At 38.7% G+C, this 144,179-nt stretch overlaps 2 protein-coding genes and 1 long non-coding RNA gene across 5 annotated transcripts; 1 reads left to right on the top strand and 2 right to left on the bottom strand.

Annotated features, from left to right (window-relative positions):
* Positions 1-10,384: 10,384 nt before the first annotated feature.
* Positions 10,385-14,677, bottom strand: LOC115336656. The gene is made up of 2 exons (XR_005931624.1): positions 14,431-14,677; positions 10,385-14,317 (listed from the first exon to the last, which is right to left on the bottom strand). It is a non-coding gene; the product is annotated as an uncharacterized LOC115336656 (long non-coding RNA).
* An 88-nt stretch (positions 14,678-14,765) lies between these two features.
* CCNH (cyclin H) lies at positions 14,766-26,652 on the top strand. Of its 2 annotated transcripts, XM_041120697.1 has the most exons (10): positions 14,766-14,999; positions 15,166-15,288; positions 16,678-16,751; positions 17,027-17,237; positions 17,545-17,708; positions 19,990-20,060; positions 22,679-22,790; positions 23,380-23,440; positions 25,744-25,760; positions 26,459-26,652. In XM_041120697.1, exons 1-10 carry the CDS (start codon positions 14,883-14,885, stop codon positions 26,553-26,555), a joined length of 1,047 nt encoding a protein of 348 aa, XP_040976631.1. In that variant the 5' UTR covers positions 14,766-14,882; the 3' UTR covers positions 26,556-26,652. The 2 variants fall into 2 exon arrangements, with proteins under 2 accessions (XP_040976631.1, XP_029859429.1); XM_030003569.2 differs by lacking the exon at positions 25,744-25,760.
* Positions 26,653-28,532: 1,880 nt separating this feature from the next.
* RASA1 (RAS p21 protein activator 1) lies at positions 28,533-94,212 on the bottom strand. Of its 2 annotated transcripts, XM_030003567.2 has the most exons (26): positions 93,916-94,212; positions 93,656-93,876; positions 77,110-77,259; positions 73,343-73,478; positions 72,410-72,480; positions 69,607-69,724; positions 68,537-68,568; positions 66,856-66,908; positions 65,985-66,135; positions 59,464-59,542; positions 56,366-56,486; positions 55,036-55,192; positions 52,595-52,682; positions 49,853-49,930; positions 48,400-48,557; positions 48,025-48,101; positions 42,998-43,170; positions 42,631-42,790; positions 42,315-42,457; positions 41,417-41,532; positions 40,067-40,153; positions 36,317-36,384; positions 33,273-33,361; positions 31,541-31,618; positions 30,124-30,258; positions 28,533-29,398 (listed from the first exon to the last, which is right to left on the bottom strand). In XM_030003567.2, exons 1-26 carry the CDS (start codon positions 94,174-94,176, stop codon positions 29,315-29,317), a joined length of 3,084 nt encoding a protein of 1,027 aa, XP_029859427.1. In that variant the 5' UTR covers positions 94,177-94,212; the 3' UTR covers positions 28,533-29,314. The 2 variants fall into 2 exon arrangements, with proteins under 2 accessions (XP_029859427.1, XP_029859428.1); XM_030003568.2 differs by having other exon boundaries at positions 93,656-94,212.
* Positions 94,213-144,179: the final 49,967 nt, after the last annotated feature.

Below are 144,179 nucleotides of genomic sequence, written 5' to 3' on the forward strand. Positions count from 1 at the left end.
ATGCTATAAATTTTTGCCACTATACTTTGTCTACTTCCTATCTTCTCTGAAATTCAGTTGCTCAACCACAGTTTTTGTATCCAATTGACAAAAATCACAGCAAACAACAAAAAAATACCCAATGCTGAAGTAATCAAAAGTAAATTTCAGCTAGACAATAGTTTCCCTTCCTGCCACTACTTTCAGATCTTCTCTTCCCCCCTTCCCCTGTGCCAAAACAGCTAGGCAGACGAACTCAGGGTTATAACAGAAATTATTAAACAGCCTTGGCTCTGAAATCACTCTCATGGCTCCAGAATACAATACTAAACCTAAGCTTAACCAATCTGCATGCACCAGCAGCAGATGTAACTGCAGCTAGTGCACCTTGCATGGAGTAGAGATCTCACAGCAACAGGTATCGATAGCCTTCTAAGACCTTACAAAAAGTACTTGTCAGAAGACAGGGTGTGACAGTGATGAAATCCCATTTGGATTTCATCCAGACACATCCTTACAGACACAGAAATCTTCTTTCCAGAAAAAATGCCTGGGAAGAAAGGTAAGTGGGATAGAGACTTAGGTAAGAAAACTTAACGTCAGACAAAACTATTTTAAAGCATTCTACTTAATTCTTATTTTCTTAACTTTCTTTGTATTGCCAATATTGCTGTATCTTGAATGAAGTTTTCCAGAGATCACAACTTGCAGAAGGAGGTTCCTAAGACACGAGTGATGAGTGCCACCTATCTACATACAGTACCATCACCTTTCTTTCTATTCAAAGGCAAAACCTACTAGCTATTGCTTTACATTTTTTCTGCCTGCTGAGCTGCAGACTGTACAATACAAAGTAGTTGTAGGACATTCAATAAAATGAAAAGGAAAAAAATACCCGTGGAAGTTCCAAGGTTGCAGAGAGTTTTATATTACATACTGGTATTAACCTCTATACGGTAAAACTGTCTTCTAGGCTTTCAAGGGAAAAATACTCTTTTGTTTGTGAAATACTTTTATTTGTGAAATCTGCACACAGGTCATAACAATCTGTCTTTCAAATATTCATTTGTAAACAACAGGCAAAGAGAAATACATTGAACAGTATAAGGTTTTGCTACAATTATTCTTGAAATTGGTGTCTTAATGTGTGTGCATTAAATGAGAAAATCTGATTTACTTCCTTGACCATTCAGTGGTTCCTGCATTGCCAGGGATGAGGCATTGGACTGACCTGCACCTGAGGAGTACAGTGTATCACTTTCCTGGACAGCAGAAGCATAAAGACTAATTCAGTGCTGGGAAGAGTTGGGTCACTTCTGCTTTGGCATAGTTTGCACGTGCTCTTATAAGCCTAAATACTGCCTACATGATTCCTTACAACTACATGAAGGGAAATAAACCCACCTGGATGAAATGCAAAAATTTAGTGGCCAAAAAGCAGCAGAAAGCACAAGAATGAGATTGCAGCTTCAAATCTGTCTGTCTGTCCAGCTCCCAGGCTTGGGTTTTGGAGAGAGCCTAATGTTACCAACCTACAGCAACTCCCTGGGTAGGATTCATGCTCAAGGCAACAAGAAATGTGCCAGCAGAGGCATACTAGTTTTTCATTGCTATATAATACTAAAGAAGCTTAAGTGACCTTAGAAAAATATGTGAAAATGGTAAAAACCACTGCAATAAAATCTTAGGAAAATAAAAAATACAGCACTACCACTGAAGCTTTTCCTTTGTCTCAATGAATAGTTTTTTCTCACTAGAATTTTGCTACCTGTTTACAGAAATGTTGTTAGTAACCCTAAAAAGCATTTTTTCATTCAGTAATTGTTCCTTCCTTCCAACACCCTTGGTAATGATAATTATTACCAAGAAAATCATAATCACTGAAAAAAAATAACCCTATAACAGTGCATATACCTACACAGTGGTCACGATACCTGCTGTGCCCAAAATGTTCAGTGTCTAAGAGGTCAGCCATGAGGATCAGTTAGTTGCCCGTGTGAAAGAAATTGTGCAATTGGAGGTTTGTATAATGTGTTTTTGAGAACAGAAAAAACATTATCCTCTATATGCAAAATACACAAAGAAATCAGAAGAGTAAGAGCCCAAATTCAATTTTTCATGACTTAATTCTCTGAGTTACTGAATTGTATATATTCCTTGCAAGTTATGGGAAACCAAAGTGGGAAAGGCATGTTATTTTTGAAGTTGGAAAGGATGGGTCTTGCAGTAACTAGAGAGTACAGTTTTGAGTAAACCACCCTTTTACATACCATTTTTTTCTAGCTATACAATGTCTCTCAAGATCAGATGTAGTCTTTATCTAAATGATGGGGTTATAAATCTGCATTTCCGCACGATGTGACTGCACAGGATTAGCCTTTCCTTCCTCACCTAGCTCTCCTGCCCCCAGAACAAATGTACACTTTATCAAACAGTCTGTAAAATTGCTGAGACACAAACCCCTACTTTCCTCCTGTACTTTCTCCTTTTGTAGTATTGTCCTTGTACAGCTGCACCATCCTAATTTTATGCCCCTTATGTACAGACTTGGCCATCAGAAAGGAAGAACTGTCAGACAAAGATGGATCTCAAAGCAAGATCTTTACAACCCTAGGTTTTAGTAGCGGAAGTCCCAGTGATGTAGTGATGCAAACCTTTTTAGGATGAGAGTTCTACTGGGTGGGGACAGCCTTCATTCTGCATGCCCAGTAGTGAGTGCAGCTATGGCCTTTATTAAAAATTATTAATAATTGTTACTAAACACAGTTCAGAGCAATAGTGAATAGCTCACCACCTCTCATTGCTTTTATAGTTTGCTACACTTGAATTATCATAGTTCAGTGCGTCGTGTATGGCAGCACTACTCTACTGAAATCTATACTACTAGAGAATAGTAATACATGATGTACAAACATTGTAATACACATTTTTAGTTGCTTGGTCCTAATTTTAAGCAGCAATTCAAAAGCTCTGACAAACAGGCAAAACCAAATATGTAGGAAATACAAGGTTACTCATTATCACTGTTGTCATATACATTAAAAAATTATGTATATTAATAATAGTTTATTGTTCTCTGGCATGAGATGTAAAGTCTCATTTAGCTCTGCCTGCTAAGAAAATACTGTAGAATGTCATTTATGTAAAACCTAAAGACAAATATATCAGCTAGAAACGGATCAAACTCAGTTGTAGAAATTGTAATGCTTCCTGTTGCCTTGATCAGTAGTTTTGAGGTGGCACACATTTTGCAGTCACTGACTACCCATTAAAAAACTTTAGATCCGTTTGTGTAAGCTAGAAAAATGCCATGGAGTGTCTATATTATTATACTTAATTATTTTTCCCAGACTAGTTTTGATTTGGTGCCACTTTGTAGGAACAATAAAGAATAAGAATTTCTGCTTTTCCATACCTCCCGCCACTAAAGGATATTTAGCCCAAAATATTTACACAGACAATCAGGGTAGAATTGCATTTGACCATTTCTGCACTTAGTCTATCTAAAGGAATGCTATCATTGGTTAGTTTTTAGAGGTTTACGTTGGTTTTTGCTCCTTATCTATAACATACATTTTTATTTCCCTATCATTTATGTCACTTTTTTTTTTTAATTTAGCAAACACTGAAATGTCTGTGTCATATCTCTCTGTTCTACTTGTTTACTTAGATTATGGAGCAAGTATTATCTATGGGTTAATGCACAGGACAGAGTTTAAGGTCAATTCTTGAAACCATCTACAGATTTTTACATGACCTTGGATAAGCCATTCAATGATCATGTCTTAGTGCTTTAGTTCCTATCTAATACAGAAAGATGTAACAGATCCCAATTTTATTGCAATGTTTTGAGGATAAATTCATTAATACTTGTGAATTTCTCAATTGTTGTTTGATCTGGGCATCCGTAGGGACAGTCACTGCAAATACCAAATGCAACTGCAAATGAAATAGCAAATGACCTGGCAATTACCTTCTTGACATTATCACTGCTAGTGATGTCATGCACTTCTAAAAAAGAAAATTCTTAGGAATATAGTTCAGCTTGTGGCACTATCTTGTCTAAGTAATTGCTAAACCTGCACTATAACATAGTTTTAGAAAGACATTTCTCTACAGGAAGTTTTCTTAGCAGGGAAGTAAACCAGATCTCGACATCCTAGATCTCATGCAGATGCATATCCACCATTTCCACTGAAATTTCTCAAGATTGCCTCATTTTACAGGAAGGCAAATACAAGTTTGAGATGGGAAAGAAACTGAAGGCAGTTTAAGTATGGCCCCAAATCTAAACAAGTCTTGAGTTTTCAGTAAGATTGATGAGGTCTAGCATAAGAATGAAGACAGGAAAGTAGATACTACGTATAGAATAGATGTAAAATTAAAATAACTTTACATGCTAAAATTTGCATATATCTCTTTCCCAAAAGAACTGATATATAAAACTTAAAGTTCAGTTGCAAGGATTTTTTTTTAATTAATCTATTGAGACAAGGACAGAAACCTGAGGCTTCCTGACAAGAGGACAGAAAGGTTAGCACAAATACTTATGAAAATATGTGTGCATGTATTATATCCTCAGGAAGGCAAGTGGATAAAACGCAACATAAGATTATCTAATATACATTACAGTGAAATAACCTCCTCCCCTAATAATCAGTTACCGAGACAAAGGAATTGATCCCAGCGAAGCACCTCTTTCTCAGTAAAGCATTTGATATGATATCAAATGGGAGCTTAAAATGGAAAAGATGAGGATTAATACCAAGATAGTTAATGAACCATAGATTAGTAACAAAAGGGTGTCAGAAATGAATTTATTAGTGGACTTCCTTAGGATTAATCTTTTCTAATATTTCCATTAGTGACCTTGTCACAAAAAAATCAGAGCATGTCAAGCACACTTGCTAAGGACACAGGTTTAGAGTGTGAAGAGGAATATTCACATCATTCGGCATAAGAATCACAATGATTTAATATCCCTTCACAGACAATGGAGGAAATCAGAGAGGATTTTTAAGAAGACAGTCCAGAGTGGGATTTCACCTTACATGTTCTTTAACATCTCTTGTCTGAGATGATTAACATGATTTGTCTGAGAAAATGAAGCTTCTTAACCTAGCACCTAAGCTGGATGACGTTACATTGTTGAGGTTGAAGAGGGTCAGAATATCATACAGGAATAACCACGTGACCTTGAGGGAGAGAATAAGACAGGAAGGATGACATTTAATAGCTTGAAATACAAAGTCATATGTTTCGCTGTTAACCAGAATTTGTGCTAGGAATTTTGAGTCCACATTGAAAACGATAAGAGACAAAAGCAAAGTCCAAAACCAACACTTGAAGCCTTTGTTGATCGTAGGATGACTGTGACATAATGAAGCCATGACAACAGCCCTCACCCCCCAACCTCCCCAAACCCCACAACATAAAAACAAAAAAAAGAAGAAAAAAAAAAAAAAAAAAAAAAAAAAGAAAACCTAAATACGTATCAGGAATACTCCTAGCACAGACAGGGAAGTGTTAATGCCATTACCCAAAGCAATGATAAGATGTTTGCCAGGACACACAGTTCTGATCAAAACAAATTTGAACTGGACTCAGTGAAGTATATTTGCATGACCTGAGAAATAGAAAGTCTGTCTTACAGGACACTAAAAATGTTGAGCCTGACAAATTGTGGGCTAAGGGTGAAGGAGAAGATCTGCTTAAGCTAATGAACTGTGCTGCTACAAAACCCAATATGCTTAACATGGCCATGAATACGTGTAGACTGAAAAGTGTGTTAATGACTTCTAGGACAATATATTCTACGACTACCTTCTACTCAGAATACTGGGTCCAAACAATCTACCAAGTTTAAGATGGAGAAACTTATGAATGAGCTTTATGAGCTTACCATAAAGCTCCCAGGATATGGCTCAGGACTGTGATGGAACCATAAATAATTTTTCGAAAGGCATTCTGAAATCATCAGATAAAAGGTGTTGCATAATGTGTAAAATACTTTATAATTAAATATATCTATTCTTTCCTTATTAAAAAAAAATGCCAAACAACCCTTACACCTTTGTTATAAGAGGAGGAAGATGAATACAGTGTAACACTGTAAGAATCAGAATTGCTGCATGGATGGATTCACACGGGTAGTAGACGTCAATTAGTCACAAATTTTAGGTACTCTCTACAACAACATTCCATAGGATCTACGGATTACAGAAGTCTTATTTCTCTAACCTCTATAGCAGCACAGGAAGATGCCTGCCAGGCTACACTTAGACATTTTGTCACTGGATGCTTTCAGTATGCAGCACACAGAAAGTGTACAGTACTTTGGCTAATAAAGTAACTGTTCTTAATGGGATGTTGTGAGCAGTAAATGAGAGCTATGGACAGAGGAGATGTTCCCAGCACTCAGAGACTAAGTATTTTTGTGGCATAATTTTATAGTCACGCCTGATAACAAGCACTGGTCCTGTTCTGCTTTCCAATGCTGTTTTACACATGCGCAACAGCTGAGCAGCATTTAAAAAGAAGAATTAGGATGGACTGGTTAGGGTTCTGACCTCTCTGTTTACTTCTCTTTATCTGTCTAATCCTTCTACACTATGGTCACTTAGAATATACCTCAGAAACTAAACTGCTCTAGCTTGACTGGTTTGTATAGCTAACAGAAAGGTCCACATACTGCAGCCTTTGTCACATTTTTGTCACCATCTTGAATTTACAGATTTAAGTCAGGAAGATGCGAGAGAAGGAAAACCAGTTGTGTGCCATTTCTCTGCTTTAATTATTGAATTCACTGCGTGATAGGAGGAAAAATAAACTGAAATATATCCCTGGACACACCCTAGAATAGCAATGCCTTTCTTTTCTTAAAAGAAAAAGTTCAAGAGGGGTAACTTGGAGACGTATATCTGCTCTGTGCTTGTAATTTCCAGTAGAGTCAACAACTTACAGCTGGTTTAATTGAAACACAGCACATAATAAGCTGAAAAGTATTTTGGAAAGATGAATCTTGAAGATAACATCCAAAAGCACTCAGGGAATAACGGGTTCAGAGGGGCTTCTCCAAGCATAAACTGATCTCCAAATCTTTTCTTGTTGGATTTGATGACACTGCTCACCTCTCAGAAATATTTATTACTTTAGAAATAATAGAGAAGAATAATAAATTCAATAGGGTTTTATATTTAATTTAACAAAAATAATATACCTATCAGCAGACTGAAAAATGATGGAATCTTATGAATGATGTGGTTTGTTTTCCTTCAGAGAAAAGAGCAACATGTTATTGTGAGAATAAAAAGATCTTCAGCTGTGCAAGTTCTCTGTCATCATCATTTTCCTTTTACCGCTTTGCATGAGTACCACAGCGGTTTACACTAGCAGCATTGAGACTGCTGTGCCACTGTAAATAGCTCTACAAAAAATTCCTGCTGTTTCTATTCTTTGATTCAGCAACATGACTTTTTTTTGTAAACGAAAATGAGGACTGGTTCTGAACCACAGCTGAGATGAAGAACAACCTGCTCTACCAATTAAGCTATGTCACATAAAGAATGGGTCATATTCCCCACAGTTTTGAGGGTGGCTTCAGTATGACACCTGTAATATTCTTCCCCCAAGAATCCTTTCTACGATCACTTTCAACTTACTTTCCAGTGAGTCCACAGCCCACACAGTTTGAAACATGACTACAGTATTCTGATAAATGAGGCTCTTTAGGCACAAAATTTGTAGCCTGCCAGAAGTGGTAACTCCTATCCAGAACTTACTGATGAGATCTGGTACTGGTTTTGAACAAATAGAAAGCAGTTGCCTTTATTGGCCTGACACCCGATTTTACTGGGAAAAATTTTCTTGTAGGTGACACTTTTCCTCCTATAAATAAGCAGTTATACATTACATGCTTAGAGTTAATTTATGACTATCTCCTATTATTGGAAGAACTTGTCAGCCTCAAGCCACCTCAGCCCTCTGTCACCTTGCGAGGGAACATCTCTTCTACAGCAAACCTGTTTTTGCTAACACCTAAACTGTGTTCTCCTTTCTTCCATTTCAGCCCAATGCCCTCTCCTTCAAAGACATGCAATCTTTCTGTCTATGGCAATTTTTCTCCTCATATTTCTTTTCTATTTACTTTAGACAACTCCCATCTTTACAAGACTATCAGAATTTTCAGCTTTTCTTGTTTCTTTCTTTCAGACTTTTAAAGCAGCCCATATTTTTTTATTGGGAGTGCCCCAAACAGGGAACAGGTCCAGCCTTACCTGTGCTAGGCAGAGCAAAAATGTAATATTAATAATGACACAGCCATTTGCAGCAGCCTGACATTAGTTCATATCCACCTTCTCCAAGGGATAGCTATCCCACCAAGGAATAACTATCTAGTCAGATGTTTTGCATCACATATTTGTACAGCTGACTCTGCATAACCATATTTTACACTTTCACAAAATGTTCTCAAAATCACTTTAAACCTAATCCTCTTTTCCAATGCATTTGCAGAGCATCCCAGGCTGCAGTCTTCTGCAAATGTAATATTTGTACCCTTACTACATCATCAAGGTGAAACTACTCGAGCATACGAGATGCAGAACAGACTGATACAGAAGCCTACTCAGTCCCACTGATGGGTTATTCCCTTTTATGATCACAAATCATTATTGTGATAATTGAAATAATTTGATTGTTCCTGTTAACAAGAAAACAGGAGTGAACATAGTCAATCCCAAGTGGTAAACGGGCTTTCCACACATCACAAAGTATTCCTACCCCACATGTTAGGGCATATCTTCAAGGAAATAATAGGACAACTAATTTGACACCGTCTTTTTTGAACATATGGAATATGTTAGATATTTTTGTAGAAATAATTCTGAAACTGTTAATTATTTAATGTAAAGGAGAAGAGAAAATACTTAAAAGACTAGTGTCTGTGACCATCAGAATGCCCTACTAGCAATTCAAGGCCATTCAGACATGCGGCCAACTTATGTCTTTCTCCACGGCCAAAAGAATATTGTAAGTACTCTTGGGAACCACTTATATTTCTAATAATATTTCTAATAATATTTCTTCTCAATCAGTCTGGTGGGAAAGATAAGGATTTCTTTCCTATGAAAAGTCTAGTTTGAGGAGAATCTATTCCAAAATATTCACTGCAACCCGAGGGTTCTCAAGGCATGTCAGGGTCCAGGCTGCTGAAGCCCTCTGCACCGCCTGCACCCTTAAATCTCTATTCCTCTTTGTCCCCAAAGAAGAGCTTGCCAGTACAAAAGGTGACAGCGAACATGAGGCAGTACAGTGAAATTTCAAGATTTGCAATGGGATTTCCATAAGTCAGGCACCCCATCTCTGCAACCAAAGCCCTATTCCAGCATGGAAGTTGCTTCTGAGTAACAAAAAGGAAGACCTATACCATTACTTGCAACCTCTTATGTTCTCAGGTCAGTGGTTATCAGGCCAGGAATCCTCATATGTGCAGCTTGTAGTCATTTAGCCCTCAGAAAATTGCTCCCCGATGGGCTTAAGTTCATAGTGTATTTTGACTAATGGGTCAGAACAGTACTTTATATATATGAGGTTTCATATTATCCAATTTGCTTGACAATTTTGGTGCATCTATTTCTCAAATTCTTCATTCATTTTCTTTATACCTTTACAATGAAGCTAAAAAAGCATTTGCCAGCCTTCATCAGATTCCTTTATGTTATAGTTATTTCAGGCACCTTAGTTTAACAGGGATCCAGTTCCTTCATTTCAGCATATCCTACAGACAAGAAGAAAATGTTTTCTCACCAAAGTTAATGCAATAAAGAAGTTAAATGGAAGAAAAAACCAGCTAAACCCACTTATACAACACTGAGCTCTGTGAAGAGCTACTTCTGTAAGTCCAGCAAAGAACAACTTTCAGAATGCTGTAGACCATGAGGCGTATGGGAGATGCTGATGTGGCAATGCAGATGACATAGTGCACCAGCACGTGGGACCATCCATTGCTCAAAATGGTATTCTCTCTTCTGGCACCATGAGCAAGCGAAACACGGAGAACATCCCACTTAAAACACGCTTATGGCAAAGATGGAGAAGAGAAAGAATGGTTTAATCCTTCCTATTTCATGGACCATGAGGGGCTGGGTGTGAGCAAATATCTTAATTTCTTGTCCTGAATTTTACAAATCTTGTTATATTTCTATTCCCCTTTCTTCATCTTAAGAGAAAAAAAAAAGACCAATGGTTAATAAGTGTCTTATTTCCAGAGAAAGGGCGGTGTAGAAAGACAGTCATCACACCTCCTCTCTCCCTTGCAGAAACACCTGCCCTTTAATAAAGATGCAAGAGAAGGAGGGAGGAGGGAGAAAGCCAAGAAAACAAGTAACACAACACATCTCTAAAGTAGTAGAGAAAATGAGGATCTTTACTATCAAGTCTTTCAAGCAACTACACAGGACAGGTCAGGTTAGTCTCTCAGTAAAGGATTCTGGGTAAGATGAGATAGAAAACCACAAATATGGGAAAATATTTTAATTTAGAAGTCTATTTTCATCCATGAACACAGCTATGAATAGAAATTATGCAATTCCCACACAACATACAGATGACATAGGTAATAAGGAACAATGTAAAAAGAGTAAATATCACAAACTATAAAATACAAACTGCCAAACTCTATTAACTATATGCATTTAAGAAAGGAGTTTTGATTCCCCTGGGTCCACTGTCAGCATTGAGCAGTTTCTCATCTCTACACAATTTTATTTCATTTATTTAAAGATACAAAGAATATCTTTCCTCCATTATAATTGCTACTGGTCATGTCACTGTCATGATCTGTAGAAGAGATAATGTATTCTCAACCTTGTCTCTCAGTCCGCTTTGTCTCAACAACATAGTGAAAGCAGTGACTTCACAGGAAAAAGAGAACTTTTCTTATTATGCTCTAAAGGCCATTTGTCAGTTTTCAGACCCTTCCAGCTCCTGTGGCTTGCTGTAATTCCATCAGGTACTAAGATTCAGAATCAGATGCATAGCATTCAACTCCATTATCTGCGGCATTTAGACCAGAGGGCAAAAACTCACGATGAGTGCAGAAGTAGTTTTGTCTGCTTCCACGTGGCCATTGTTGCCAGGGTAACTATATCCTCCGAAATCCTTGTGTGCTCCACATCTGTCTGGCTTCCCGCTGCCTGACCGAGAGACAACATCACAGGATGGCAGAAGCGCGGGGAAAAGGATGAGACTGGCACACCGCGCTTTCATATACGAGGTGCTCACATGTAAAGGCTTCTTAGAATGCCATGGCCAGAAGCACGTGAAGTAATCACATAAAGTAACTTTAATTTTCAGTATTTTTATGCCTTAGGACAGGAAAGAGAGCTCATGGATCTCTGCAGGCTGTACCTGCACGGTCAACACAACTGACAGATCTTTAATAAAAGCAACCTATCTTTATCCTTTCCAATCACCATGCAATCACATAGCAATTTGAAGTAAGGTCTCAGAAAGAACTCCAGCAGCAAATAACACTGAAATTTAGGGGAGTTCACATCAAACCTTACCTTTGTAACCACTTTCTTCCTTTATGTTAAAATGAACCAAAGCCGCAGCTCTGAGCACTGCATTCTGGTACAATTCAGGTCCAGACCTGGATCTCATGTTGTAGCTCAGATTTATTTCCAAAAGTGGTATCTGCCTGGGCTAACTACACACGGAATTACTGATCCACATGCTATCTTGGCTTTTCATGATCGTGAACCTTAAAGAAAGTGTTTGAAATGTTGAAAAACCTAACCCAGAGGTGTTCAACACACATCTTCCAGGCTGGAAGTGGCCTACTTGTCCTGTTTATGTGGCCTTCAAGATATTTGCTTATTCTGCAGTGTCTAAGTTGCTCTTACTTTTAAAGAAATTTCAAGTGCAGAGTTGGTTCCAAAGAAATCTTTGCAAACATGCCACAACAGTGCTTTCTGAATATGAAGACAGTTGCAGTGAATGACTCAGAGGTCCACACCCTCAGTTTCTTCTTAACTTCAGAGTACCATCAGTCCAGAAATCCAGTGATGACTTTTCAGCATCAGTATCAGTAATTTAATTATATTCATATGAGATGACATATTGGGAATGAAGTGGGTGGGAAGAATGGAGTTGTGAAGAAATTAAAAAGAAAGGTCAAGAACACCAAGGCAAGGTCAGGAAGGGGAAGGGAGAAATACAGAAGGAAAAGTAAGAAACAAGGGATGTAAGCAACAGAACTTTCTCCATGAATGATTCAGGACATGTCAGGGAAGAATGGCAAAAAAACCCACTCTCCTCCATAAAAGCCAGCTTTGGCTCTTGGTCTTCAGGCAAATCTTCCACTGACTTCAACAGATGCCCTGCACGGTATCAAAAGGAGCATACAATTCTGATCGCCCTGAAGGAACGCAGCCCTCACTGCTGAATGAATGTGATGCCTTTAATTTAAGAATAAACAAACATCTCTGCCTCAGCATATTTAAGCTTTGGTCCCATGATTTGTGATTTCTTTGAGACTGTACATTTAATATGCTTTTGAAGTTGTACATTATTAAATGCAAAAGGTTTTCCTTAATATTTAAAAAATGCAAAGCTCAGGAATTGCAAACTGCTGGGTTTGGTCCTTTTTCACTTATTTAAAGTCTGTGTTTTTGCTGAGAATCCTAACATTTATGTCCCTATATTGCATATTCAATGTAAGTGAATTACAGCTATATACATATACATTTTTGTACTGGTTTGAACGACCAGTACATTTGCCAATACAGAATAGTGCTCCTTCAACAAGATAATCTCACTGGTATCAGTAAGACCAAATAAAAAATAAAGTACTACACAGCATAAGCAAAAAAGGCAAGAATCTGATTTTAAGTAGCTTCAGTGTTAGGAAAATTGATAGTCAAATACTGCAAAGTCAAGTAGAAGTCCCTATGATATTATATTCATATATTCAACAAAGTGAGGACTAAAACACAGTATTTCAAACATTAAATTTGGGACTACTGACAAATTCTCAGTAGCATTAAATACAGCAAATATTAAAATCATGTGGTAATAAATTGATGTGTTTCCCCTCTAAGGCTTTTAATCCTCTCCAGGACCATCAACAAGGTTAACCCTTTGAGTGTATCACCACCGTGGTTTTAGGCTAGTTAGTATCTGCAGTTAGGAATAATAATAATAATAATAATAATAATAATAATTCTTCAATTATCCTTATACTCAGTTGAATTATGGGAAAAATGAAATATATCTCTCTAAAATTTCTAGGAATTGTGTCATTGATTTGAATGAGAACAGAATTAGTCCCTGGGATTCAAACTGAGGCACCTGTAAAGAACGTGAGATGAGGAAAACACACTCGATGACATCAGTTTGATGGGGTCAATCCACACTGTGGCAGAAGCAGAATGTGTGGCCAGAACCACAGTCATCTGGTAACTCATTTTTTAACTTTCTCTTTTAAACAATAGTGGAAAAAAAAAGTAAGAAATAAGAATGGCAAAAGGTTTGCAAGGTAAGACCGGTATAAAGAAAGTACCGACAACTGGGTATGTGCTGTTTAGAAAAAGAGACTGAATAGAAACTCAAGTGTCTGTATCTAAATGTCAATGCCATTGGCCTGCCTATATAAAAGAAGTGGAATAATTATCAAAAATGAAAGTGGCAACAGGGACAATATGCAAATTACTGGGGGAACCATACCACTGTTGAAGTGATGGGACAAGCTACTGCAACAAGTTGTTAAATCACCTTCATAGAGACATTCATGGAAACCATACATGCACTTGCGGGACATGATGAACAATAACTGAATCAACCCTGACATGAGACAGGACTACAGACTAGAAGAACTGCTAGAGGACTGTTTCTTCTCACATATTTCTTTGAAAACCCACCAAGATTGATATCGTTTGGTGTAACATAAAGGATTCCCTGCTTACTTTTTTTTCATAACAGTATTTCTATTTGATGTTGACAAATTACATGGTTTCATAGCTACATGGGTGGAAACTGAACAGTGAATTACTTTTTTCATGTCAGCATGCTTCACGCTATTTTTAAAAAGCTTGAAAAAAAGGTGACGCTGCGTTTTATAGCCACGCATTATTGTAACACGACGTACGCAGGACCACTGTCGGCTAAAACCTCCGCACCCTCCGTGGACACAGGCGGCCGCGGTGCTCCCCAGAAGATTTTTAAGGGCACTCAGCATAGATGGAGCGGAGGTTTTGCCTCTGCTGGCACCGCGGTGCTGCGGCTCCGGGCTCTCCACGCCACGCAGAGCTTTCGTGCAGGGCAACAAGTCCTCTTGCTACACCATTTTCACAGGAAAAAAAACCAGTATTCCTCGTTTTCAGGGTTTCCTACGCTGTAACGCATTCCACCGCGTGCCCCCACCCCCGGGCCCCATCCCACCTCCCTTACTCGTACGAGCTCGACTTTTACTCCGTGAGACGACCCGGCGTGACAGACGAACGACGGTTTTGTGGGGTGTTTCGCAGCTCAGCGTCCCAGCTCCCAGGAGAAGTACCTCGCTCCGGCCTACTCCCGCTCCTCCCTGCCCCCAGCGGCGGCCAGGGCCTTTCCCGTCGCCTCCCGCAGGGCTCCCTACCTTCAGCCCCCCACACACCCAGCGCTGCCTCCCGCCCTCCCATCTCCCTCAGCCCACGGCTGCCCGCCTCCACCGCGGACACCCTCCCCTCTCCTCCCGCCCCAAGCCCTCAGGCAGCTCCCCGCCGCCGCCGCCTCCTTGGGCCCTCCCGCCAAAACTACAACTCCCGGCAGGCCCCGCGCACGCCGTGAAGCGAGCTGCCATAAAGCGCGGGCGGCGGGCAGCGGCGCCGCCGTCCTCTTCCCTTTCTCCTTCCTCGATCGTCATGTACCACAGCAGCACGCAGCGGCGGCACTGGACTTTCCGCAGCGAGGAGGAGCTGGCGCGGTGCCGGGCTGAGGCCAACCGCAAGTTCCGCGGAAAAGCGGTGACGAGCGGGAAGGTGCGGGAGCGTGAGGAGACGGGGCGGGGAGAGGCACCGCGGCCTCCTCCCGGCCGGCGCCTCTGAGGGGAGAAGGAGGAGGAGGAGGAGGAGGAGTGGGGGGGGGGGAAAGGCGGTCGTGCCGGAGCGCAGCCCCTCAGGCAGGCCCGGCTTTGCTCCCCTCCAGGTCCAGCAGACCGACCCTGTCCTTCTGGAGCCCCAGGAGGAGCTGGCGATATGCAAGTACTACGAGAAGAGGTTGCTGGAGTTCTGCGCCGTCTTCAAGCCTGCCATGCCGAGATCCGTGGTGGTAAGCAGCAGTGCCTGCTCGGCGCGGCTTTGGTCCGCTTAGGGTCTGCGGTGTGATGGGTGAGGGAGCTGCAGGCGCTGCCCCCCGCCCCCGCCGTGACTCTTGTTCCTTCGCTTGCTGCTTGCTTGTCTTGTTCTTGGGAGCGCGGGTGGCTTTCAAGTTTTTCCTGTCTTCCAGTGCCGCAGTTTGTGTTTCAGACCTCTTTATCTCTTTCTGTTCTCTGGGCAGTGCAGCCGTTTCAAAAACAGAGGGTTATTTCTCAATTTCATCCGTTTCTTGTGGCTGTTACGCTTGCCTGGATGACTGCTGTTTTCGTTCCTCTCCTTTAAGCAAAGAGGAGAAGCAAACCTAACGATACACAGACTGAGGATACAATGAAATGATCCCACTGTAGCTAAAGGAGGCAGTCCCAAAGTTGGGCTGTTGTCCAGTTGTTTCTTAAGCATTGGTGCTTGTCTGACGACAAAGTAAGCTGGCTCAAGCATCAGTACCGGTAGTAAACTAACCTACAAAGAAAACAAAAAAACCCAAACAAATCGAACCTTATCTCTGAACTGACTTATCTTGAAAGCAGGAGAGTGCATTTCAGAAGAGAGAGAGTGGGGACTTACAGCTGAAGCAGGGAATGAAATTGTGCTTCTTTTGTTACCTAGCCATTAAGATGTATAACCTATATTGCCCCCTGTCAGTCCTCCTGTTTTCTGGCAGGTGTGGTGAATAACAAAGATGAAGAGTGTCTTGTCTGAAGATGCGTTTGACACATAGCAGTAGGCTGTGATTACATGCTCTGTGGAGCCAGACCTTATATTTCTGAAGTCGCCCCTGTAGAGTATGTGTGCTGGATCAGACTCACCAAGTAATGGTTTTGGGAAGCATCTGCTTTCATGCCCATGGTGTTCAGATCAGCTTGGAAATTTGGCATTGACTGCAGTGCTTCTAGACACACAGAGAAGCATAAATGTTAAACATGTTGGGAAATTTATTGATCTGAAAAGTCAGATGCCTTGGCTGGGATTACTCACAACTTTCAGGATAATTTTTTCAGTCTTTGGTTTTTAAGTTTCATTTAAATACCAGATTTTTCTCATGAAGCTATATTAGGCTTTTTGAGCATTGTCTTCCTAAATATGTCTAAAAATGGAGGAAGAGATAATCAAGCTGCCATTTTGCAAGGCTCTTGCAGGCATAAATGTATTAGACTTCGAAATATTTAATGACATTAATGCCATTGTGTACATCTTAGTGCCTTAGTGTATCCTGTATGTCTATAGTATATATTCAAACTTGCCTGTTCTGTTTTGTAATTTTTTCTTTTTATTTATTTTTCTTTTTTCTTAATCTGTTTTGGCTTCTATACTTACTTTTCCCTCCTTTTATTTTTTAATTTAGGGAACAGCTAGCATGTATTTCAAACGCTTTTACCTCAATAACTCGGTGATGGAGTATCATCCTCGGATAATAATGTGAGTTATCAATGCATCCTGAGTTATTCTGTCAAGCAGAACATTGTAGGTATACTCTTTATATCTGTAAAGACCTGAAAAAAATGAGAAAGGAAACCTGAGAGCTTAAATATGAGTAAAGACAAAGTATGGTCACTTTCAGTTTCCATTTGGAAAAGTTTGCTGTGTTCAGAATATGGTGTTTTGATGATAAAAATTTTCTGAACAGAACTCTTGATAAAAAGGTGGATGCTGCATATGTGAATTGTTTGCTTTTTTTTTTTTCCTTCCTCAAGGCTAACATGTGCGTTTTTGGCCTGTAAAGTAGATGAATTTAATGTGTCCAGTGCACAGTTTGTTGGTAACCTTCGAGAAAGCCCTCTTGGACAGGAGAAAGCCCTTGAACAAATACTGGAATATGAACTACTGCTTATTCAGCAACTGAACTTCCATCTTATTGTCCACAATCCATACAGGCCTTTTGAGGGATTTCTAATTGATTTGAAGGTAGTATTTTTTTATATGCTACATACTCTATATACTAACATAATATAAAGCTGTCGTGGGTTGTGTTAGAAAACTTTATTTCCTTTTGTGCCTGTGATCTGAAAAGATCTCATTTCTAAAGTGGTTGGCAAATATCTGAAAGGAAGTCAGTTTAGTTGTGGTCTTTAAGCACTTTAGATTATTTTTGGAATAAGAAGATGACCTGCTACTTTTTAGCTTTACCAAATATTGTTGAATTGTGTGTTCTGAGCTCATGAACCAGAAGATGAGGAACAGCTACTTACTTTCCTAAATACTTACTTTTTAGACTCGCTATCCAATGCTGGAGAATCCTGAAGTTTTGCGGAAAGCAGCCGATGACTTCCTCAATCGAGTGGCTCTGACAGATGCATATCTGCTCTTTGCTCCCTCTCAGATAGCTCTCACTGCCATACTATCTAGTGGTTCAAGAGCAGGAATTAATATGGAAAGGTAGTCTCTTTTTTTTTTGCTATAGGTATCATTTAAACAGTTTATTTGCATCATGTATAAATTTGTTTTGGTTTAGACATTCTTAACTAGTAGAAGTGTGTATTTACTGATTGTTAACGCTCTGGTATATTCTTTAAGTATGTTTCAAAACTGAGGCGGTACTGGTTTGGGTTTTTTTTTCCATTTTCAAAAAGTAGGTAATAAATGCCATTAGTTGGTGTCTGGTTTTTATATTCCTTTAGAAGAAGGAAAAAAAAAAATTCAGACTGATGACTATGCCCTAATTAGAACAGCATAGGATTTTCAGACTTACCTTGAAGATTAGAGTGAATAAAGTGGAAATACAGTAGAAACTAAGAGTATGAAACACTTAAAGAATCACTTACCTTAAAAATCTTACTTTTTTTTTTTTTCTGTATCTAAGGTTACAGAGTCAAATGAAATTACACTGAACTGACAGCTGCTAGGCCTGCGCAGCTAAGTGCTGTATTTGGCCGGTGCAACTGTTCACTTTCTGTGGAAATGGACTAACGATAAGGTGCTGTTTGAAATCGGTCCCTTCTTTCCTTTCTGTGGTCTAGCCACTGGTGTTTGCAAAGGCATTATCAAACACTTCGATATCATTGCTGAAATGTATGCTTTGTTTGGTTTGGTCCTTTTTAAGGACAAAACATACTCTTCCTCAAAAAAACAAGTGAGGTAGTTGCTGTAAGTAGCTGTATCTGGAGTGTTTTAATCATGTGATGCTCTGTGTGAGCATTTTGTATCTAGAGTGTAAAGCTTGCAAGCACAAGGGCTGATGCTAAATTCAAACAGTTCTTTTTAAAGAAGCTTTCCTTCCACCTGCTCTAAATGAATCTCAAATCTCTCTTGTTCTAAAAGAGCGAGACGGTGTGGGAGCATCCTCTACAGGGTTCACTGTCCTCTCAGAATAGCGTAAAAACGTTCAGGTGCTGACTATAACTTGAAACTTGTTGATCTCATTCCTGAACTTGTATTCTGTACTACTTGTGCCAAATTTCAGAAAAGCATGCTTACAAAAAGAACTACAATAATTTGCAGATAGTGTGTGCATCAAGGTATGTGAACTTTTATCTTTGCGTCTTCATGAAGAACTCAAGTCTTCGTCACCTGTCTGCACCATACAGTTGCTGTAACCTTGTCATTTGTTGTTTTATGTGAGTTTGAGCTGCTGGACATGAGAGAAGCTAATGCTGCAGCTCAGGTCTTGTGGACCTGTGAGTAGGTGTGCCTGCAGAAGAGGGATGGAACATGGAAGGTTTGAAAACCTGTTGCTCCCGTGATGTCCGTGTATAGGTCAGTCTTGAAAAAGTTAGAGCTTCAGGAGAAAAGAGGTGCCACAGTGCTCTGGCTAATAGGTGGCTCCAAATTAATATTTAGTTCTGGTAACAGTACAATGTTAAATAATACTCTTGAGCTCTACAAGAGCGGTGATGCTAACAGAGCCTCTATCGGCTTATAGCAATTACTGTCTTCATGGTGGCTGATGACTCAGTCTGGGAGCTGCAGGTGATACAGCTATGTAGGTCTATGAAGTAAGTTTGAAGTTAACACAGACTGAACAGATTGATATACTTTGGAGTCTTTGGATTTTTGTAATTTATCCATAAGTGCCCTTCCCAGGAAGGGATAAAACTATTTGGTTGTTGTGGATCGTGGTGAGGATTGTTGCTCCTCTGTGTTGGGGTTTTAACCAGGTGGTGTGTGTATGTATTAATGTAATGTTCTTACTAAAAGGAGGTTTGAATCTCTGAGGGAAGAGGAAGGGACCCGCCAGACTCTTACAAGACAGCATTTAGGATTTGCTTTCAGCTGCCAAAAGCAGCAGTCCCATCTTACAAGCTTTGCTGTCTGTTGGTCTGTCTGAAGACTACTCTTCTGTAGTATTTGCTTTTCCTGCAGTCGTATTGTGCAATAGTGTGATGTTAGCATGACACTTCATAGAATCTTAAATGTAAGCTGACTTAACTCAGTGAGGTTTACTTACTTAGAACTGTTTAATTCTGCAGTGTTGGAACTTTGGTTCTTTACATGGCCGGGGAATACTTTTGTCACATTCTTACGGAAGAAGAATGTTGCAAGTGACAGATAAGCTTTTTATCTTGTTATAGCGCTTATGTAACCAAAGTTTTCTTACTAAGTCTAATCATAAAGCTCTAGCAGATGTAAATAATAAATAGTACACGTTTTATTAACTAATGGTAGCTGCCACAAATAATTATGACACTTTAAGAACTTATTCTTCCTTGTATCTTTGCAGTTATTTGTCAGAAAGTCTTATGCTGAAAGAAGACCGAATATCCTTAGCCAAGCTACTAGATGGCATGAAATGTAAGTAAACACTGGAAAAATATGATAAACAGTATCTCTAAAAGAAGAAAACCAGCTTTTTTCCAAACAACAAAAGCTTTAAGCAGAAAGGTGTGCTTCCAGTGGTTTTCTTCACCTCAGGGCATGCGTAAGGTAAGTAAGACATGGGCAGTAGAGTGAACTACCTTGCATGTGGATGCAAGGGGAGAAAACATCAAGATCTTCCTATGATACAAACAAATGAGATTAAAAGGCAAAGGGCCTGATGCTTCTCAGAACATAAGTCTATTAAGTGACAGCAACTGACTCAAAAGTGAGAAATCTATTTTGGGAACTAGATAATGTTTTTTGTAACTCAGGATGAAATTACTGTCTTAAATTACAGCTTCAGGCAAAAGCCTGCACATAACTACTTCTACCACCAGAGGGTACCTTTTCTAAGCTAAATGATTAATGTTAAGTGATATGCCAGGATTTATTCTTTACTTCCGTTTTGCAGCTATAAAGGTGTTTCAAAAGACGTTTAGGTTTGCTAGTGTGAGAAGTATATATGTATATGCGCCCACATATTAAAAATACAAAGAATGCTAGCATGGTTTAGCTAAGATAACGGGGAATGTAGTACACTGATTATTACCTTTATTTTAATGAAATGAAAAGGCTGGGATAAGAAATCAGTAAGTAATCAGTTATTTAATGCTTTAAGCTAATGCACACATTTAAAATGGGAGAGTGGTAGCATAAAAAATGTAGTCCTTTGAGCTGACTTGAGTAGTGAATGCATAATACAAGTCACCGCGGTCTACAAATTCAATTTAAATTGAATTTATAAAACTTAAGCTGCTCTTCCCTTTCTCTTCCTGCTAACAAATCCAGTCTTCAGGTTTTCATTGCTGAGATGCAAAGGGAATGCTGGGATCACTTATTCTTCACTTGTGTTATTCTGGACAGTAGCTTTAGCCCAAAGGCAGCCCTTCTGGAAACATATGATGGCTGGAAGGAAATTTTGAAGCATCTGTAAATTACTAGTTTTACAGAGAACTGGTGGTAGAGGAGAAAATCTTGTTTCTTGCAGTGTAGCTGTAAATTTAATTTGCATTCTTAACAAGACTGGGACCAATCTTTTCTTTTTTTTAAGACTGAGGTACAATGCTGAATGCAAAAAAATATCCGTGTATTTTGATGCTTGTTAGCAGACTAATATGAACTCTGTATTATTATAATTTACCTTGAGGAAATCCAGAATCAACAATGATAACAACTTGTTTCAGTGTAGTACTTTGTGCTCAGCTTCTCCTGTACCTTGATGTTATTTAGAATTAATCCTCAGATGTAAGAAGGTAGTTAAGTCTTACATACGCAGTCTTTGATCCTCTGAAGTTTCAGTGCTATGTGGGATGAGAAGTTTTGTAAGCAAGCAGTTTGAGCGGAGTTAATATTTTGAATGTCTAATGCTTGCTTTGACAAGGATTTTACTTGATAAGCTTTCTGTCTCAACTATTAGCAGTATGTTGCCTGTTGCCTTTTTGAGTCTGTTTAAAAACTAGATAGAATGCTTTCAAAACCTTACAGACGTGTGGACTTCAGAACTTCTTGATTCTCTTTTTTCTGTGTACCATTCTGATTTTTTTGTTGTAGGTTTGTTTTTTGGGTTTGTTTTTTTTTTTTCCTAGTAGAAGCTGCTTGAAAATGTATACTGTGCTCCTGTTACAATGAGGGAAGGGAGGGTAAACTGTTGGCTCAAGCTTACCTATGAGGGATAAGGCATACTACTGACTGATAAACTTGTGTAATTCACACGTGTGGTGGGTTGACTCTGGCTGGAGGCCAGGTACCCACCAAAGCTGCTCTATCACTCCCCTCCTCAGCTGGACAGGGGAGAGAAAAAAATAACAAAAGGCTCGGTTGAGATAAGGATGGGGAGAGATCACTCACCAGTAACCCTGATGGGCAAAACAGACTGAACTTGGGGATATGACTTTAGGGTAATGAGAAATAAAACCAAATCTTAAAACACCTTCTGCCACCCCTCCCTCCTTCCTGGGCTCAACTCAACTCACCATTTTCTCCATCTTCTCCCTGCCCAGCAGTGCAGGGGGACAGGGAATGGGGGTTGGGGTCAGTTCATCACATGCTGTCTCTGCTGCTCCTTCCTCCTCAGGGGCAGGACTCCTCACTCTTCCCCTGCTCCCCCGTGGACCTCCCTGGGCTGCAGGGGGACAGCCTGTCTCACCATGGTCTTCCCCATGGGCTGCAGGGGAATCTCTGCTCCGGCGCCTGGAGAACCTCCTCCCCTCCTTCTGCACTGACCTGGGGGTCTGCAGGGCTGTTGCTTTCACATGTTCTCACCCCTCTCTCTGGCTGCAGTTTTTTGTTGCGCAACTTTTTTTTCCCCCTTAAATACGTTCTCCCAGAGGTGCTGCTACCATCGCTGATGGGCTCGGCCTTGGCCAGCAGTGGGTCCGTCTTGGAGCTGGCTGGCATTGGCTCTGTCAAACATGGGGGAAGCTTCCAGCAGCTTCTCACAGAAGCCACCCCTGCAACCCCCCTACTACCAAAACCTCGCCACACAGACACAATACAACAAGGTAGAGCAGAAATTATTTAATGTGCTTAGTGCTGTGTTGTTTCAACTGTAGGCATGAAAAATCTCATAAAGAAATATGAACTGCCAAGGCCTGAAGAGGTTGCTGCTCTAAAACAGAAATTAGAGAAGTGTCACAGCTTGGAGCTTTCACTTAATACAAACCCGTAAGTAGGTACTTATTCTTTGATGTTTTAAACTTTTGCCTTTTTTATTGCTACAGAAACATTAATTTTTGGTGATCTGAGTGATTGAAAATGAAAACATCTAAATGTACACAGAAGGATGTCTGTTCACATGCTTATCATGTGAGTCTCCACTCGAAGCTGAGTACCAAGACTCAGTAGTGCTTTCAGTAATATGTAAATATGGCCTTTTGTGCCAATTTGCACTGCGTGCTGTAATACTGATTATTTTGTACCATGGAACTGGAATCCTGGGTGGCTTCTAAGATCTGGCCACTTGATGTCATATGTAATGACAATCAAGGGCTTTAAAGTCACATGATTAAAACAAGAATTGTGTAAAGGGTTAAAGTTTTCTTAAGACTTATGTGGATGGCAAAGGACTTCCTGATTTTTCTTTTCTGCCCCTTTCACTTTAGTACCCACTAGGAACTTCCAGCAAGTTGCTAGTTGAGGCTTTGGTATTTTTTTTGTGACAAATACATCCATAATATAATCTTGTGGCCAAACAGGGAGACTCAGATTTAGAAAAATACCTAAAAATTTCACTTTTTCTCTGTATGGGTGTTAGGAAGAAGAGGAAAGGTTATGAAGATGATGAGTATGTCACAAAGAAACCTAAAACGGATGAGGTCAGTAAACCTACTGTACAAGTACTTGTCTTTCCACTCTAACTGCCAAGACAAAAGTGACACAGTTACTGAGACAGACTTCTGGGAATGTTCTTAAATACCCCAGTCTTTTGTGGGGAGGGGGAAGAACACACAGGCCATCCTTCCTGCTCTTTCCTGTGCTTTGAAAGTCTTTTGACAAACCATAGAACAACATCAAGCTGAGTACTTTCAGCATGTAGCACTCCATGATCCCAGCGTGGGGAAGTAGCTGTGACGTTGAAATTTGGAATATTGCGATGAAAGGAGGTTTTGGAAGGCCATGAACTGAACACTTGAGGAGAAATCCAACCTCTACAGGTGGAAACTTGCTCCTCAGAATGAAATGAATGAGTAGATGCTGAAATATACTCAAACAGGCTTTTTTCACAGAAGTTTTATGTGGTGGTTTTTCTGCTGGCCAGTGTTTCTGAAACTGTTTTAATTTACTTTATTTAGCTTCTTGCACAAACCAGAAGTCAGCTGCTGAACTAAATTTCTATGTCAGCCCATTTGCTAGCAAGACGTGCATAAATTACAGACGGGTAGCTAGTACCTCAGGTTATAAGACCAAATATAAATAAGGTAGAGATAGATTGAGGAGGGTGACTCAACAAATGAAAACAGAACTAAGGTAATTCTTCAGATGTAATCTGAACACCTTTTAGGGCTTCATTTGTAATGTGACTGGAAGTTGGAGAGAATACCTTCTGGTGGAAGAATAGCTTTGTAAAGAACCCTTTTTAACTGGACTCCTTGATACTGAAGACATTGTACATCCTGATAGTGTACAACACCTGAATTATGGTGTTTAGAAAAACTTGCTAACAGCTAAAGAGGGTTGTCCATCAAAATCTTAACATAAAATGCAGGATGCGTCTTTTTATAATTAAAGGAGTCTTGCTATTATAACTTACCATGATGCTTTAATGTCAAACTAGAACCTAAATGATTTGAACAAGATTATGGTAAAAATCATCATTTAAAGTATGCTGGAACAAAATGTGGAACCTCAAGCATATTTTATGGTAACTATTTAATGCTGTAAAACTTTGACCAGTGTTTACTCCAAATGCCAGTCATAAAAAGCATATTGAAACTGGCAATTCTGTAAACTACCACTTTCATAACTTTTCACTTCTCACAAAATGACTTGGAGAACAGTGCCAACTAAGCTCTGGAGACTCGCTTCTTGCCTGCCCCAGTTTAATTTGAAGGGGGTATTATTTTAGTTATGCTGCTATGGTTTAAGGCAGTTTTGATTTTGGGGTTTCTTATTAAATTATATTCACAGTTCTTTTTCCAAATGAATAAACTCGAATTCACATAGCGTACAACATTTCACAATAAGGTCTTGCACAGTTTTAACAGATCCTGAAACTTAGGATTTTTCAATACCGATTTATCTGAACTACCAAGGGTTTGTACTTGTATAGCTTCATTTCTCAGTAATTACCACATGTAAGAGCAGATCTGAGCTGCCCGGACATAAGGGAGAAAGGGTGTTTTAAGTTTTTGAAAGCTTACAGTATGTGCATACGGCTCAAACCTTGAGACTTCATTAATCCTGCAGTTAGCTGATAGTAAGGATATTTATATCTGTAAGTAATCGGGCTGTAATATACAAGCGCACCATCAGTTCTAATGTATTTGTAAGATTTTGTTTCTTGACTGAATAGTTTACAGCTGAAGCTAATACAATAGCAAGGCCATAACTGGTATGGAGAGCTCAGCAATTTGAAATGATAGAAGAAACACACAGAGTACTGGTTGAGCACTGATGACCCAGCTGCCAAAGTGATGAAGCCATAAAAAGCACAAGATATTAATGAAAGGTTGCAATATGTGCTCTTGTGGAAATCTGCACAGTTGTCCATAATGAAGAAGCATGAGCTAAACCTCAAATGGGGGGTTGAAAAGGGGCTGATAAAATGACTGTCTCCATGACTTTAAGAGTAGGCGTGGATAACTAGCTTTAAGGTTAAAGGGCTTAGTCACCACCAGTTAAAATATTTTTTAGTCTTTCTTATGTTCATGGAATACTTCTGTTAGGTACTAAAGCCTGGCTGTAAAGAGCACAGCTTTTTTTGGTGGGGGAGGGTGGTGGTGTTCTTGGTAAGTATTGTGGCATGCTTGCAGAAGCAAGAAGTAGGGCTGAGTCCCAGGAGGCTTTCAATCCTGTGTTCTGGGATTAGCCCCTATTAGCTAGAATAAATATATATAAAAAAATCTTCCCTTTGATATATTTACTTGACTAAGTTATTTCTGTTTTATTCCCTGCACAGGACACTGAGCACGCTGGGTAATATTACCTGGGAGGGGCGCGCAAGAAACATTTCAAGTAAACCCAGGAATCAAAACTTAATTGGAGTCTCACAACAGACTAGGGCATACCTAAAGTAACTCCTGTAACTGTGCTCATGTTTAGCAGTGGGAGCAGGTCTGAGCAGAAGTCCAGATCATGGCAAGTCTAAGGAAAGGAAATACTCTTTAATGTTGTTCAGCAGTTCTTGGCCATGACCTTGGGTCAGGCATGGGATGAGAATCTGAAGGGGAACTTAACAAACACGCTTTTTGTCAAGTAACTGCTGTGTAAGCCTTGGCATGAATTCTTATTTCCAGTTTGAGCTAGCCTTGTAATTTAACCAGGTCTGACAATTGCTACTGGTTGTCAGAAGTAGAGTGGAGTGTACAAGATAAGCATGGTCAAGCATCCTGGCAGAAATGTTCATCTCTCACATAATGTGGACAAGCACTGTGTTTAAAATCAGTTTAAACTTACTATTTAAGTCTATTACTGATGGCAGACACAGTTCAGAGATGTGAAAAGTTATCTGTGTTACTTAAATTCTCTTTGCCTGGCATACATAGCAGAAGTTACTGTGACAGCAGGTGCAGTAGTGCCATGTACCTAGAGTTAGGTAGTGCCTGGCCCACCATACTGTAAAACACACCAAATTCACCTGTTGCTCAAGGCATTGCTTTTTTCCCTTCCATTAGGAAGAGTGGACTGATGATGATCTTGTGGACTCACTGTAACCTCAAAGGAAGATGGAATTCTACCACTGTAGAAACTACTGTTTGGTGTCAAATGTGAACTTCTCTGCCCCAGGTTCCTTAATCTGTGTCATGGGGTATTTATTCTGTCAGTTTTTGGTATCTTTGCAATAAAGCACTTGACCTTGCTAAAATAATTAGTTGCAGTTCCATTAAACCCTCATCCCATTCAAGGTCAAACATTAGTAAGAAATGTTTGCTTTAAGACATACATTACTTGGGGAAGAGTTTTGGTTCAGGAACAGTTAGTCACATCTAAGTGTAGGATTACAGCATGGCAGTAGCTAATGTCAAACTGGACATTTAGTGAACTGGATACACGCAAGCAGGAGACAGATCTGGTAACAACCCTTGTGTGCTTTAGGTGTGCTCCCCTTCTCCCAAGCTTGTCATTGAAGCAGCTAAAAGAATACAGCTGTGCCCATTACACTTGGTAGATTTGGTGAGCTCTTCTCAAATGTACTAAGAGGCTGCAGTGATGTATTTTACAACATGGAAAGCAATAATCATACCTTTGTGACTTACTCTGCAGTAGTGATCTCAGTAACCTAATCTGAGACTAACTTATCTGGGGGCAACTGAAGAGTATTAATTATTTCTAAAATCTTCCTAAGTAGTGAGATGTCTTCCAAATCTGGAGCAAAGTCTACTTCCTTTTCATACAGTGTTTTAGAACATAAGCAGTTCTACAGTACACCCACCTAAATGCAACTTGGGAGTTTCCTACTTTCATTCTCACCACTGCATTTTGTATGTATGTAATAGGTAAATAGCCAGCCAGATCTGTTCTCCAGAGTTTCTGGGTTTTACCATGTTATACTACCTGCACCCAGCCAACTACATCTACAAAATAACCCACCTTATCTACTCTGGTTCTGACAAATCCTTCTATACCAGCATCATCAGCTGACTAGTCAGGGAAGAAAAGCAGCTATTGCAATTTCACTCCCGAAAGCCTGACACCATTTACACACCGCCTTCAAAATCAAGTGAAGGAAGTGTGACTTCGCAGAGTTGAAGTTATGTACTGAGGTTCTGAACTGGTTGGAAGCTATAAGCAGAGCACTCAGCAGAAGTTCTTCACACAAAAAAATGTTACAGACTGGGGCTGTGACTTGGGTGACCTAACAGTATAGAGAGAGAACAAAGTAGGGCAGAAAAAAAGAAAGATTGATAATTACCTTTTCCTCTGAGATGCAGTTTAATACAGGTTCCTGACAGTGGTAAGTCAAGCCATGGTTTTATCAGACGATCTAAAAAAGAATTCAGTAGAACCAAGGTCTTGCAAACAGAGGTCTGCCTTCACTAGGCTGTATTAAGAGCCCCACCTGTCTACCACATGTAGTTAGTACTCGTGACACTCAGGAGTGCTCAGCTGCAGCACCAGGCACCTGCCTGCACAGAAGCTGCCCCAACTGGAGAGAGCAGGGCAGCACAGCAAGAGCCAACTGCGGATCTACAGACGTTCGCTAATGTTACACCAAAGATAAAGTCTATGCAATTTAGCGTGACAGTGAATGGACAAAGCAGTTCTAAGAGACAGGAGGGACAGTGCAGTTGTTCAGTGGTGTAACAACTGTGTATTACACAATTATTTATGTGATTATCTTATTAGTCTTTTCAGTGAATCTCAGCATCCTTTTATTCCTTATTAGATCGCTGCCTAGAAAAGTTATGAATGGTGATGCCAAAATACCTTCTGAATCAACTGCATATTTGACTTTTAATTTTTTTTAAGTTTTGACATCTGCTTTCTTGCCCCATGAGAGATATGTACAAATTAAGGCATATGGACAGGGTAATGCTGTTCTGAGGATTCACACTTAAAGTGACACTGCATGAACATTTCAAAGTACATCGTGTGCAGACACTGTAAAAAACTTCCAGAGCAGCCAAAGTTAGCCAGTTTCCATAAAGAGTTGATCTGCAGCTTGATTTATTTTAAAAACTTACTTTTCACTTATAAAAATAGTATTTATGCTAGACTTACAGTACACAAAAGACCAACCAATACATATTTTATAAAATGGTTTAATGGATGCATGCATGTCTGATACAATGATCAATAAATTTACTGAAGTCAAATTATTTACTGTTGTAAACATTTTACAAAAGCATTGTGATTTATCTGCCTATATAGTTCTTGATGGAAGAACTATTCAGACTGAATCAGTGGCACATCAAAAAATAAAGCTGACAAGACCCACTCTGCATATTCTCTCTCAACATGATTCCAGCAAGAGAAACAGCATGGTATAAAAAGTGTACAGTAAAGATTGTTTCTACCATAACATCAAATTCTGGAAACTGTAAATACAAGTTAAAGTGGTTGAAACAGTCAAAAGTCATAATTATTGTAACCAGTCAGAAATTACAGTAAGAAATGTTATCCAGTTATATGTGGCTGTCAAAACAACACATTTCTTTTCATGTCAGTTGATCATCCTTTTCCAACAAGACAGCAAAACTTTGGCAATTGGAGGTGCTGAAAATAATTTTCCAAGTTCAAGACACAGTCACAGCATTTTCTTTGCGGAAGGTGAACTGTACACCAAGGCTCAGAGGTTGTGAAAACTGTTTCCAAGTGGAAAAAAGTGCAAATGTCCTGCACAGATAGCTTAAAAAGCTGCTGGTACAATCATTCACCAACAGAATCTTTGTTTTCTTTTTGCATAGTTCACACATCACTGGGAATGTGACAGGGTGTGCTATTTTTGGCAAGAGCAAGAAGAAAGTGATACTGGTGTGAGTCGCCATGTTGGGCATGCTGGATCCATGCAGAATTCAGGTAGAGGGCTGCTACCTGATGTTATTAGACAATGAATACTGATTTTGTTTTTGTTGAAGCAGTTCAGTAATAGCCAAAAGCTTCTTAAGAACATGCTGTGGAGAGTCAGTGAAACATACATTAGCTACTGGAAACAGAACAGTCTGGCTTGAGAAGCATTTTCAGCATCAGCCTATCTGACCTGCTACTAGATAGTGTAAAATATATTTAAAAAAACCAAAACCCGAAAAAACCCATCTAATCCCCTAGTCAATAAGACATTACCTTCGAAAGGGGAAGTCTAAAACAGCATTATGAACTCTGCCTCTCCACCCATGACATCTTTTTGCTACTTTGTTGTTTAACAGGGAGGCTAAAAAAGCCTGCTGCTAACACACTGGTGGGCTTTGCTAGAAAAGTTCGCCAGTTTGTTTATGAATGTACTGGCAAATTAGAAAGCAGAAGTGAGCTATCAATAGAAAGCTAACAAAAGTAAATTTAGTTCTCAACTGAAAAAAACCAAGATCCTAAAACTAACAACTTGGAGAGCCTGTCAGGAGACAGCAATTTTGTGGCTTTATGCTTCCTTTAGAAACCGAAACATCCTCCGGAAGCTTTAAAAAAAACAAAAACCTCTTTGGTTTTGTTGCATGAAGAAACAAAACTATGGACTTAGTATTTACCTTTACAGCTAATAACCTCCTGGTGGAATGCACATATTTTAAAATGTTTATCAGTCATACTCGTAGCCAGAAATACTGTGAAAGAATCCCGATATTAAGGAATAACTTGAGACATACTGTCTGTACCTGCAAATTGTTTGTTAACTTTTGTCGCTTACCTGCATTACACCTCGCTCGTTACTGAGCGTCCGGAGTTCATCTGAGTGTGCCACACATATCTCATGCAAGGCTGCCAGATCACGAGATAGGTCAGTTCTAGAGTGCTCTGTAGTGTCTGGAAGCTCAGGAACATTCTTCAACAAAAAAGATGAGAGCAGATTTAGGACACCCGAGTACGCAGGCACGCAGGAAGATGAATTAAGCTCTACAGCTCTGCCGATGCAGTTGTTTTACACTGCAAGCAAGTGCTGCAATGTTAGTCTTTCCAGCTAAGTCTCCAGTCCATCTTTCTAATATGAATTATGGATTTCCTCCTCTCCACAAGCTCCGCAATGTGTTTTATGAGTATACTGCAATTTCTACTCCTGCTAGAAGGGTTCTTACTAGAAGATCTGGTATTGCTACACTACACTGAGCTGACCAGAAAGCTACTGCAGACTCATAACCTTCCCCTAAATGAGGGGGAATCCATCCATTAGGTGGGGTTTTTTCCAACCTAAATGAGAGACCAGCAGCAACAAAAATTCAGCAAAATCTGTAACTATCAAGTAACTCATTAAACTGGTCATAAACAATAATGTAATTAAAACAGTAGATTAATCCAACAGTTGTTTTCAAACCAACAGTTTTCAGACATCTCATGCAAAATCTGTCATTTAAAGGAAAGTGATGTATCATCATATGCAGAAGGTGCAATTTAACCAGAAAAAGGTGACGTATGGCAACCTACCCAAATGCCACACTCGTTTTTATATCTTATCAAAATATTCTGAGATGTCTTCTAGGTCACTTTTAAGGGATCAAGTCAGGAAGCTTGGCACATTTTTTTCATCTTGTTATTTACAATTAATTCTTCGTTTAAAAATACACATATATAACATGAGGACCTAACTCCTGTTATAGCTATCATTCACAAAACAGTAACAGTTTAAAAGAATACTGTAACTGCAGTTCATTTTCAAACTACAGTATCTAAAATGCATGCAGTGACGTATGTGGTAATGCATAACTGAAATTCAACCTAGTATTTTTTTAAGCAAAAAATAATTTCAATCTCCAGTGAAAATGATATGACAAATTATACATAAGAGTTTTTGTTGTAAAACATATTTTTAAAGATTTGTATTTTGGGCCAAAATTTCTAATCCTCATAGCTATAAAATCTATTTGAGCTTCTCACATCTACAGAGACAATAAATGAATAAAGTCTAAGATGATATTTGACAGTTTTAATTCCGTACGACAGGCCAGCAATCTGCAGTTTCTAAACATGCGTAAGAAAAATTTATTCAGTTACATGTATTCAAAATTGTGTGGGAGCTGATGCATTTTTGAGCTAGTTAATAAGAAGCATAAAGAATTTTCATTTACAATGTTGCTGTGTAACTTCCAGTAAAGATTTTTTTAACCACTTACCCCAAGTTCATCCAAAAACATGATCATGCGATGTTTGTTGCTCTTGATGAATGGATTTACCCCTTCCATATATGGCTCCTAGTAATTTTTAAAAGTATTCATTAGAACAAATCAATGCAAAGATAATTGTCATACCTGAAGTGAACACAGTGCAGTCAGACAAATGACACTGCAGAACAACTACGTCATCTGGAGTGATTTTATTTTCTTCAAGTGAATTTCCAATGTCTGGTGTGCAGCCAGTCAAAAGACTACAGAATTTGGTATTTTCTTATATTCGTAAGATTCAGGAACTCTGATTCAGAAGTTGTCTTACACATGCATACTGACATGAATTTGCATTAAGATGAATGTCTCTCAATACCTAGCTGGAAAGAACAAATGCTCTACTTTCAAAGGTATGATTGGGAGTAAGTGCCCTCTTTCTTTTTCTTTCATTAATGCTTACATTCCAAGTTATGTGTGTCAGAGAAATAACTTTATAATGCTAGCCTGAAGTCACTTTCATTATGCTTAAGTCAACAGATTTATTTTTCAACCACATTTCAGCCTGGGAACTGAAGACAGAGCAGTTGTTGCTGGCATTCTCTTAGTGTTATAATAGAAACTTTATTGAAAGCTGGGGCTTTTTAGTGCAGTATGTACACTTGATTTACAACATTAATTATGTCTAGCAACATGAAAGTGAGTACAAATAGAAGGGGTGCTTTGAAGTGCTTTACCACAGAAAACACCAATCTAGGGAGTAAGTAAATGCAGGGTGAAAGTGGGGGAGGGGGAAGAGTCAGAGGTTGGCGGCTCTTAATTTGTTTCAGAATTGGATAATCTATACCCAGCTCGGAATTTAGGCCCGATTAGTCTCAATCTGAAAGGTAATTACTATGTATAGATAGACCATGTGTGTGGAATACATTTCAAGGTTGTGTACAAAAGCACATCAGTATTACTGAAAGATGCCTCCCCTTTGACATCAAATAATCAATGGAAATGCAAAAAAAGCTCCCATCATCTATTTAAGGCAGAATATTTATCCTTCAGATTCTTTCCCATCACAGATTACTGCTCTAGCAATTCTCAGCTGTCTTTTTGATATAGATATTCCAAAAGAAAATGTGCCCATTTTACCATCATGGACACTTTTGTTGTGGTGGGATGGCTGCCTGCCTGCCTTTCCTCTCCCACTTCTCCCCTCTAATGCAGGAAATACTGGAGTATGACTGCTACCTTTTCTGTGGCAAACGGAAAAAAGAATGCCCCACATACTTCCGCTGTTGTCTTTGGAACAAATGCCTGCTGAGTTCATCTGTGTTCTCACAGCATCAGTATATGGCTGCATCACACTCTGCAATACCTGCTGGTGTGGTCATTCATTCATCAATTTTTTTAACAGACCATTGCTGCTGTTCCTACTACCAGATTCAAAATCTTCATGGGATGTACCAAGCCATTAATGTGAGTTTCTAGGTCACTTGCTCTCAAATGATTACGGCTCCTCTTCCCAATTTGACCAGACTTTATGCTACTGCTCTCAGACCAACACCCTCTTTAGCTCTAAATTGAAGGGAACAGAAGAAATTGCAGTAACGAGGCCTCCTTGCTGATGAGGACAAACAGGTCATGTGTCAGGCTTTGCACAAGAAAACAGCAACAGATTTTTGCATGTATTACACAGGAACTTTGAAATGTACTGGAAACAGTTCCAGGCTGTCTGTGTGTGTTAAATTATATTCACCTTAGCTCCAAATTCAACCAGATTTGCTAAATTCTGCACAGACTTGGCGACCAGCGTCAGTGTTCTTGCAGCAGTGGGCGAAGGAGAATCTGGCAGGAATACAGAGTAGAGAGTTACTGGCCATTCCACTTAGAACTAACAGCAGTCACATGAAAGTAAAGCTTTTCTCCAATTCATATTTTTTCATGGAATAAAATATTTTTAATATTGTAACAGAAATGCGTGTGGAAGATGTCACTTGGTGAAGTAACTTAAGTTGCTTTAGTAAGGCCCACAAAAATTTATTAATATGAACATCTGATTTTCTGTAATAGTTCCATACAGTATGCAAAATAAAGTTGTGCTAGTAAGAGGTGAAGCAAGAACCGTGTTCACAAAAACAAAGCAGTTCTGTTGAAAGGAGGATTATTTGTTAGAATAAAAAAAAAAACCAAACTAATTTACCTTTAGAATTAAAAAAAAAAAAAAAAAAAAAAAAAAGGGCAAGTTGACCTCTTTCCTTACTTGTGTATACCCACATAAGTGGGCTCTGACAAGTTACACAAATTATACTTTTAAGTTACTGGCATCAGGAGAACAGAGTAAACATTACACACAATCGTGGCTTGTATTTCCAGGAAATTAATATCACTCGCTGTACTTAACATTACACTTAGCACTTTACATTAACCATTCAGTGCATTAAAACTTCCTTTTCCAACAAGTGATATTACGCAGTAGTATCTTACATAATTATTTTTCCCTCCAGTTATGGTAAATGGCCTGGTTGAAAGCCAGGTTTGAAGTGTTCCAAAATTGACATGGTTATTATATAAGCCTAAATTTTGTAATTCTTTGTAAGAATGCTACACAATCTTCATTGTCTACCTGCATCTTTTGTTGTTCTTTCTTCCCCTCCCCCTAAAAAATGCATTGAAAACCAAGTTCTAATTTTTCTTGCATAGCTGGAGCTATGCAACTAATGTCAGTTGTTCATCATATCTAGTGCTTGGTACAATACAAGCCTTTGAAGCAGCAATGCTGAAAAACATTACTAGCCTTGGAATGTGGAACTGCAGGTTAGGAGAACAGATCTAAGGAAGTCAATTACTATAAAAAACTCAAAGATGCTTGAAACAAAAGATTTCAGTTTTGAAACAAAGATTATTTTTTTTTCAGTCACAGTTGTTGAGGTGATAGGATTGCTGCTGATACTGAGCCGTACCTATACACCCAGCTTTCAGAATACTTTTTTTCCCCTGTTACAGGAAGAAGGTATGTTGGAAGCTTTGCTCCAAAAGGACTGCCTCATCCTTTTTTTTTTTTTTTTTTTTTTTTTTTTTTTAAAACAGCTCTAAAAGCCCTACATGGAGTCTGTAAGTTTACCTTAGCAGCAGTCAAGAATATCAGCTGGATGTACACGAGCAGAACTTTTAACACTGACAGACAAGCTTAAAGGATTACTCAAATTTATAGGTAACTTTTTACACCTATCGACAGAGTGCAACCCAAGTTAGGAGGTACCTAACTTGCAAATTACCTGAAAATGATAAAATCCTAAACGAAGGATCACTGTATACCAGGCCATGTTTGTCAAATGCTTTCTCCAAAGCATGTATAGAAATGATTACTGGGTAAGAGAAAGGAACTTCCTGTTCAACACAGACCTTCTCATTTTGGACAGCTTAAAGAGAGACGATAGAAAACATGCTACATTGTCTTAAAAACTGTCTATGAATAAAGAAAAAAGCTTTTCTGAATCAGATTTCTGACTTCCTCCGATTTCCAAATCTGCATTTTAGTGGTAAAAATCAAGAAACTGCTAGGGAGTGAAGGAGGAAGAGCAGTGGCTAGTGCAAACTAAATGCCCTCTAGCTTGGGGTGATCTTTGCCAAGGGAAAAAAAAACCCAAAACCAAAAAAACAGAAACAAAGATGAAATATACGCAAACTTTTAAAACTAAGCAACTCAGATGTCTGAATATTTTAACTTCAGTAATACAAGTTTTCAGTAGTTTATGCCTTTCCTTTTTTCCTCCCACAGAAGTTAAAAATGCCCATTTTTAGGTGCTTAGGGCAACTGCCATAGGATAATCCATGCCCTCACCATTAAAGCTTCATACAACAGGAAAGCCCATGCCAACAGCATGTCAGATGTGGTCCCTGGTGTGTGCCACCATCCCAAGCACCCCTACCAGCTGTTTGGGAGAATGCTGTCTCCCAGCATTCCAGCATGACACTGGCCAGCACTGGGCCGCAGGCTTGTACAGCAGTTCTGCAATCCTGGTCATGCCAACAGCAGTGTTCCCTGTTGCTGTTTTAGTTAACTACTATAGAGGCACTCTACCAAGACAGCATCAAAAACCAGGGTAAGACTCTATGCAGTGAGAACATTCACTTAGGCAAGGCCATGGGAACTGTCCTATATATGGCCTTTAAGTCAACCAAGATTACCATCTCAAGTCTGGACAACCCACCCTTTCTAAATGCCACCACTCTCTCTCTCTCTCATCTTTAACATTCCGTATTTGAGATTGACTGTGATTAACGAGTCAAAGTAAAGACTTCTCCAGTGGCTGGAAGCTCTCTGAGCAGGACATTTGAACAAGTTACTCAAGCATCATTTTCTAGGTGCACAAATGTACTCCAAGCTCTGCAGATACATTTTCAACTTCATAAATCTTGTTCATTTAAGAGATACCATTGAATTTCAGCCATTAACTTTCACATTGCATTGTATTCAAAGTGACATCTTAAGATCACACACATTTTTCACACAGCTAGAATATATTCCATGCTGCTAGACTAACTCGAATTGCATTATTAAATACCACGATGCATGTTCTTCTGGACTTTAAAATGACATCGGGGATAACCACAATCTAACCTTTAAGGGTGAAAAGCATATGTTGGCTGCCTTATTGGAGAAGTCAGTCAAGTGACATGGATAACATGCCTCGGGACACAGCATTCAAAAATACTTTTTATTTTGCTACACTAGACACTACAATAATTTCATGCCCACTACTGTATAAAGTATGAATTGAAACTGAAGCATATAGTCACCTGAGATGATATTAAACATCCTTGGGTTCAGGATAGCAGGACAAATCAGTCGAAGAAAAACAAAGCCACTGAAATGGGAAGAAAATTATATTTTGTTCAATAAAATTAGAGAATTAATGTAAAATTGTGTAGTCTTTAAGGATTCAAGTTAGCGTGGTATCTTTTTGAGACAGACACCAACCAACCAGCCTGTGCTCTGTGAATATGTTAACAAATAAAGAATATCCTGCTATGACTTCAACTATGGTAAAAGCTGGAAGAATAGGTATATTGATTTCCCAATTAAGGTGAACTGTTGAAACCACGTGGGAAGAACTTAACTGTAAAGTCATACTGAAGCCAATCTCAGACCACACTGGCTTCAAAAAGAAGCCCCTGGTCTCTGACCTCCCAAAGGTTTTCCATTGTCTGCTACTGCAAGGCATCCATCCCGCAGCCACCTGCTCCCCCAAGACAATGTAAGGAGTAGCGTAGGAGCGGGTGGGCAAAGGGAACCTTTCTTTTGGCAGCAACACAGCCTGAAGGCAGCTTAAGCCGATCCATATCCTGATGACAGTATGCAACAGCAGAAAAATAGTAAGAGATCTGCTATTTTCCTCCACGAAGTAATTGCTGCCATCTAGAAAGGTAGGAAAAAAGCGCTCTGTTTTGACTGCAGAACTAGGAACTCATTCAACAGAAACCCAGAATAGCCTTCAGTAGCATGAGAAAAATCTAACTTTCTGCTAATAGCAGAAGTAAAAAACATCCACCTCAGGTTAACCTCAATTCCGGCTCATTACTATACAATGAAGTGACATATGGACCAACTAAAGCAATCTAAGTCATCTTTAATTTTGTTTGGAGTGCTCAGACACTACCAGCAGACTGGTTTTCACTACAGCGATACCAAAGCCTGACCACTTATAAAAGAAGGAAGGGGACCTTATACTACCTAGCCTGTTGATAAGTACACAGTGATGGTAATGTCCGTATTACTTGAAAATGACACACACAGTAGTGAGGTTAACGCACCTTCCATATGACCAAGACACCTAATATATACTGTTATAGATGTTTCTTACTTCTCCAGGAACCATGAATTATGGGCTGGTAAGACAACAACTCTCTGGCCATATGTGAAGCTAAAATATATTCTATGGTGTGAATTTAAAGCTATGAGGAAGTAGTTAATTTTTAAGTCATGGCATATATACCAATTCCTCTTTCAAAGTGCCTGAAGTTGAAGGCCAATGAGGTATGAATCTACCATGGACCTTGCTGATACAGATGATGTGGTGCTTCTTACCCTGGTCAACCTGCTTAAATTAGGAATGAGTCAATATCTACATGGGGGTTTTACAACCAGAGAGAAATGGCAACACCTTCTGGCTGATACAGTAGGGAAGATACCCAGACATCTAAAAACTGTCCATCTGCCTCTGAATATTTAATCATTCCTGGCCCAAAAACAGTGCAATAAAAGATAATAATCACCACTGAAGGCTGTGAAACTCTGTACTCTAGAGAGAAATCCCTAGTATCCACTTGTGAAGACTAACATCACAAGAGCAAGGGATCCAATATTTATAGCATCCAGTGAAGACCTCTAGAAAACCCTGAATGTGAGCTGTGTCCACTAAGGAAAGCCACATGGCTCTCCCTGGAGCTGGGAAGGAACAGAAAGAGATATGGTATACACTGCTGAGCGTGAGAGACTGAAAGAGTTAATGTCTCAAACATTGTGGTGGGGCAAGTTCTGCTGTGCAAGACAAACCCTGCACAGCAAGGAACCAAGGTGAAAAGCCCATCAGCTCAGACATCAGCAACAGGACCGGGAGGGCGTGCTGGAGGATGCACAGCTCCCTGTTCTGATAAGCTGTTCTGATACAAAGATCAAACAATGGCCATGTCTGCAGGGAAGGAGAAGTTACTCCACAAACAACCCCCAAGCCCAAAGGCTCACAAACTGCTCATTAACCTGAGGAGTTCAGGTGCCCACCCAAAGGAGGGGCAAGGATGATTAAAGGACACAAACTGAAGCCCAGGGCGCACAAGCCCACTGGGACTGGACCCCTCGGCTGACTGAACACCTAACGCTGGACCCAGGACCAGTGAAATCTTTCTCTCTTCCTTTCTCTCTCTCTGCCTTCTTCTCTCTTTCCTTTTCTTTTTCCACAATCCCTACACCTCATCCGTTTCAAGATATAAACTGTTGACCAAGTCTGAGACTAAGAGTGGATCCAGCTGCTCCTAGGCCCTTCTCTGAGGAGGAGTCTAGAAAGCAAGGGGGTCTGCTCTGAACCTCGTGACTCAACAGGAGGGATCTCCTTATTCCCTGAATTGATGTATATGGTTACACAGTTTACAGAAGTAGTCTTATGCCAATTCCTGTTGTGAGAAACCCTGCCACCTACTACCATGCTTCCCCAGTTCAGTTTACTACTGTCATGAATAAAATCTTTAACCGATTGTTTGGTGTGGTTTCACCTTAATTTAGCCCGAGGCAATTTCGAATTAAACACGACTCCCTGGTCTGTCCAGTCATGACACTGAGCTCTACAGCCTTCCAGTAGGTTAGCCCCTCAAAGTAAGCGGGGCTCTCACAGTAAGAGCAGCCTCCATTTGAAGGCAATGCCCCTGCATGGTACCCTGGATGACATAAGGCTTCTGGTGTCAAAATGATAAACACAAGCCAAAGACTCCCTGCATGGGAAATGACCCTCAGCAAATTATATGACTGCCAGGCACTGCGAAAAAGGAAAGATGTGGCTCCAATACCCTTAAAACCTCCAGCAGCGTTTAGAAAAAGTGTCAAGACCACATCTTTGTCAAAGATTTTTGTTTGACCTGCACTGGCAATCGACAGTGTTAGAGGAAGAACTTGCATAATTGCATTGGTTTACGAATGTACATTGGAGCTTTTGTGGCTGGTGTGAGTTCAGAGGAGCCAGGTTCAGTAACCTCCTGCAGCATTTTTAGAGGAGCTCTGCAATGTTTCAACATGATTGGGGTGAAGCAGAGAAATGAAACAGAATTGGGACAGCACAGAGTTAGCTGTTTTTGGAAACCAACACAGAGTGTTGATTCAGAGTGATCAGAACCAGCAGCCCAACACCAGCAACCAGGAGCCTTCTCCGATGCAGAAAACTACATATCCAATGCAGACAGCACCTCAGCAAGATCTAACAACAGTCCAATTGTCTTTATGAGAAGGTATTAGGTTCCTTACAGTGCTGGGTCTGCATTTTAAAGGGCATGGATCTTAAACCATCTAAGATTTCTCCAGCAATTAACACATGCTACATAAGAGTCCCTAGGTAAGGCACAGTCCTCCCAGATGGCGTATGACAGGAACGTGATCTTCAGAGATCACTGTTCTCTACTGGTATCACAAAGCTTAACTATTGCTTTGAGAGAAGTTTTTCTTTCCCAGCATGAAAAAAGAAATTGCTATCTTAGATTAGTTCGTAAAACTGGACAAAGCGCAAGTAAATTCCAAGGTAAAACTATTAAGTAAAGCTATACTGACCTCTATATTACATCACCTTATTCTGGCAAGGGTCTAAGAACACAATTAAGAATCTAGCAAGCTCATAATCCTTAATTGGGCTGTCATGCCTCAGCATTGTAAATATCTTAAATACTGCTGTAATCTATGTAAGTACTATACAGTTCTGTCACTGAAAGAAACATATATAAGCACACTGAATTATGCCTTCAACAAGACTTGAAAAGATTATTTTCAGAATAAAGTGCCAAGTAACTTACCTAACAACTCTGGTTCTCATAGTGGTATTAGCTGGCCACTTGTTTTGAACAGACTTCTGTAGGCACCCATAAATATATCTCAATGTCCTGCAAAAATAATAGCTAATTACTTATTTCATTAAACTCGCAGAATCAAAAAAGCCCATCAGAAAGGATCTAGACCAACCTCTTACTTGATACAGAACTATTATCCATTCTATGTTTATAATTTAGACATAAGCTTTAAATTAACTTTAACCAAGAGTTAATTTATAAGTTAATAAATTTATAATAAGTCAATTTCTAAATTTCTAAATTTACAGTAAGATAAATTTATAAATGACAAGGAAAAAAACTTCATCCTTCATTAATACACAATTCTATATGCAATTCAGTGACTATTCAGACATGCATTAAGTGTTTTATAACTGTTTCATGTTTCTTAAGTAGTACTTCCTTTTAAAAAAGACAATTTTGATGGTTTGATTTTTTTTTTTTAATTTTTAAATTTTTCTCTTCTTAACTGAACAACAACTATTCTTTCCATAAGTGAGTGTTAGGTGTTTAAAAGTTAAGCAACCACAGCAATAATCCTCTCCCATAAAAAAAATGGGAAAATTGTGGTTTATTTCAGAAGATGTTGAGAGCTGCATCATATACTTAAAAGGAGTGCAACTTTTAATGCTAACCTTGCCAGCACTAACACAACACTTTGGTGCTACTCTGCCATCTCAAAATTGAGGATTTTGTATGCTTTAAAAGTTAATGACACAGTGAAAGGAAACTGTTAGTACTATCCACTTTTTATTAGACGGTTCAAATCTAAACTATGAAAACACATTATTTTAGCAATGAAAAAAAAAGCTCGGGGGGCAGGACAGACCCTCTGCACTTCCCTAGCAGACAGAAGCAATCACAGCACGGTATTGTTCTACTGCTACCTGCTTGTATTTTTAATATACTGTTAATAATTCCATCTCAGAGGAGGAGGAGGACTGGAAAGAATTTGTAATCACCTTAAATATATAGAATTGTCCGCTAACTACTACTGTATTCTACCTTTTTGTGGAAATATGAGATTGATTATTTTTATTATTCTTCTTTCCCTGACCTCTGGGGTCTATTAGATTCTCTTTCAAAGAAAAGCAGGTGTGCTAGCCAGAGGCTTTTGCAAAAAGCCCTATTAATTCCTGAAAGTGTTATTTTTTTCCCCATCTATATTTCTCTGTGTGCATACAGCAACCCTATAGACATTAGTCTTATGACTGATTAGCAGAAGATGAACCAGTAAGAACATCATTTTAAGGTGCAATGTAATTCACACGAACAGGACTTTTCAAATACAAATCTGAACAGAAAGTGCAAACTTACGGAGGCAGTATCTCTGCAGCCATGAATATTTTCTCCACCAATTCTGAAAGTATACTGAGTAGATGTGCCAAATTAGTGTTTACATCTTCATTTTTTTCTAATTTTGAGGGATTTAACTAAAACAAAAAGAGAAAAAAAATTATGTTTCTTCTTCTAACTAGAACTACATATATAGTTTCATAATACTACACACTGAATACTACTTCAAAGTAAATTAAATATTCTGCTGCTGTACAAGTCTCACACAGAACTCACAAGTCTGTTTCAATGGCTAGTCAGGAAATGTGAAGAAGCAATGGTTTTAAGTTCTAATACACTAGGCTTTTAACAGCTCAGATATTCAGCACTATCCATCTGCATAATCTTTTTCTGTCTCTCAATCCAAGTTTCTGAGGACTCCCATCCTTTCCACAATTAAGTTATAGTGAAACAGAAGTTAACGGGATCACTTTAAAAACAGTTTCAGGATCAGTAACAATCATTTAATATCCGGAAGCTTTAAATTAAAACTAACATTCAGACATTAACTTCTACGATATCTTGAGTTTACTTCACTTCTACGATATCTTGACTTTACTAGAAGTTACTTATGTTAGGACATTCAGTAACTGCTACAGAACAGCCGACAATTACCTAAGAATAAATAGATAATTTAAAGAAATTTTAATTAAAAAACTTAAAAAGTTCTACTATGAATATTGTTCAAAGCCAAAATCTAGGAAACAAAAAAATCTCGTAATGAATTCAGTTTCTGTATTTCTCATGTACACGAATTCTAGTTCTGAGCTATTAATGAATGTCTCTGAAGCTAGTGTTTAATGCAAACATAAAACTTAACAACCAGTAGACAATTGTGTCAACAAACCAAAATGTTTAAAAACATAGTTCAAGGTACCACCTCACAGGACTGCTTGCTCTCCATTATCTTTAATATAGAGTCTTTCAGTGCATGGTGAACAAAACTTGTTGCTGTGGCTTTCATGTACTGCTCCATAAGTGTACTTGCTAAAGTGGTGGCACGAAACAAGGTAGTAGCTTCATCTGGAAAATAAAGACAGTAAAGTTGAGAAAAGGAGACAACAAAAAGTGAAGGCAAAATGTGCTGTGTTTACACTTTGATGTATGTTTTAACTAAAGGAGGAAAAACAGGCAGGTGCCAGAGCCCTCCACCTGCCCAGAGCTCCAGTAAACTTTAGTGTAATTTAGCACAGTACCTTCCATGCTTATCTCCCTGTCATTTAGTGTTCGTAACAACAAGGACTCAAGCTTTTCATGAAGAAAAATCTTCAATAAAATGCCAGCCAACAGTGTTCTGTCCTGTCCGCAAACATGTGATAAGGCATAGACAACATGAAGTTCTTTCTGGAGTATAAGCTGAAAGAAAAACAGAATTTTAAAATATTCAGAAGCTTCTCCTAACATATAACGGTTTTGGAAAAGCTGATATACATCTGCAGTGATATACAGATGTCACTATAAATATTATTTAATGATGTCAAACAGTGTTATTGAGATCCAACTCAAACAACCAACAAAACAATTTTTGACAGATAAACCAAGGAAAGTTAAACAACTTCATACCTCTTTAAACTCACTGTACTCCTCTTCTGGCATGATCTTCTCCATAGAATATCGTGCTCGAACACGCAAAGATCCTGGCTCAATACCCTTTAATGGTACATGGGAACTGAGTTGAAACCACTCATCTGTTGCATGTCCTTTTTGTAATCGGCTTAATTGGCAACGCATAAACACTTGAGGAAAAAAAGCATTGTTCAAGTGAGTTATCTCCAGCAAAACAGTGCTACTGTTGAATAAAAAAACAGTTTATTTTCAGCATGCCATCTTGTTTCAGGAAAAGAGTACTAATGTGAGTAATCAAGATTTTTGCCATCAAAATATTGACAGATTCTTCAATGGTTTAACAGACTCCTGTAAACTGAAGAAGAAATATAAAGCATTCTGTAACAAATGGATACACTTACATTCAAAAATGCCACATGGATATTGACACAGTTTTCTTTGTAACACCCAAGCAGTGAGTAAAAAAGTGTGCTACCTTGCAAATCCACGTAGCAGTCAGAAACTGAAAATAGATAAAGTGTTCAGAATTCACTGTCCTTTTTCCAGCTTTGGGCTGATACCACCATCAGGTCTGCTCCTTGACCACTTTTTTACTTCTTACTATTTATTATTATAGTGCTGCTATGGCTTTCCCGAACATTGCCATACGTATTTCTTTAATACTAACTCCCAGGTTAAGGCTGTTAACAGTTCATGCAAATTATGTAATAAAGTGTTCCCAAGCAACTTGCTGCCTTGATAATGATGAAAGTTAACTCAAAAACGGCCAAATCATTAATTCACCTCTCAGTGGTGTTGGTACCTCGGAATTGCCAAGCAATGACCTGGACTGCAGGCGCAGTGGCGAGCTGCAGCAGTGGGAGCACAGGCCCACCTGGAGCAGGAACAAGCGCTCCTCAAGGGAGTTATTTCGCACAGAAAGGGCCCAGGCACTTGCAGAGGCAACACTGCGCCTGCGAAACACCCGCCACGCTCCAAGGGGTCCACAGTTAAAGCTTCACATTTAGCCTGTCAGTATGGATCTTTCAAGAAAACACCCTCTCCTTCCATGCCTCTCAATGAGATCATCTTTTAAATCCCTTACATTAAAAAACAAACAAACAAAAACAAATTAAGTTTTTTTTTCCCACATTTCTGCAAAACCCATACACCACACCACCTTGCAGAAATTGTCAACGGTTCCAGTTGACTTCCCATTGCCCCAGTGTTGCAATACATAGCAGGAAATCATCTGATACTGGAATAGAAAAACATCACATTTATAATGCTCACTTCAGGCCATTCCTGTTGCCTACTTCACATTCTCTGGAGCTGATAAACAGATATAAGCTAATGCATTCAAATCAGTCAAGTGGCATGAAAAACAATCATCATCACCTGCTACTTATCACCAGTGTGGCTGGGACTATGCCTTTAGATCAGATAATCAATTGACTTTCCTACAGTATTTCTCCCCAGCATCAGAGCTCCTGTACCCACACCTAAGCAATGTGTTTATCTTCTTATTTTGCTTGCACATGTAAGGCGTGTGTATCTCAGTGAGAAGAACAGTGAATGAAATACAGGACCTAGAATAATCTGATGATTTAATTTTTCCATGTGGTTATAGTAGCACTTCATAGCTATAATATAAATACTATAATCTTGATTTGATTTTAAAAAAAAAAAAAAAAAGTCAAGGACTACAGAACAGTTGCCACCATAATTTATATTCAGTAACTTTAAAGGAACAAGACTTTTTCCTGCTTAGCAGCTTACACTGAATTAGTAGGCTACCTTCAGTGAGAGACTGCTACTAGTTCAAAAATTCAGGATATTTATACTTTGCAATCTAGCACATTTTAAAAGAGAAACAAATATACAGAAAATCATCAAAACAAACATAGTTGATCTCTTCTCTCTGGACACAGATCAGAATTCTCTTGACAACGATCTTGATCCAAAAAGAATCACAATATTTTACATGATGAACACTAGTACAAAAAACCTCTGAGGTTTCATAATGGTTTATTTGTTAATGACTCTTCGGGCATAATATTTAGTAACAAGATTGTATTTTGATTGTTAGTAATTATAAAAATTACTGGGAATCAAAGTAAAAAGTGGTTCAAACTTAGGTTTGTTCCAGTCCTCAGACTGGAAATGAACCTGAATTTACCAGGAAGCCTTTGTCTAACCCTGCCAGAAAAAAACAGAACCATCAAATAGAAAAACCTAAAAAAATTCTAATTACAGATTGAGAATAAAAGCCATTTGAAATCTTGAGAAAGAGGAAATTACTCAATACATGGACATACTAAATCCTGCTTTTGGCAGCCACAAGTCACTGCCACGATAGCACAGCCCATTCTCCTATAATCTCAGCTATCAGTTTCAAAACCAAGCTTTGGCACTACTGTCAATAATCAGTGTGCCTGAAAAGAAAGAGATTGGCTAATACTTTGCTCTATGGACTTGCCTGTATGAGGTGACTGCCTCCATTATAAACACGTTTCTTTTTCAACATGAACTAATCTGAAATTAACCAACTATCACGCTGCAAAACCAAACCAAAACTTCCACTCCAGTTCAACACTGTGTGGTATTGTTCGGAGAGATTTACTAATTCAACTGTCTGATCATACCCAAGCATCCCGGTCTGCAGTAGCAGCAGGTGAAGTCTACTAATACATTTTAGGGCTTTATTTTTTTCAAGCCATATTATATATATTTATTTGAATAAATCCTTATGCAATTCACCGTTAGAGAAACAATGAAATATTTAAATTGAATTGATACTAAACTGTTTAGTATCATTTCTGACTATCTGAAATACTTTTTAAAAACACAAATTCTACAGTAATTAAGGAATACTTATAATAGGCAAACTTCAAAGTTAAAGGCTTGAAGACTCAGGAAATATTTTAAAATACTAAAAAAATAGTCTTCATGTTAGTATCGTTTTGGTATTTAACTTCCCCGAGTTATGATGAAAGAAATAAAGCAGTGAGACCAATAACAGAGTTTTGGGCCTTCAATCTGCATTACATGGTGGGAAAAGCAAGCAGAAAAGCTGACTTAACCCAGTTAACTGGGAAGATGAACAGGACCAGCTTCAGATGACTCCCACTTCATAGCAGTCCACATTTAACAGCTATGGCTGAAAATTAGAATATTCAGAAAAGGAACCAATTCTCTTGCTTTTGAAGAGTTCAAGGGTTATTCAGGCAACACAGCACATAAGACAAGGTCTTGTTTAGCTCATTTTTCCCCCCCTAAACTTCACATATTCGGTAGGGCTGGGGATGTAAGCAGAGATATGAGTTCATTTGAGTTGACTTAGTCTAATCCTTATCCAAAATGAAAGGACTGTTGGGTTATGCTGTAAGACTATACCTAAGTGCAGTCAAGAACTCAGCCGATCCTGCTCCTGACCTAGACAAGAACACCTTCCATCTCCTCCCATCAGCTGGATGCAACCAAAGCCAACACAACCTCCTCAATCTGGACAGAGATGAGGAAACTACAAAAACACTTTTAAAGAAGTTACTGAAGTATCCCATTCAAGAATTAGCCTTTTAAAGATTCTTTTACTAACCAGAGCTTTGTTGTACATAGATAATGAGTTTTCTAGCTCAAATGACTAAAGGAACAGTGCAAGAACATGATATCAACTGCAATTAGAGACCTTTTATCTGTCAGAGGGAATATATCTTTTTTCCTCCTGCTACGCAGAAAGTTTTCTAGTCAGAGGAAGGAGAAAAAGGGTTGAAATTTAATTAGGTTCTGCAAGAGCATTCAAAATGAGTAGTAATTCTTCTATTTTGGTCAAGGTTTCTCTACAAATCTCAAAAAAAAAAAAAAGAAAAATAAAGAAATTAGCTCTGAGGCATACGTAACAGGCCAGTAACACAATATATGCAAACTGAAAAACAATTGCAATAGGTTATAAGCACTCTGACAGCCTTTGGAAGAGACAGCTCTGAACACAATGGAAAATAAAAAAATCTTGGGACAAATTTGAAGGGGGTGGGGAGGGTATTCTGCCCTACAGGCAGCAAAGAAGAGGCAAGGGGCTGAAGCTGCTCCAGAACAAGTATGGTGGGAAACTCAGGAATAAGAGTGTCCTGGGGAAAAAAAAAAAAAAAAACCCACAAAAAAAACCCAACCAAAAAAAACCCCAAAAAACCCACATTGTGTGTGGAAATGAACTAAACTAAAACAAAACAAAACAAAAAAAATATTTTTTTTCCTATCTAAGAGCTCAGAATCCATGTTCTTCAAACACTTTCTTTTCTACTAAGATGACAGATCTTACCAGCTAGCTGTTGATTTGCTGTAACAGAAACAAAACCACAGTTGAAGAAGCAGCTGCCTGGGTAACACAAGGAAAATAAATTCTTGGGAACTTCTGTAAAAGGCAGAAGAAAATTTGGTCCTTTCCCATTCAAAGTGATACTGAGGTAACTTAGGTTTAAGCCCAAGAGTGATAAAAGAAAAGTAGACAGATGAGGCAAAACAGAAAGAAAACAAGCCAAGTTTTGTTCAGAGACTGCCAAGATCTATTTTTTTTTTTAATTATTTTTTTTTTAACGATGAAAGTAATACACCGTTCCTCCCTTTCTCTTTCTTACTGGAAGCAACAAAAAACCTGAAAAGGAATTCCATACAATCAGACTTAAAACTCCATGGAACTTTGCATTTTACGGAGCAGACTAATACTAACAGCTTCTCTTTGTTCTTGCTTTTTGGTAAGCACAGCCATTGCGTAACACAATGGCTACTCTACAGCAGAGCTAGGAGAGCCATCAGATACACAGGACTGGATTACTGTGCATTTTATTACCAAAAAACCATGCAAGTTCTCACTGTAAAAACATTAATGGAAATCCAGTACCAGACATCCAAAACATACAAACACAGCAGTATGGTGAGCATAAAAACATACTTAATTCTCTTGTGACGACATTTGACAAGAGTAATGAAAACCACACAAAGTATCCATTGCTGCAATATATATGCATCTTTTACAGAAAAATACTTACATATATCTGGATCTTTACTTTTCTTTGTTTTGTTACTAAGACTTATCTCAAATCTATTAATATCAGATGAAAGATCACTAGGAGAAAAGACAGAAAGCCTCAATTAATACTATACTTGGCTGGCATTTAAGCTTATTCTAAACTCATTTCAATCCTGAGTTCTCATTATCAGCCAAAGACACTTACATTAACAAAGATATTTAGGTGCCTACAGAAAATTCTGCCCATGCAGAATTTGGCTGAAAGGTTGCTGCTGTATAAACACATATACAGTACTTTTAAAAAGCATATGCAAAACAGTACACAGTGTTAAGGATCTTAAATGCAATGCAACTTACAAGTGAAATTCAGTAAATCAAGAAGATTAAGACTTACTCAAAGACAAACTCTTCTGACCACACAGGGTTCTGCCCTTCCCTGATGTGTGTTTTTGCTACCTGGACACTGTTCAGGTAGATGTTACAATATGGATTAGTAAAATGCTTTACTGGGAGCGTATGAGCTTCTTCTACATGCAAAATAAGACTGCTGACCTGAAAAAAAAGAAAAAATACACAAAATTTACTTTTTGTTGCTAAAATAGAAATACAAAACACATGAATGATTTTTTTTATCCTCTGTGTGGAGGCTTAATGTTAATACACGAATACTGAATACAAACTAAAATTTCCTAATAGGAAGAGCAAGGAACAGAAGTAATGGAACAACATTTTAAGAGGCACCAGTGACAAAGTAAGAGTAACTCTAATAATTACTGAAAACAAATCTCCGGCCCCATGGTTTTAAAACATCATGTTTTCTTCTTTTAAAATTATCTTTGAGGCATTAGGATTTGCAAATACTAACTTTTCTATGCACAGAAAATTTTACTGAAATCAAAGACTGGCACCTTGATTTAGAGCCAAGGAAGATTCCAAACACAATGGCTTATTTGGTGCTTTCTTAACAGATTACATAAAATTCCATTGTGCAACACATTACATTCTATTCCTGTACGTAGGTGAGCATTTTCTTCGTTTTTTGAAGTAAAGAATTATTTCAGATTGTCACTCTTTCTGCTTTGCTTTTGCAGCTTGAAGCCCCCAATTTCACTTGCCACTTTATCTGTGAATTCACCTAATTTAGTTCATTTATTCAGAAGCATCCAAACATCTTTAATGTTAAATACAGAATAGTTGCGTGTCTTGAAAAACATACTATTTTATTCCTTTCTCCACTGTCTGTTAAACAACTACAACCAATGTTCCTAACATTAAAAGTATCAGGGATTCTTGATGTATTTTCCTGTTATTCTCCAATCATGACAGACTTAGCCATTTATGACTATCTATCCTCTACCTCTGAGGAAATTCTGGCAAACACAGCACTTTCACGAGGCCAAGAGAAATTAAGTCACAAGCATGGCTCAGCATGTATTTGTTACCGAAAATGAATAATATTAGTTAAACAAGTGTTTTGTTTTTACATCACATGAGGTTGTCAAATTTTTAAAGTTTCCCATATGTGGTAAATTTTACAAGTTAAGACAACAAATGCTGACTTCTTTACACTTTTACTTAAATGCAGTCAGAAAACAATACCTAGCAAAGCACGTGCAAATTGCCTAAAACCATTTTGGTTTTTTACATATATGTAGATATTATAACAAAGTGTAAGTCATTCTGCCTGGTTTCGCGAGGGTACTGCGTAACTCCAAAAAGTAAAGTAAGTACATGCAGGATTTACTACTGTTGAAAGGAAAATTCTGAGATTTATCAGTTATCGTTTTACAACGAGGTGACCAAACACTGCTCCACATGCACTGCCAACCCCATATCATCAGCTTCACCTGACGCAGACGTTTATTTGATGTTCCTGGACTGGTTTTTCTTAAACTGCAAAACATCTGCAGAGCTTTCATCCAGTCCTAAGAGAGAAGATGCAGAATAGTGTAATAACACAGTCAGATACAGCTTCTTGCAGTGGAACAAAGATATCTAAAAGGAGTATCTGAAGTTTTCCTTTTAGTTTGGCAAAACCTAAGTTTTCTGTAACGTCAAAGTATGCAAGCTTGAATATTAAAGCAGAATTCTTATCTTTACTGAGCAAAACCTAATAAAGGATCTGAACCAGTTTCTCTTTTATAAATATCAAGCATTACTAATGGATATACAGCATGACCTTTAGCAATTTTCCAGTCAAGTAATATTACATGAAGTTACAAATGGTACATAAAATGAAGCAAAACTTGTTTGCTTCTGAGAAAATTACAGTTAACAAGCCAAACTGTTCTGATTATTCTCTCCAGTACTTCTGTATGGCAGTCATAATACTGTGTATACTTCAAACAAACTAAAACAACATTAACAGGGAAACATAGAGCATATATCCAACATTCCCCACTTTGTCTGCTCACAAATGTGTACAGCAGAGTGGATGGATGGATTCCGTTTTGATCAAGAAAATAAACAGGTTGTCTAACACCAAACTGACTGTAGAACCTTTGTGCATATTTTTTTTTTAAACAAATAAGCTGCTAAGAGGCACTGCCAACTCACCAGGCCACTTCTGAAAAAGTCACTGCAGCGTGAGAAAGTTGCTAACAGAGGAGCTTTGCAAGGGTGCTTTGGAAGGTGGAAGGTATGTTATAGCCTCATTCTCTAGCTTTTCTCCCCCAACATCAAATTTTGTATAGCTCTTGCAAAGCACAAAATTTAGGTTTTGACCAACAGCCTTCTTAAGTCTGTAGCTCAAGGAACCACCATCTGTTCTTGAAGTACAATTTCGAAGTGTCATTAAAAAACCTACAACACTGTTTCAATCTTATCCTTCACAGTATCTTCCACATTTAAAAAATACAGGAACATGTACTGCACCTATTCTCAGCTAGACCAGTTTGCGAGTCAGGTGTCAGCTTTCAAAACCTTCTACAGAAGGAAAAGCTTTCAGCTATGCACCATGAAGTTTCAGTAGCTTCTTCCCTTATTCTCAGGAGTAGGAATTGAACAAATGCCTCCTAAGTATTCTAACAGAAATATTTCCTGGATGCATAGTACTCCTCTATACTCACCATTGCAGAAAAACCTTTCCCCTTAAATGCCAAATCTTACAGCAGTGAGAATGCGCAATGTGCCACAGTAAGCACAGTGGCAGTAGCATGTAAGGCTACATTTTATATCTGCTTTTGTTTTGTACAAACCATAAAGACAACATGCAGTCCATAGGATGGCACTGCTTTAATATTTATTTACCACATTATAAGAGAGCCTTAATATGCAAATAAAACTATTCTTCTACGAAATGTTACAGAGTAAGAAAGCTGAACTTTCTCAAAAGAGAAATATCTATAAACTTTCCTGGGCCAAAGCCATATTATTAAAAAAAACTCCTCACAACTGTATTCTGTATAAATGCAGTGAACAGCCTGTTAAGCAGATCAAAACCAAAAGCAGATTATACCAAATGTTCATGGAACAAGACAGGATATTCTGTCTTCTACACATTCTTAATTCTTTTAATTTCTAGAACACAAAAGACATTGCTGATGTGACAAAAAATGAATGTACAGTAATGAGTGTGGAAATTAATGTATATTTTCTCAATTACTATACAGCATGCTGCTTCTCAAAGACAGTACACTGAGTTGTGTGACAAATGCCACTACATCATTCTGATGTCATCTCAGAAACTTTCATAAATTTGTATTAATTTAACAAGAAAATGTGTGCTTTCCTTTATATACAGCACAAGAAGAATGCTAAATTTATACAGCCTTCATACTCTGGTGAATAGCAATCTGAGTGCTCTAAACAGCTTTAATTCCATTCAAATAAAATCAAATGCAAAGCTTAACTTTTGTTGCAACAGGTATATTTCAGAGCTGTGGACTTCAGAGCTCTAAACTTAACAAATAAGCACATTGTCTCATCTTAGATATGCTCTCCTGCTGGTGAGTGAATTTCAGAGAATTAGGCTCCTATCCTACAATTCTTAATTAGCAAACATAACCGCTAGAGAACTAGTAACTAAAGGATACCAACTAAAACCAGAAAACCTTACTTTCTGTGCATTATCAGGGCCCAAGACTATGAATAACCACTGATTTATGGGCATAAGTTACTGCAAAAGGCAGCTGTTCAATGTACTTTGGTCACTGGGCATGCACATGTGCACTAGCATTTTAATTCATATCAGGAATATGCCTTTGAAGGCAAACTCCCAGTTACTGTGCTCTGGTTTGTAACGTGGAAAATTCCTGGAGAGTAAATTATTCTTCTGAATTGAACTATGACAAAAAAATTACGTTCTCCAGAAACAGACAATGGAAAATAATGGAAATTCAGTCCATGGGACCCAACTGGAACTTGTCCAAAGTGAAACCCCCAAGTGCAGGTAATGCAGGTGCTGGGTTCTCAGCACCAACCGTTCCCCCTACAGATCCGCTACTACTCCATTGTAACACCTGCTAATATAGATATAGCCACTAACTATTTGTAATACACTCGCTTCCTGTTTCAGAAGGGTAATATCATTAAATGCTGCATGACAAAAAAGTACTTCTTAAATTATATTTACCAACAAAAGCTCTCACCTGTGCTTGTTCTGGAGTTTCGCCTGCAAAGTAAAAGATGTAATGCTCTTCACTAAAGTGCTGAACTACTATCTGAAAACAGTTTGGCCTTAAAAATAAACAAAACAAAAAATGTAAGTTTTATTAATCTTCATAATATTAATGGACACCTTCACTTGTTGATCTGTGCCAAAACAAAGTTTACACTGAACTAGTACATTTCTGCTGTTTGTCTGTATGGACCAGTGAACATGGCATCAATTTTTGTTTGTATACACATAGCATAATCACACAGAAAGAGGAAGAACTCAACTAGAAAATTTCTCAGGTCCTTCAAAACTGCATTTTGATTTGAATGTATTATGTCATTTTAAGAAAACCACCAGCTGGTTTGTTTCAGAATATTGAGAAACTTTTAGAATGGTCTGTACTGAACAGGCATGTATGCTGACTTACAGTCAAGGCAAAAAAGAGCCATCTGGTAATGGAAAAAGACTTGTCAATGAGGACTATTCCTAGAGACTTTAAAAGCAGCAGAGGTTCAGCATTGGTTCTCAACCAATTAATCATACATTAAGGATTTGTTCTTTCAGGAGTTCAGGAAACAATATTAACATATGGAATCCCCTATCTGGATGCGTCCCACAGCCCTCGCGACCAACAAAATGTATTTTGGATCACATACTAATCGTTGAATGTATGTGACACAAACCTCTACAACCTTCAAGGCAATTATAGTGTCTTTGCCATTTTGCGTACCTCCACTCATATGCCAAAAAGTCAATCAAAAATGTTTTGTTTTGTTAAATTACAAGCTACTTAAAGTGCACACTTCACTCATGACCTTCCACACTGTGCTCAGGGAAATTTAGCTCTCCCAAAACCAGAGTTACACGAAGGATCCTACTTCACTTGCAAAGCAGTTTCAGCCTTCCGTTCCCCCATCCATTTCACTGACACGGCACTCTCTGGCCGTGCTGCAGAAGGGTGGGGGAGAGCAGGAAGTAGCCAGGTCTGGGGCTAGTTAAATCACTGCCACCAAAGAACCGTGCAAAGCTACAGTCTTCACTGTACTTCTAAGAAAAGGGCAAAGGCAGTTTTTACCAGCTACTTAAAATGCAGCAGGAACTTTGTCTCAGCTACAGTTCCTCACTAACAGCTTCCTAAGCTAGTGCAACCATGCCTCTCCTCATACCCAAATTCAGTACCACTTACTAACTACACTTTAACCCACAGCACACTGTTTCTTAAAAGCTGTTTAAGAGACAGTTGCTGTTAACCAAAATGTTCCTTGTTTATAATATACACCAAAGCTTCCTGCATAATTGCCAACTTACATAAGGAACATTTCAGTAATTTATTACTGTTCCAGTACTCTTCATCTATGCCTATGCTCCACATTCCATTACTTTAATGCATTTTTTCAAAATTATTAAAAAGATTAAGAAAAAAGATCAAACAAAAGCACCAGTCTGCAGTTTAAGAAATGCCACTAGTTTTAAGCACTTGTCTTTCATTTTTTTCACAAAAATAACTAGAAGTTGACTATGTATTGGTTTTTAATAAATATTAAGAACATGGGATAACCAGAATTTGTACCTAACACTTGTAGGAATAAGTGTATTTATTTCTTCTATATGACATTATAATGCAGGACGGTGGAAGTTTTTCTGTAACTACCAATGAACAAATATATAAACTCTTTCTTGTTAATTACCAATGATATCCAAAAGACTTGATTCTCAGCTTCTTTGCTGATAATCACATCCAGTGCAGTTGGTGTATTTTTAATATCAAAATATTACAATAAATGGTTAGATGTGAAAATTATCTCTGAATATAGTAATTACACAAAAATAATTTCTGAGGATGTTGACTTATATGAACTAGTTTACCCCTAAATGGGTCTAATCCAACAAAATGACTTGTTCTTAAATAGAAAAGCACTTACAGACTTTATCTAACCAAGTTAGCTTTCAAATACCTATCAAAAGAATGTAGATCTTTTGGAATTGACAAAATTCTTTGTCTTGTCAATTCTTGGTTCAAAAGGATTAAAACCCTCAGTTCATAATCTCTAATGTCTGTAAAATGAAACATGGAACAATTAATGCACTCAATATTGAAAAAAGACAATGCAAAAAAGCTCGACTCATCATCACATCGTATTTCAAAATAAAACTTTTATACTAAACTCTAAAATTTCTAACTAGAAATTGTTAAAGTACAGTTGCTAGCAGTGGAGTTGCCACTGCTAAGCAAGTTACATTTCATCAGCTGCATCTGTCTACATACACTCTTGCAATCTACACTGACTACAGACTCTTGGTATGAACCATGAGCCACAATGCAAGCCAGGGCTACTTGTTCACCAGTGATGTATTTCCCATATCTTGTACGTGCCTCAAACTAGCAGTCAACAATCCTGCTGCAAAAACAAGAATTAAAAGCCAGTGTCCTACCTGCCAAACAAACTGTCATGTACTCCATAGACGGAACACACGCTAAGGTCTATTAGTCCTTTGGGTTTTGTGGCTCGTTTTTCACTTTCAAAATAAATAAGCTGGGCATCATTTCCCTCTAATATAAAGTACAAGTTTTTCCATCTCTTTCCTTTACCTGTAGGACAGTCAAGTAAAAAGTCATGATACTGTTTAAAAGAATCTGTAAATTTTGCAAAAGAAGAAAACAAAAGAGGGCAGTAAGTTTTAGTCAAATTGCAAATAGAAGAACAATGTACAGGTAATCACACTTAAGTTATAACAACAGTATACATACTCAATTTTATGCAACGTGGTTAAAACCAGACCCTTTTCACAGATGCATATGGAGTGGCAAAAGGTTCTCTAAACATTTTCACTAATTTCAACAGGACTGAGCAAGTGCATATGAGCTGCCTGGACAGTGAGTTCCTGTCAGTGTTAAGACTGTATCTACACAGTTTGCAAATAATGATGCTGTGGATCCCATTAATTACATTTTAAATTAAGAAATAGACTCTTGACATGAGAAAGTTACTCCTAAACTTGACCAACGTTTAACAGATTGCATTACAGTATCTTAAAACAGTACGGCTGAAGAAAAGAAGTGGGAATAAGTTATATGCAAACTTAAATCAGAACCATACCCCAAACACAACCATATCTAAGAATTTGGCTGGTTCCACTGGTTTCAGAGAAAACGTTCTCTGAACTACAATTGATTTGGAACTTTCCGCAACTAATTAATGCATGTCACAGTACCATTTAGAAAAAACTTGTAGCCTTTATTTTATACTTTGATCATCATAAATACACCATGGGCCTCAAATGACTACTAGCACTGTTTTGAAGAAACAAATCTAACATCTACTTATTACACTCTGTCTCCTAGATGCAAGAGTGATTTTATTGGATTTGTTCTCTATGCAGCCATGTGCATCTCTCTACACCTACTGAGTTCTCCGGTTTGCACGTTTAAAGTATCTCATTATCTCTTTTAGCTAAAGGTTTTCAATTCATTCTTATTTGATTCCTCACTCTACAACATCCCTTTAGACCTTCCCTCAGAATCAGCCTTCGCAATAGAAGAGCTACTTTCCTTATTCTGATCGGAGGACCTACAGTTTGGGGTGTGGGTTTTTTTTTTAACGTCTCTTTTATATTTGCCTATATGTAAAATCATAGCCTCTCTCCATAAGGACTCGATGATGCTTATGGGTCCCTTCCAACTTGAGATATTCTATGATGCTATGATCCGTATCTGCTTTTTTTTTTTTTTTAAAAAAGTTCCACAAAAGTAAACATAACTCACTTTTTTTCAGAAGATAACCTTTTTTGACAATATTTTTATAAAAAGCATCCTTTGTTTTCCGACGAATTGTATTGTAGATTTCTTTTCCATCCACTGCATCATTAAGCACTTGTTCTTGGTGCTGGTAAACATGTAAGAAAAACCATATTTTAAGCTCAAAAATCGCCATTAAAAAATTGCATACTATGAAGCTGCAGCTGGGATCATATTACTTAATGCTGCTAACTCACTACTATTGCTCTCTCATGCATTTTAGTAAAGCAATATCATTTTTGATACCTTTGTTAGAAATGTTATATAGCTATTTCCATATTTCCAGAATTATGATACAAGTAAAAAGTTTTCAATACAGACCAACTTCTACAAAGTAACATTGTGTCTTTTTCGTATTAAATAAAAAGCAGCATCTTTCACCTTGATTTCAGTTACAATTATGCAAGTCTTTGAAGATTTATCTAGCTTCTAACTGTCTTCTACCAAAGCTTTTGGGACTGAGTACTCATGGATAAACTCTGAAGCAGCAAGAATGGTGCAGATCACAATTAAAACCAGCTCACTCAAAGTTGCACAGTCCCTCATTAATCTCATTAGAACTCACATGTCCTAATTGACTAGAACTCAAGACAAGAGAAGAAAGCAGGAACAGGAAACAGAAAAAGGATAAATTCACACAGAAAACTGTAGGATCTGGAACCGCAAGTAATAAATGAGAATGGCCAAAAGGCAAGCCAAGTTTGACCTTACCGAGTAAGCAGATCAGCAAAAGTTCTTTAGCCGTAAGAAAACATGAAAAGCAAGACTGTCAAGCAGCAAGAACAGGATTGAGATGAAAAGTGACATATGAACTAGCTCATACTAAATATTCTACTTTTTTCCTTGCCCATATATCTACAAGAATTATGATTTGGAACAACATGACAAAAGCAAGATGAAAAATATTTTGGTAATACTAACAGGAATTACAGGACCTACAATGGAAGCAGCATCCAGATTTTTATGAGCTCAAGATAATCTCCATAACTACACAAGGAACAGTGCACTAAACAACAGAACTAGTGACAAATATTTTAAAGTAAATTTCATATCAGATACAGGAAGTCAATCAGGCTGACCGTAAAGGTATGCAAGACTTTTCAATTTTTTTTCCCTCAAAAACATAGAGCATGGTAGTATGTAGAAGAGAGATTACACAAAGCTGAACATAAATTGCACCACTGACCTCTAAATTTTTAAACAAAGAAAGTCACAAATAAACCTGAGTAGGTTAAAAGAATCTGAAGTAGTCTCACATGGAGAATTAGTCAATGCAGAGAAGATTATTAATACAGGAACTGTAAGTGCATATGCAAAAAGGTAAAATGAAGACAATTACTGTCATGATTCAAGAGGAATGATGAAGCATGAGGAAAGTTACTAGCGAAGCCTTTCAAGAACAGTCTCAGGATTTGTATTTGCTTTTTGTCCCAAGCACATTACCGAGCCTGAGTTAACAGCAGCAAACAACTGGGAAGCACTGATGACACAACAGAGTTGGCAGTATAGGGAAGATCGGAATAACAAGGTGTAAGTCTACTAGTAAAACATAAAAGTTACACCTGTTGATACTTACCACTAGAAAATAGAAAATGAGAAACTTTAACAGCTGAGTCATTCACAGGAGGACTAAACTATGATATAACGTGGCTACGACAATATAGTGGGTCTGGCAGGGATGGAGTTAACTTTTGTCACAGCAGCCCCTATGGTACTGTGTTTTGGTTTTGAGACCAGAAGTGTTGGTAACACACCAGTGTTTTGGCTCTTGCGTGCACAGCCTCAAGACTTTCTCCATTTCTCACTCCACCCCGCTCCTCAATGAGGTGGCTTGGGTGGGCAAGATGCTGGGAGTGGACACACAGCCAGGACAGCTGATGCCAACTGATGAAAGGGATATTCCCTGCCATATAACATCACAATCAGCAATAAAACTGTGTGTGTGGCGGGGGGCTGTCTTCCTGGGTGACCACTGCTCAGAGACCGGCTGGTCATCAGTCTACTTGTGGGAGGTGGTGAGTGATTTCCTTTGCATCACCCCCACCACCCCTTCCTTTCCTTATTAAACTGTATTTATCCCAACCCAGGAGTTTTTTTGCTTTAACCTCCATCCCACAGTAGAGGGGAGTGAGCAAACAAAGGTACGGGTCCTTATCTGCTCACTAGGGTCAACCCATCACAGAAAATGGCACATATCCTAGGACATTTCTGTTAAGTATTTTCCAAAGAGAAAGGGAATTACCCATGACATGGTACTCTAAACTGTTCTGATCCACCACATTCAAGAAAGGCGAGCTCGCACCAAAATTGGTGGCAGCAGGGCAACTACGAGAACATTACAAAGGGACAGGATCAGTTTTGGTACGCTTAAGTGAGCTGACTAAGGGAGAATACAAGAAATGTTCTCATATTAATACAACAGATCTCACAAAGGGGTATGAACTGACTGTAACTCTATTTAGGGAGGAAATTAAAGGCAAATTTCAAACCACTGAAACAGGAAAGTGTGGGAATAGAGAAGGAACAAAATATACACGTATACTTTATAACTATCTATAAGCTTATGAAAAGCTAGATGATATGGTGTGCTTATTGCTGGTGGTCTCTTAGGACGAACTTCTGCTACAGGTCAAGAGCACTCCCTAACAAGCCCTGCAATCCCAGCCCTGCAATCATCCCTGAAGCTTTTCTGTGCCTACAGATTTGCTCTGGCAGAAGAAAAACCCCAGACACAGAAGACAGGAGGGCAGCCTGGTTCCCTCTAACATGAGACTAAGGCACAGCATGGTTGAGCCAAGGACCAGAACCAGTGGCACACAGCAGAGGATGAACACCTCAGAGGACAGACAGAGCTTACTATATTTTCTGTTGACTACAAGCCAACCTTTGGTAAGTGAATGCATTTGAGGGTAAAACAAAAGAAGCACACAAGCTGAAAATATTAAAATTGGAGATGATGCCATTTAACTACCATTGGTATCTCTGCTGTAATTCAGTTGATAAATTGTTTTGATGATGATGAGGTCTCCGTCTTCAACAACAAATGCTCAGAGATGAAATCTTACCTGCATTGGAACAGGATCTTTAAGGTAATATCCTTCAACAATCTGTTCTTTTCTATAGTGCTCAATGATGTCAGCAATACTGTTCCAATAAGAAAAAGAGGATTCAAATGTTAAACAGGTTAGTTTTTCCTCTGCTCGAGAATTTGTTTTTCTATACAACCACAGAAAACTTTCTCACAAAGTTTTAACAAAATCAAGTATTAAACATCATAATCTCATTTGTAGCAATGAGAATTTACTAATATACTGAAGTCAAGAAAGTTCACAAAACTGTATTCAGAATGTATTAATTCTAAACTCTGCAAAATATTTTAATTAGTTGCTTAAAATGCCAATTGAGGACACTGCTTTTTCCACATTCAAACAGCACATGTGCATTACCAGCTCTCCACCCAGGCTGAAAATTGCTATTTCATTGGCAATTTTCAAAGTCCTAGAGTAACTACGGAAAGGGAATGGGAGATAGAGCAAGTGCAGAGCAATTTCTACCTAGGAGGACAGGAATAGAAAACAGAAAAGGTTTGTAGCAGAGCTTATACAGATTGTACTTGGAAATCACTGAGCTATCCTATTAAATTAAATACTCAATCGGTAGCAGTCCTCTACAGGGTAGCATTCATTCTAATCACCAGATTCAGACTGCAATTGTGTTTGGAAGGCTCAGGAGACAAGTGACAGATACAAGCTGAAATTCAAGACATTTCAGTTGCTCTAACTGATTTTTGCAATTACTGAAATTTACACTGTAATAAAGAACAGCAACATGAACATCAATAGAAATTAGTCATTTGTATGCAAAATATCAACCTAAGAAAAGAACTTAAATAGAAAACAAAAACATACTGTGTCTTCTCCCTTCATGCATACTTAGCCAAACATGCAAAGATAATCAACAAGGCATGCAGCAGTGAAATCTTTGATCTGTTACAATTGGATACAGTTGTGGCCAACACAGGAACAGTATCTGATACTGCAAAAATAATCTCAAAAACATTTAAATAAAGCTATGGCAAGACATCTTTGTTCACTTTTCTTTCTCTCATTCTAAAGCTATGAATTAGTGCATGCTTGATTAAATAATTAATCTTCCCACAAATATTTTTGTTTTTCAGGTATGTAGAATTACATGAATTTCTCCTTCAGTATTACTGAAATAAAATAATTTCAGTTTTTACTGAGATGCAATCTGCATATCCCATTTTCTGCATAAAAATTTAAACTTTGCCGCACTACAGAAAATAATGACTCAGTCATTATATTTTGCATGTTGAATAGCTGCTGCCAACATCCTGTAGTAAGTAAAACAGTATCATATAACTTTTCTCACTCATCAAATCAAGAATACCTTGACTGTCAATGCCTCTTCTCCTTCCTTGGTTAAAAATGCCAGCAGGAGTTCCTGAATATAAGGAACAGGTGCCCAATTTCTTCCAATTTTGTAAAATGGGCTGAAGAATAAACTCAGTTTTATTTCAAAACTCCTTTTGTAGTTAGAGTATTATATAGACTAGGAGTTTATGCCTTGATGGAGCGACTAAGCACTTGGGTCTGCAGCCCTCTCCTCCCGCAAGTGAACTCGATTCAGATCGTCACTTATATGTTGCCTTACCACTACGACAGCCGAAATGCCTGACACACTAACACTGCAAACAAAGATACCAGGTATCTCCAGACAAGTACACTTGCAGATTCACATTCTATAGTGATCAGTTATCTAACAAGCAAAATGTCAAGCATGAAATCAGACTGACCACAAAACATATCTAGGGGACACAAAAATAAAACATAGCCTTCTTCAATGTCTGACAGCAAAACAATCCTAGTTACACAAAATGCATCAAAGATAATGCATCACATAAAATCAAAATGCATCAAATAAGCATGGATTATTTTTTTTTTAAAAAAAGGTTAAACTTTTTTTGATATATAGAAATAAAGATGGATCTCAATACTACATTACAGTTACTTTAGTAATTTTGAAATCCTTAGCACAGAGCTTGTTAGGCTACCCAGGTCTCGGCTACTTGCATGATTTTAAAAGTATCTCACCATCATGAGCAGCATCATTTTTTTAATACTTAAAAAGTGAATTAAGAGTTATTCTAACAGCTGACATTTCAAATAAGAGAATCCAGAAAGCAGAACTAAGCAACACCATTCTATACACTGTTGAATTATAAAGACAAAGAATTAACATTAAACCCATATTGTTCAGCCCATCACAATACAGATTAAGCTACCAGTTGAAACAAAATTATCTTCCAATCGTCTAAGTTTTCAAATTGTGCTGTCTCAGATTCAAGATAACTTGAAAGCTTGCTCACTCTATAAACTACTGGGCCAATGTTTCTTGTCTTCTCCTTTGACATAGAATCACCAGAAGCAAAGAAGAATCCCTAATTTTACAGGTTTTTTCAAATGCTACCTGTTATGTAGGTTGAAAGAAGGCAGACAGAAGGACAGAGAAATGGCCTGCTATGCTTTTCCTACCACATGTTCTAAAATCAGAATTGAAACATTACTAAATGCTATTTTACATAAAAACACTGTGAAACACACATGGAAGTTATTCACTGAACAGTTGAGCACAAAAGGCACTTCTGGAGAGCACCAAGCCCAAGCCCTCAGCTCAAAGCAGCGTCAACGATGGCAGGTTGCTCTGGCCCTTGTTCAGTCACATCCTGAGACTCCATACCTTGCTGGGTATCTTGTTCCAATGTTCGATCACCCTCATAGTAAGAGCCATACACCAGTAATTGCACATTTTCGGACTGAGATCTCATGACACAGTCCGTAAAATCATGACTGCGCAAGGTCTGTCTGGGATGGAGTTGATTTTCTTCATAGCAGCCCATGCAGTGCTGCGTTTTAGATGTGCGACTGAAATGCTGTGTTGATAGCACACCAGTGTTTTGACTATTGCTGAGCCACACTTGCAGTGTTGAGGCTTTCCTTTTTCCCACTCTGCTTCCCTGTGCCCACCCCGCAAGTATAACGGGTGGAAAAGCAGCTGGGAGCAGTCACGGCAGGACAGCTGGCCTGAATCAGCCAAAGGGATATTCCCTGCCAAAGGAATATTCCCTGCCCCATAATGTCATGCTGAGCAATAAAAGCTCAAGAAAAGGAGGAGGAAGAAGGGGATGTTAAAAGGCCTGTGGAGGGGTGACCGCAGCCAGCAGCTAAACACCCTGCAGTGCTTGCTCATTCCCTGCCCTCAGGACAGGAGAGAAAACAGGAAAAGCAAATGTTGCAAAACTCATGGGTCAAGATAAAGACAGTATAATATCTGAAGCAGACAGGGGCAGGGAGCGGAAAAGGACAGCAGTGATGCAAAAGCAATCACTCACCACCTCTCACAAGCAGACTGATTCCCACATAGTCTGAGCAACACCCACCTTGGAAGACAAAACACCCCTTCTGGTTTTTATTGCTGAGCACATCTCTTTGGTCAATTTGGTTCTCCGGAAAACAGAGAGAGCGTCACCACTGTGCAAGCACTGCTCAGCAAGAGCCAAAAAACTGGTGTAAGCCTAAACACCTGTATGTTATCAACACAGTTTTAGCCACAAATCTGAATCACGGCACCACACTGGCTGCTGTAAAGAAAATTAACTCCACAGCCAGACTTGGTAAAACCACCAAGAAATGGCTTTGACAATTTTTCCATGAAAATGTAAAAGATGATTAGTGGAGTAATTTGTTATCCATGGAATAAACAGAAAGATCCACAAAAGTTAAATGCTTTACTAAACTCCATGGGAAAATACTCCTTTGTTATACAACCAACGTAATTCCTGCAATATGTATGCAATATAGGTGCTGTATTTTGGGACCTTCAAGTGGACAGCTAAAAGACTACAGGTTAGCTGTTCTGCAGAGCTGATACAAGAGAATAAAATAATGAAAGCAGACCTCTGTATGACTGACCGCAAACACAGCCTGTCAGTCATACTCATCAACAGAAATTTTAAGCCATTTACATACAGAGTGGTGGGAGCACAAGGAAAAGGAACAGGTTGGTGGAAAAAGTAAGTCTTCCTACGCAGCACAGAATACGAGATTCCTGACATGTACCCGGGACTTCCTTCCCCATGATCACCCAGAATAACTTCTTCTGGAATACAAGCAGACATACCGTTGCTTATTCCAGTCCCATGTCTGGATATTCAAAATACCCAAGAAATGAAACAAACTTCTTTCATTTTCTATTTCCTTGCTATTCTTCAGCTTCTTACTTTTTTATGGAAAAATCTTGGTCTACAATTTATTGAGACTATAACTGTAATCAATACTCTGCAAACAATGAGCAGATTGCTTTCATTTTATCTTTTACCCCAATTACAATCAAAAAAACTGCAAGAGAATATTAAAAATACTCTACTACCAAGGATGATTTTGCAAAGATCCAGTCTAATAGTAGTATCAGATTTCAAAGGAAATACCTTGAGAGCATTTATGGAAACAGCTTAATATACAAAAAGCTTATAGTTAATGGGAACTGTCAAACAGCTGCATTTAAACAAGAAGCAGCACTTCTTAAATATGAAATTTTCACCTTGAAGACAAACACTACATTTTTAGATAAGCCACAAAGGCAGAACTCTCTGTGCTAAGAAATGCTTATAAATAGTTTCATTATCTTGCATAAATTCATGCTTTGTATATTTCTCTTCTGGATTCAATACACTGTTTGTTGTTTTTCAGCCAGTTCCGATTATTCTATACAACAAAACCACGTATTTAAAGGTTTCTTTCTGACAGTGTCCCCATTAAATGAACTAATACAAGAATTAAAAAGCCCACAAAGTTATTCCCTCTTTCCTGGTCTTTATTTATTGCCCTCTGGAGTAGATATTACATTACTGAATTTGGGCAGTTAGCATCTTTATTTTGCAGCAATATTATCTTGCATAGCATACTTCATTCTGTGTCTGAACTTCCAGGAAGTCTACCAACCTGCAGCACGTACTAAGTTAGACTGAATGTGAGCTTAGGAGTATAGTAGTCATTCTCCAAAACATGCAACAAAAATGAAGCCTTTTAAAGCTATGCACATTCTTTTTCACATTGAGGAAGATCTCTGCAAACTAGGTACTAAAATATTTTAAAAATTCTAAAAGCATTTTGTCATAACTTAGTGCTACTTAACTTTACAATCATGTTTTCCGTTCAACACCGTAGAAAGAATCTTCTTCAGATAAATGTAACTTACACACATGCCTCAAGTGAATCCAGAACTGTATTCTAAAGTAGTAACTAACTTAATGTAGTAACTTTCTGAAGGTATACTATCTAATGCTGCAAAACCACTTAAGACTAGGAAGAGTTCCACTAATTTGCTAATGAGTTTGACATCACCTCAGGTGGGGCTCCTAGCCCATCATCCTCCTAATAGACCATGTAACTAGAGAATGGGCAAAAGAGCATTTACCTTCATGAAAGGCTGACACTGCAGCTAGCTTGGTTTTCAATGAGGATGCCTGGAGGCCAGACTGATTAATGTAGAAGGTATTCAAGCAGCCTGGGTGTGGGATATGCATAGGTTCATAAGGTTCCAATTGTTTAGCCTCACACCATCGTCCATTTGAAGTCTTAAGAAAAAGTCCAATGAACTTCTTAGTTAGGAGACCTCGACATTTTCTCAGACACACCAGCTGCTGGATCTCTACCCACTCAGAAGCCAAGCTGGAAGTGAGAGAAATTCTCTATTGGGATGAAGAATGCCCTGGTTCTAAGTGAGCAAGTCTGGAAAAGTGCTGATTTTGTGAGGCAGGCAACAGCCTCGTTAAGAGGGAGGCGAGTTTTCACTACTGAGAACTCTTGCATCTACAACAACTCTAAAACCAAGATTATCAAGGATGGAGCTGTATTGATAGCTTCTCCCACAGAAGGGGAAACATATGTCTTGTTATTTCTTTTTCTTTTTGTACAAATTACTGTATTTTTGTACCAATGGCAAAACAAATGCCTCCCAAGTTTCATCGCTCTATGTGAGGTGATCTGTACTTCTGACCCAAGTATCACGCACATATTACAATGCAATTTAATGACTTTTTCCAACAATTAAGGTATTTTTCCCCTTTTTTGGTAAATACCCATTTATATTATTTGAAAACCCTACTGAATGTCTCAGATAAAATTAACATTTTTATTTTCCCTTTTCAAATAGACAAGAATACAAATAGTAGCCTCCATGACAACACAGCATTCTCTTAATTACAGATCCACAATTAATGGATCCACATGATCCACACAATCCACAATTTATAGCGTGAAGAAAATGGTTTGCAGAAGAAAGACAAATACTTCAGAAAAACCAAGCCACACTTAGGCTTCTGCAAGCTTTGAGAACTTGCTCAGTTACAAGTAACTACTAAGCCACTTAGGGAAAATAGTTAGTATACTATTAAGAAAACTACAGTCTTTCAAATCATAGCAGTAAGTAACTATCAGGAACAAGTTATAAAAATTCTTTACACAAACATAAAATACGCACAATTCCTTTTACCATTAAAACTTACCTATTATAGTATCTGCCTCCCATCATAAACTGATTGTTTGATGTTGGACATATTTTAAAACGCTGAATATTCTCACTGGTCCGAAAATAAAGTGAATAATCACCAGGTGTATTATCTGAAGGCCTCACAAGAAAACTGCACACCTGACCAACTGAAGAGATATCACAATAGTGTTACTTTTCTTAGTGTTATATATGAGCCCTTATCAAATCTATTTCCACATAAATTAGCAAGAATTGCACACTTGAAGAAATACAAAGTCTATAAGGTAAGTTCCAGCAGTGATCTCAAACTAGATGAACTAGTACTAAACTGCCAAAATTAATGCAAAATGGTTTAGCTGTAGCTGGCAACCTAGCCACATCTTCGCCAGCTCTTCACAAGAGCATACAAAAAAAAAAAGTTTGACAAGTTTTCAAAAGTTAGCAATTTCTGTTCTAATATTTAAAGTATGCTCTTTAACAATATGGGTCAGAAATCTTGATGTTTTCCTTTAAAGAAATATTTGCTCTATAAAAGGGCTAAAAGACTTCATAATGTATTTTCCTTTAGGTATATAAAAACATATTCTCCACAGCATTTTGATGAAGCCATCAATAAGTGAAATAATTTATTACACATGTATTAATTAAAAAATCATTTCAATCAAAAATTATTACATTAACTGTACTTGAGAACATACTCAATACTCATAGACACGACAGTTTTCTTCCAGTGTAGTATTCTACCAAGGTAACAATCACAGGGGCTAGTCAGACTAAGACACTCATATATGTATGTTCACACATAAAAGGAAGTTTTCCCAGTTTAATACAAATAGGACCACTGTGCCATTTCACTACCACTGTCTTTCAATCAGAAATACAAGTACCTGTCATCAGCAAATTGTAAGCCTCTTGTTTGGAGATCTTCCCATGGAACCATCTTAACAAAGATGAAGAGAAAAATTAGAAAGCAAGACTACCAGCTCTCTTTTTTGGCTGTGGGGACATCCAAGGCTCTGGTACCTATGAATTGATCTTTATTTAAAAAGACCTAATATATATAGATGAGATAATCAATGATTATGCTACTTAATGATTCTGTTCTACCAATAGCATGAAAAAAATAACGTTAACAGGTATATAAATAAATTAATTTCAATAAAAATGTCTAACACTTGGAGCTGACATTCAAATCAAACTGTGTTTAGAGATAAAAATGAGTTGTCTAAATGGTAGATAATTTGATAGGCATTATTTGAAGTCAGACTCATACAGCAATTTACTTGAATTGTGAAATCCAAAGCTCAAACAAGGAGGTTAAACACTGTACAGAAAAACTCAAACTGAATTTTGCCAGAAGCTGTGGAAATAAAACCTAGCTTTGTTAGACTATTGAATACAAACTGCTTTGATCTCTCACCTTATACCTTCCCAGAGTCCTGTGTCAGAGCAGTTTCCTAAAAAAGTTCAGCAGCCCCTGTCCAGTCTCAGCCTGATACTTAAGACTATACAGAACAGCTTGATATACTACAACTTATGCTGTCCTTTAAAGGAAAGCTGAAGATACGGCCTTTTTACGTATCAGAAAAGAGCTCTAGTTCTAACTTTCTTTCTGTGCCACCTTTGGAGCATAATTTCTGGCTACTGGAATGTTCAAAGGAATCACTGCCTCCCCAGGATTCCTCTGAGTGGCACAAATAACTGTGGACAGACAGTATCAAAGCTCCAAGCATCTGCTACAAACTACTTTGCAAATAAATAAATAAGCCTACACTTGAAGGCATCTCTACTGCCAAACTGACTAGCAGAACACTAGCAAACAGTAAACAAACAACAAATACACCAGTGATTTTTTTTCTCCTATTAAGATAACAAGAAATGCTTACTTCAGCCATCAGCCTTTTGGAGACCGCAAACTGGGCAACGGAGAAAAAGCAGCAGGTGCAAATATGGCAAGCAAATGTTGGACAGATGAAATAATCAAGCCACTATAAGTTTTTTGGAACTTTATTTTGCCACTCATCTTTACTGCTGAAAATAATCTATCAACAGGTTGACATATCAATTCATTGTTGATTCTAAACTGTTTTCAATCTTTAAAAAATTTTCAGTATTTAAGCAAACAGAACAAATCTTACAGTCCTCTGGCCTTCTCTTTAAAGCTTAAGTGTCATTACATGACGGTAACAGAGACAAGCTGTAACTATCACACTATCATATTTTCTCATGGTACTTTGCTCCAGCATTTAGAGTTGAGCAGATCTGAAAAAAGGTTACCTCTAAGGCAAATGCTATGTTCAAGAAATACACCATTGTGCATATTTTGGCTGAAATCATACATGGACTCATCTAAGATTTCAACACTGCAAAACCCATTAGCAATAGGCATACCTATTATAGGACTCTTTCATGTTAATTATCCATGCATCTTCAGCAGCTAGTACAGAAAAAAGTCTTGAGATGAAAAAATAAATCTCTTTGGTTCACCTTCCCAAAAGTTGGGAAATCTCATAGCTGAAGTTTACAAACAGTTATGATTGTTTTTAATAACAAAACAAAAATCCTTACATTTTGCCTTCATGTGGATCTTCTTCTCTTCCCTAATGAGAAAATTAACATATTAAGTGCATGACAACAGTACAGCTCAGTTTAAAAAAAATAAACTTCATAGGTTAAGACCTTCTGTAGAAAAAAACATTAAGAAGTCAGAAACATTTTTGAACTAAAGGGCTTATTGCAGTTCTATGAAAAGAAGTTTTCCTCTTCATTCACTAAGTGGAAATTCAGCCAAAATATGTTATTTCAGAGGATTGCTTCTGTCATGTTTCAAGTCCTTCTTTAGAGGTGGTAAAATCTCAGCTTTCCTAAGGTTAACTTAACCATTGATATATCAGTCTACAGTTCAATAGTCTAGTACTGCCACTTCAATTTAGCCATTCACATCCTGACAGAGATCTGTGAGAAGCATCTGCAGGTAACACTGCTATTAGCAAAACACATGTACCGTGCAGGAAAATATTATCAAAAACATTTGATAATATTTGACTCCAAAGCAATGCTGAGCTCGTTAAAAAAAAAAAAAAAATTTTTTTTTCTTCCCTTCTGAAGTATATTAAACCATCTATTCCCCTACAGTAATTGAATTCTCTGCAGGTTAACTGGTTAGCTTCCTGAGCCCACACAAGCCCTTCTAGGTATAATTAACTCATCAATACAATTTTAACCCACACTTCATCCTTAAAAAAAACAGAAAGACCTACCACAAAAATTACATTCTGTACAGTTTGTGAACATTTCATGGCAAATACAAACAGAGAAACAAAAAAAAAAAAAAGGCAATTAAATGAGTAGGAGATTCTTTACCAGGACAGTCGAGTTTAGGAAACTGCCTTGTAAATATACAGTACCATTCATTTGTACTTCTCTTTGGACAACATGTAAATAAGCACTTTTTTGATACTGAATTAGGCTTAAAGGTTTGTTACGCTATTTTAAAATGAGTAGATCCAATTACTAGGTTTAGAAAAGTACGTACCTAGAAAAGAAGCAGATAAATGTCATTAGTTTGGGTTTATTTCAATATTATTTTACCAAAAAATCTCATTTATTTAAGAAATTTTAATATAAAAATGACTTACCACTTCTTCTACCAGGTCTTCTACAATAAGACCTTGCTCATCTGTCCGTAGATTTGTAACCCACATCCAGCCATCTTCCAATTCGTTATGGACAATAAACATGTCTCCTTTAAGGAAACTGAAGAGGGTTACAGCAAGATTTAAATCAGAGATACAATCATAATATAAAGATTAATGAACACAATGAAGTCTTGACTATAATTTCCACAAATTATTTGAGAAAAGCTGTTTGTGAAAAATGCATTAATTGATACCCCAAGCACAACATCACATTTATTTTTCCTCACAACCAAGCAGCTACTATATATTGAGTATTTATACTTTTGATTTACTTTTAGTATCTAATACATACTTCAGTTCTGTCAACTTCACAAGTGTGCTAAGGACATATAAAACAAAAAATAAAACCACAACAATATTAGAAGATAGTAATATTGTTCTTTCATCAAGAGGGATCAAATACTAAACACAAGTAAAATAACCAGAGATATCCTTAATAGTCTATAAGAAAATAATACTCCTTTCATCTTGTATAATAAAAGCCTGTGGAATGCTTTATGTTCTCACATATGAAGACAAGTGCTACAAAGAAGTACAGAACAGTTACCAGAGAAGCCATGCAATGAGCTACAAGAAAAGCATAAATAAGAAGTATTAACATGTCTAAGCGAGTTTCATTTCTGGAAGGTTAGTATACGTTACTCCTCAAGTGTTATCCCAAACTCAGATCATATGAAAACCTTTCACTGTAGCACAGCAAGACTTCTCAATCAAGTTTGATGATGCATCAGGGTACAGGAAATAGCAATAAAGTATTGACCCTCACTAACTACTATTTCAGTCCAAAATTACGTAGCAAATTTCTATGGCATTTCTTTTATTTGAAGTAAGCTAATAGAAAAGGCATTAACTTGAGCACAAAGCAAACAGCAAGAATTAAAGAAAAAAAAAAACCAACAAACGACTACTGAAAACAGGATAAATTCAGCTACTAATGAACCTAAATCCTAAGGAATGGTGACAGACAGCAAGAGTTCTATCAGCTCTATTAAAAAGAACTACAGATTAAGTTACTGCATGGAACACAGGCTGAAATTAACCCTGTAATACTTTAAACTTTCTAAATATTAACTATGATACTAAAATTTTAAGTCAAGATTCTCTGAAATGCATAAAGTCTTCAAGAGCATATTAATTTGACCTAGACACACTGAGAACCTTCATCCCAGCTATGCCACAAACAGAATTATTTTAGCTGTGTGGATCTCAACACCCAAGCACATAACTTTGCATTTTAGCTGTATCCTAAAAGGGAGAAAAGGTATAATTTTCTACAATTTTTGTTATGATAGCAAAGTAATAAAATGATTTTTCCTCTTAAGTTTGTAGGTGCAATAAGGCACTTAACGGACTCAGTCTATCTTTCTACTCTTACACGTAGGAGGAAGCCTTAACTTGCAATATAAAATTAGAGATTCCCTTCCCTGTCCTACCACCTTCTTCTCATCTGCTTAGAAAAATATAATCTCAAAGACAAATACCCTCACAGCATTCTTTAAAGAGGTCAGATAGGACGGGACTGTGAGCCTTGGGATAAATTTCCATCCCAATGAGGACATAAAGCTCTCATATACCTTTCTCTGTATCTTAGGCTAATACTTTCAAACCCAAGCCAATTTCCAATTAACTTACGCAACTGAGACTGTCTCATTAGAGAGATTAGAAATCGCTACAAACCTCTTCCAAATCCTCCTACTTTTCCCTCTAACAAAAAAAAAAAAAAACCAAACAAAAAAAACCAAACAAAAAAACCCAAACCCCCAAAACCCCCCTGACATCTCAGGAAAGCAGTATCAATTCCAAGCAACCAGCACATGCTCTTCTGTTGGATATGGGACTGCTGGTTTTGTTTCCTTTCCACATAGCATCTCATGAAAATGCAGGGAAGGTGGGGAGTACAGACAATCCCTAAGAAATTATTGAGGTACCAACGTTAGAAAGGAAGTGAGTAACAGTTAACAGAAGGGTATGAGAATATGAGAGATAGGCCTGCAATTCGGTAATTTTTTAAGATCTTAAAATTACAGATTTAAAAGTATCATTTGTTCAATACAGACTCTCTCCAAAAAGAGGGAGGGATGAGAATGGAAGGGAGAATAATTCTTGCTCCATTTTATGGATAGAGAAGTAAAGAGAACTTAAAAAAATTAGTCACCAAGTTTCTAAGCACAGGTAAGAAAAAGCATACAAAAACATTAAAGGTAAAGCTTTTTTTAACATTGCTCCTTTTTTGTTATTTCAAAGGTGGCATTAAATACTCTATTCTTCCACTTATGAGTAGTCAATGTTCACATTCTCTTTCTAGTGGTCAGAATTGGTTTGGCTTTAACTATTTATCTGCTCTAAGTTAGCTCTGTGGCAGTTCAGGAAAAAAAGCCTAGCTCTTTTATTGCACACACTCACATGAGGCATTTCTGCACAGAATTCTTTCATACACAAAGAATTTCTTCCTCTTGGAGAAAAATGTAGGGCTTTATAAAACGTACTTCAAAACTGTAACATTACTAAATTTTACTTCTATAAAACTAATGTAACTTCCCTTACAATTAATACAAACAAATACACTGAGAACAAAAAGTCTTGCTATTTCCAACAAAAAAAACAGACAGGCATCATCCTTTAACCTAATCTTGTTATGTTTAAGATGCAACTGGACAGTATTTGTGTATGAACACTACTTAAATCATCAGTATTTATAAATACTCTTGAGAATTTCACAACTGGTACAATTATTAAAACATACCTTATTTCATCAGTTTCTGGCACTTTGGTGTAAGGTAGAATTGCTCGAACTCTCCTTCTGTCCTCCACAGGCTACAATTTAAGAGAAGAGAGCAAAGATAGTACTTTCCCTCTTTCTAGAGTAGAATCCTTCTCCCCAGCACTACGCTATTCTGAAGCAAAGGACTGTTAACCGCAATTTATATCCTCCTTGCCAGTTTTAAATTTTTAAAGCTCAAAACCACTGAGAGCTAGAAAAGCATAATTCATACAGTTAGCTCCAAGAGCTCTCATTTTGTTTCGTCTTCTAGCATGACAGATAATGTATATCATCTTCAAAATAACTTACCAGTAAGATAGTTCCCATAAACTTTCTTCCACCTAGAAGAATTTCCTAGAGTGGAAATTTCCAGTTTAACAATCAGAAACATCTTTATTTAGGTTTGGGGTTTTGTTTCGGCGGCGGGGGCATTATGCAGTGTTTTGTTTCATTTTAATTACTTATATTGTTTTAAGGATGGGCATGTGAAAGAAGCCCCGTTTTCAGAAATCTTGGTTATTTCCAGGATGCATGTTTTGAAATTGTTGTTAGATACACAAAATATCATAGAACAGTAGAGGTTACATTACTATGGTGCTCTTTACTAGCCAAGAACTGCACATTTTCCTGTTTATCTCTGTTTGTTTACAAGGCCGTTACTACATTTGGAGACAACTGCAACACCTGACACCTAGCTTTCTCATTACACATTCTCACTAAATAGCAGTATTTCTTTTTAATCATTACTTTGTATCAGTAGGAATGCATTTTTATATTCCTTATACTTCAACATATGCTGAGCCCATGTAGAACTACACAGAACTTTCTACAATGCTTTGTCCAAAGAAAACTATGAATGGTGATTAAAGTTATTAACATTTAAGTAAATGACACTTAAAAAATTTTATTACTCACCTCTGGAGGTGCTACCGGAAATAAGAGCTTTTCCCCTTTCAGCAAACAGGACACATGACTGTAATAACCGATTAGGTCTGAGAGTGAAGCAAAACGGCGTCCACCAATGTAATAGTCTCCACACATGGCAATAATCCTGTTAATAAAAAAAAAAAAAAAAAAAGCTTGACAGAAGAAAATTTTTTGCTACCAATTTTTTTTTAAGAGAAAGAAAATTAAGATAATGTTTAATTTTTAAAGCAATGTCATACTGCATTTTGCTGAATGTAGACAAGCTCTCTATAAACATGTAAGTAAATCTTAGCTAATGAGTATTCCATTAAAAATTGTGGCTATATATCGGATGATACACCAGTAGTTTAAGGCTCTAAAGGAAATGCTGATTCACAAAAAAAGCCAGTACATTTGTCAGAACTAAATGAAATTAAACAGAAGAATGTAACTGTGAGTGTCCTGGAAAACTGAAATAATGCACTAGTAGACACAACAGCATTATTACTTGTATCAGGCAGGATATACACCTTTTATGACAAGCTTATATAAATTTAATAAAATATTAAAATATTTTAACAACAAATAACTGCACCTGATTATACAATGCAGAAAACAAACACCTTCAAAAATTAGTCACTTTCTTACAGTTACTTTACCATCCATATTAAAAGTTAAGAAATTACTTTGGAACAATCAAAATATCTCCTTATACTCAATTTAAAAGCTTGCTAATTAATGGGAAAAAAGCTTACAAAACCATTTCAGTAGTTTAACACAACAAAGAATGCTTACAAAACTGTTCATTTTATTCTTTAAGGGGTGTGTTTTTCTGAAAGCACAAAGATTCATTAATGCATTGTCATATAAAAAATGGGAAGTACCGTGTCTGTTCACCTTGCTGGTCAATACAAATTCTAAAAGCAGTCGGAAATAATTTATTTAGGTAAAATAGTTAACAGTATTTAAAACATTCCTGTTACACTCAAGAGTCATTTGGAAAAGTCAAGTAGTATTTAATCTGAAAGAACTTCAAGATGAACAGACAATCCAAAGAAATTATCACATTATGCATATCAATGGCATCAAGAAGACCTGAATTTTTCCAGCAACACAGAGATCAGACAAGAATCCCGAGTAGCAGCTCACTTGCATTCTTATGAAATGTTAAGAAATTGAGAAACAAATTATTACCAAGCTAAGCAAATTTTGCTGTTACAAAAAAATTTAAAAATCTAAAAGCTCTTGTTAATTGTCTCTCCAGTTTCCAGAAAAGAGACAAATTATCTTAAGGATATTTCAAAATAAATTACAGTACCAAGAATAAATGTATTTGAATCTTCCTAGTATTCTACTTCATGTCTGAGCTCTTCACAAAGCTTGCGAACAACTCAAAAACAGAAGGCGGGGGGGGGGGGGGGAACCCCAACTGAAACATTCAGTTGACAAGGAACTTCATCCTTCATCCCAAAAGAGTACACTATTTATCGATTTCTTCCATTTTTACTCTTACTCTTTAGCAGGTCACTATTCTCATACATTCCTGCCCAAAAATCTTCCTTCTCAGCCAGTCCTTTGAACTAAATTATTTCTCCCAAACAGTGATGTAACATGTATACAAAGATGGATCTTCAGAGATGAAAACTAAAGTTTTTAAAAATATAGCACTGCAAGGGGAGTCACAAAACAATCTAACTTTAAAGACATAGGCTAGAACTTTTGGCATCTTTCCGGTAAGATTCCTTGGTAAAGTATTCAATAGGGATTAGGTTCTAAATGAAATTTAGTGTTTCAGATTATTATTTCATGAAGCTTAAATGAAACCTTTCTTCAGAATACTGAGCTAGCAAATACATAAAGACTTCTGTAATCACAGAAAATTCTGAAGGACGTGACTAAAAGATAAAATATTTTCCTTCAAAATATTTTGTATCACTCTGACTCACCAAAAAAAGGTAACTCTTCAGTGAAAAAGGATTTAGTTTTGACAGATTCATATGCTATAAATCAATCATATGCTACATGAGCATATATGTCTGTATGCAACTTTCAAGAGGCACCAAAAGAATTAAAAGAGTTTAAGAAACTTTCATTTAAAATGTTGGGATTTCAGTTGCACAGAATTCTAAGAGAAGTTAAATGTGAAAAATGTCCTTCATATTTTATTTCTAAAAGGTTATTTTTTACAATGGAAGTTTCACCCATTCCTGGTAGGCTGCAATTGGCAAAGATCAAGCTTTGGTGGAAACAGCAATTCTACTTTGTGGGGCATAGGAGATCCATGCCTGTATTTGCTTGAAATTACTTTAAGGCTGCTATTCTTGAAGCTGACAATGTTCTTGAGTGTAACACTTGCCTATCTACTAACAAACAAAAAAATACACTTGGCAGTCAAAGAACGAAACTGAAAACATGTCCGATCTCTGAAGAACAGTATTAACAAATTAATTCCCTTCGCATATTTACCTCTGTGTGTTTTATGGACCTCAGAATGAAAGATTCTTTAAGGTTTAAGAATATTGTAAGGAGCCTTTCCTTAGGGAATCAGAAATCATTAGACTATTTTCCACCTGAGATGCCAGAAACACTTATGGTGGGCATTAACCAATAGTCAGTTGCCTGCTACTGGCTTCAAAAAGAGAAGTTATTAAAAATAATCCAGGACTCTAAAACAGCACTAGAAAGCAAGTATTAGCACAGTTTACTTTTCTGCTATTGCTACACAGTAACCAGTTCCCAAACCAGTATCAGTACAGATAAGAAGCTGAAACTGATAGCTCAGATGGCAAGATGCAAACATGAGATACTATTTGTGTGCTGTATCATCTGCGCTTAAGAGAATTATGCCTTCATGTCAATGGTAGATCAGGACCTATGAGCCATACTTCATCACCCAGCAGATGCAACCAAAAACTTCCTACATTTGCAAACCATGCACATAGTGGCTCACATGTTGGTATTGTGGGTAATTCCCACTTTCAGAAGTTGAAGAATTTGCTCTGAATTTGTTTGATGCTATCCAGACAACTGACAAGAGATTTCTTTTGTCCGCTGAAGAAACATTTGCTTTCCTATTTCGTGAAGATGAACACTACACTGCAGGACTCCACTTGCTGACTAACCTTCAAGCTCTTCTCAGAATACATCTCATTTACACTAAAGACTAAATGAACTCACTAACATACACAGTTTGGCAATGGTAAAATAACTCTAGTTACAACTTTGGATAAAGAGCTACTTGTATTTTGATCAACTAATTCTAACACATACTGAAAGCTGTTTCCAGCAAACCTTCAGATTATTAAACAGATAATCTCTTTGTTTCTTATTGGGTTTTTTCTTTTTTTTTTGGGGGGGGGGGGGGGGGAGTGGGGTGGGGCTGTCCCTCAAAATTAAGGAAGCAACCAGATGTGCTGGCACTTTAAGTATGTCTTGTGACCTACAATGGCTACTACGGAACAGACTCAAAACGATCTCCTGGACTGACTCATGAAACCTGCATGCTGCTTTAAGTCTATTCACAACTGTTTTAGACAGGGTTCTCTATCCAGATGTTGTTGGTTTCCTCACATTTTTGTTCTTTAGCCTATGAAGTCATTTTTAAGCAGCATATTTTAGAACAATTAAACACAAGTAAAAAGCTGGACAATGCAAGAATAAAGTGTCAAAAATATTCAATTATAATACCACGATTGTTTTCTGTTTGTACTCTATTGTGTTCTAAAACCAAAAATAAACAGATTATAGTATTTTAAAATAAAACATTTAATTCTCACCTAAAATGATTGACATTTGTTTTACTAAGGAATGAAAGCACAAATGAACCTGGTCTCCGATCACTCTCTCGAATAAGGTAACTTCCAGGTTTTCCCGCTTGTCGAAGACGTTCTTCTGCAATTGTTCTGTCAAGTTTTCCATGATACCACCTGAAAAAAAACCAACAATGGGTGTCCTTAAAACTTAAGGTTTTTGTTTATTTTCACAGAATAGTCCTATGAAACTAACAAAAGCTTTCAGTCAAAACCGATGTAACTCCAAACCCTTGTTTCAAACTTATCACATCTTTACATGTTCAACTTCCCAGTTTACTTATTTCCAATAAACAATATTTTTAGGACAGCATAGTTTTTCAGATAGCCTGCTTCTCCCAATAAACCATTCCAAGGGACAGAGGCTCTATACGTATCATCAGCTTTTCTCTCCTTCCTAATTTGCTTATTTTAAATAAACAGAAGCAGAGGTAACTGATCTCACTTGGAAGACTGTTTTAAGCCTACATGGGCTTCAGTTCAGGCTGGATTTTCCAAAAGCATAAATTGAGAAGTGAATTGTAACAACCTGTTTCTTAGCTGACAGAGGTACTGCTGTAGCAAAGCCTGCATTGAATTGGAGTGACAGCAGTCACCAGACCACCATCTGGCCCCAAAACAGTCTCTCCTCATCACAATGCGTACCCTATCAATTAAAAAGAACTGCAGATGCCTGGCAAATCACAGACTGCAAAATATGACAAAGGAACACTTCAGTCTAAAGGAAAGTTTAGACTGTTACCATTCAAGCATTCATTCGCCTTACCTCAGTTTGTTTACACAGCTTTTGTGAGAACACTCATTCTACTTGAAATGATCAAGTATTAGGTTTTTAAAAAAAAAAAAAAAAAAAAAAAAAAAGCAAGCAGCAGTGGAGAGTGCCATTCAAATATAAAGCCAAGCATTGTTCTCATCATGTTCACAAAGCCACAGCATGTTCCAGAGCTACATACTGTAAAAATTTATTAGCTCTTCATCCATCAACTAACTATGCTTAAATCAACCTTTAATTTCTACACTTGAGAAAACATCAGCTTCCATACAGCCACTGTTTTAGACAATTTAAATCCTTCACCATGCCAGACGATTTGCCTTTGAGTTCTAACAGTTCACATATGTCTTGCAAGAATCACAAAAATGCATTTTGGAAGAGATATGTAAATGACCTTTTGAACTAATATATGCAAGAATACCAGAAATTGCACTGATTACACTTCCAAAAAACATGAATAGCTGGGCTGTTGATAAAATCTGACCGGAAGCATTTTTTTTTAATATGAAATGGAAGCAAAAGTTTTGAGAGCTTTTATCAGACTGAAAATCAGATAAACTAAACCAATAAACATCATGTATACCAGAAGAAGCGGCACCAGCATAGGTACTGTTTACCCCGGCAAAGCTGTGTGCTTGCTAGTATAGCTCTCCTTCCCTTCTCTTCCTCATCCTGATCAAAACAAGTTAAACCAGAAAAAGCACTGTTGTGTCTGTAAAACATATAGCACTTGAGGCTGCTACAGGCCGAGTTACGCTGGTGAGATCCTGTCTCATCCCATTGCAGAGCAACAGAGCCTCGTGGACAGAAACCTGGCGCTAAAAGAAGGCCTGCAAAAAAGTGGATCACACTACTCCTACCAGGAGGGTCCTTTAGGAAAGGAAACAAAATCAAGACCGTCTGTTTTGAAGTACCTAGGACAAAATATTCTGCTTGTCAGTGTGCACAGCATGGCTGAAACCCGAGTTTGTTCATTCACAGCACATGTCACAACAAATGGGCTTTGCTATTCTGGATAGACCGACTTTCACGAAGTAAGAAACTCCCCAGAGACTCAAGAAACTTTCCTGATCCAAGAAATTCTTTGAAACCAACATTCCATGAAGCCTATTTTAAACTAACAACAGGTTCACTAAGCTTTGTTTAATTTGTTCCTATTTATCATCACTTGAGAAGAATAATCTTAACTCTATTGAGCGACATATTGCCTTACAATGCCAAACTTAAAGGCACACTTTCGAAATAGGGAAGGTGGGAGTGTTAATAAGAATACAAATTACTAATAAAAAATACACTAGGAAAACAAAAAGGCAGGATTACTTGCAAACAAGACATTCAATTTTTTCTGTAAGGGACTGGGATTTCTTCCAATTATAGCATAAACTTGGGTGCTCCCATTTTAAGACCAGAACCTTTGAACAACGAGGACACCCTCCTTGCCAGTGACGGCAATATATATATTGCTATATCCCACATATTGGTGATCACCTCCTCTAACACTGAAGAGGCTATACATATTCTCTCTCATTCAACAGTGTTATATCAAGCCTAACAGAAGACATTTATTACCTGGTAAAGTAGAAGCAGGGTTAAAAATTATTTGCTCCCCCATTTCAGAAAAGGTTTGTTTTCTGAAATAAAAATATCCAGTTAACTTCTGAGTGCAATTAAATTCAGTGTCACTATGCACATATTTGAAATATTAACACCTGACAGAAAATACACTGCATTTTACAGCTCGCTATGCATTAGCATAATGCACAAATTACTCTATACCACTAGCTACAGAAATAAGTATTAACACTGAATTTAACTACCAACTGATATGAAGGTACACATGCCAGTAAAGTAGTCAATATTGAGCAAAGGTAGCAGAAAACAGCTCCAGTGATATCCTCAGGAAGCCTCTGTAGATAGCACACTTGTTTAAAAAACAGGATACACACTTAAGAACAAGCTTTTAAGATACCATTAAGAGGATGCAAAATGCTTGTTGAGAAATATCTGCATTTTTCCAGAGAGCAGAGTTTCATGACTAGACAGAACCACTATATCCAAGCAATATATAGCGTAAGAATGTTGAAAGACTTCATTTTTATAAGGGCACATCTTATATTTCATCCAGCTATCACCCTTTTTCAATATTATATGAAGATGCACTCTGCAATGTTGCATGGTTATCTTCAAGTAGTTTGATAGCAAACAGTAGAGATTATTTTACAAAATTGCAGTACTCGATCTGATTTAAAGATATCAAATGCTCAATTAAGGAGTGGCATTATCTTTTTAATACTTCTGTTAAAAGGTTGTAGGATTTTTTTTTTGCTTTGAAATACAGCCATAGATCGATTTTTCTGTGAATATTGGTTAATGTACTGAGCAAAAATTCATACATGCACATTCAGTGAAAAATGTTAAGATCACTTATGCTGTATTATCAGTTATAAAGGTAGATCCCTCCAATTCTCAATGCTATCCAAAGAAAGTACAACGGAAATGACTAAACTACAGAACCTGTCCTACTTGTTGTAATTTCATAAGAGAATAAAGAGTGCAGAACACTCTGAAGGAGAGGACCAGGCCATCATACATTCTGAAATAAAATAAATCCCAGATCCTCTGGTTTTAACCCTCAATCAGGTATCTCAATGAAGCTTGAGTTCAGTGTTTCTGCAAAAATACATCACAAGAAACTACCTTTCCCCTTTTGGAGGCTCTGCACCATTTAAAGTTTTATAGGTCAAGATCAACAACTTTGGCATTTTGCAGCCATAACAGCTTGAAGTTTAATATGTTCACAGTCAGAAGCAACACTTAACCAGATCTCTTGATTTATATCAAATACAGCTTCTGAACAGATGTAAAAGGGACTCCTACCTACACTGCACCAGGAGTCTCATGAAAGGAATTAAGGTTTGGATAGAAAGGTATCAAATAAAAAGCCTGCCTAGCTGTTCATAAATACAAAGTTGCCCCCGTGGCTGTGACTTATCAAATGTGTGCACTCAAAACCGTAACTTAGATTTATATCCTCTATCATTGCCAAAGACAAGATCGCTATCATTTCTAGTCAGTCTCCTCTGCTTGCTTGCCTAGTCCTACCTATGAACACTTTCGTATTTCTAACATTAACTTTGCAAATTTTTAAATGCTGACAATCCACTCTTTTCACAGTGTTTTGAGCAAACATAATTAAATGACATTCTGAATCACAGCTAGTGCCCTGACAATACAATAGCTATTATGAGATGCATTAAAAGAGAAAGCGCAAGTAGCCTTGCAACAGAATGTTATGGAGTGATTCAATCATAAAATGTCTTACTAACTAGAGATTACAATTTAGGTGGTTGTTTCCATGACCACCCATCTAACCGCTGTAACAAACTTGTAAAATTGTTACCTAAATTGCGACCTTTATTTTGCTGCTAAGAGAATACCAATAATATGCTTCCATGTTTCACAAACTAGTCAGAAGCTGTGCAAGAAAATACTCCCATCTGCCAGTTTAAATAGAAAGCAGCATGTTCAAAACTCCAACCCTATGTATCACAATCTTAATTACAGCAAACAGACAGAATGCAGACACAACATCACAGACAGCTTATATAGCCACACAAGCAACATACAGCTGCACAGAAGTATTGTCCCTACACTACAGCCACAGCCACGTTGTGTGGCTGACAGCCGTAAGCCGTAAGTCATGAACCTCGTGAAACGAGCTGCACTGCAGTTAGAGCCGTTACCTCTGGCCTGCAAACAAGAGCTCCTTAATTTTCCTTCACTCCATGGAACATGCTGGGTACCAGACACCCAGTCACACCAGCCTCACTGGGCCCAGCCAGCACTGTTTACTGTGAGCAGGAATGCAACTACACTGCATTCCTTTAGCAAGCTCATGGTACAGTAACAGGACTTTCGGCCCTCAACATGGACACTACACAAGGTCCATGCAAGGCACAGGCTGTTCACAAAGAGGTAGCAGATGGCGAATTTGCCATCTGGAAGGAGGCAGCTGCTATTGTGTGTGGAAGCATGTCACATTGTTCAACCAAATCCTTTTATTTACATATTTCCTTTTTACATGTGGGAAAAGCAAATATTACGAAGCTTTGTTGTTCCACTAAAGGATTCTGCTGTTACAGTACGCTGCAATTTTTAGTTAGGAACACAGTAGGTTAGGGAGGAGGGAATGCAGGAGAAAGTGCTGAAGGGGAGTAAAAGTGTTTTTCAGCAACTTAGCACAAATGTAGATGTTGATAATAGCTGCAGGCCTCTCTATTTCTGTCTAGAAAAAGTTATGGTGTACAGGAAAAAGGGTCATCAAATGCCATATCCACTTCACTCAAGGCTCTTAGCCATACCGTGCTGCTTCAACAAAACGTGTAAGAGGAATGGAGAACTTCTAGGAGTCATGGTCAGAGCTCCCCTCCATCAATTCAGTCACTGCCTTAGTACCTTTCACACATTACAGATTCTAGTTATCACCCCCTGAGACTATGCAAGCTCTGTTCCCATTAGAGGCAAAAGAGAGCAAAGACAATTACCTTGAACTGGGAAAATCCTCACTTGCATATGGCACACAGGAATCTCAAGCACAGTTTCATAAAGACAGAGGAGAAAAAAAACCACAACAAAATATCCTGTATTCTTACTTGTTTCTTCTTATCCTGTTAACACCAATCACCCCCTCTCAAGCTTTCCATGTGAAGACTGGATGCTCCTATTCACTGTTTAACTTTGATTTCTGTCTTACAGTTTCTCTCAGCATTCTTAGTTTTACCATTTTTATCCAGACTCTGCCTTCTAACACTTTACCCTCTTCTCTGTCAGATTTGTAAGGCTGCACTGCTTCCTTTATGCACATTATTTGTAGAGATTAAATTAAGTTTCACTCAAACTTTAGTAAATTCACATCCTTCTTCTGTCCTATTAGTTACTATTCAGTAGTTACCAATTTTTGACCAAGTCTTTGCAGTTCTCCATATCACAAAGAACTTCCTGCCAGAAAAAAGCTCTGCAAATACCTATCAACTACTACACTGGATGCACCTTTAAGATAATGAAACAAGAGTTGAAACTAACTTGAAGCCAAGTGAGTGAGTGTTACATACTCTTCTAGGGAATGGAGGGTGGGGGGGGTTATCCCTTTTGCATCCCTATGCATTTTTCTAAGAGGCCGTACAATGCATGTAGGCATACCCCTGTAAGCCTAATGAAGAATAATTCTGCTTTTCTCATTTGACTGTTCCAAAACCTCTTAGAAACAGCATGTGGAAAACTGAACCGTCCTGCACTTCAAGACTAGGAACCAGCCAACTGGTGCTTGGTCGTGGAAACTCACTACCGTAGGCACTCGTCAGTACAGCAGCTGTGACAACCTGTTAACCATGGGACTCACACACACCCCCAAAAGAAGCCATCAGAACACTTTCAGCAGAGTTTACATCAACTCTGGGCTAAAACAAAACAGATTAACCAAAAACATCAGTATATCTTAACAAAAAGACTATGCAAAGATGAAAGAGCAAGATAAGCATACAGTTGTAAAGGAATACATTTAAATGACTTCACTAGGGAAAGAAAGGTTCTAAAAGTTTCAACTGCTGTAACAAACAATGCTATAAGCTTTAAAAGAGATAGAGATGTGACAACAGCGTAATATCCATCATAGCCAAAAGATCTCTTCCAATCCTACCTTATACATATTTACTGAAACGAAGACTGATAGCATATCTCATTTTTGCAAGAGCCACCAATAAGCAGGTAAAATGTAGCTAAACTGGCTGAAAAATAGCTCTTGAAACAGCTTGCATTTTCTTCCTGAAGGATCAGCTTAGGAAGTGAGTTCTGGAACTCATTAAAGCTTTTAGCAAGAAACTTACCATTTTCACATGCTTCCTACTTGGGCCCTCAAGTAAAAAATAGGCCTTTTTCTGTTTGAACTAAGAGTAACTACTACAGAAACAATACTGCTACACAAATCAGCAGATACTCTTTGGCAATAATTGAGAAATTTCTAAGACATTCATCTTGTCTGCCATTAACCTCATTAAATGTACCAGAGGCTCCTTCACCTTCCTTCTCCTCCTCCTTGCACCTCACCCTCTCTAACCAAGCACAGGTTTTTGTTTTGTGCTTCACGCTCACCTCCTTTTGCAAGCTGGAAGGCCTCTCTAAAGAAGTGTATCGCACCCATGGATATATAACTGTTTCTATAATGAGAAAACCCTGACAGTTATACACTAGAAATCAAAAGACAGATACAATGCCTGGATTAAAAGATGTCCAATTCTTCCCACATGCACTAGGAACAACAGTGAGGGAATATAACCTGGAGAGTACAATCCATACACAACAAATCCAACAGTGTGACATAAAAACACTGTGTGTACAACTAAGAAAAGGAAAAACCCTATTTCTATACTTGAATATAGAACAGGATGATTACTACAGAGGCTTGGTAACATTTTGCTTTTGGAAGAATAAATAAATTTATCTAGCATCCCTTTTATTGCCAAGGAGTGGAGTGGAAAGAACAGCAACAAAAAAAGTGTCTCCACAGATGCTTAGAAAGCACAAAAATCTATGCAAGAAAAAATCTGGGGAAAAGGTGTGGTTTCAACAAAATAATGCAAGCAATTCCTTAATCTTCCGGATTAAGCAAGTATCCAGGCTTGAATCTTGTAATGTCTTTAATGTTACTCTACTAACAGATGGCAATATAAAACAGGAATTGATTGATTTATGGTTACTCTTAAATTTTATGTATAGAAAAAGATTATGCAATTTATCTGTAAAATAACCATACAAAACCCAATGAGTAAGCCACAGACCGAATATATTTTTGTGCGTGTCCTACATAGAGCTGAACATTTATGTACATATGCATAATTTTTATGGAAAGCAAAAGGTGGACGTAAAATCTTAACAACAAAAAAAGAGACCAACACTTTAGAAAAACTTCTTCCACAAATCTACATAGAATTACCATACAATTCCTGGGCTGATTATCAAAGGCTGGCTAAACCTAGATGGTTTCTGGAAACTACTGCAGGAAAGAAAACAGTGTACTCTGCAAGGAGAAGTTCACAGAACTTGTCCAAATATCTTTAAGAAGCTATTAATAAGAAAATCACATACCCAGCCCTGCTGAGCCAATGACAGTAATCTTTAATAGAAAACTGTAATGTTTTAAGTAGTCCTATGTACTTACATACTCAACTTCTTCACATATAATTACATACAGTTAACATCTCAACACTAACATTAACTGGACAAACTGGCAAGATACAGAGTGGATGGGTGGCCTGCAAGATCGGAAGGAAATTGGCTCACGGGCTGCGTTCAGAGCGTGGTGATCAGTGGTTTGTACTCTGGCTGGCAGCCTGTCACAAGTGGGGTCCCCAAGCGATGGATACTTGGCCCCACGTTGTTCAACAACTTCATAAATGAGCTGGATAATGGGATTAAAAGCACCCTCACCAAGTTTGTTGATGACACCAAACTGGGTGGTGAGCTAGACACGTCAGAAGGGAGAGCCACCTTACAGAGAGACCTGGGCAGGCTGGAAGCGTGGGCTAGCAAGAACTGTATGAAGTTTAACAAAGACAAGTGCAATGTCCTGTACCGGGGATGACGTAACCAAAGAGCCCAGTCCAGGCTGGGATCCATGTGGCTGGGGAGCAGCCTTGCTGAGAAGGACCTGGAGGTCCTGGTGGACAACAGAATGATCAGAAGTCAGCAGCGTGCCACTACAGCAGCAAAGGCAGATCGGATCCTGGGCTGCACCCACACGGGCATCGCTAGCAGAGGTAGAGACGTGATCAACCCACTCTACCAGTTTTCAGGCTGCACCCGCAGTACTGTGTCCAGTTCCAGTCCCCACAATTCAAGAAAGATGCAGACAGACTGGAGAGGGTCCAAAGGAGGGCCACAAAGATGATCAAAGGGCTGGAGAACCTGCCCTGTGAGGAAAGACTGAGTTAGGCCTCTTCTCCCTGAAGAAGAGAAGGCTCAGGGGGACCTCATCACACTATTCCAGTAGTTAATTATTTTTTTTTTACAGTGAGAACAATCATTCACTTGAACAACCTCCCCAGGGAGGGAGGAAAACCTCACTGGAGGTTTTCAAGATGCAACTGGACAGGCTGCTAGATAATCTCAGCTACACTCCCTTTCCCACAAAAGGCTGGGCTAGATGATCTTTCAAGGTCCCTCCCAACCTGGGCTGTTTTATGGTTCTATGATTCTATATATTCCAACCCTGATGAAACTGTATACTTTGAAAAAAAAAATTAGCACTTGAGGATGAACAACTATTGCTATTTCAAAAAAGAAAACCCTAACAAAAAGAATTGATTTGGTATGAAGTTGGCCTCAGAAGCAGCTGCAAATACCAAACATTGAAGATGAAAATGACTTTTTTAGGGCCTGATCATCACAAGAATCAGACTGCTAACTTACCAGAACACTGACTGGAGCTTTCAATTTAATTTAGCAACACTGGTATGTATACATTAATTTGTACACATTAATAATTGTAATAAAAACATACTTTAGAAGGAAAAGGTAGGTATTCCAAGCAAATTTATTAAATATATAAGCAGCACTACTAGCTACCTTAGAAGGACTTCTTTTTTTCAACAGGCAAATTCTTGAGCTTTTACAGCAGGAATTATGAGATCTGCTACACAGAAAATAATGAAATATTCTGTTTACGATCCTGAGGATTTCTTGTCCTTTCAAGTCTTCCCTATTAGCTACTGCCTCTGACATTACTCCTTTCTACTTCAAGTAACAATTACCAGCAAATAGGTCCTGTAACACTGACCTTCAACTATAAATAGTGTATTTGGACATATACAGATTCACTCAAGTTGGAAGTGACTGCTGGGGATCATCTAGTCCAACCTTCTCTCCCCACCCTGCTAAAGCAGAGCCAGCTACAGCTGTTGCTCGGGGCCATGTTCACTTGGGTAATGAACATCTTCAATGATGGAGATGTCACAACCTCTCTGGGCAACCTCTGCCACTGTTTGACCACACCCACCATAAAAAAAAGGCTTTTTTTTTTTTTTTTGTATTTGGATGGAATTTCCAATTCTTTAATTTGTTTCCATTGCCTCTTGCCCTATCACTGGGCACCACAGAGGACAGTCTGGCTCCCTCTTCATCATTCCCTCCCATCAGGTATTTTATACACATGGATAAGACCCACCCGAGCTGCCTCTTCTCCAGGCTGAACAGTCCCAGCTTTCTCGGCCTCTTCTTGTCTGACAGACGATCCATTTCCTTCATCATCTTGGTGGCCCTGCCCCGGGCCCACTTCAGTAAGTCCATGCCTCTCTTGTACTGGCGAGCCCTGCACTGGGCACAGCACTCCAGATGTGTCTCACCAGTGCTGAGCAGAGGAGAAGGACCACCTCCCGCAAGCTGCTGGCAACGCTCCTCCCAGTGCAGCCCAAGATACTGTTAGCCGCCTTTGCCATGAGGGTGCGTTGCTGGCTCTGCCCACCGGGACGCCCACATCCTTCTCTGCAGGGCTGCCTTCCAGCTGGTCAGCCCCCAGCATGTGCTTGGCGTTACTCCTCCCCAGTGCCAGAGCTTTGCATTTCCTTTGTTGAACTTCACGAGATCCCTGGCAGCCCAATCTTCCAGCCTGTCCAGGTCACTCTGGGTGGCAGGACACCCACCTGGTGTTTCAGCCACTCCTCTCAGTTTTGCATTGTCTACAAACTTGCTAAGGGTGCACTCTGTCCCAGCATCCAGGTCATTAATCAAAATGTTAAACAGTATTGGCCCTTGGGTACACCCTGGGGAACAGCACCAGTGACTTGCCTCCACCTGGACTTTGTGCTGCTGATCACCACCCTCCGGGCCCGGCTGTTCAGCCGGTTTTCAATCCACCTCACTGCCCATTTATCTAACCTGTATGCTGTCAGCTTGTCTATGAGGAGGCTATGGGAGACAGTGTCGAAAGCCTTACTAAAGTTGAGGTAAACTCTCCTCCTTTCTCCCTGAGCCGATGACCTCATTGTTGAAGGCTGTTAGGTTGGTTAAGCACGATTTCCCCCTCATAAATCCATGCTGACTACTCCTCACCACCTTCAACACAAAACATAATTTAAAGACAGACTCAACTTTTTTCTGCTCCAGAGTGACAGAGCAGATAATTTACATAAAAATAAAAAATACTGAAGACTGCCTGAAGTCTTTATATAGTATATAAAAGTATATAAAATGGGACAAGGATATAAAACTTGTCAAGCACTGGTAATGTTTTATTAGTACTGACCATACTCCGGAAGGACACAGAGGAACACATCATCATTTCACTGCAATACTTCTATGCAGCACAAAGAGAACATTAAAACAACATGCCTTCTCCTCCCTCCTACTGCGCCTACCAGTGAGACAAATGCCAAGATATTTTTTGGTTTTGTTAAAGGAGAAAGAAAGATATGTGAGCAACAGGGAAACTACTATGGGAGTCCTAAGAATTTATGTCTGACTCAACAGATGGGTTCCTACACTGAAGAGACCCATGCCCCCACAGATAAAATTTGTGCTCCTCCCCACTCTCCAGCCACAAAACATTAAGACAAGAAAAGGTGAATAAATATGGCACAATATTATGCTTCGCAATAGGGTAGGCCAGTAAATGAAGTGCGTAAGTCCCACACTGAAGTTCTGGGAGTCAACATACGACACAAAATAAAAACTAGATAAAGCGCAGATCGAGAGACTCTATTCACTGTTTAAACTAAACTACATCATCTGATGTTAACAAGAAATATTGACTGAACTACTGAAAAGTCCTCCTCAAACTTTTTCCGGCATTGAATGCTGTTCTACTTCTGGTTTTCTTCATCTGAAGCTTTCATTTATATGTGTACCTAACATACTCCATTTACTTACTGCTTCACTTCCTATATATGGTTAGGCACGATTTTACTCTGCTGCTTTTAGCCATTCATTTAAGACAGCACTTCTAACACCACACATTCAGCCAGAGCTAAAACCAGATTTCTATTCAGGTCTGTTTTGTAAGAGGCCAGATCAGTACACCACCTATCAGCTTTAGAAAAATAAGGTGCTTCCCTTCCATAGAGAACAGGAATTAATAAAGAAATTCATTATCTAGAAAAGTTTAGCTGCTAACCACATTAACTGGTAAACAGAAACCTCATACACTAAAATCAAGTTACACCACATTTCATTTTTGTTTATACAGTACCTAATTGAACATGCCAATATTATTTGCCCTCAGTTTTCAGTGCAACAGATTCATTCATCAGTATGGAAAACGGCCTGCAGCCATTATTCAGAAAAAAATTCCTTTTCATGAGTTACTGAAATAAGTGCTGCAGAACACCGGACTTGCCACCTTCGACAGTCGTGAAAAAAAAATAGAACTTCACACTACATTCAGGTAAGAAAATGTTCTACTTTCATGCAATCCATGCTTATGTAATATTTCTCTATCCATCTCTCTATCTTCAGCAGATTTTCTCACTATTATGTTGCCTCAACAGGCACGAAGAGTGACTGTAAGAATACATCTGCTTTGGGTAAGATCTGTTTTAAACAGACGGTATTTTGACAGCCTATCTCACTTTGAATGGTTGATAGCTTTTGATTTCAACTATTTCTATTTCAAACTGATAACCACTGCTCAAAAAACACTGTAAGAAAAATATCAGTTTTGCTGGAATACAGTGGAACTGCTTTTGCCACCTTAATGGAACACTAGGATCTAAAATAATTTTGTCAACTAAGATTTTTAATCAAATACATAAATAACTGAACTATTCCACATACCGCTGGTTTACAACCAAGTTAAATAGCATTCATTCATTAAATACGAAGGTATTTCCTTACCCTATTTCAGCCTCTATCAGCGAGCTTTGCAAACAGGGCAGAAAGCACAGAAAAAAAAATGACCAAAACAAACACAGAGTTGCCCACTTTATTCCCTAGCATCCTGCGCCTCCCAACTAGCATTAAGCTACAATATAAACGCGCTACTGCGGTGCTGCAGAAAAATTAAAAACCACATACACACAGAATAGACAAGCCTTGAGTCAGTTTCACTCTGGATCAAAGACAAAAATCAAGGCTACTTGGGGATTCTGTGAATAAAGAGAACCTGTTACATGCTAACAATTTCCTCCCACTGCTAGAAAATTAAAGAAAACACACTAAGAGAAGTCATATTCCCCTTTTCCTTAGGTACATGGAAAAGAGAAGAGGAAATTAAGTGTATTAGGTGCTTGCTAGCAAAGATGAACACATCCTGACTACCCCGAACAAACTATATTTACAGCATCCTGATGGGAAGTGCAGAACTTGCATCTGCTTTACTTCCCATCTCTTCAGGTTAGTTACTGTGAAAGCCAGAATGTCAACTATACAGTATTTAAGAGCTACTCATGTTTAAAAAAACGTTTCATCTGTAACACCTTTACAGCCTAACGCTTACAAACTGGGAACTCAGATTTTGTTTGGTTTGTGTTTTCTGTTTTGATTTTTTTTTTTTAATTTGCAAAACAACTTAGGAGATGAAAAGGTTATAAATTGTGTCTACGTTTATGCAGAAAGCTTCATTTTACTTTATACTTAAAAGTCATCTAAGATTGGAGTATGAACTTGGAAACACCAGCAGCAACTTTACCAGACACTTTTGTTTGGAATCAAGTAACCAACCATTCACTTAACTCTGAAATGCAATGCATGTCCATGGGAAGGCAAAGAAGCCTAGCAAGTCGTTACTGTTGTGAAAGAAATAATGCCTTTTTATTCTTACAGAGGAGAACAGTAATTTTATAATCACATAAAACAAGGCCAGGAGTGAAGAGCACCCTCAATTTTCTGATGTACGCATAACATATTGTAAGCAATTAAGACAAAAAAAAACATTTGACAGAATCGTGGAATTATCCATCAAGCCAACCCTGCATGCCTCCTATAAAAACTGAATGAATTAGGAGGAAGTGGGAAAGGGTGGAGCTGGCAGTCATATTTAAACAAATGGAACAACAGTTTTGTAATCACATTCAACTAGAGAAATCTAATCCAAGTTTAAATTGCAAGATCAATTACTGTTCTTAAAGACTTATATTGGACCTTTCCTTATATAAGATGGTAGATAATACTGATCTTTGTTTTTGGTAATCAATCAGGAGTTCAACTCCATAGAAGCAGATGGTATGCCTACAAAGAAAGGGCACTTCCAAAATAAAACAGCGGGACTGAAAGGATACAATTTACTATCGACATATGGCCAATTTAAATGACTTAACTGAGAATGGTAAAAACTGATGCTGTATAAAATAAATAAGAGATGAATGAAAGGGAAAAAGGCTTCTAATCATTTTAATCAGCCAACTTAATTTTTTTTATGGAAAAGTCACACACCAAGGCTAAAATTGTGAAGAAAAAGATCAAGTATGTGGAGGTATGAACTTCTGATTCAATTTTTTAAATTTATTTTATTTCTTGGATGTTCCTGTATTAAAGAAACTTCAAGAGAAGAACATTTAACTACAGAGCTATGCCCTGGTACTGCAAAAACTTCAATGTCCCCTTTGTCTGACTAAGGTAAGTAGCCTTGCCAACCAAAACAAAATCAGGGCCTCTGCAGTCTTCCCCTAGCATGTACTCTTCGTCAGAAATCTAACATCCTCTTTCATGAAAGTTAGCCATCATGCTTGCACGTGACTTACACAACAATATTCTGACTGCAAAATCCACTCAGAATTGTAGACGTGGTAACAATCATTCAGTATCAAACAGGTGATTATCGGTGAATAATTACCCCACTTTCTAAAAATAATTCAAAGCAGCTTGCTTTTTGGCTTCTTCCTCAGTTCTATGGGGATCTTAGCCGGGTCTAACAGAAGCAGCAGTCCAATCTTCCAGAGAGAAAACCAAAGAGCAGAATTCTGTATCTCACTGACTTGGCACCCAATACTGAAGAAGTAACTTTGATTTTATTTTCCTCCTTATCCTTTGTCAAATCTGCCTAATCCTATTTCTAGCTCATTAGGGAATTCTGCAAGCCTAAGACTATTCGAACACCATCTTCATAAAACAAGGCCTTAATGTCTACAAACTTCTACAAGAAGTCCAGAAATTAAAAGAATAAAGGATTACTAGGAAGCCTGTCAAGGTTAGAGAGACTAATTTAAAAGAAATCCTATAATGTTACCTTTTATGTCCTCCATACAACTGCAATGGCTCCTGAAATCTTGGAAGTACGTGAAATAGTGCAGAAGTTAACTCTCTGACAGTGGAGTTACGACAGAACGTAAAAGGAACCCAAATTCAGATGGGTTTGCAGATTAACTTTCTGACCTCTATCTTGAATACATCTGCCACCCTGTACCTCAAAACCCTAAATTATTGACTATACTCACTGTAACTTCAGGAACAACATACTCCTGGCTGCTGATGGAAGCAATTTAATCCTCTGAAGCAACTTCATTTGGGGGGAGAATATGGTACCTGCTCAAGGGCTATTTTCTGTTCTAATACGAGCCTTACAAGTGCTCTACATAAACCTGCAGACTTTCTATAGTTAAATCCAAAGGTTGTGTTTCGAGTACTTACTAATTACACGAACTCTACGTAACATTATCTGATCTTATGTTTCACACAACATAAACACAGAACTGGTCTGCCTCTAGTGCGAGATTCTTTCTATTACCAGCACTGCAGGAGTCCCGATTAACCTAATGGATGGATAAGTGTAATAAAACCTAACTGCAGGTTTACAGTTTCTTTTTTTCAACTGCCTCCTCTCTCCAAACATAACCTAACTAAAACCAACTTCATTTTAAATTGGCTGAGCAGTAAATCAGTTAGCCATTATTTATAAAGATAGCCTCTCTGCTAATACTTTAAAAAACAGAATTTTAATTCATTTTAAATCCACGTTTCAAGACTGCCTGAATTTAAAAAAGGACCAAACACGTGCACGTTACTTTGGCTATGTTTGTGTATGAAATGGAAAAGCTAAAAATTTTTTTTTTTTTTTTTTTAGTATAAAGCAATGCCATACAAAATGATGACACGGTATATGAGTTATTTTATGCCATAGAAAGCATTTTTGTTATCTTTTACTTAAGAAAAATAAAGCTTATGGCTCTTCTGAGAAAGACTACGGCGCTACCGGAGATTGGAAAAGCCTCCCCAACAGGTAGTTAAACCACAACCGGAATAGCTCACTCTTCCTGGCAGCCTGCAGTATCGCTATGAAAACTTGCAAAAAAAAAAAAAAAAACAAAAAAAAACCCCACACTTAAACCAGAGCGCCTTTTTTTCCAGGAGCTGACCCCAGTTATTCCCGGAGCACCACCTTCGAGTGAAGGGGAGCTGCTTCACGTCCCTGCCGCCGCCCGCACACGGCCGGGCCGCCAAGCGGGCAGGCGGAGGAGGGCTGTCGCCTCCGCCGACCAGCAGCCGCCGCCGGGCCGGGCACCGGCTCTGCCCGCCCCGGGACTCCCGTTCCCGGGCACTCTCCCGGCGGAGCAGCCTTCCTGCTGCAGCGGAACCGGGGACGGGGCGGGGGGGGGGGTGTCACAAAACTTCTGCGGGACTTCGACACACACTTTCCACCGGGCAAAGGCGGGGGCCCGGCGCCGCGGACCCCCCTCCTCGGAGGCCGGCGGGGCGGGGAGGGGAGGGGGGGGGGGGAGCGGCCGGGCGTGGCGGGCCCCGGGGGGGGCGGCGGCTACTCACTGGTTGGTGGGGGGCGCGTTGAGCGGGATGGCCACCTCCTCCTCTTCGTACTCCGGCCCGTCCAGCGAGTCCCCTTCGTCCACAGTTCCCAGCCCCCCGGCCAGGGGGGGCGGCGGCGGCGGCGGCGGCGGCAGCGGGGGGAAGGCGGCGGCGACGACGGAGGCGGCGGTGCCGGGATCGGTCGTCCGGGCCGCCTCCGGTCCCTGCCCCGGGCCGGCCGCTGTGGTGGTGGTGGCGGCGGCGGCGCCGCCGCCGGCCGCCGCCGGAGGGGCAGGCCCCACGCCCAGCTCCAGCAGCCCCAGCACCGAGCACAAAGCCGGGCCACCCGGGGGGCCGGCGCCCGGGCTGCCGCCGCCGCCGCCGCCGCCGCCGGAGCCGGCCGGGAAGGGACCCTGCGGCCCCGGCCCCCTGCTCGGGCACACGGCGGGGTAGCGCCCCGGCTCCGCGCCCGCGGCGGCTCCCGCCGTCCCGGCTGAGGTAACCGAGCCGCCCTCCTCACCCCCGGCCTCGGCCGCCATCATGTTGAGCCTCGCCCCCCCCCGCCCCCCGCCGGCCCCCCTCCGCCGGCCGCCGCACGCCGGGGAGGTGGCGACAAAGGGGCCCCGGCCCCCCCCGCCCCCCACCCCCGCCCCGCCCCGGCGGGGAGCGGAGCCGGGACGAGGGCAAAACTTCCCCGGCGGAGACGGGCTGGGAACAATACCCGGCTGGGCGGGGGCTGGGCGCGCAGGGCAGCTCCGCAGGGCCCCGCCGCGCCTGCCTCGGCCCCCGGCGGCCGCCAGGGGAGCGGCTGCCGCGGACCCGCGCTCCTCACCCCGCCTCCCGCCCGCCGGTCGGCCCGGGAGCGCGCGGGAGCCGGGCGGGCCGCGCCGCGCCTGCGCGCTGCGCCCCACCGCGCGCGCGCACCCCCCCCCTTCAACCTCACCTCACACACGCGTGCGCGGGTGGGCGAGAGGGACCCCCGGGGCGGTAGGAAAGCGGGTTAACCCTCCCGGGATGGGGACGCACGCACACACACACACAAAAAAGAAATAAAAAGGGGCCAAATGTGGGCGGCAGGTGCTGGGCGGGCGGGGGGGCCCGGCTCAGGCGGTGTGCGGCGGGCCGCAGGTGGGGCCTTGCCGGAGGGAGGCGTTCCGGGCGAGGCTCGGCGCCGTTGCTGCGGCCGGGGGCGGCGGGGAGCGGGGCGGGGGGGGGCCGGCCGGCCGCCTCGGAGCGGCGCGACCACCGGCCTGCCGGGGCCTCGGGGCAGAAATCCGCGGGGTGTGGAAAGATCCACCGTCAGTTGATCGCCTTTGGGCCTGGACACCTTCACGCGGGGTGGCCGAGCTGCTCGCTGGGGTGGGTTTTCTCAGGGAAACGCGCCTAAAAAGGACGCTGTCCTTTGCGTGTTATTGCAAAGGCATGGTATTCTAGCAACACGAATTAAAAAAAAAAAAAAAACCGCATCCTCGAGTCTACAGGGTAGTTTATCTTGTGAGAGTCGTGACTCCATTGCTACTAAGTAGGTATTTACTCTGCACTTTCTTGAAATTGTACTCTTTTTTTCTCGTTACTCAAGCCTGCAAGCTCTTGCACCCCCCAAGCCTAACTTTGTCATTAATAATTTTGCCAACTTAAGTGGGTTTACTTGGCACATCAGCTTCACCTCACGTAAGTACTTCTGCGATCGAGAAGGCACCGTGTCACAAACACTGCCAGGCAATATAACATGTAGGTATCTCTTGATTTTACCCCCCACCCCCACCCCCATCCCGGTGTTAAAAGAGCTGACAAATAGCAGCACGTTGACACTTGTATGTCTCTCGAGAGTTCTCAGAAGGCATCTAAACATTCAGGTTTTCAAAGCTTTGCATTACCCAAAAGTATTAAGTGAATTTTTCCTGAGGCCACTAAAACAAACTACTACTCCCACTTTCACAGCTCTTCAGCCAACCTCTTTTTATCTGCTGAAATGAAGTTTCATATCTTGCCTTCTAAAGGCAAAATTTTCTTCCAGTTACACCACTAAGATCCATGGAATTATGCTGGGTTTGTGCCCAGTGTCAGTGAAAGGAGAAGCTGGCTCGAGCCCTCGGTTTACAGCATTGTAATACATTCACTCCCTGCCATTTTTCTGTTTAAGAAATTGCAGTTTCAACGTCAGTCTCTTACAACTTTGATTTTGCATTACCACATTTCAGTATTATAAATGTGATTTCAAATAATGTTGTAGCCTGCTGTCTCTGTAGGTTTCTATTTACCGCTGTTTGCTTTCCCTCACAGATTTCTAAAATGATAACACAGCCTTGTCGCTGTTGTAGTAGTGATATGCCTAAATACAGAAATGCAGTGTAAATATTTGTGAGATTCCCTTTATGAGGCAGGCTTTTCTAACTGCTTTCCAGGGTAGGAGCATGTGTATGGATGTGTGGGGACTGGAAGGACAGCTGTGCTCAGAATTTCCTGCAGGAGGGGGTAATGTGACTGTGGCACCCCTTCAGGAGATTTATTTTGGGTAGAGTGGTTCTAAATTTGGCAAGGATTCCACAGGAAGAGAGCTTCTAGTAAGATCAGCCAAGCTGTTGCATCTCTGCCCCTGACATGCCATTTCTGTTCACTCTGCAGGCAAAACTGTCTGCTCCGGGTCGCTTGGCGCTGCGGGTAGCACACATCACCCTGCATTTCCTCTTGAGGCTTGCAAGTTGGGTCCCATTACACAAGCCTTCGTGGGGCTTTATTTACCTGAATATATTTGAATGAAGGAACAAGCGTAACGATATTTTTCTTGATACTTCTTGTGCATTTGCAAATACATCTTTTTCTGAAATCCCTGGTATAAGTGATGCTAGGATAGTTAGTCCTTCATCCTTGCTGTGTGGATGGCGTCAGGCTAGACTCTCTGAAAAGTCTATGTGCGTGTTCCCTAGAGTCAGTTTGCAGGATGGTGAATCTGGGAATACACACGATTTCTTGTCTGCTGGCTGTTGGGTCTGGTATCTCTTACTTTGGTCCAGTATTGAAGTGTCAGAGCACAGGTAGATTGCGATTTTTCTGACCTAATTTGAAGACTAATCTGTAGAAAGGCCAAAACTGAATCTGACACATAAAAGTACATTGCTGCACATTTGTTAACGCTGCTGTTAAAACCACCTGTTCATTTGTTGATTTATGGTAAATAAAATTCTTAGCACAGGATTCTGCCTGTGGAGGACTAACACAGTCTGTGCCTGTGCTTGTAAATAAAACTGAGTGTTCCCAGGTGCTTGAATACAATTGTCTGCAGAGCCCAGGGTGTAGCGACCTTTTCTGCCGAGCCTCTGAGCATACCGCCAGCTCGGTGAGGCTCGGCGGCGGAGGTACGGCGGGCACCCTTCCCAGCTGGTAGTCTGCATGCATCCACCCTGCTGTGGAGACCAGGAGAGCTCCCACGTGGAGTCGCATGGTGGTCTGTGCCACCCAGCTTGAGACCCCGTGCGTGGCCACGGGGATGCTTAATTCAGTGCTGTGGAGTAGATGCAGCCATAATTGCCGTTATTTTGTTAATAGTGACAGCAGGTGTCCTTCATAGATCTATTTCATGCCGCAAAGTCTCTGGGGTCTGAAGCTACGTCTTCTAGTGTAGTGGGGGGGTGAGTTACAGTGGCATTCAGGCCTTTGAACTACGTTACTAAATCAGAGGCCCTGGTTTATATAGGATACTGCACCATATCACTCATACACAGTTGGGGCTAATACAGTAGTACGTACCGTAAGAATGGTGACAGCGGTGAGATGACCCAGGCAGCTCGATACGTGATTAAGAACTGGAGTTTTCAGGCTGGGTTTGTCACTGATTTGCATGGCCTTGGGCAAGTCATTTGAACAAGGTTACACTTTCTCCACGAGTAAAGTAAGAAGCTGTTTCACAGATGTGTCAGAGGATTAATTAGGTTTTTTTACAAGATTTGAAAGCTGTTAAACATTGATGCTTATTAGGATGAAAAGCCATGTAAAGTGAATGAGCCAGTATTTCAGTTATTTATAGAGAAGGTGTTGTGTGGATCATGGATACAAACACCAATTAACCTTCACTTTCACTCCTTATTTCGACACAAAACCTGCTTCTCTCCTCTGCCTGAGTGCAGTTTATTTCCACTTTTCCAAAGGTGTTATACTATCTCAGAAATAAATAGCAACAGGGGAATTTTCAATCTTTCTGTCGCAGGATGGAGTGATAAGAAAGCAGCCTTCCTGTAATGAAGAGCCTAGAATGCTCCAGCTGTTCCAGTTGCTCCCCTGTACTCCCACAGCTATATAGTAAAGCAGTTACACAGTGAGTGCTCATTCTTCCTACCTGCATAGCTGTTATAACCCCGAGGGAGGCCACATGTATTGCTGGGGAGGTGGAAAGGTGGGCAGACTCTGGGCAAGAACTTGGAATACTGATATTGTTATTTCCTGTAAGTTAAATTCTTTACTTCCATCATGTTTATCTTTTCTTTATTTTTATTGAATAAAGCTGACTATGTTCCCAGACTGGTTATCCTGAGGTAATCATTGAACAGTCATCATCACTGTCTGCATATTTAATTTCGGGTCTGTGTTGTCAATTCTCCCACGTTCATGGTACAAATTAGAAATTTTTGTTTGCATTGAATATTTTGTTTGTATTGAATCTCTGAATAGATTGTTAATGATAAGCTATTTTAAAAATCTTTCCCTTCATTTTAAAAGATCAACAGTTTTCAAGTGTTATTATTGTTTAATGACTTCCTGATTATTATTGATTTACAAGAACATTTTTGTCACACAAGAAATGATCTATCTCAAACTCCAAAATCTTCCGTAACCTTTTGTCCCTACTTATTTTGTTCTTGTGTAGTTTGATATCCTTTCAAATAAATGTTTAAGCTGGAGATTAATTAAACCCAAATAAAAGACTATAATCCCCATACTAATAGAAATTGTATCCTATCTTAGGAGTCACTGTGTATACGACTTTAAAATTCATTAAGAAATTACTGCTGGATCAGTACCTTTATTTTTGTTTCTTAAGCAGATGCAAAAATACATGTCAACAACCACCTTGAGGTAATAATTTTTATTAGTCTGTGATACTGTTCTTTTGGTTTCTTTTGTCTGCCTTCCAAAATGTCTTAAAAGCTTTTGTATTGTTGCCTGTAATTGTTCACTTTCTCTTTTCAATTTTAGAACAGCACCATTACATAGAGGCATAGATTTTCACTTGTCTCACTCCACTTCAGGCTGCATCTGGAAAAGAAGTCTTTTTTTTTCCTCTAATTTTGCATATTTCGTGGGTTTGCTGGTGTAAATAGATGTGTGGTATTTCAGGCCCTTTCCATGAGCCCTCAGTGCACGCAGCAAATCTTCCTCCTTTCAGAAACAAATTGATATTAGCACTTCGATACTCAGCCTCAGCACAACACATCTTTGAGTCTGAAGCCTTGTGTTAGTTAGGACATTGAGGCTCAGAATCTTTTCTTCCTGGCAAATCTTGTTCCTTGCTGATCCAAGTCTGGCCATATTTCAATCTAGTCATTCCAGTCATGAACATTGATGGAAATACTTTTCCTACCTTTATTATTTGTACGTCTTGACAGATTTGCTCAGAACCTGTTGCATTACGGTTTTCTTGAGAATTAGAAAGCGTACGGTTTCTATGCTATACCATTTAAATGTTGTGCACAGCTTACTAGTTTCATCAAAGAGTAATTATTGTACTGTTGACTTTTAAAAAATCCATTTCTTTTTTTTTTTTGAGTGTAGTACACGGATGTCAGTATATATTTTACTCTAATTATTACCGCATTACCAATGAATTTTCAAAGTACTGTGTATTTTGTACTGCATTTTTCAGTTTGATACATTTCTAGTTTTAGACCATTTGCTGCCTTCCTGAAATGTAACATGGTGTTTTGTGACATGCCCACGGAAACATACTATACGGAAACATACTGTCTTCATCTGGATGAATATTCATCTTAGGTCATACAGTATATCAGGAAGTGAATTATTCAGAAGCAACCATTTTAAGCAAGAGTAGCGGTATTCAGTAGCACTCTGGAGGCATTGCACAGCCTCCTGGCCACACCTTGGCTTGTACTAACAGAGAGTCAAAAGCTTTGTTTACTGCTGCTCTTTGCTTGGTAAGTCAGTGCCCAATTTTTTTTCTTTCAGACCTACAGCAATGAAGCAGACAATGTTTGGGTTTTCTCCATGAATCCTAACCAAGTGCTGTGCAAATGTGCCTGTAAAGGCTAATACCATTAAAAGTACACATAGCATAAGAAAGTGCAAAAGAATGAAATTGTGTAGAGCAAGACCAATGAAGTAGTGCATCAGAATACAGAAATTGTTCTCATTACTGTATTTTCCTGTGGACAAATACTTTTCTATCATTTTTGTATGTGTCTGAGAAAATGCATGTTCACTGATGCCCCTTGCTACAGCTTTTTACGACGTTGCAGGATTTTGCTTTTTAGAAAAGCCACTGTGGTTTGACTTTCACATCCATTTTACCTGCTAAGTTTAGACTGATGTCCTACCACTTCACATAAAACTCCTGCAGTAGATGTTTAACAATAGGCACGGATAATGAAAATTTTACTAGTTCTTACGTTTAGATTTTCTAGTTGTAATTGTTCTCAATAACTATCAGCTCGTATCTGGCAAAATACATGGACAAAGTGGTATGTTTGAGAGATCAGGCTTGTCATTTCAGGCATAGCACATTCAGTTCCAGGTGCACCTGTGCTGGCTTGTTCTCAGAGCATTGTACTGTGCAGTATGGTGTTACACAGCCCTGGATTGGTACTAACTTGGAATTGTCAGTGTTGTGATTTAATTTACAGAGAAACCTGAAAATTCAAGAACTAGTCTAGAGAGTGGATGAAACTGATCAGTAAGTGGAACCGAAACTGTGGGTAATGTATCTGGCATTCCCAAGAAAGCTATTGTTACATAATTGCCATCTATAAATTTTAAGTGTGTTATAGATGAAAAAACAACAAAGAGGTAAGTTTCAGTCGCAGAGGTGGTGGCATATTATCTTGGCACACAGGAGGCAAGTGGGAGCGTGCTTTTCATATAATACTGCATGGCAGCTGTAGCTGCCACGACGCGTGTTCTACCTGAAATAGAGCAGCAACTGCAAGGGCATACGTGCACAAGGGGCCCAGAAAGTAGACCAGCCATGCAAATGGTGTATTTTTCCAAAGGAAAATTTGCAAGAAGCAAATGATAACAAACTGGGAAAAAAAAAATTAAAAAAGCACACCTAAGAACATTTATTTTATTTGCTTTGAAAAACTGCTTATGATTTTTTCATAAGTGATTTTTCATGTGTGTCTTTGTCCTTATCAGTATCCTCTCTGACAGATTGGCTGTCTTTTTTAGTATATAATAGTTAATTAAGCAGCACCAGCATTTTTCCTCTTTTCTGAGTGCTGAAGTTTACGACCCTGAAAGGCCATGGCAAAACACCCCTTTAACTTCAGTAACTTAGGAACAAGTGCTACATGAATGCTTTGTTAGTCTTACTTAAAGACTGTGGTGCTTTTATTTAAATTCCGTATTATTGCCAATATTTGAATGCGAGATAAACCTGTCTGTTTATACATATCTGTATTTATAATTTCTGCCTTCATGTAAAGCACGTATGGATTCTGTCCTGAGCCTGTAAGTATTGAGTGACTCCATTTATAGGTACACTGAACAGTTATGTTATTTTTTAAGCAACGCTAAAAGTATCCTCATTTTTGGAAGCTGATTTGTTAGTTATTAAGTTTTTTCCATGAGAAGAGATGAAAAACTGAGTTTCAAAGGACAAACAACATTTTTTCCGATTTTGAATTTGAAAATATTTTGCATGTAATAATTTTCCCTGCTTTGTTAATTACAGCTAACTTCCATAAGGGTTCTCAGTAATGAATGAAGTTAGGTTTATGCAGCATATCTCTGACTGTTGATGGACAAAAATTTACACGTTGACAAACCTCTTTGTATTTTTGCAGCTGTTTAGATATCCTTTGGATGTTTGTATAGGTGCATTTACAGGAGCTAGGGAAAGGCAAAAAGTCTGATAAGAATGAACAAACAGGAAAATGTGATTACACTTGTAATACCTACAGAACTTCCTCTGAGACCCATGATGTAACCTATGCGGGATAATCCCAGCCGTTGCGCGGAGGACTGTCTTTCATTTCAAGCTCAGGCAATTTTTCATGCTGTTTACCCTGACACTTTTCAACAAACAGCTAATCACGCTATGGAGGAATATATAATTCTCATTAATTTCAATAAAATAATTTCTCAGTTTGTGGTTATTAGTTGCAATGACTTAATATACGCTGCCTACCTATATCTTGTATTTAAGTAAAGGATATTTCTATCAGACATAGCTAACAGGTGTTCCTGTAGATGAAATTATATGCATAAGCTATAAAAATCAACAAAAGACTACAATGCAATTATTACTCAGCAGACTCACATTCTGCATTGATAGCGGAAATTGATATCCTTGCTTAATAGCAGAATTCAAGAGTAAAATTTAAATAGACTATTTCCAGATGTAGCTGTAATATAGGTAGCAAATGGCTATATATTGATCCTTTCAAGGAATATTGGTATAGCAGAGCTCATAAAATAGTAACAGTGGAAATTATTTAGTTTTTAATTCTAAAATTTCACATAAGTTTCCAGTTACAGGAAAATAATAATCAACTCTTCTTGACCTATATTTTTAAATTAACATCTTCATGAATGGTGTCATTGAAAACTGAAAAATCAGGAAAGGAAATACTGTTTCATGTGACAGATGTGAGTTTAGCTAAGATGTAGCTAGATCTAATTTCATGGACATCAGATCTGCATAAAGCCAGTAATTTTTTAAAATGGCTGCTCACACAGGTGCCAGCAAAATTTGTGTATACACTTACTGAGTGTACAGAAACCAGTATTTGCATGTGAGACATATATATTTGCAAAATTGGTAACTGTGTTTGAGGTCATATTTACACATCTAAAGTATCCATTCTGTATATGAAGATTCCTTATGTATATACTCCCATGGAACAAGTTCCTTCAAGTATTACACTGGGATAGTTTGGGTGTCCTGTTCTACTTACAGGTTAGTAGTTCCTATATGGCCTCCATCCTAGGATGAATTTTTCAGCTAAGAAATAGTTCTCAATTAAAAAGAAGGAACAAAATCCAATATGCTAAAACCAATTCTTAGCTATTTCTGTTATGGGATACAAGGACTTGGTTAAGACACAGTGTATTAATCTAAATGCAAAAATTAATAGGTGAAGTGCTGCGGTTTATATTATATAATTGCCCAGATTCCTAAACTTCTTGACCTTAGAACATGTTAATCTAAATGTATACTTTTCAAATAGTCCACTTATTGCTCTTTCCATTACTATTCTGTTTATTGCTTATGAGAGTGTTTACTTGTATGAAAGCAATTTGTTTAAGCTAGTTGTATTTCTCTTGTTGACTTTGAAATCAGTTCCACAGTAAGTGACTGCTATGAAAAGGAACATAAGTGGTCCATAGATTTAAGGTGTGGTATAACTCATTCCAGAGTAACCTAAACGTAATCGCATAGTGATTACTCTACTCAATTTTAACCAATTGTGAATCAGATGCTGAGGTATTAAACAAGAAATTACTAGCTGTCATCCTACTATTCTGTTTGATTTTGTCAGAGATACCTGAGGATCTAATGGTGATAGTGAAATCACTGCTGAACTTAATTACTTTAGAAGGGGTAGAAGTCTGATATATGTGCTTCAAGATGACATTCTTGATGATTAGGAAGATAGGAGGTTCAAACATTGCATCTGACATATGGCATCTGCTACATGAGGACAATTATTGTATTTAGTTATAAATAATACTAGTTACGCTTGACATTTAAATGATTGCTTGTACACACTGTTTATATTTAATCTAAGATTTTCCAAGATGTGCTGATATATACTTAGTTCATTTGCTGCTTTTGCAGCTCCTGTGAATATCTTTGCAACCTTCATTGATATATTGCAATTTGCAAGGATATCTATTTCCTCATAATCAGCAGTTACACATTGATTTTTTGGTCTGTAAATATGTAGAACGGTGAAAGGTGCAACTGTTTAGAGAAGTATGTCAGTCACAGAGTATATAATAAGAATACACAAAGCTTTGGCTCTATTCTGAAAATTTTACGCTGTGAACAGCAGTATATGCGTAGAATTTATAACAGGAGCAGAGTCTAGCACAGTAAGTAGAAGATTAGGGAAAGCTAAATGCTAGTATCCTTCTATTCTAACTAATGAGAAATTGCAGTGTACATGGTTAGAAGGAGTTTGTGAAACACAGAGCTGCCTTGGCATACATGAGGAATAAGCACACCCAGTCCCTGCATGAGGGGAGCATAGAGGCCATGTGAGGGAATGTTCCACTGTGAATAACACTAAGAAAGCAAGCAGTTTGACAGTACTTCAAAAAGAAGAGGAAGCAGATGATCTCAGTATAGTCTAGTTGTTTTTCTGAGAAGCTTTGCTTTCTGAGAAAAGCAGTTTGCAGCTGAGGGAGTGCTGTGAGCTAAAGGTACCTCTGCATTTGGTGGTTAGCGGTGGGTCAGTAAGCTTGCAGTGGACGCTCTCTGTCTGTCTGATACACAACGTTGGGGACGGGAGGATCTCCTGCAGGGCCTGTGAGACAAGCTCCAGCTTATTTTCAACAGAGCTGCAGTAAATCAGAAGCTATTTTCTCTCTCGGGAACAAAGGGTTCTGGCTTCTGGCTAGATTCGTGCAAGATGATGGTCAGCAATTCCAAGAGGAATAAAGTCAGATTGGCAGATTTCAGACAAGATTAAAGTTACCTTTCTAATGGAATTAGAGCTGGCAGTGGGAGTGGGTCTTCACTGGTGCATATCTATGTAGGATTTTGAGCCTACTGCTCGTCATTTAAAATCTGTTTTTTCCTGTAGGAAGAGATCTCTAGCAACAGATTAGCTTGTGTCATGTCTGCACAAGAAAACAGTGTCCCTTCTCACTGACAAAGGATGCTTCTTAACATTTGTGCTTCTGGGGTTTTGTGTATGAGTAGGGCAATTGTAGACTGACAGATCACTTGCTACAGTTACCTCCTGCCTTTAATTGTCTTGCCTTCAAGTGTCTGGCAATTCCATGCCTCAAGTTAAAGCAGATGCTAATTGAAACTGTTATGGGCTTGTGTAAGTGAGAGATTTACAGCAGTGCACATGATACTGTTCCAGTCTACGACTTCAGTATAACTCACATTTCTGTAACTCGCATTTCCTCTGGAGAATTTATTCTTGTGGGAATGAAAAGTAATTTGCATCGACATAAATTAGTTAGATCTCTGCCAAACTTTCTAGCAATTCAGCATTTGCCTTCCTGCTCTGCTTTCTCACCCTTCCAACCACTTTAGTGTCCTAACCAGCCAATCCACCTATTGGTATCACCTCTGTTTCCCAGGGAATAGAGTACCTGGACAACATGAATGCCTGACATGACCTCCTTGTCTGAATGCCAGGGTTTGGCTATATTCTGCCTTTTTCTATCCCACAGTTTTGATATCAGCATGGCTAGAAAAGACACTATTTTAGTTAGACCTTTACCATACCTCTTCACCTAAGCTAAGATCATGGTTTGTATCAGAGTCTAGGAAGACATTAAAACAAATCCCACCTATCAGGTACAGAAAATATGGCATATTTGAGAGTAGTACAGTGGGAGTGGAGAAGCAAGGTCTCAGATGAATTGCTATGCAGTGCTGTAGTGAAAGTAGGGTGCCGGCAAGAAAGTTAAAAACAACTTAGCAATTCCATAAGCAGCAATTTCTTATGAATCTATGCTGCACATGTCTATGCATCTGTGCCTCCTGCATCTTCCCACATCATCAACATCTCTTCTTTTCTTCTTAAATACTGCTGGAGGAGGAGAAAGCATAAGAAGTAGCTGGTTCTGAACCACTTGTGGACCATTTGATTGAAAGCCACATGCAGACTTCAGCCCTTTCTCTCGTGGGGGAGGGATGAGAGGGGACTTCTGGAAGTGTTCTCACCTACCTGAATTTTCCCAAACCTTGTGGAAAAGTAATTACTTCTGAGTCCTGGTAAAGACTGGGTCAACTTTGGGCCACTAGGTTCAAAGGCTGTTGACGGAGTTTTGCACATGCATTCAGCATGATCACATAGTAGAAAGCAAGGCTAAAAAAAGATGACCTTAGGAATGATGTTTATTGAATGCTACAGATACTACTATTTGCTTATGTGGTACATGCATGTTTTTAATCATGTAAGGAACTACTTCAGTTGATTGCTCTAACTTATCTAAAAAATTTTATCAATCAGTAAAATCTCCGTAAGTTACTTTTTATTAACAACAAATTTAGGCTATTTTAATCAATAGAAATTCCCATCTGTGTTTCTTCAGCTCACTAAAAAACTATTGCAGCAATATGAAAACCACATATTGGTGTTGTGTCACATGGAGTATTTTACAAGTTGCAAACTGCTTAAGCTCCGACAATGCTGAAACTCATTGAAAAGCAGCAATCATGGTAACATAAACTTTAAGCCAGCCACAAGGTACAAGAGACTGTATTTTAGATGCAAAAAATGCCATGTTAGAGTTGTAGGAACTGCCTATCTCCATCTCCCTTTCCTAAATATGTGAGTATGCCTTCCAGCAACCCAGAACATCAGCATTCTGTTGGGTGATAGCAATTCATATGAAGGGCTATAGACCCGTAAGATAGACCCATGCCTGGAAGGAGGCTTGCTCATCTGTGTCATGAAATCCATTCGCACATTGGTCAGTGCCAACAGAGGGTGAAAAAGGGAGATTGGAACCATTGTCCTCTTAGTTTTATTTTTTGTAACTTTGCTTGTATTTTTTGTCATGTCTTCCTTAGCCTTCCAAGAAGAGCTACTTGTTTCCTTTGCTGATGCGTTGCATGGATTGGCAAAATATCTTTCAACTTTAAGAATCGTGTGGAATCATGAATTAAACCAGCCTCAAAAAAACCCTACTCTTAACTCTATGCCACACTCTGATTATTTTTTAATTCAAAGATAGCCCCCAAGACCTGTGCCACCTTTGTGTTTTCCTTATTTGAAATGAAGAACAGCACATCTGTAATCAAATGTGTCCTGTATTGCAGACAGTCTGTACCTTGCTAATGGCAATCCCTCTGAGATAGGTGGTTCCACAGCATATTTTTAAAGTATACAGAAAGAAAGGTAGAAAGGGATATACCTCCAATATTTAAAAAAACCCAACCAACCAACAAAACCAAGCAACCCAGAAGAGGTTCTGGGAAGACAGAAGTTGTACTAACATTCTCCTGAGTCATTACTGTTATGGAAATTTAATATTGTAGACTAACACCTCAGTGTCCAGATCCTGAAAAACACTGATGTTAACTGCTGCTCATTGTCTTATTTTGTTTTGAAAAGGCAACAGCATAAGAGAAAAGGCTAATAGAACTACTACAAACTTAGAAGAATGTGGAAAGTTGGCTCAGCAGTTCAGTGTATTTCTGAAGTAAGAGAAGGAATAGAGGAAAAGGAGAAAGAAATGGTCAGAAGCATGATGAAGGAAGGCATCTCAGTAGCCACAGTGCTGGCAGGGATGTCATTTACAGTGACAAAATGGAGCCTTGTAGCCAAGAAAATCAGACACAGAGGCAATCGATGGAGATACTGAGCAGGTGTCACCCAACACTGAGGGGACAGACGGGTTCTTTCAGGGATCCTTGGCAGAATGATGACAGCATGAAATCACAGTTACAATTAGAACTCTATTTTCTTAGCAGGATATTACGATTAGTATAGCCCAGAATTTATGATGAGAATGGCGGGGGATTTCTACAAGCAGAGTCAGCGTAGCACAGCCTATAAGCAGTGTTGTACAGAATTCAGAACACAATTTGTTTTATGATTCCTAATCACCTGGACCCTCTGCAGACCGGGTCGGAACTTACTACATGGTTTGCTGTATGAAGATAACAATCACAATCTAGACTCGAAAAATCACAAAACAGCGGTCGAGTGGCTCCCTCCGTCCGCAGAGGCAGCAGAGGACGGTGGGGACGTCCCTGGCCGCGGGGGTGCCGGCTCTCACCGTCCAGCAGCGCTTCGGGCCCACGTTGCCCCTTGGGACTTGCAACGGCTTCATTTGGTGGACGGTGCCCTGTGCTGTTGGGCTTCCCTCCCCTGTTTTGGGGCCGTCCCCACCGCCGGGCTGGCTGGGTGCCTGGGACCTTCAAGGCCAGTGAGGAGGGGAAGCCATCGGCCCGGCGCCTGGGAACCTTGAGGGTGGCAGGGAGGGGAAGAAGAAATCTGTTTGGTTTGTCTGGTTGGTGCACAGGACCTTCGGGGCCCGATAACGAGGGGAAGGGAGGGAATACGTGACGCGCTTGGTCACAGAAAAGGGCTGCTTGCCTCATCAAATGACGTTAGTTATGCTAACCGCATTACTGGGGCTGGGAGCAGCAGGTAAATACTATTGTTGGTGCTTATGGTCCATATGGTCACTTTCCACCATTGTCCTCACTGGAATCCTGTTTCAGTCACAGCAGCCTGTTAGGCATGCTAACTCTACGGAAAATCTTCATAGAAAATAAATGCCATAAATGCCCATCACAGTGTAACTCTGTGAAGACATATGAAAAAACACACTCATTTTTCAAAGCAGGTACACAGACATGCCCCTGGCAGGCCAAGAGAGAGCTGCCACATAAAGCATCTTCTCAGCTCCCCAAAATTTTCTCCTTAGCTTCTCAGATGTCATGCGGTACTGAGCATGCACATGCTTGTAATTCAAGGCAGGTATTGCTTGCTGCCTTGAGACTCCTGATTACACTTAACTGTTTACCCATTAGTTTCCCAAGAGCATACCCCTCTATCATCCTGCATCCCCTTTTGTGACAGTTAATTCTTTTCTAATCTGATAAAAGGTTTCACCAGCCATACTGCTAGAGGACAGGCAAAGACTTCTGGAATAGCAGAGGGATGCCAACATCATTCATTTCTAAAGCACGACTTTCTCTAACAAGCCAGTCTTTTTCCATTACAACAAACAGGTGAGAATGCATGGAAATTCCAGATTACAGGGTTTTTAGGCTAGCCTGCAACAATGCTAATGGAAGTTATAAAAGCAATCAGACTTTAGAACACATTGAAGAAATGCACCTTAGTATATATGAGCTGCTATATAAACTCCTACAGGAACTGCTAGTATATATGAACTCTATATAAACACATGCTGGTATATATGAGGATTTGGATAGATTATAAATAGAGTGTGGGTTCTGTTAATTGCATGAATGTGACTGGAGGACTGTATATTTACAAATTATTTTTGACAACTAGAAGTTGTTAAAAGCCTTGCAACAGAAAACTACATCTTTAGTGGCTGCACGCTACTCTGCCACAACAGTCACAGAAATAGAACTGCCTGTGTCAAATTGGTTAGTACCTATTGGGTAGCAGCAGTGATCAGGGATGGAGCACTAATAGTTTTGAGTCAATAAATGACTCACATTGGTTTCTTATCTGCGCTAAAATTTATGCAGGTCTTCAGGAAGATGCTTTTTATAATGATTTTAGAATTTGACATCCAGTTACATGATAAATAAGACTGCTGGCTAGATTGTGCTAGGTATTCCCACACAGGTAGTAGAAGCAATCATCATGAGATATCCAGTCATGACATTTATGTGTACTTAGGGGAAAAACCCTGCATGTGGAAGCAATGACTCTTAGCAGCTGTTTGCTTGGACTGGTCCAGCTAGGATTAAATGCTGACATTAATACTCACATTTTTAAATACTCCTCCAAGTATAGTAAGACCATCAGTTGAACAAACAATGGAGAGAAAAAAGAAAGAAGGAAAAAAAAAGCTTGAAGTTTTTACTGCATAGAAATGCTATAAAAGTTTTGCTTCTTAATAGTGTAATTGACTATAATGCCATATGTGATATATATCTGTAATCTCTCACAAATTCTCAGATTGAAAAATAGACAGTTAGAGTAATTTCACTCAGCCTGTAATGCAGTTGGATAGAGTATTAAGATTTCTTTACCCTGGATTATCTGGTATAATGCTGGATATGTAGGCAGAATTCACACCATTACTTAAAAATTACTGCAGTGCTTCAGATCTATGCACAATGCATTCAATAAAGCTCTTTCAGTGTGCAAAGGAACTGATTCAAATAATGCACACACCATCAGCCCATCAACTGTTTCTCCAAGTTCTCAGAAGAACAGAAAACATGTACAAAAACCAATCTTCAGTTATCTTCTCAGGTCACATGTAATTCCACATAACTCCTACTGCAACAGGAGAAGCAATCACTGTCAAAGAACTATACTGCAGTTCTTAGAGTTAGAATAATTTGGTTCCTCTAATTTAGAATTTAGTGTATAAATTACTTAATGATCAAAAGATAATTCTTATAATACTATGTATAATATTTCTCAGATGTTAATACACAGCAAACTGGAGTATGTAAATTTTAAATATGAACTAATACAAAATGATATGAGCATAATAATTACTTTTAAAAGCTACTTGCACTTTCAAGTCTTATTTTTCAAATATGGTTTATTTTTTCACTGGTATAACCAATACTTCATTTACAGATACACAAACCCGTAAAGAGTATACAGTGTTGCCTTATGCAGTTCTGTCAGTTTTAAATGTCACCACAATTTGTATATACGCCATTCAGTGAAAGATAAAAGATAAAATTCCTGGTAACATGTATAAGAAACTCATACGGGATAATGCCAAATCAGCTATGAGAAAACAGCTCACCCCAATCATATACTTGATGTGGGATTAAACCATAGGTGCTTCCATTTAAACAAGTTTCTAGACTGTCTCAGCATTATTAAGATGTAAATTTTTTGACCTATTCTAAGCAATCTTTTTTAGAATCTCTTTCTAGAACCGTGTGTTTCACTCCACTCATAGCAATGGAAGATGAAGGGTGACTGTCTAAAAGATACAGGTGGGGTGTATCGTTCCTTAACACATAGTTAGATAAGATAAGGAGCAAAGTCTGCTAACAGTGTTTCAGGACAGACCCAATCGATTTAAAAGAGTCATTTCAGTGGAACATCAGGATTAAGCAAAATGGTCAATACTGAACCATTTTAAAAGCTTCTGGGAGCACTTTCATATCTTTATGCTCTGTAACAGAGGATGGATACTGACTTGTCCTGGATTTGATTGCTCAAGATTCTGTTGCTTTTGGAAAGAAATGTTTGTGTTACTTTGAAATAGTTTGGTTCTGGTTTGATTTTCATATTGCATAGCAATACAGTATGTTGTCAGAACAAAAGGGTTTGATCAGTTCCAAGCTTGTTCTCCTTGAGTTTTCTTTCCCAGAGCATTTGAAAAAGCCAGGTTTTCATTCTGACTCAGAGTGGAGCAAAATGTCAAAGCCTGTATATATTTTAGGAAACATTTCCAACCTTTGCAGATTTCCACTCAGTATAAATAAAAATGGTATTATAGCCCCATACTTACACAAGCTGGTTTCAAAATGTGTGTTCAAATGGGATCTGATGCACTACATGCTTTTCTGTCTGCTGTAGTGAAAACCACATATAATTTGGCTCATAGTTACAGAGAATGTGTGTTACACAGTTGCTCATGCTCTCTGAATGTGTAACTATGCAATTGGTTTTTTTGAAAATGAAGATCAGTGTGTCTCTCATTCAAAGAATATAAACAGCTTGGTAATATGCCATGAATATTTCTTCACACATGTCAAATTGCCTGACATTTACATAGAAACAAAAGAAGAGAAGGTTGTGAGAACAGGGATTGAAACAACCCAAAATACTGTCTGAAAGAAAAACTGTACAAAAGCTCCATCTGAACTACCATATCATGGTCTTTCCTTCAAAAAATGGAGTGCGAACACCTGTATGTATGTAGTCATTTGTTGGATAGATGTATATCTGAACTACAAAAAAATAGCAAAACAACTTATGTGAAAACACTCAAATCCTATGCAGTGAAACACAACACTAAAGTCTATCGAAATGTGCATCTAAGGGCAGGTTAAATTGCCTAAAATCAATATGTGAGAAGACTTGAATAGCAATGGGTTTAGATGTATCAGAAAAGGAAAGAAACACACGTGTCCTGGACTTCTGGGGAAACTGCTCTGAAGAATATTCAGATCCTCTTGAATCTTACTATCCAGTTCAGAAGAAAAGAATTAACCATCCATTCATCAGGTATTTCTTATAATGATGCCAGGAATTCTAACAGTAAGCTACAAGAATAAAGTATTCAATATTTTGGGATTGCAGGTTAGCTGAGAGAAATTTGGAAAGAATAAGCAATGAATACATTTTGATCACAGGGGATGAGAAAGTACATAAAAAGGAGATAACTTAGGAGGAGAAAGAGGAGACAGGATAAACTATTTTCAATCTGTATGCTAGTATTAGCACAAAAAATTTTGATTTTATATAGCTTGGCTGATTAATGTCAAAATAATTTTCTTGTTTTGGCAGTTAAAACTTAATTCTGTTTTTGTAAGAGAAACAATATTTCATGTTTAATCAATGTGAAAAGTGGGAATATTTTTTTAAATTAACAAATGTTGCTGAAATTATTTAATGTATGTTATAACAGACACCTGTATTTGTATTTTTAAGCATGCCCACTCAGGGAAAATCGCACTACACCAAAGGAAGAGGAGCCTTCTGTATCTGTTTTCTCTTTAGATCTCAGCTATACGGTGAATAGGTTTCAATACAGCTGCCCCATTGGCTGCAGAGTATTTGTATTTTTACTGCAGTGAAACTCTGCTGAGGAAACTGTCTCCCATGCAAAGCAGAGGTGCCACATCGAGAAACCCGAGTTAGATCTGAACAATCTGCTTCTGCTTGTGTGGTACATCTCAGCACTGTCCAAAAATGCAAGCTCCAGTCCTGGGGTTTATCCTACCTCTGTCCCAGTATGTATAACCTTACTGAGAGAGACCCAGTCAAGAACAAAATGGGTGAGGCATGTAAAGCTTTCTCGTTTAGAAGATGGGTTGGCTGATACTAAAAAATGGCAGAGACCTGTATGAAGGTATTTGGTTTAAGATATTTTTTTTTCTGCTGACCTTCTGACATTTGTCCGGCAGAATCTTATCCCATACTGTCCATCTATAGTTTTAGAGGAAGCTGTTACTGAAGCTACGGTATTAGCTGATTTCTTTATTTGGGAATGTTCTTAAATCAGCTTTGTAATTCTCAGTAAAAAACGCAAAGTCTTGGTGATGTTATACATTGCCTTCATTTATCAGCTATTATACCCTTGAACAAAAGCATTATTTGTCACTGAAAACCTCAGTAATTTATTTTTTTGTTATGCTTATCTTCCAGAAGAATGGCACTGTGTCTCGCTGATGACAGAATTAGTGTTCTTTGTATTCAGGGCATGCTAAAAGTTTTCTCTCGGACTCGAGCTCAGATGTGGTGTTATTCACACAGTTTTAAAGGTAACTGTAAAGGTTTTACATTTACAGATGAAAGACTGTACCTTTTACCGTTTCATTTGTTTATACTTCAGGTTTACTATGGTACTGGTTTATTGTCAGTATTTACTGTTCCATTTGTCTAGTAAGATCTAGTACTATAGAAAAAGGAGAGGTTTGTTCAGACACATCCTTCTTAAAATAACTGTTTGATTGCTAATCAAACAATATAGTGATTTTTTCTTTCCACTCTGTGTTTCATGGGTTTGGTTTGGTCTATCTTGTTGCTCTTTAATAGAAAATCAAAACAGAAGGCAAAAAAAGTGTCCTTTCTTCCCTCTTTCAGTTCTTTATGATATGGGTGACATTTATTTTCCCAAGTATGTGTTTTAATCTTGAGTTTTATTCTACAATATCAGATTGAAATATCAGTTCCTACACAGAAAAGCAAATCTAGCCATTCAAAGGGAGAAATAGACTCAGCTTTTAACAAACGCAAGGGAAAACGTAATACTTCTAGTGGAAAACAGAAAGAACCCACTTCTCTGGCTATTTTGGGAGATGAAGATGAAAGGAAAAAAGCTGACAAAGTAATAAAAAATGAAAAAGTGCAGTAGCATTTAGGGACGTTATGTTTATTCTGTTTACAAGAGGAATTCTACAATTTCTTGTATTCTGAGCTATGTATTTATAATTGTTCATTGAAAACATTTCCTTCTTCCAAATTTTACCAGCAGATTGTACAAGTTGGAGCAAAATACTCCAATGTAATTTTCATATATAAAGTCTCAGAAAGAGTGGGGAAGAAACTGTATGATGTATTTAATAACCAGTCTCATAATGCATGTACACACACAAAAAAAATTTGGACCATTAATCTTAATTCTGCCATATTATGCCTCTTGAGTGCTTACTTTAACAACCTTGCTGTCCTCTTGCTGTATGTTTCATATGTGATACGAAAAGATGAATACCAGTAATTAATTTTGGTGGTTTTTTTTCATCTACATCAGTGTGTGAATAGCTCATGTATAATCCTTCATTAGCATATCCAGAGTCCTTTGTCACGTGCATTCACAGAATCACAAAATTGATGAGGTGTGAAGGGACCTCTGGAGGTCATCTCGATCAACGCCCTGCTCGAGTAGGGCCACCCAGACCCAGTTGCCCAGGACCATGTCCAGGCGACTTTTGAATATCTCTGAGGATGAAGACTCCATGACCTCCCTGTGCAAGCTGTTCCAGTGCTCGGTCACCCTTGCAGTGAAAAAGTGTTTTCTGATGCCCAGTTGGAGCCTCCTGTGTTGTAGTTTGTGCCTGTTGCCTCTGGTCTTGTCACTGGGCACTGCTGAAAAGACCCTGGCTCTGTTGTCTTTGCAGCCTCCCTACATGTATTTATATACACTGATGAGATCCATACCCCTGAGCCTTCTTCTCTCCAGGCTCAACAGTCCCAGCTCTCAGCCTTTCCCCAGGAGACATACTCCAGTCCGTTCATCATCTTAGTGGCCCCTCACTGGACTCTCTCCAGTATGTCCATGTCTCTCTCGTACTGGTGAGCCCAGAATTGGACAAAGGACTCCAGGTGTGGCCTCACCAGTGCTGGGTAGAGGGGAAGCATCAATTCCCTCGACCTCTGGCAACAGTCCTCCTGATGCAGCCCTGGATAACATTCACTTTCTTTGCTGGAAGACCATGTTGCTGGCTGATGTTCAACTTCTAGTCAACCAAACCCCTAGGTCCTTTACTGCAGAGCTGCTTTTCAGCTGGGTGACCCCCAGCATATACTGGTGCCTGAGGTTGTTGTTTCCAGGTGCAGGACTTTGCACTTGTTGAACTGCATGGTCTTCCTATCAGCCCATTCCTGCAGCCTGTTGAGGTTCCCTCCGGATGACAGCACAACCCTCTGGCATACCAGCCACTCCTCCCAGTATCAGCCACTCCTCCCAGTTTGGTATCATCAGCAAACAGAGGGTGCACTCTGCCCCACCATCCAGATCATTTACAGAGATGTTAACTCCATTCATGTGATGAGAGTGGGCAAGTAGTGAATTAATGAGTTATTACCTGTTCTTATAAGAAGTCAGGTATAAAAATGCAATCTCACAAGACCAATAATAAATTGCTGGTTTGACATTTCACTTTGAGGTTAAAGCAAGATGTTTGTATCATATGAAATTCTATAATAATGTTAGCTTACTATGGTCTTCCTACAGAGTCTAGTGCATCTCTAAATGATGGAGAATGAATGCATGACTTTCCTTCTCCAAAACTACATTCAAGATAGTCTTTGGCAAGGCCTCCATCCAAGTCAAAGCTATAAGCTCTAACACTTGAAAACCCACGAGGCTGGAGGTTCAACTAAAATAAGGTAAACTCAGTCCCATTGCTATTTCCATTGATCCTGTTTCTGTTTAAATAAATGAATAGTTGGAGGGAAGAATCATCTCTCATCATAAGAGCCTGGCACTTCCCCTTTAAAGTCAGAACTTTCTCAGTTTAAGGGCTAATGCCAGACAAACCAGGGAAGATATAACTTTTTGTTGCAGGAGAACTAAGATTAGGGTTATGTTTAGGATTAAGAGGATTTGTGTAGGAATGAGAAAGACACACCCTCAGTTGTGTCAAATTCCTGGTTGATGCAGTTGCTGAGGGTTAACAAAGACACTAAATGCTGGACAACCAGACTGGTTACCAGTGTGTCTTGACTTACGTTGAATACAATGGTTCATGTTTATTGGCTGTGCGCATCTCGCTTCCATTCTCATTCTTGGGCAGCTCTGTCTTTTGTCCACCTATTCTCTGGCAGTCCTACTGCCGACAGGAAACACTGAAAACTAGATTCTGCCTGTGTAACACAAGTGTAGGGTCTGTTCTCCCACTCTTGTGATGGCAATGTTGAGAAATGTGTACCTTGTGCTGTTTTTGGCAATAATAGGTGACTTTGGTAGAGCACTGAGTGCAAATAAAGTGAACTGTCATGTGACAGTTGATATCCTTTCCCCCCATACAGAAATAACCACTTCCTTTTGAAAAGAAATTCAGAATATCTGAGTCACTAAGGATCTGTCTCAGAAGGTAATTTCCATCACGTTGCTGTTTTTGTGGTTTGCTTACCATGTGAGTTATCTACACCAGCCTTTTTTTCTGTTTCAGATTCATGCACTTGCTGTCTCTAGGGAAAAAAAAAAAATTGAAGCAAAATGTGATATTTTATGAATTATTGTAGGTTTTTATTCTTTGTTTTTTTCCCCAGTATTGTTACCTGACTTACTGGAGTTATGTCAGTGATGGAATTGGCACTCTCTGTCCAATGGTTTGACAGGGGGAGGCTGTTGCCTATAGCAATAATAAAAGTAATCTTAAATAAGCCAAGAAACCTGTTGAGTAAATCAGGTAGGGTAATTTCAGGTTAAATTGATTTAACTAGCACTACTAGTTAAAATTCTTTGCTACTAATACTGCTACTATTAAAAAAAAAAAAAAGTAAAAGAAACTGAAAATGGCGGGAATGATAGTAGTACCGAACTTCTTTTCATTTCCTCCAGTGTCCCTTCTCTCCCTTCTCTTGTAGTTTTTTCAGTGTTTTAGCTGTCTTTTTATATCAAAGGCCCAAGACTATTAACCAAACAAGTAGTGTAGTCTTTGAATCCTCCTTCTGATTAACCTCCCGCCCAACCTTCCATTTACATATATAATTTCCTCTTCTAGGAAAGCATTTCATGCTTTCTTACCTACCTCAACTGTTTAACATCTGATCCTTATCTTGCCTTTTACTTACACATTTGCCCATCTTCCAGTCAAGAGGTGTTAAAGCAGCTTCCTTTCCCATTGTTATTTCAGAGTTTGTGTAAATGTAATTATATTGCCATAGTGTCTGTGCAAAATAACATTACAAGAGGAGATTTTTGAAATTTTAAAAAGGCAGGTAGTTGTAGTACTATTTTGAACTTTGTAGCCTACAGATATAAGAAGTATGAGTAGAGACTCAGCTGTCATTGAGGTACATATGACATGCGCATGCAGTCAGCTTACAGATTTGGGACGTTTCCTGCAGCTAAACCTAGAAACTTGAGTCGGGATCTGGAAAGTGGACTGATACAGTTTTTTAGATGTGAAAATAATTTTCCAGATTTCTGGGGCTTTCAGGTCCATAGTTCTTACTTAGGAATAGTTGTACTGTAATCCTGTAACTTTTGTTTTACATATAAAAAGCTTTTTCTGGGAGGTAGAAATGAATATTCTACCTGACCATGCATCTGCTTCTTGATAACTGAATTGAAAGGAGGGAGAAAGAAAGTGGAGGCAGCTTTCAGTTTCTGAAGTAACTGTCTGTCCTCATTATGGCTGGGATAGAGTTAATTGTCTTCCTAGTAGCTGCTACAGTGTTATGTCTTGGATTTAGGATGAGAAGAATGTTGATAACACACTGATGGTTTCAGTTGTTGCTAAGTAGTGTTTAGACTAAGTCAAGGGTTTTTCAGCTTCTGATGCCCAGCCAGCGAGAGCGGTGGAGGGGCACAAGAAGTTGGGAGGGGACACAGGACAGCTGACCCCAACTGGCCAAAGGGGTATTCCAGACCGTGTGACGTCACGCCCAGTATATAAACTGGGGGGAGTTGGCCTAGGGGGATTGCTGCTCAGGCACTAACTGGGCATCGGTTGGTGGGTGGTGAGCAATTACATTGTGCATCAATTGTTTTGTATATTCCAATCCTTTTATTATTATTATTGTCATTTTATTATTGTTATTATTATCATCACTAGTTTCTTCCTTTCTGTTCTATTAAACTTTTCTTACCTCAAACCACAAGTTTTACTTTTTTTTTTTCCCCTATTGTCTCTCCCATCCCACTGGGTGCAGGGGGAGTGAGTGAGCAGCTGTGTGGTACTTAGTTGCTGGCTGGGGTTAAACCACGACACTGTCTTTCAAAAGACTCCTGAGGGCAATGGACCCTGTGGTACACTGTATTAAACAGCAAAATTATCATTTCATTGTGAAACAAACAAGGTATTAGATCTCCATTCAGGGGTAAGCCTCATCAAGAAACAAAGGTGCATTCACTGCTTCTCATCTTACTTTCTCCACAAATAGTCCTGTATCCCTTCATGCAAGGAGTTAAGCTTAGAATCTGTGTGTTTTTACATGTTTCAGAATCTGCAGAATTGTGAAAGGGAAGGACTGGATATTTCCTACTACCTTTTTCTTTTTTTTTTTAGTATGCTATTTGTTTCACTGTTAATCTCACTGCTATTTTCTTGCAACTGAAGACTGTTTAGATCTCTGAAAGGGTCATTAAACCACTTAACAATGACACCTTCCCTCTGCTGAAAAGCTGTGGAAGCAATTTTCAGAGGTGTATGTCCCCCAACACAGATTCCAGGAACAATCCAGAAAGGCTTAATAGAGCAGCTCCTTTCCTTGTGAGTGAGACTCATTTATGAACATTGCATTCTGTTTACTTCTTCATTTATGCTTTCACTTGCAAGCCTCAAATGTAGAAACAGTGGACCAAAAGAAGCCATGAAAGCACAGACAAAGAGCTGATACAGCTGCTGTACAATGAAAGCGTATTTGAATCTCTATGCATAGCATTTGGAGAGAAGAAAAAAAATAGCTTGCATAGAATTTAATTGGGTAAAATTAATCTCTGCAGTGACTCCCTGAAATTGAATACTTTTTTTTTGAGCCAAAGGAATATTATTTTTACATTTTAATAAATACAAAATTAGTGATTGGCACAATGTGAAGTCTGAGATTTTATATCAATATAAGTTATGACATCCATATTTAGCCTTCCCTACAAAGCTACTTTATTAATGGGACTAAATATACCACATAAACAAAAAATAATTCTTGCATAGACTTTTTTCTTTAAGTTTGTTTAATTGTTCCCCTTCTTGCCACTCTTAGGTCAAGATTTGTAACATTAACATACACCTGATTGTATGTAATTTTTTTTTTAATTATCCATTGATCTAGGATTTTTTGTTGCAACTAATGAGTTAGAGCTTAAGTGTTACTGACACTGAGAAAAGAAGATATAAAGGAAGAAAAAAGAAAATAAAGTTCTTCCTCCCACTTGTGCTGAAGCGAAGTTACCATTTACCCTTTTCCTTTGTATTAAATAATCTAGAAGTTCTGCTCTTTTTGTATTTAGTTATTCCAGGGCTGTATGTAGCGTCGCATATCTTAACATGACCCACCATTTCTTCTCATGTACTTCAGTGATGGTATCTCTCTCCTTGTCCCAGAGAAAAGGAAGTTTTGCTGCTTTTATTCAAATCCTAGTGAGCTGGGCAGCCACCTGAAATTCCATCAGATGCCTTCAGTTCTTTACCAACTACTCCCAGCTTATTTGGAGCTTTGGTTCAGAATTGACATATGGAACAAAAATATTTTGCTAACTCAAACCTTCAAGCCTTTATAATGCATGATATTAGTTATCATTAGCATCTCCTGGGCAATAGTTCATGTGCTTTGAGTCAATAGCTGAAAACAGTAAAGCAATTAGATATGTCCTCAGCCTACATGAAAAAAAGTACAATAACAGGTGCTTTTACTATTCTTCTTTTTACAGACATAGTATTTTGCATCAGTAGTGTATTCAGATATAGCAGTGCTCTAGAAAGGCTGGTATACATTAAAAGGCTGGTAGAGCAGGTTATTATGTAAAAATGCGCTGAGGACACAGTACCTAGTTCTTATTAATATTACTTGTCCATTTCATTTTTAGATCTTCAAAAAGCTACTCAGAATGAGTGCAGGAAAAAAGGCAAGGGCACCCATGTGGAAAAAAATGTGTGCTTTCTTATCTAAGCCTAACAATCAAGGTAATAAATTAACCCTGTCACAGACCATTAGATACATGGCTCAGTAATAACCAGTGTTTAATTGCTGTGTAAGTACCAAGGTAGATCTGAGAGAAATGAATGTTCATAGCTAAGAATATTGGCTGGAAGAGGATGAAGATTGTGACAGTCCTGTACTTAAAGATACTGTTTTATTTGAAGAGATTCCACTAACAAAGGACCAAGAACATTTTTTTTTACCTGGAATATCAGAGCTGCTGCACTGTATTTTGTTTGTTTGCTTCCTTTTTCACAGCTCTTATCTCATCTGCAATGCATTGTACCTGAAGGTGTACTTCTCTGATGTCTTCCTTCCCCTCTTGCTGTCTTTTATGTAGAAATCAATGTGAAAGGAGCACAGTGCAGCACTGTTATTTGAAGTGAAATGAAGCCATGTGCTCAACAAGAAGGCATTAACTCTGTAGATGGGAAGGAGACCTGAGTGTGTTCTTGCTTATCTACTTTATGGCCTTCTTTCAGCCACTTCATCTGCTAGGACTCTTTGAACTCTTCAAGACTCATTCTCCTTTCATCTCGTGATTATTTGGACTGAATTCCTTCTGGGTGGGGCTGCACCTCTTGCTGTCCTTGTGCAATGTCTCACACAATGCAGATCGACCTCGGTTCTGTCACAAAGCAAGATTAAAATAATGCCACTTTCTCCATCATTTGAAGGTGATTCATCCTTGTGGAGAATTTTTTGCCGTGCAAGCATCCTTCACTGTTTGTCATGGGTACGGCAACCACAATCAAACTCTGTTTATTGTTGTTGATCCTTTGCCACTTTGCAACAGTCTTCTCTTATCTCTCACCTAATTACATTAGTGTCTGTAGTCTTACATTTTCTAGATATATATGTTGATAATATTTGACCTTTGCTTCAGAGAGCATACTTCTGTACAAAAATTATAAAAGTAAGAAGGTATGCATGAAAGGTGGGTATTCTGATGTAGCATATGGGATGAATAAAACCTGGACACTGCCCGCAAGTACTTTATGGGAATGTTACTCTGGCCACTGTGAAGCAAATAATTCTGCATATCTTCTTGCAAGTTTTAAACTGATGGTATACTTTTAAATCTTTCAGCATACACTGTACATTTGGGCTTCAGTGACTTAAAATATGTAAATAGAAACAGCTGCATAAAGGACATCAGAGAAACATCAACCATGAGAACTTTGCTGCATAAAAATGAAGTATACTAAGGACACAGATTTTTCTATTATTAATGAAATGGATTGCTTTGAACAAACCCAGGTAGACAAGAGTAATAACAAAGTCATGAATTAAATAGTGGCTTAAAAGAAAAAGTCACATAGCACTGCTGCACAAGACACCTTTCCACTAAAGTTTATTCAGTTGGGAACTAAAAGGGGATGATCCCAGTTTTGAAGAGAAGTAATCATGAATGGTCTAGAAAAGTTACTTCATTCTCATAATAAAGGGAAGTGACATCATGCGCATATTGCTTCAGTTTTCAGATATTTTCTTCCCAAAAGAATTTGATCATATCTTCTTGCATTGGTATAATAGCACCTGATTTACTCAGAAATTCTTCTTGATTTATAAGTGATAGATGGGTGGATCATAACAAGCTCATTTCAGATGAATACATGGTCATGCTTATAACTGGTTGCTGTTATTCACAGAAAATCTCTGTGAGTGCTAACTCCATAATGAAAAAGAGGAAGCAATAAAAATAAATCAATGCAGTCTTTTTGCTGAAAATGGCACAAATCTAAATCAGCATATCTGGTCTCTCAGTAATGCCTTTGAAGGCAGTTGAGGACAGAGATCATCGTTCCGTTAGGACTGTCTGAACTGGCTGATGTATGGGAAACCAGAAGCTGAATGGGATACTAGCCTGAAGCTTGCATGTATCTACAAGTGACTGAAACATGAGCTCTGTCATAGGAAGAACTGCATTTCTGAAAGCTGCTAAAATAGATTCCTAGATTCAAACAATGGGACTTCCCTTCGAGGTCTATTAGATATGGTTGGGCTCAATGATATATCATGATATATGTGTGTATACTTTATGTATACAGGTATATATATTCTGTATGTATATATAATGTATACACACACACGCACACATAGAGTAGTATTCATCTCATTTAGCTGTAGCTGTTTATCACAGGTATCCTGTGCACTGAACTTGAGTGAACTCATTGGAAGCACATAAAGACCTCCAGTGTGTCATAAGACAGATGTTAAAGAGGGGATAAATCACCCTCTGGAGGTTATCTGTTGACAATACGGGGCACCCACCCTACTTTAAAATAAACATTCAAATTCTGGCCAGCTAGAACAAGGTGAAGTGATTCTCACCTACTGTCCCCCACAATTCCAGCTAGGCTGTCCTCACTGTTAAAAAAGTACATGTTTTTTTCCTGTGGCTCTGCCTTCAGTTTTGAGCCATTGTGTACTATGTGGAAGATCTCTCTCCTACCAAATTTTGGTTCAGATCAACAGATTATGGTGAAAGTCTCACTTGGTTAAATTAAGTAGGTAAGTGGGTTGTAGTCCTGTAATTAGCCACATGAGTTTTCTTTGAAGTGTCTTGCTTTTTTTTTTTTCATACCACAAACAGTACCAGTGTCACCACCAACAAATACAACATTACCATAAACTTCTAAGTTTATGTTTTCTTGTTTAAACACCTAGGAATCACAGCACATTTTTCATTTTATAGCCACATCCTGGGAAGTCCTCTTTGGATTATTTATCTGTCATGACCAGCGAGTCTGGCTGCCGAAGGCTGGGGCTGGCAGCTCCCAACAACAGCTGCTGCTCTGCTGCCCGCAGCAGTAAAATCTGTCTGTTGGGACAGGAGGGTGACAGCTGGTAGCCTTATTTGCCACCCACACAGATATTTGGTAACTACCCGGCACTCTGTGGCAAATACAGGAAGATGGGTTTGGCTTTTGCTGAAAGTCTGGGGAAGCATGCCTGGGTGTTTACTCGCATTCACGTGAGGGTTAGCGTGGGCTGTCTCTGTATGGGACGGAAGAAGGAGTTGCCTGACACCTGGATATGGCCACAGTGATTGACACACTTGAACTCCCCTCCTGGGTATTGTCAGAGAAGACAGAGTTCATGGTAAAGGAACAAAATCCAGTTAAATGGGGAAAGAAATACATCTAAAACTTGAGAGCAGGGTGATACAGTACATGTTTTTAGTCAAGAGGTGCTAGCTATTTCTTAGTAACTTTAAAAAATACCTAGCTTTTCCTCAGATTGTGGTACATTTTAATGATAAAGTTTTGGGCCTGTACCTAATAGTGAGACATTAGAATTGACATGTCATTTGCCCCAGCTTTACAAAATCTCATAAGAAAGTTTGTAGTTATTTTTGACACACTCAGACTCACCATGCTGGTAGAAATCAGAGTTTCAGCTGATAGAGCTACATGTTAGAATTGCCCTTTCACTGATGAAGTGACAAATGTGTTTTATCTCATTCCCTGAATACTACATGGAAGTGATTTTAAAAATAAAATCTGTTGTTTGATCTAATATGAATTTTATTTCTTTTCTTCCAGAGGCTCTGAACTGCCTATTGGCATGATGTTTTGATGATAGGAAAAGAGAGGAAGCAACTTTTTTTTTTTTTTTTTTAAGAAAGTATGAATTAGGATTTTATAGCTGCAACAAAATGCAGAGCACCAAGCAATACAAGTGTAAGTGAAACTTAGCCAACAAAGTGGTTAGGCTGCACAGAAAGTGGCATCAGTATTATATTCATCTTCCCATTAAGGATCTGGGTTTCAGATTTTGTTTCAAGGTACATGTTTTCTGCAGTAATCCAAGCTGAATCCCTGAATTTAAATCTGGTTTTGACATGACTTGCAAATAAGTCGAAGCAGTATAGGTCATCTCCACACATCAACTGTAGCCTTCCAGAACTTGATGCAGACCTTGTTGAAATTACTAAAAAACTGTTCATTGACTTCAGCAGGCTTTGGATCTTGCCTTCAGATGTTAGCAAGAGACAGCTTACCACCTAGGTAGATTTATTGGCAGTGTCAAGTACTAGCACTCTCTATACAAGATTGGTGAAAGCTTCATGTCATAAGATCGTTTGTCTTTGAGACTTTATGATTTGAGGATTGTGAGCTTGCTTGAACATTAGAATGTCATATTCCAGCAAATGAGAAAATACTCCTGTGGGTGAGGGTGAATCAAGTCATGTGTCTGTGTTAGTCACCGAGGAGCTGTCTGGGTGCAGTACAGTCAGCTCTTCGCACTTAGAAAAGAAACCAGTAATAAATGTAAAGCAGGTCATCTTTCCCCTATTTGTTTTGTAAAGATAGCAGAAATACTTAAAGAGAACAAAAGCCAAGAAGCAGAAGCTAACCTCCCTGTAGGAATGCAGTCCATTTTCTTCAGATTTGTTTAATCTTCTAAAATTAAAGTGGTTTTGTTTGCTCCAAGAATGACATGTCGCATTAGGTACCTTTTAGTAATACTGTTAGTTTCCATCTCTTGTATTCAGTGTCTTCTGCAATGTAGAACTGTGATCTGCTCTTTTTATTTTTTTTTTATTTTATACTAACTGCAACTCTGACTTTGTTTCCTTGCACATTTGTAACACATATACACATTGCCTTTAACTCATTCACCCCTTTGCTGCTTCAGCCTGGTTGAACCAGATACTAGTCTAATACGTGTGTTACTTGTAACTCTTCTGATTCATAATTATCTGCCAACCCTGTAAACCTTGTGTTATTTTTGTTTTCTGTAGAAGTACCAGGAATATTTTCTAGACTAGCTCTATTAGAAGAGTGGTAAAGAAAAAAAAACCCAACTTTTTTCTCCTCTATGATGCTATTCTTCTTGTGAAATTGGTTTATCAATCATTTACCACCTACTTGTCAACCAAACTCTGAATTTTGTAAAAGATTTATCTGGATAGGAACTCTGGGGTAGTTGGTTTAGATCCTGATGTTAGTTTTTGTGGCTGTTGATCAGCTGTTTCTATGGTAAAGATTGCCCATTGGGCTTATTACAGCGGTGCTTCTGGAGTTAGCTGGAAGTCGCAGCTCTCATCGCTCCTCACATTTCTGTTGTTTGGGCTCTGTCTTCAAAACAATATATGAAGGCTTGAGTTGGAATGTAATGGACATTCATGTAGCTGTATATTCTTTAGTTCCTGTCAGCTGTGCAGCAAGTCTTCATTTCTCCACCTTGTTCAATGAAGCAGTAAGAGGAAGAGACAGAGAGTAGAGGCAAGACCCTCACGTTGATTTACAATACCATTGGTTTTCAAGGACTGGCAGCAAGTAACATCTTGGCATTTAAATTCCCTGCCTGAGTGCAGCTATGCCAAAACAAGTCACAGATTTATCATATCATATTTTTTGCTTTCAAAGACAAGTACGTCTGGAATTATTTGCTGTAATCAGCTAGGAACAAAAATTCCACAATCTCTTCAGATGGTGGTTGACCTTTTGGGGATTTTCTTCACTGTTCAGTGTTATTTAGCAGTTATTAATATTAAGTGTTCTTTCTTTAGGCACTTTTTTCTTTCCTCGATATTTCAGCTATCATTTTTTCTCTCAGGCTTTGGCTTGAACTGTTTATTTATTAACCTCAGGTAATATCTGGCTCTGATAGTGGTTTCTCTGATGTCACGCTTATGCTCTAGGGATGCCACTGAAAACATTCCAGAGGCTATCAAACAGATACCAGCTCAAAATGAATTCTTGCAGCTAACATGGTGTTATTCTTCTTAATAAAAGACCTACAATGCTGACTGGGCATTATCCTCCACATCTTAACACTTTTCAGTGTAACAGCTCTGTCTTTCTTTAGTTTCCTTCCTTTTATATTTCTTCCTTATACTATAGTCATGAAAATATTAAGAAAAACAAATCAGTGAAATAATGAATTGCTAGATCCAAGTGTCTGTTAACCCTCTGTCTTTTCTTCTATAAAATGTTTGTTTCAAGGGATTCAGTAGGACTAACTGATTGTTGGGATCAGCCATAAGTCTTTCCAGAGATGCAGCTATCTTCCAAAGTATTCTTTCTTTCCCAAGTAAAATCTATTGACCTTTGTTTTACAGCAGCTTTTCTAGTAACCACAGATAGAATCTCGTTGGGAAGGTGAAAAGAAATGAATTATCAAAACCAACACAAACCTTTATCTAAGCAAAATATCAGCGTCATTTATTGCACTGTAGCTGTTATGTTGCCACTGCTTAGTTGGAAAGTACCCAGAAGCACCCATTAGAGGAATCTTCTGTTATAACATGTAGTGATTTGAAACTTTCAATTGGAATAGTCCATCCCACCCACACTTTTCAATGTCTCCTGCTCAGAATTGAACTAAAAATGCAAGTATCGTTGCAGTATTCAAGGCCTGCTGCCTATTCTTATGGTGTCAGAAATCAAATTTGTCATTACTTCTAATGAAAATAGTTCACGTGCTAAAACCACTTGTGTGTTAAATCAGTGTGGTGGGCCAGCAGCTAAGCACCACACAACCGCTTGTTACTGCATCCCATGTGAGATGGGGGAGAGAATAGGAAGAGCAAAAGCAAGAAAACTCATGAATTCAAATAGTTTAAAAAGTGAAGGAAAGAAGAAGAAAAAGGCTTGACAAAACAGGTGGTGCAAAAGCAATCACTCACCACCTCCATGAGTAGACTGATGCCCAGACAGTGTCCAAGCAATGGCTTCCTCCCCCAAAACCCCCTTCACTCAGTTTTTAATGCTGTCATGATGTCATATGGCAGGGGGTATCCCTTTGGTCAATTTGGGTCACCTGTCCTTGCTGTGTCCCCTCCAAGCCTGCTTGTTGCGGGGGCAGAGTGGGAAACAGAGAAAGCCTGGGTGCGGTGCAAGCACTGCTCAAAACACTGGTTTGCTATCAACACTGTTTTAGCCACAAATCCAAAACACAGCACCTTATGGGCTGCTTGTTGAAGATAATGATCTCCACCCCAGGCAGACCTGGTCCACTCAGTAATAACTGAAAAATTGCTTATGATGAGGGGAGAAGAGGAAAGCCTATGTAGAGTGTAGAGCCATAAAGTGCCTTTTTTAATGACGTGCAATTGAAAAAAAACATCTTTTGTTTTTTAATAACCAAAATGTTTCAATCCGGTTTGTGTTAGGCAACTGTCAGCAATATTTCTTCGTGGAAGATGTTCTCAGCAAATCTATATTTCTTTAAATATGAAGTCATTTTCTTAATATTGTTTGAGTACAAATAAATTGCAAAGCAAGTTCATTCATTTTGCAAGAGGATACTGGCAAAATTACTTGTCTTAGATAGATTCAAGGTGAGCTAGAAGCAATGTAGTCTTTTAAAGGGAACAGCTTTAAACAAAAACGCATCCCAAGAACTACACAAATAGCATAAAGGGGAAAAGTTTAGGTTAGGGTCTAATTTATTTAGCATAACTTCAAATCATAGCTTTATGATGTAATCAGATTTAAATTTTGTGCAGGGTCAGCATGTGGCTGAAGTCAGAGTTGGAGGATGTTATAACAACAACATCCTGATTGCTGACCTAGTGACAATTTATAACTTAAAATCTTAAGCTTTTGTTAAACCGATCAGATTTGGCTTTACTAAGGTTATGTATACTTAAATTTATTCCAACTAGCAGTATTATGGCTACTCAGTGGAAGGTAAACATATTTGAGTGCTGAATGTATGAAATTTAAAGAATTGGGTTCAAGGCGATAGAAAATAAAGAAAAACATAAGTCAAAGATCTGAAAGCCACTTCTAACACCCTATGTACAATGTGGGATTTGATATAGCAGCACTAGTTTAATATAGATGGATCTCATAAGAAAATACTGAAAATATCTGTTTTCTAAAATTGGTTTGCTTTTCCTATTGGCACAAATGTTGAGGGAAAAAATAAACATATGGGGTACTAATGGGAAAAATCCATGTGAATACAACAGGTGATGTTGAACATATTTTCAAGTCAGGAAAAGGAAATACTAACATGGAATAATCTGAACAAATTGCCACAGAACAGTGCTGCTCAAACAGCAGATACTGTTAATTACTATTAATTCAACCTGTACATTTTCAAATCTGAACTTACAGTTTCCCTTGCTTGAAGCAGTTGGATATTCTAAACTTGTAGTATTTCTCATCTTTTTTTCTATCTGGAGGCCTGTGAAAACCTCAGGAAAAAAATGAGAGATTTCTCTGCCCTCCTGTTTTTGTCATCCTACTTTTTGCTGATACTGAGGTTGAAGACAATATGGCCTTTAAGAGAAGAGAATTTATAACTGCTTTTTATTTACTCTGAGAACTGACAAAACTATCATCTATGAAAGATTATTACAGCATTGTATATCCACATTTGTTACTCCAATAACAGCATGGTATTTACTAGTAAATTGCAAATAAAACAGAATTTTCAAGTTATATACATTCACATGTATATGTAAAAATTCATAACCTCACTTCTTGCTGTTAAAACAAATTGCAATCATTGAGAAAGAAATAAATTTTTTTTTTTTTTTTAATATGTGGGCAGAAAGAACTTATCTTTTCCCGATTTACAAAGCTGTCTTTAAGAGGGATGATGAATTGAAATATGAATTCAGTATAGACAACTCTGAGTCTTTTTGGAAACATTTGAATTCAAATTCCCTCACAGGATGCAAAAAAACCCCAAAGAATTTGTTCTGTTCAGGTCTTTACATAAGAGGTGGAAATAATGTGGTTTCTGATGCTAGATTGAGTGTTACAATTCAGTTGTGCAGTAGGACTTGCTTTCAGAGTTATGTGAACACAGCAATGCTAATGTAAGTATTGAATCCACCCATGTGATAGGGGCTGGATTAACAAAGTAATTGGCAAGGAATGCACAAATATCTTCTTAGTTTTTTTAAAAAATGTGAATATTTTATCTTCTGCACACAGCTTTGAAATGCATTCCTTCATTTTCCCTTGTGCTGTTCTGAAACCTCTACCAGTTGGTAGGTAGGATGTGCCTACATTGTTAAAACTGCTCAACAAATTTGCACTGAGGATTTGCAGCCTGTGAATATCCATGCACTGAACAGAATCCCTAGAGCCACGTGGTAACAATTCTGGAAACATATTTTGAGGGGAAAGGCAAAACCTTCAAAGTTGTACTTACAGCTTGTCTCAGTAATTTTACAGGGGAGGAAAGATGGCAGATTACTTACATTTAATTTTCAAAGACTTATATCTCAGTTGATGGAACACCTATGATGACAGCCATCTTAATGCCCAGGTTTGCATCCAGTGATGGCATTTGTGTTTCTAGGAGAACTGTCCTTCCTTCATCCACCCAGGCAAATTGTGCTAAACTTGCCTTTACCGTGCTTCTTGGTGTGTACAAGCTAAGCTGGGGGGTATCAAAGGGCTGGAGAAGCTGTCCTATGAGGAAAGACTGAAGAGTCCCCGTCACTGGAGGTTTTCAAGATGCAATTGGACAGGGTGCTAGATAATCTCATCGAGGCTCCCTTTCCTATGAAAGGTTGGACGGGGTGATCCTTTGAGGTCCCCTCTAACCCAGGCTGTTCTGTGATTCTGTCATGCTTCATAACATGTAGAGTGGAGCAGCATCAAAGCGAGCCTGCAGCCATCTTCCTTCTTTCCAGTGACCTTATTTAAAGGTGGATATGATTACAGAGTAGCCTTTTATATGACCTTGAAGGTAAAAGTCAACGTTGTTGTCTGTTTAATTCTATTAAATATTACATAATCTCTAGTGGGACATTGCAATATTTATGGTTCAGTTGCTTATGTTTCGGAACAGATAGTTGGATGTTGCTCTGGGAATTTCTGTGTTCACAGCGTTCAGATTTAGAAGAATACAAACCTCATGTGCCTGGCATGGTGCATTCCACCACCGACTGTAATGCACCCGCTGTACACGTGATATTCAAGGAGAAGGGTATCTAGTATGCAGTTATCAGGTGGCAATAACAATTCACAGAATTTCATCTGAGAGGCAGATGCTTTTGGACTTAGGTAAGAAGTTAGCACAACTGCCCTTGCATTAATATTCAAAAACTGTTAAACAGTGTGGTTTTGGTTCATAGCTAGCCATTTTGATGTGGGCATATAAATTTGCTAGGATGATTGCAATGGAGGTTTGGGGTGCCCTTAAATGTTTATCTGCAGACTGTGGTTGTTGGAAATGTACCTGAAACAATAAATTCTTTTTTTTTTTTTTTTCCCCCTAAGAATATGTATCCAGACTGGACTTGGGCATACATGAAGGCAACAGAAGGTTGCAGAATGATAAATTATAATATTTAAATTAAAAATAGTTTGTAAGTTTGAATGGACAGCAGTTTTGCATCAATGCTGCATGGGGTTGAAGGGTTACTTATGTTACCAACCAAAGCTATATACCCATCCATCAGGTTATATAACTCTTTTCAGAAAAAAATCTCCCTTAAAATTCCTGAGTGGGAAATTGTTTTCAAGCCTTTAAAGATGTCTCCTCAAAGTGTATGCTGAGAATTAATGTAACTAAGTAATGTTCTCACTTAGGTTCTGCCCTAAACCTCCCGGAAGCAAAAGTCCTCTCAGCTTCACACCTACTGGTATCCAAATTTCCTTTACTTTAAATATTCTCTATAGACATAATGGCAACAGGCTGCCCTTTCTTTCCTGGGGCTTTGGCTCCAAGGCTTCTTGGATATGGCTTGAAAAGAATTTTGCGCTTCTTCCCCATGGCTTGCCTGTGGAAGTATTGCATTTAATGCAGTAGCCTGGGCCATTTGTGTAGTATAATGGTGCAATGATAGATCTTTTTCTGTGTTTGAGCTGCTGCTTGACAAGTGAAGTCAAGTCAAGGACAGTCATTAATTCACCCCGACCCCTTTCCCAGGCACTCACATCTAGCATGGACAGTACCTACTACTGTCAAATGTCTTTGTGGAGCGTGCAGATCACTGAATTGGAGCGAGTTAATGATTAGTTCAAACTCTGTCATCCTCTAACTTTACAGCAGAACTGTGACCTAAAGAAAGCAGCTAGTAATTAACTTTCTCCAGCTGCAGGGGACTCTTTTTCCATGTAAATTTTATTTGATCATAGCTCCACCTTACCTCCAGTGGAGTCAGAGAAACAGTGGAGCACAACCTCTTTGCTGAGCTGGAGGTTTTGATTTGTTGTTTCAAAGGGATTCAGACCCTTACATTAGCACGCTGATTTCTCCAGTCTTCCATTTCTCACAGGCCAGGTTTAATTCCAAAGAGTATTTATTCCACTCTTTTTTTACGGCCTTTGGTAGGATATGAGTGTATTCAAGAGAACCAGCCAATTATCATTTTGGTTGAGCGTCTGGATTGAAAACTCTATGACCACTATCAGCTGACTTCAAGATAAACATTTTTTGTGGGGTTTTGCCTGAAAAAGAATACCTTTTCAATGGCTTTTCATCTGGAGTCCCCAATTATACTTCCAGCATGAATAGGAAATTCAGTAATATGAAAAGAATGAAAAAGATACTGAAGACATTAACGCTTAGTATTCTAGTGTTCTGATGTTTTGTTTGGGTGTGGTGCAAATACAAATGGCTTTTTGGAGAAATAATCATCATAAATGTGTCTCTTGCAGATAAGATGAAGATTTTGGGATTTACTCCTATTTGGGGGATCTTCTATTGAAATATTACCTTTCTGCTAAATTTGTGTAAGTCTTAAGTGGAAACTAAATTGTCATTGCCCATCATAAAATCAAAATTATACTGGAGAGAAATAAATAATCCACAATTAGCAATAACAAAGGTGGGGCATCTTATATATGCATCACAAAAAACTGACAATGTCATTCTCCAGTACACAATGTCAAGAAATCCCAATCCCTAGTCATCTCTACTGTCTAATTATTCTGCACTCAGCTCTTGTTTTTATCTTCTTTGCTAAATGAGTTCCTGCATTGCAGCCAAAGGAAGTGGTGAACCACCCCCACGGAAGACTTTATATTTGGTTTTAAGAATACTTTTATACAAGCTTGCTGTGGTTGCTTCAGCAGCTACTGCTAATATTTTACCTCTTTTTCAAGTGGAAAAAAACATCTTCAAAGTGAGAAAAGATTAGCAGTCTTGCAAGTATCCAAATTATGCATTAGTCTTGATAGAATTTCCATTAAAAAGGAAGTAATATAGGCAATTATTTGATATGCTCCAAGTTACTGATGTGATATTGCTATACAAAACTCAGTAAAAAATCCTCTGTGTTTCCTGTTGAAGTGTATTTCTAGGTGAAAGGTTCTATGTTACTGCACTGTGGAAGTGTGCATTGTATTGTGTTGTGACCTTTCCTGGTGTATACGCTCCAAGGGCTTTCATTACTGAACTTTTAATTTAACTTGAGAGACCAACCTACTCTCAGACCTTGGTTACTCTCAGCCTAATATGTTGGAAAAATAATACTGTCATGTACCAGCATGGGATGCTTGTCTTCTTAGTTCAGAAGAGCTGTTCCTTGACAAGAGAACTGTGTTAGTAATTTTTCGTTTCTCACTACTGCTCTTTCAGTGCTCAGTACAGTTTGCTGGTTCAGGTTGATGGAAAATATTCATAAATTTGGATCAAATTTGCTGAATAGCTTTGGTCACAGCACACACTTCCTTTGTTCAAAATTCCCCCAGACCTCAAACCACAGAATGATTCAATACTAGTCACAAGTCAAATGAGCAACTCTGAGACTAAATAATATTGAAATCAATGAGTCTCACTTGAGTAGGTTAGAAGCACTGCTTTCCTGTATGATGAGACAGTTCTTATTTTGAAGCCCCACTCACAATCCCACACTTACTATGAACAATGTGTCTGAGCTGGGATTGCCCCCAAAGAGACATATGCTTTTTAATAGCTAATAAATGAGCAATCCAATTATTTAAAGATACTTTCAATAGCAGGAAAATACAATAAATACCTTAAGTGTATAACAACTGACAACAACAGAATGGGTAAGAGACTGTCAGTTGGGAAGAGTTTTACAGCATCCTTCTCCCACAGGCTGAGGCTTATTCCAGTGGTCTGGTTCTGCCGGTTTCACCTTTCTGGGACATCCCATCCTGGAAGCAGACAAATTGTAGAAAGACCAGTGCTGAGACCAGTGTTAGGTAATGGAAAATTCTGCTGTGAGACAGAGTCTCCACTGATGCAAACACTGACCGTGGATGTGTCTGACCTCAAGACACCAAATAGCCTGATCCTCCACAACTGAAACTGAGCAACCCTCCCACTGTTGTCAACAAGTGTTAATTGGAAAAGAATTGGAGCAGCTCGCAGCCGTTTGGAGTTCAGCTCTGATAGTAGAATATTTCTAATTTTTTAGCAAAGCCTGTTCACACTGGCGAGGACTCAGAACTTACAATGCCACCATTACCTAGACTTCAAGGTGAGTGGTCAAGGTAGCACACCAAGTGTTTTTCAGAAATCTGCTGTGACCTGACATTCGCAGCCCCACTCAGGCTATCCAACTTTTATTACCAAGTCACATTTTTACCTTTTACATCAGTTTAAATAGAAAATATGTTCAGACAGGCTGGAAAGATTCCAATCTAGAATTTAAAAAATTGTTATGTTTAAAGCCAATTTCGCTCCATTCATTGAACTCCAGAGCCTTGTCATATACCTTGCTTAGCTGTTAACGCTGCTAGCATTAGTCATATGATAGGGAATGTGTGAATCTGTCCCATTTGAACCCTAAAGTTTTGGAGCTGTGGTAAATAACTAAAAAAACTGTCGTAGCTGTTTTGCAGCTAATGGTTTGAAGTGTATTTCTAAGGTAATGATACCTGTGCTGTGTGGTCCCTGGCAGCACCCATCCTAAACATACCTTAAAATATCTTCTAACACAAAAGCTGTTCCTAGCTTACCAACACCTGCTGGGGACCCAAAAACCAACCATGGCTTTAAAATTCACCTCGTTACTTTTGTGAGCCCTAGGTGGACTGCTGACTTGCCAAAACTTGCTGCCTTGAACCTGAAGCTTAGTTGTCACTTTTAACTGGCACCTGCCAGTTTTGCCACAAGCCTTGCCAGTTCCTCAGGGGCACTGTCTGTCCTAATCTTAGCCTATCCATCCTGTCTAGACACAGCACTAACCCCAATCAGTTGAGAAGTCAACTCAATCCTTGGCAACCCAACTTCAGTTCTGATTATTAAACACTAATGTAGTTTTTCCAATTTGAATGTAGGCTCATAGAGTAGACTGACCTAACTCTGTCTAGTCAAGACATCAAATAAGTGTACTTATTATTTTTTTTATTTATGGCTATAATTACTTTTAAATTCCAGATCTAGACCCAAATTCAGCCTTTGCTCAAAGACTTTCTCATTTAGCAGAGGTGGTTTCAGATGTTGCCACATCTGTCTCTCTACTCCACTCCCCCACTAGATGTTATCACTTTCATAACTGAAGGGACAAAATGAGATGTGTCCTCACTTCTTTTCATTAACACTTTTTGGTATTTAAAACAAATTAGACTGTAAAGTAGGATAGCTGAAGTTCAGAAATGCTTTTTGCTCCATTGTCACTGTTGTGGGAGCAATAAAACCCAGTGAATGAGCAGGACAGTCACCGAAGTGTAAAGTGTTCTCAATGTGGCTTTAACCAACAGATCCAGTCTGTCAGACTACAAGAAATGGATTGGCAGCACTAAGGTTTGGATTAGGACTATGGTTTGCAAGGTCTGTTTATTAGCCTCACAGGTTTGTCCAGAAGGAGAAATTTGGATGGATGGATGTCAGAACTGACACTGGCAAAATCTGAGTTAAATTTATCCAGAGTAATTTCCAGCAAAGCTCATGAGGACAACATTGTGAATTATAAGGCCTGCTATACAAATCCACTCTTGTCAAATATACCTGTTTGAAGGCAAAAGAATACAATTTTTGGAATCTGTATAATTACCAACATTTGCAAAAAAATGTTCTTGGGACAATTCTGTTCTTCCAGGAAATAAAGCAAGCCATGAAGAACACAGTAAAACCAGGGCAGGGAAGCAGGTTTGTGGACTGAGTGCCAAGGGTGAGTCTGCTAACTCCAGGGATATAATCTATCAAACCTAGATAAGGTGTGGTTATGGCAAGTGCTCTTTGGGAAGAAAGAAATAGTTATTGCATGTGGTTGGGGAAGATGGAGAAGGGGGAGTTTTCTGCCTAATAGTTCAACAGGTAACCCGAACAAGGTCAAAGGAGCAAATGTGAGTTAATAATTTCTCTTGGAACGTAATCCTCTGACTTACTGGTCTGTACACATCTGGTATCAACTTGATTTGTTAGCAAGCAAAATATAAGAAACAATGGTGCTCTAATTTGAATCAATCAGTTTTTCCATTTGAATCAATCATCCCCATTTGCTGCACTTTGGCTCATTTTACAGAGTAGTCTTGGAGTGTACAAAGTAGATTTCTTTCAGTTTAAGCTAAACAAAATATACTACCAGAGATCTTTGCTGTGCTGGTACTAATAATGGTTTTAAACTAAAAGAGGGTAGATTCAGTCTAGATATAAGGGAGAAAATTTTTACAATGAAGGTGGTGAAACACTGGCACAGGTTGCTTAGAGAGAGATGCCCCATCCCCGGAACATTCAAAGTCAGGTTGGATGGGACTCTGAGCAACCTGGTCTGGTTGAATATGTCCCTGCTTATTGCAGGGGGGTTGGACTAGATGAACTTTAGAGGTGCCCTCCAACCCAAACTATTCTATGGTTCTATGATTCTACAATAGATGTTACGTTCAGGTCCCTCTCCCCACCAAGTGTGTACAATGTGACCTTAAGCTCCTCCATTCCAACTGTGTTCCATAGTCTGCTCCTACTGGGCCATGCTCCACTCTAATGTAGATGTAGGCTGGTGTTAGTTTGCCAGAAAACTTGCTTCCTATCCTAAAATGAAAATCCTTTACACAAAACCAGAGTTCTTTTACCTTTTGACTCAAAAGTCCACTTAATTTGTGATAAAGTAGCCTTTTACAGAAATGAGCTTGTTCTAGATCAAAAGAAGTGAATATTTAGTCAATCTGGAGTTGACTATATGTCTTTACATATATTTTAAGGTCTCCTGTTTTGCTATATAATTACAAAAGAAGCAGTTTTATAATAAATTTTCAGCATATCTAAAGTTCCAGTCATCTCTTACACAGAAGCTGAAGCTGCCTTAACATTTCAACAGCTGTTCAGAAATATATGTTTCCTCTTACTGAAGGCTGCTTACTCTTAAGAAAATAAATAACAGATATGCCTTCCACTATTTTTTGGAAACAGTTTTTACTTAGAGAAATCTTGATGTTTAAGAGAAAAAGGATAGGTAAAGCTTTAAATCTATTCGTGCCAAAAATATTTTGATTAGAGGCGTTTTGTATATTGGTTGTTGTGGGATTTCAGGGAAAAAAAGAAAGTAGATGCTGTTGTGTTATATGTTAAAATATTTTAATGTAAGATAAATGCAGAATAACATCACTTGGAAGTATCTCTATCCATTCATTAAATTATGGAATAAAACCTGCTTTTATATATATACCTATATATATGTATTTATATATATAATATTTCTCATGAGAGAATATGCAAGTGAGCAATAGAAACCATACAAACTAACACATTTAAGACTGCCAAAATTTACTGTCAGATGATAGATGGGACTGAAAACATGTTTTTAAAAGTATATTGTTTCCCCTGCTGTTCCAAAATGTGATCTCTTATTTCTCTCTCTTCTGTTAGGCAATAACAGTATCCCCCAAATGCATCGGATTTTAGACTTGGTTCAGCCTTAGCTGGAATACTTCCCCAGCTCTTGTTCTGTGTGGATTTCTCTATGCTGCCCATATGTGAAAGAATGAACCTTGTACAAGAAATATCTGCTCAGGTTTTGTCACTATTTTGTGATTCAGTGATTATTTTTTGTTTGTTTGCTCAGATGAACGGTGTGTCCACAGCTTTTCTTACCTGCTTATCTCACTCCAGAGCTCTTTCCTCCACAGAGTTTTTAACTAAAGCTCTGCTTGGTGAGTGGCACTACCCATGCGGAGCACGTTGGCTCTGGAAGCATGTTTCTTTGACTCACAGAAATAGTTCTTCTCCCAGAGATGCCACTTTTTTCACTGATGCAGATGAGGGCTTTGCTCTGATGTATCCTTGTTACTTTTACTTAGAGCCTGCCATTCCTTTAGAGCATCATCTGTCTTTGATCCTCTCCACTGACCTGGACATGTGATGGGTTGACCACCTGGATGCTACTTGCTGACATCTGTCAGTAATTGAAGAAGTTGAAGGAAAGGGAGAAGCCTACTTCTAAACCATGAATTCAGAGGCCCTGTTGACCCCGCAGGTCAGATCAACCTGTCCTCACAGGTCAGCAGATCTTGCTCTTAGCCCAGCTTGATTCTGGATGAAACCACTTCAGCATGACAACAACATGCACTTGCCAAAAGTTCATATTTGCACATGTAGGTTTACTTGGGGAACTACTGACACTGAAGAGGCTGCTGGTAATTGGAGAGCTGTTTAGAAATTTCCTGGCAGAATTTTTTTTTGGCAGAAAGTAATAATTACCACATCAAAATGAGTCAATGTTAATAAAGGTCCAACTGTGACTCGCTTAGATTCATGCTAGCTTAACTTCTTGATAGTCCTTTCCATAGGTTGCTGTAGACCCAGAGCAGAGGACAGAGTCTTCAGAAATACCTGTGGCAGGATGAAGAGAGCCAGGGAGGTCCCTTGGCAGGACCTTCAGGTGGGTCAGTGCATCAAGCAGAGCGTTACAGAAGTTCAGTGTCTTGTGCTTCTAGACTCATTTGATAGGACCAACCAACCAGATAACCCTGAGCAAGGGACCTCTGTTGCCTGGCCTGTGTAGCCTCCTGCTTTGATTTTACAGGGTTTCCAAGGTACCGAGCTCAGTTTTCAGCATTGTCCAGCTCTCTTCATTAAATGTGACTGTGTTTTTTGTGGCATGCTACCCCATTTTGCAATAACAAAAACTTCATGGGCTGCAAGAACTGACCCTTAAAGACATTACTTAAAGACATATAAAATCCAGGGCCGTGTTTTATTCAGTGCTGAATTCCTCTGACACAGCAGGCCATCCCATGGCTTAAAAATTGTGCTAGGAATTTGTCAGTTAAAAACATGGTGAGTACCATTTTGATTCATTGTATTTGTCATACCACATCTGATTTGCTGCAGCATGTCGTGGTGTTAGCATGGAAAAAAGACATGTGACTCACTGTGATGCAATACAGTGGAGAGTGGAAAAGAAAAAAACCCACATAATTTCAAATGTACAATCTGCTCTCAATACAGATGACAATCAATTGATCTTGATTTTTTCAACTAATTATCTGGTTCAGTTACCCATTAAAATATGGGGAATATTCCTCCTTTTCCCATGACTAGTCAGCAGGAGCAATTGGTGCATATGTTTTAGCAACTGTCCTGTCTGTTCTCTTTCCATGTATGACTCCTGTCTTGATCACTTGACTTCATTTTAACAGAAAACAGTGAAGCTGCTCAGTGAAGCTTCCCTTAGCAGTAGGAGAATGGTTCTGCACAGTTCAGTCCTAGATGCCGTCCTTCATTCCTTGCCTTGGGACTGCTTTTTTCTTTCTTCTCATATTCCCCCTCCTGTCTCCTTGTGTCTTCTCATGCTCTTTTCTGCACTAGCTGTTAGGGTCAAGTAACCAACACAAGCTGAAACCTTAACATTGGCTGGTGAAAAGGAAATCTGATCAGTCTCTCAAGTACTACAAATCCCGCAAGTTTTACAAATCCCCCAAATCACAGTTGTCCATACTGGGTTTTTTTTCTGTCCATTTTCTCTTATTTTTTCTTCTCATCTCCACCCATATTAGCTTTGCTTACTCACCTCAATAGTTGGTTTTGTTACTTTTACAGAGACCTATATCGGTCTGAAAGTAGAATGAACTGCCTCATATTTAGATTTTTTTTTTTTTTTCTGAGAAATCAGGCTTGAAACCTACCAAGGTTTCCTACCTTTAATGTTGGCTCCCTCCAGCAGTTCAGCCTGACCCATAAACACCAGAGAACATCAGGCAGGAGGGTAACTCCACTTCTAAGATACTCACCCCATCTTCTCTCTGTTATGTCTTACGCATGCCAGAAGCTGTAGGCATCAAGCCTAAGATGTTGAAGCAATCATACAGTTCTCTATTGTTTCTTCTGAAAATGTCTTGTAAAAAATAATCTGCAGGCATTGTGGTTAGCTACAAGCTATGGTGTAGCTAGGGGATGATAGCTGTTCAGAATAACACCCAAGCCCTGACTTAGAAATCGGCATAATACGTCCTTATTGTGCATTAAGAGCACCGATCTAGGAAAGGATATAAAGCAACTACTATGAAGTTAATTCACACCTATGTTTACAGCACACTAAACTTCTGCAGATAGGCAAGCTGTGGGAGACTAGGCATTGGCAAAAGGTATGATCTTATTCAGTGACTTCATTAGTTTTCCAGAAAGGGAAACAAGCACCACATTGAGGAAATGTGCAGATTTTTCTAAGCCAGGAGGAGTTGTGAGCTTTTTGAAAAGAGGAATATCACAAAGGAACCTAGAAGGAGTAAAAACCTCAAAAGAAATGCTGGTGGTTTCAACTAATAAAACTAAAAAATACTACATTTTAAGAAGAGTCTGAAACATGAGAGAGTGAGGAACCTTGGAGAAAGTGAAGCTGCAAAACGTGATTTCAACTAATAGGTATCAAATAAGACATGAGTTTTCAGAGACAAAATTATTTATTTCCGATCATATTTGCTAATACTTACAACTACAATCACTTGGCATCTCATAGGCATTGAAGAGAAGGCTTCAAAATACGTGGTCCAGCATTGCTGTATTACAGGCAGAATTTACTGCAGAAGGAAGAGGCACAATTAATTTTTAATGAGGTGACATAGATGCAAGCTTAAGGCTTGGCAAAACAGTTGTGTCAGTAAGAACATTCAATACAATTTTGTGGTCATTGTATCCACATAATAAAACAAATAGGTAACTTGCTATACAAGACCATACAAGTGGCTGTACCAAGTAAGACCAAGGGTTCATCTGTCCTAGCAAGTACTTAGGAAAAGACTGTAAGTACAAAACAAAAGAGAGAGAGATACGTTTTGTCACTTCTATTGTATGGTCTTCCAGCATCTGGCAGCTTGCCATTTACAGATTTCCAGAAGATGGGCACTAGGGCTGGTGGGATTACATGCACATCATCTGATTCAAAAGTGTTCCTGAACCTTTTTTTCATGAATTTGTCTAATTACTGAACCATTTTGGACAGCGGGTATTCAGAACATCTAGTGGTAATGAGGTTGATGGTAAAAAGATGTATTTTTGGAAAAAATACTTCCCCCTCTCCTTTTTTTAGTTTTGAACTTTCTTCTTGATAATGTCTGGAACCTACTGCTTAATGTTAATTACTATGATATCAGAAAAAAACAATAAAAATGGGGGACTTACTTCCAGAAAAAATCCCAAGTGATCAGGGCATTATAAAGAAAGATTTATGTGGTAAGAGTAAGGGTTAAGCTAGCAAAGTTGGCAAACTGCTGAGAAACACAATAGGAGTTACCAAAAATATGGAAGTTAGAAATCCCTAGTAGCTAATACATAATATGGCAAAAATAGAGATGGAATCAGTTGAAATTAAGGCCTTAGTCTTCTGCGCAGATGTATATCTAAGGTTAATGGATGAAATGAAAGCCTGACTGGTAATATCTGTTTTAGCTGTAGAGAAGGGAAGTGATGCAAATCCTAGTATTTAAAGCTCTGAACACTAGTCAGAAAAACATTTCTCCAGTTAACAGACCTGTACTGTGAGATGGTGGGTTTACTATTTGTAGACTTACTGTTTCGGTCTTACAGTTCCTGACAAACTATATGATAAGGATCCAACCTATATTATCCATTATCCACACTTGTGGTTTCATCTCATGTGATTCTTTTCAGCTCACTTGAAATATCTTTCCTTCAGCCTAAAAGATTTGAGTCCATTTGTTCTGAAGACTTCTGCTTTGTGTCCATGGTCAAAAATCTAAGAGTATGTTTAACCCTTCCTTTTTGGGTCACTTTTCTTAAATAGCTTTAGCTATGTGCAAGAAGACTCTGCAAGCAAGATGTCTATACAGCTTGAGAGTGTAAAGCCTGGCTAACACATGCAAAAGGATTTCATAGGTTACCAGGCAAAGCATTAATTTGCACAACACCTGTTAAAAAACTTGAACAGTGATAGGGATAGGTTTGTGGCTTCTTTGTATCTGCCTTCTAGCAGTGACTAAAAGAGAGCAAAGGCGTGAAAAATTCTGATTTTATAGTGATGCCTGCCATCTAGAAGCACATGGCAGTAAACTGCACCTCCTGCAGCTGACCCTGAAAAGATAGCAATTAAGGATATAACGTCAATCTGAAGAATACTAGACTTGCCCCCTTTACGTTGTATCTGTGGTTTTTACCCTTCTGGTCCAAGCAGTGTTCATCACCAAATTCTGGCCCTGGTTTGAAAATCCACAGAATTGGCTATAGGTGGCCATTCATAAATAGGGCCATCACTCCTTGCCCTGAGCCTATGTCCTATGCCACGGTGGTGGTTCTCTGCCGCCCTGTCACAGCCATGGCTCTGCCGGACCGTGGACCCCATCAGTCCATGTCCTGACCCAGGAGCTAGCATTCTCCCAGGCAATGCCCAGGACTGCTACAGGGGACTGGGACGGACCTGGGACTGTCCCCAGTACAGATGTGGCCACATTTTGAGGGGAGAAAACATTTCAGCCATAAGGAGATGAACTGTGTGATGCTACGTGCCTCTGCGGCCAGGAAATCCCTTTGCCTGCGTGTGTGCTCATGCAAAAAAACAGAGCAAGTTTTGCTTTTCTACCCAGGTTGGAACTGGTGTTCCTCGAGAGGAAAATGTCCTGTAGGAAGAAAATGGGGATGAACAGCTAGCAGTTTCAACAGGCTTTTACTTAGAAACAATTTTAAATAAGTCCCTTTATTCCACCATCTGACATCAACTCTGAATAAGTGTGCAGATGCTGACTTTATAGTTACTATGAAATTACCCAGTAAAAATAGGAGATTCCGGGAAATTTATTTCTGTTTGTAGTTTTCCATTATTTTCTAAGAGTAGAGCAGCAGGAACAAGCTGAGGTTTACCAAATCCTATCTATCTGGATGTCAGTTCTTGTTCTAGCTGTGGCTGACCTTCCAGCTACTGTTCATTTTTATTTTTTTCTAATGTTTCTGATGTAGGCAATGCTGTAATGGTTAATTAGTGCAACAAATAACTTATTCTTCTATTCAGAAAGGTAGATTTATCATTCTTGCAGAATTTCATGTCAGAAAGGATATTAAAACCTGATTGAAGCATCTGAGTGAAAGAAATATGTTTAGGAAGAAGAGAAACAGGACCAAATATTATGAATAAAAGAGTCTTTAGTATTATCAAATTTACCTCAGTGTTAGGGCAGTATCACACACTGTATTGAGGAATGGCATTCCTCTATGGCCAGATACCAGGCTGGTTCTGGCTCCGTTGTTTTTAAATTCTTTCAGTCTCAAAACTCTTTTTCAGTTTCATTTTAGTTCTACAACCATTTCTTTCTGAGACTGAAATGCAGTATCCCACTAAATTCCCCTCCTTTAGCTTGGGTGACGAACCCTCAATCCTTGTCTGCATTGCAACCCTTTAAAATAATTCTTTGTTGTTAACTATAGTGGTGGGTAGCTAGAAAACAGCTGAACTGGAAAAGTGTAAGTGCCAGCACCAGCAGCTGCAACAGCAGAAGGAACAAACCTGCTACAAATACTTCTCTTACACTGCTTAATCCCTGTAATTTCCCTGAATAGCACAATGGCTCATAAGCAGCATTTCAGCATCTCATAAACAAACACTGATCATATGCCTGCTGTTCAGGTAGCTGTTCAGGTAACTTTTGTGTTAGGTAATAAGGAACACGGCTTGGTAATTTATCTCTGTTTGATCAGTCTTTAAAGTGTGCTAGAACTGGATCAGTTATATGCTGAAATCAGTTAAATCCCAGCAGTCTACCTTTCTCACATTTTCCCTCTATCCAGAAAAATAGGATTTTCAGAAATATGTGTTATAGACTGAGCTACAAGAATATCTCTAAGATTTTTCATAAATCTTCAAGGGAAGAATGCTAAAAAAATCAGGGACAAAAACAGAGAAATAGAGCCAAAGCAGGAGAATCTCAGATGGCAAAGATAAGAAGCAGAAGAAGAAACAAGGCCTCTAAAATAGTGTATTGTCTTGCTTTCATGGTTATGAAGTATAATTTTTCCAAAATGCAAATACATTTATTTGAATTGTTTAAAATTTAAGCACGAAGTATTTAGTACTGCCTCTTCTTTTCTGTTTGAAATGTCGTCTAGGAACTTCTGAAACAAAAGCAATAAAAGCAATGGTTGTTGGCAAGCCTATTAATGAATTACATTTTCAGAAGAAAGTAAGTACTTCTACCTTTTTACACTGAACCTCAAAAACAGCAGCATCCACAAGAGACCATAATTTTTAAAATAAAATATCAAAGGTAGTTTTTGTCTCTAATTTGCAATTTGTATTATGTTAGAAAGCATCATGAGTTATTCCACTATCATTTCTTTGGTTCAACTCCAACATAATGATTTGATTTTAGTAGTGTTTTGTTCACTGGTAGTTCGTAAATCACTCAGGGTAAGTCTAAGAATACACTTGCTGACTTCAAGATATTTAATTAACAATGAGGTAAGGGTTTCACCCTCTTCTCCAAAGTTTGCACTGGCAGAAAAAAATGGAAGTTAATCCCACTGAAGTGAGAAGCAACAGAAGACAACACACAGAATTCAATTTTTTGAAATCATGGTCTTTAGCTGCATAGAAACTGATGTCCTACAGTTTGAATGTCAGCATAAAACTTCCCTATGTATTTGCTAAAAATAAGTATGTTCCACAACATATTTTGAGCCATAGAGAACAAATTTTTGGAAGAATATTGATAGATAAGTTTCCTCTGGGTCTGCCAAAATATTGGTCAGCTGGGTGGATGGTGGTTCAGTACAGGGTAAGATCTTAAAAATATTTTTTGACAAAGTCAGATGCAGTTGTGAAAGAATTAAACTCTGATGTCACTTTCTAACCAGCAGTGAGCTTGACCTAGAAACTGAGAGATTGACTTCAACTAGAGACCTTA

The sequence above is a fragment of the Aquila chrysaetos genome, chromosome Z (genome assembly GCF_900496995.4).
Source record: "Aquila chrysaetos chrysaetos chromosome Z, bAquChr1.4, whole genome shotgun sequence".
Lineage (NCBI taxonomy): Eukaryota > Metazoa > Chordata > Aves > Accipitriformes > Accipitridae > Aquila > Aquila chrysaetos.

Excerpts from the sequence above, each read along its gene's own strand:
- RASA1 (XM_030003568.2), bottom strand. The coding sequence starts at position 94,176 with ATGATGGCGGCCGAGGCCGGGGGTGAGGAGGGCGGCTCGGTTACCTCA. Across the intron at positions 73,479-77,109 it reads ACAAATGTCAATCATTTTAG|GATTATTGCCATGTGTGGAG; the intron begins GTGAGAATTAAA and ends TTTTATTAACAG. Across the intron at positions 59,543-65,984 it reads GGAGGCAGATACTATAATAG|TATTGCTGACATCATTGAGC; the intron begins GTAAGTTTTAAT and ends TTATTGGAACAG.
- CCNH (XM_041120697.1), top strand. The coding sequence starts at position 14,883 with ATGTACCACAGCAGCACGCAGCGGCGGCACTGGACTTTCCGCAGCGAG. Across the intron at positions 15,289-16,677 it reads CCATGCCGAGATCCGTGGTG|GGAACAGCTAGCATGTATTT; the intron begins GTAAGCAGCAGT and ends TTTTTAATTTAG. Across the intron at positions 16,752-17,026 it reads TATCATCCTCGGATAATAAT|GCTAACATGTGCGTTTTTGG; the intron begins GTGAGTTATCAA and ends TCCTTCCTCAAG.